Source organism: Numida meleagris, chromosome 2 (assembly GCF_002078875.1).
Source record: "Numida meleagris isolate 19003 breed g44 Domestic line chromosome 2, NumMel1.0, whole genome shotgun sequence".
Taxonomy (NCBI): Eukaryota; Metazoa; Chordata; class Aves; order Galliformes; family Numididae; genus Numida; species Numida meleagris.
In genome coordinates this window covers 73,887,832-74,032,010 of record NC_034410.1, presented here as the reverse complement: position 1 = coordinate 74,032,010, position 144,179 = coordinate 73,887,832, and the positions used below count along the sequence as shown (strand labels likewise).

Below are 144,179 nucleotides of genomic sequence, written 5' to 3'. Positions count from 1 at the left end.
CCTTTTGCCTTCAAGTAGAGTTGCAGGTTTTTGTCTTGACTGAAAAATTTCATTGGAATTCACTCTTGGCCTTACACAGAATAGTTAAAAGCTGAGAATACACTTCTTTCTTCTCCTGTCCAACTTGGTAACCGTTGATTTAGCAGAAGCTGTACCTGGACCCTCCCACTTCAGAGAAAATGAAGAGGGACCTCTGTGTAGGCTACTGCTGGTACACTCTTGCTTCCTACTTGCTGGATGCAATTTGTCATGGGGAAGAGGTGGCAGGGAAATGCACTTGGATCTGTAGCTCCTGCCCTGCAGTGTGCTGCCAGGTGCGGCCACAGGACCTCAGGGGATAAGGTATTTTTTGTCTCTTCAGTCTATGAAAGCACAGAAGGAGTTGGGATCCAAAGCTAGCTGCTAGCAGTTCTATGTTTCCTTAAATGACTGGAGCACTGTGAGGTGCCTTGTTGCAGTAACCTTTCAAAAACAGACCCTGAAGTTATCTGGTTAATAAGGAAGCAGTGCACTTGGCTGAGCACTATCCTGAAAGGTGAAGCTTTGTTGGAAGGAGGTTGATGGCCTACAGAACTACAAGGACAAGCACCTTTTGTTTGCCCCAACTGTGGGGACACAGGCCTCTGAAGTCTGTCTTTGCAGCTGGAAGCAGTGTTAGCTAATAGCACAGGTTCTTGAAGGCAAGATATTTGTATGGTGCACAAGTCTATTTCTATAGAAACATCCACCATGGGTAATAATTGCCATGAATAACTTTTTATCCCATCAGGACGCTCTCAAGAAGGATAAGTATATGGAGGGCTGGATTAGAAAAATTAATGCTTAAGTGGAAAGGCTTTACGTTCTTACCAGGCAGTTCATAAGCTCCCCTCACCCCTTGCAGGCATGGTCTGTCAGTTTTTATGAAGATTAAAAACTTAAGCATTGTTAAATGTGTTTCTTTTCAGTAAGGGCTTCTCATACTTACCATCAAGCGAGTCTCCTAAGTGATGTTCAATGGCAAATGGATCTAGGTGGGAGTAGGATTTCTGGAATTGAGGGCAGAAGTTCTGTATGTGCAGCGTCTTGTTTGTGGAGACAAAGCAAACTTCAGCTGTGGATTTGGATAGGCTGTCATATGTACTGCACTGCATCAGCTGTGAGGTTGATGAATCACAGAATCACAGAATGGCTTGGGTTGGAAAGGACCCAGGGATCATCCAGTTCCAACCCCCCTTCCATAGGCAGGGCCACCAAATCTGGTACTAGACCAGGATGCTCAGGGTCCCATCCAGTCTGGCCTTGAACACCTCCAGGGACGGGGCATCCACAGCCTCTCTGGGCAGCCTGTTCCAGCACCTCACCACTCTCTCTGTAAAGAACTTCCCCCTGACATCCAATCTAAACCTTCCCTCCTTGAGCTTAAAACCATTTCCACTTGTACCCATTGAACTGCCTCCACATAAAGGAGTCTGAATTTATCACATGGTGTAGTATTTCTTAGCTATATTTCAGATGTAGTTCTGATTCCTTCAGAATTTACTTTTGTTTCAGAGAATATGAACATCCAGTACAGAAAAGGAAACAAGACCCAGGTTTAATGGCACTTACCATGCTAATGGGTATTATTGTCCCGGAAGCTACACTCAGAAATTTGAAAACCACTGTTTCTTTGCTTAATTTGAACAGCAGTAAAACAATAATGAGTGGAGCAACGTGCACACTGCAGCATGAGTCATTACGAGTAATTTCTCTGCTAGGACGGCTGTGCAGTTCTACAGCGAATTACACAAGATGTTGTGAAAATCTCCATCCTTGGAGGTTTTCAGGGCTCAGTTGGACGGTTACAGCTGAATGTTGAACTAGATGGACTTCAAGAGGTACCTTGCAAGCAATGTCGCCATGGTTAATTTTTCTTGGAACTGGTTAAGACTCAGCTGGAGAAGCATATTTTATTTGGGGTACTCTGCTTCTAAAAGTAGTAAACAGGCTGCCTCCTCTGCCTTTCAGGTGCTCTGTGGGGCCGGGAGCTGTCGGCTGAGGGCAGCTGGGGCGGGTGAGGCACAGCAGCCAGGGAGCCAATAGAGTGATGCAGACAGGTGAGCAGGGGTGGGCTCACAGGTCCCTGTGGGGCTTGTCCAGCTCAAGGTGCTCTGTGGTTCTTGGTGAGCCAGGCAGGAGAATTAGCCCGGGCACACTAGCATTGGTGATGCTCAGGAGGAGCAAGAGCGACCCAACCTGATTAGGGATGTGATTGTCCCTCTGTACTCCGCACCAGTGAGGCCACGTCTCAAGTGCTGTGTTCAGTTTTGGGCCCCTCTCTACAAGAAAGATATCAAGGTCCTGGAGTGTGTCCAGAGAAGAGCAGTGAAACCGATGAAGGGTCTGGAGCACACATCTTATGGGGAGCAGCTGAGGGAGATGGCAATGTTCAGTCTGGCGAAGAGGAGGCTCAGGAGACCTTACCGCTCCCTATAACTACCTGAAAGGAGGTTGTGGCCAGGTGGGGTTGGCTTCTTCTCCCAGGTAACCAGTAAAGGTAATGCCCTTAAGTTGCACCAGGGGAGGTTGGATATTAGGAAAAATTTCTTCTCTGAAAGAGCAGTAATGCATTGGAGCAGGCTGCCCAGGGAGCTGGTGGAGTCACCATACCTGGTGTTTTTCAAGAATGTTGGAGATGCAGTACTCAGGGACATGGTTTGGTGGGCAACATTGGTGGTATGTGGATAGTTGGACTTGATCTTAGTGATCTTTTCCAACCTTGCCATTTCTGTGATTCTATAACTAAAGAGCATCTAAATGGGAGAGAAGAAAGAAATCTAGTAAAGAGGTCTTGCAAGACAGTGTTGAGTGAATACATGTTCAACCTGAAGAAAATTGGCATCAGAAGGAAGCAAACCTTCCCTCCACTATAGCCCTTTACTTACCTGGAAAGAAATAATCTCTGTATACAGTGGACAGAATGAGAAGAAAGGGCTTTAAATTATAGCAAAATGATCATTTAAATTTATGATAGTGGAGTGTAAGCATAGGCCGCCTGAATGGGCTGTGGAGTCTTTCAATGGGTGCTTAAAAGTCTGTTATCACAGAAGAATCATAGAATCATTTGAGTTGGAAGGGACCTCTAAAGATCATCTGGTCCAACTCCCTTGCAATGAGCAGGGACACCTACAGCTAGATCAGGTTGCTCAGAGCCCCATCCAGCCTGACCTTGAATGTCTCCAGAGATGGGGCATCCACGACCTCTCTGGGCAACATGTTATGCTAAGTGCTTCACTGCACTTAGCATAAAAAACTGTTTTCTTATATCCAGTGTAAATCTCCCCTCTTCTAGTTTGAAACCATTTCCCCTTGTCCTATCACAACAGGCCCTGCAAAGCATCTGTCCCCTTCTTTCTTACACCCCCCTTTTAGATACTGAAAGACCACTCTTAGGTCTCCCTGGAGCCTTCTCTTCTCCAGGCTGAACAGCCCCAGTTTTCTCTGCCTGTCCTTGTATGAACAGGTTTCATAATGTATGGCTGATTTTGTTAGTGCATTTGGACAAAATAATAGCAGTATGAATGTCTATCTTGTTACTAATCAGAATAAATAACAATAATTAGAGACATTTGAATTGTGTAAAACTGCACTACCAGCACCACCCCCGCTTTCAAGCAGCATTTGGCTTCCCAGGTATATTTGAGCTGGGCTTCTCTCATGCAGCTGGTGGAAATGCCATGTGGCTGATGCTGAGACCAGTGCAGATGTTTTGGTCTCTTTCCAGGAGTGAGTGTCTTCTGTGTGGTGGCTTGCGGCGTGGGGATCAGGGCTCCGTGGTCCCTTTTCAGTTCTGTTCTGAAGCTGAACTGTGGTCCATGAGGAGTCACGCTCATGTAATGAGTTTTGTTGTAAAATGGAAAATCAAAGGCGTTGTATTTCTCCAGACACTATGGCTCAGTATAGTCATGGCTTTGTGTTATGAAGTACCAGTTAAAAATAGCACTGATTTAGGTGTTGGGATGCAACCTTCCAGCTGTGTTTTTAACCCTGCTCCTCCAACATGTTGATTGCCATTTTAAGTGAAGTTGAAGGTTAGGTACAATTTGTGCTGTCCCTCAACTGTGAATGGTTGTGTTCTGATGCCCACTGGTGGTTCCACCAATAGTCAGTGAAGATTTCTTGCAGGAAAAGTTGCTAAGGAGATTCCTTGCTCAGCAAGTATGAATTTATGGCTTTTATGTGAAAATACAGGGTGACGCAAACTACTCAAGTGTTCCGCCAAAACATACAGCATCACTGAAGGATTCAGAAACAGTAACACTGTTATTCAAAATCATTTACATTTTTAATGCACAGTTTCTGGGGACAAATCTGCCTTATTGTTTCACACAGACTTGAGTAGGTCTTTTATTTTTAATTGATACTTTTTATAATCTCCATCTCCTTGGGATGCTTCAGAGTCAGTGATCTAACACAGACACATCATAAGATACTGCGGTCTCCCTGTGAGGCTGGCCATCTTTATGGCAATCCTGACAGACTCTCTTAGGGCTTGCACTTCGACACAGAAACTCAAAGCAGCTCTTGGTGTAAATCATTCCTGGAGATGAGTAATCACAGCGTTCATGGTTACATTACAGCAACACGGTCCTGAACTTGTGCCACACTGACTTATTCCAGGGAACAAGCTTCTGTTTGGATAGACACTGGGAGATGTTTTCATAAAGAAGGCTTTTAATGAACTCAATCTTTTTTCTTTTTTTTTTTTAATTGCTTCTGAAATGCATTTTGTAGTATGAAGGAAGTCATTTGTTACAGTGTGAATCAGCTGGTGATCAGTGACACAAAGTTCAGCTGGCAGCTGGTTACCAGTGGTGGCCCCTGTGGGTTGATACTGGGGCCAACACTGTTTAACATCCATGTTAACAACCTGGATCGTGGTATAGTGAGTGTTCTCGGCTAGTCTGTGCATAATACCAAACCTAGGGAAGTGAGTGATATGCTTGAGGGCATGTGAACCTCCACAGCCTGGAAAAACGGCCTGGCCAGATCTTCAGGAAGGTCACCAAAGACAAATGCTGAGTCCTACACCTGAGGTGGAACAACTCCATGCAAAAATGCTAGTGGCCAGCTGACTAGAAAGCAGCTTTGCAGACCATCTTGGGGAACGCGAGGCAGCAGTGTGTCGCTGCGCTTAGGAATCCCAACTGCATCCTGGGCTGCATTAGCAAAAGCATGGCCAGCAAATTCAGCGAAGTTGTTCTTTCTCACTTGGTACTTGTGAAGACACACGTGCTGTACCTGTGTTTGCTTTGAGCTCCCCAATTCAGGAAAGACACTGACCAGATGGAGCTGGTCCAGGAAAGGCTGTCATGGTAGTCCAGGGGCTGGAGTACTACCTGTGAGCAAAGGCTTGCTTAGTTTGAGGAAGAGATGGTCTTGGGGAGTTCTCTGCTGCCTTTGACTACTTAATGGAAGAATATAGATGTGATGTAGACAGAATCTTCTGGCTATGCTTTATGATTAAGGTGGATTAACCTTAGTTGGTGCTGTCGGACTGCTGGTCAGGCGAGCATGCTTGGCTCTGCTGTGTTTCTTCAGCAGCAGAAGTTACACCCTATGGGCCACCTTTCCGAGGAGAGAAAAGAGTTCTGAGTAAAATTAAATCCAAAAACTAGCTCATACTTTCTACAGTTCTGGTTCTTACATTTTCTCGTGAATACACAGCTACTGACTATTTTCCACTTGTTTTGCTTTGTTCTGTAGTTTTGAAAAATTGTTCCTGTTCCTGTCACCCTTTGATTCTGATTCATTACAGTCACCTGGGATTTTTCAAAATTGCTGTAAAAAAAAGAGGGGTGTTTTTTTGTTTGTTTTTGATTTTGAGGGGCTTGAAGTTTTTTGTGTTATTTTCTTTTGTGCTTTTTTTCTTTTTAGGGGGGCTGGAGAGGGGTGTTTTTTTGGTTGGTGTGTTTGGGATTTGGATTTTTTGTGAAGATCTTATTCCAGAAATTTCATGCTACTTCCTGTCCCAACAATGCTGTCTAGTTACACAAGGAGAAAGGAGAATGAAGGGTATTTGGAGGAAGAAACAGTGTCTAAGTAGAAATACTGGAACAGCCTTCAAGTGAGACAGCTTTGCCCAAGCGTTGGTAAAAATGCAAAATTATCAAGAAGAATCTAATGGTAAAGGGGCAGCAGGAGTTTGGCTGGAATCATTATTAATAGCAGACTCATTTTACAGTTCCCAAGAAGGAGAATCTTGCTGTCTAATGCTCTCTGAGCAACATACAACTATTAACTTCTTTTTCAGTCACTCTGATACCGCTCAGTGTTATTAAATCTGCCAAGTAAATTGATTATGCATACTTAAACAGTAACTGCTTTGGAACAACACTCAAAGCACGAAACTTGGAGTCAGGTCTGGATTGCCTCTTTCAGGGCAGGAAGATGAGTGTGAATGTCTGCATGAGAGCAGTTATTTTTAATGCATTGGAAATAGTTTAATTTTAAACTTGTTTACATTTGAACTACTAGGCTAAAGAAATTATTTCTTCATTAGTCTTAAGAAGATGAGCTTCTCTATTTAGAGATTAAATGAACTGGGACAAATGAGACCAAATGGCTTTTCCCAAGTGTTTATGGACTGTAATAGTGCACGTTGTCATTTCAGAGAGTCACCTGCACTTTTTCTTAGAGTTTGCTTTCTCTTAAGAGTTTATTAGAATCTTGAAAGTGATGTTTTTGTTCTTGCTTTGGATCGTTTATGTTAAGAGTCGGGGATCTAAGCAATATTTTTCACTTGCATTCTACTTCTAATGGTCCTAATAAGACACTTTCTATTTTAATCTTTTTTATCCTCACAAGTTTATTCCTATCCATGAAAAGCCATGTGAAAGTTCTGACAATTTTGAACTAATTTATTTGCTTGATTTTTCTGTCTTAACACTCTGCGCCTTTCATGTCTGATGACCATCTACCTTGCAACTTACTGTTGCTTCACAACTGGAAGACCTCTTTTGTTACTGCTCCTTCTAATGTCTTTGGAGTTCCCACTGTGCAAATTGTGAGGAGAAAAAAGGTTGTTTTCTGTTTTAAGTTATGCTTTTAAGATTTTTCTTTTAACTTACAGCTGAAGGAGGGAAGCATCATTCTGAAGCACATGTGTGGTGGAAAGTTCATGGCCATTCTGCCTGTGTAGGGTACTTCTGAGGTTGCTGCTGTTGCTAGCATTAATCAATCAGATGGAAAGTAGTTTCCGTAAGAGTGTTGATGAAACATAGGGCATTTTGTCTTTAAGCTACAGGCTTATGTTCGCTTAGAACTGTAATAAAAGTTGAGATTAATTGTGTCATGTTGTATATCATATCTATACTGACTGATCAATGGTAGAAATATGGCCAGAATATGGTGGAAGACTGACAAATATTTTGATTGCTTGGTAAACTAGCATGAAAAATGTGGGAAACGAGACCTAATATTTGTCGGATGATTCATCAGTGAACTGGTGTCAGAAATACCACTGAGCAACTTCCAGTTAGAAACTGCCGTAAGGTGTCCTCTGATTCCTTGCTAAGTCAGATTACATGAGGTCATGGTTGTTTTATAGGGGCTTCTTGATGGATTTCTTCTTCAAAGCGCCTGAATAAGTGCTAACATACACAGCACAGAAGCTGGCTCAGGAGAGCTCTCCTGTATTTCCACTTCACTAAGACTGAAAATCTTCTTGCTCCATCTGCTAACTGGAAACCTAATTGCCCTGACGTTTACCTTACTCCATAGCTGCTTCTTCTGGATGATGTAAGACAAATGAGTATGCAACTCTGGCAGGTGACAAAGAAGCAAAATGCAGAGTTTTAACACGTGTTTTGTCTAATGAATTATCTGAAATTTATTGTGTTTATTGGCTGCTTTGCATAAAGTTAATTGTCACCAAGGCTGCTTATTTACAGTGCCAAACATCACCCATAAATGACGGGACATCTTGAATTCCCTCTAGGGACTAACATTTGCAAGGTTAATCCCTCTTCCAGTGTGTAATGCTTTCCAGATAACTTCCAAGCCTTCACATCTGTGTTATGCAACACACTAGTTGCATTTTGGCTGAGTGTTGTTTTCATCAGAGATCTACGACTGGTACATTTTGCTGAACTTAAGTTTTCTTTTTCTGACAGTCACTAAGGTTGCATACATCAGTGGTCGGCAGTGGGCCATTAACACAAATTAAGAGGACATGACTCAGCTGCACAAGCAGCCATCAAGGCAGTGCTTTCTTCTGACTAACCTCTACTGACTTAGGGACAATGTAGCTTGCTTCTGGCTGGCTGGCTGGTTTTCAGAGTGTTACAAAAGCCCTACCAATGTTGTTTTGCTTGTTCAGTTCCAGACCAACATTGTGTGACTGGTGTTCTCTTGCCACTGTTATCCAAGTTCAGTTATGATAGAAGAAAATGAGCCATAAAATTGTAAAGCCAATTGCAAACTCCACAACGTTCAGATTTCTTGACTAGGCTGTTGGTACTGGTCTGCTAATTTGTTAAGGTCTATTTTTGTTCTAGAAAAAAGATTCCCGGAACGTACGAAAACATGTTATGCTAGGAAATAATGGCAAGAGTTAGACTTTTCCACTCACAAATGAACATATTGGAGACTCTCATTGTACACATGGGTTTAAATACACAACAGTTTTAAGTTGTACTAATTCCCTGTATATGAAGTATAATGAAACTTAAGTGAAAACAAAACCCTGCTGCTGTTTGTTTTGTTTAGATATTGGCAAAGTTTGAAGCATGCTTTTTCTTCCTCCTTTCATAACTATTTCAATAAAGTGCAGACAAAGTTAACCAGAAATTACTCTCTCCTCATTTGTAAGTGAAAACAGGCATCTCTACTGTCCATTGTTAAGGTAAGCACAGTATTAGTGTATTACAGAGGTTTTTTTTCCTGATACAGAACTCTTTTTTTTTTCAGCCTTCTTGAGAAGTTGAGCATGGAAGAGTGTTTTTGGTATAGGTTTTTTTTTTTTGGAGAAAAGAATTTGTTTTAGAAAGAACAACTAAAGTAAGGGCTAAAAGTCTGTGAAGGTAGCATATGCACATCTGATTTCTTCAAACTTAGGGGAGGTACTCAGCATAATTCATCTATCTCATACTGTGACCTTGCTTGAAATTGCCATTCTGACTGAAGGGCAAAAAGTGGTCTACACTACACATTGACAGAACCTCAGAGCCTATTAATCAAAGAATGAGAAATCTTCAGGGGCTGAAAATCATGTGCTTCGTTGTTTAGCTTGTATCATGGTGTATTCATGATAACTTTTATATTCGTTCATACACCATGTCTAGTTAGTGTGAGCCCTCTGAGCTGGGCCTTTTCTGCTTTAAAGCAGAAAGCATATCACAAATCCGCATTACCCCAGTACCTCAGATAACTTTCTTTCAACTTCTTTCATAGCTGTAGATTGGCAGTCAAGGTATGTCTTTGGTTAAGCTTTATGAAGATGAAACTCTCAGTTAAATCAGAATCCATTTCTCGAACCATATCATGATGGGCTATCTTCATACCTGTCTCAACGTGGAGTGTCTTCTAATGAGATTGAAGACACAATCTTTTTAATTATAGACACTTTTTTCACTGTTACTGATATCCTTTGAATTTCCAACATTATTTTTGTCTGCCTCTATTTCCTCATAGCATTTTGCTTTTTTATTCATCACTGTTATATCTGCCACCTTATACTTTTAAAGTTGCAAGTAACTTTTTCCAATAATTACTTTCATTATTGTAGTGAGTAAGAGGATATAAAAACAAGGTACATTCACTGCAACTACAGGAGCCTAATCTGAAACCAGACGCTGTGCTGGAATAGAGCAGTGGAGAATCAGGCCCGAAGTAATGATTGATTTTAATTTATTGTAAACATGGGATTTTTTTCGAAGCAGCAGTTTTTTTGGATGAAAAGTACCCAGAATGTCTGAATTGACTCTAACATTACAGCCATCCAAAACATTCATAATAAAATCCAAACCAGCTCAAACATACTTGGTTTTTAGTGTTTCATTATAAACCCTTAACTCAGCCAAGGTTAGCAAGCCTCTGAAAATCTGGCCAGAACTGTGAGGGAATCTAAGAATGAGCGAATCTAGGTCATTTTATTCTTTGTGGATGGAAACATGTAAAACTTGACAGTTTTACATGCTTTCAGCTTTTTAGCCAGGCAAAAATTCAAAGTTGAATTAACTTCAAGTGAGCAATATAGCTAAAATGAGCAGCCTGTTTCCTGCATTTGACTTGCGTGGTCCAGCCCCGTGTCTGAGTTGACTTAGGTTTTGGTGTCTCACATTGGATCCACGATGGCAAGAACAGCACTCATCACTAATCGAGGATTTGGCACAAAATAAATCTGTAATTATGGTCTTTATTTGGCCTCTTAGGGTGTTACTTCAGAGCACATAGCAAACAGGGAAGACAACTAAGGGCAAGTTTTCTAGGAGAGGAGGATGAGTTGACTTTCCCATTAACACTGTGGTCTGTTACAGTATGTGTCACAAGGGCCTGGGAGGGGAACACTTAGTGGAGCTATCACTGTGATTGTAAGCAAAATGCACAAGCTAGGCACACAAAGACAAGGATTTTCTGTCTCCAGTACAGTGCTCTTGTTTATCCCCAGCGTTGGCACGTTTCTGATGGGCCTTACCAAGAGAGGAAGAGTGGGCCTGGTATACACACTGTGCTGAGCTGTGATCTAGGGAAGAAGCCTGTTCCTAGCTGACCTAGTGGAACATATAATGTCATTAACCGTGAGATTTGGTAGAATTTCTTGTAGTCTTCATCTCTAAGTATTAGGAATGCATTAATGAGTAGGTAAATAAGTTCTTAGAAAGTTTATACTCTGGTGGTAGAGGGCCCCTTTATTTCTGGTAGCCTGTCGCCAGTTTGAAGCTTATTCGAAGGTAAAACAATCCTGTTTGGAAAATACAGGTGGAAAGCTGCTGCCCACATCTTGCCTCGTACTTCTTTGGTCTTATCCTGCATAACTATGGTGTCATAGGACTTCTAAGTGCAGTGGAGGCACCTACATGAGTACCGAACCCTTCGCTGACACAGTAGACATGTTATGGGTATGTCACAAGTGTCAATGGTTTACGGGCGTTAGGCCCGATTCCGTGACGGAAGGGGATGGGGGACCCACGGGTCCACGTCCCGGGGAAAGGGGAAAGGGGTAAGGAGATGGCCCTGAGAGCAAAGAACAGTGGCAACAATCTGAGGAGAAACAAACTAATTTACTAAATAAAATATCGGAATGCAAAACAACACACTATAATACAATATAATTACAATTTAAGCTGATAAATCCAATACAGAGAGAGAGAATGTCCCAAAATCAAGGTAGGCCTTACTCTACTACCAACGATAAGACGGCTGGAGAGCGAGGTGCTGCCAAGACGAGAGACAGCAGAAAAAGGGGCGAGGTCTCATGATCTGTAAGTTTTTATACTGTGAGCTTTTATCTTTTCCCTCCGGCTGGAAAATGGTAACAGAGGAGCAAAGTGCCGTGGGGAATGTAGTAGTCCTTCTCTTCTGAGAACCAGGTATATTCACTACATGATGTTATGATGTGGAGAACCAATAACCGAAAATCATAAAACCATGACACACAGGGGACTGCACACACAGAAAATTTTTTGTGGCTACTTCATAGTAACAACTGATAAGTCTTTATTTTTTTAATAGTATCTATTATAGCTGTATTGAGTATCTGGGAGAACTTAGGAAGTTTCACAACATCAAAAATCATGGTTGTGAAAGCAGTCTTTTGTTGGGATCTGGACTTAAAACCATCATTTTGTATCATAAATCACCAGACTAGTAGACAATTCAAAGTACCAATTATGTACAAAATCACTTTGGATGCTGTGATATTAGTGCTAAAATTACTCTATTGCCTCAACCAGCAGAAACTCTTAGCAGGTTTTTTTTGTTAGTTGGTTTTCTGTGTATGAGGGCGGTGTTTGGCTTTTTCTGTTTGGTTGATTTTTTTTTGTAAATTCGAAGCAAACTCATCTTCTGTGCTTCTGCCAGTAGGAGTGGTTTGCAGACACTCGTAGGACAAAATGAACATCTGGATAGAACTGCAGAAAGTAAAAATGAAGTGTGACTGCAAGATGTCCTGGGAAGGCAGTTTGTCTTACCGCATGAATATAAATATTCTTCACGATGAGAATGGTGTTTTTACCCTTCTCATAAATATGGGAGATGAGAGACAACAGTATGAGAAAGTAATTGAAACAGTGATTGATATTTCGGTATTTTAGGAGCTTGTGTAGTGGAACAAAAAATCCATTTATTTTAGCAAGTTATAAAGGGAAGAATATTCTACATCAGCTTTGCTTGAATATTAATTAAAGCAGCTGCCTGCAGAATTCAATTCTGATTAGTGAGGACTGAAGTGATTTTAACAAGGCCATTTATATCTAACTGGGATTGAGGCATAAGGCAAAAAATATGAGAAAAAAAGAGATGGTAAAGACGCTAAATAGCCAAGTACTCCTGTCCTGACGTTACTTTCAAAAAAGAGTGGATTTTCCTTCCGACCATTTAATTCATTTATTTAAATTGCTGCTAAGAGGTTGCTGCTTGTAGAGGGTGAGGCCAGATTGGTAGCTTGCAATCAGCTTCCAGGTTGCTCGTTTGTTTTGTTTAAACTCTTGCTGCTCGCTGCCGGCCTTGTGTTGTTGGGGCGGGGGAGGTTGTTGCCAATCAGGTTCCGTTGGCTCCCTCTAGTGGCTGACTGGGAAATAAGTACAGCAGCAGCGGCCTTCGTCGTTTGCTTGCTTTGCAAGCGAGCAGTCCTTTCCCCTGCTCCATCATCTGGTTGTCTCTGCATTTTGTTGTTTTTACATTTTCCGCATGTGTGTGTTTCTGTGTTAGATCAGGATTCTGCTTGCATATCTCACTATGTTTATAGTACATCCCCAAAAGTTTCATTTCCAGAATTACACAGCTGATGAAGCTGCAGTTGCAATGGAATGTACAGCTGCACAGTCAGTGATTAGAAGAACTCCTTCAGATTTTTTCTAATGAAACATACCTTCACCTGTTGTTTAGTGGCCAGTATTTGCTTTCTTCATTTCTTTGCTTGCTTTTTTTTTTTTAACACAATGCAGACATTACCATTTGTATTGTTACAGAATAGAGCCTGCAGATACTTTCACCCTGTATACTAAAAGCCTGCCTTGTCTCTCCCCATTTTTATTCACGTCAGATAATGTTAAACCATAAGGCAAGGTCACTGAGATTTCTGTGCATTAATGATCTCTGTTTGCTTTGTTGGATTTTTTTTTCTCTCTAGCAAGGTTTCACAAAGATTTTTATTGCTAATGTAGATACTGCAATTTAGGATATTCTGCCATCTGATTTCTGTTCTTAAAGACTTTGTTTCTGCAAGTGCCTCTTAATGGCCTGGCATGGGTTTTCTTCTGTTACAGTAGGATGTGAATCTTTGCTTTTGCCAGCACGTGTTCGTCAGGCTGCTCCAAGACACTTTTTCACATGTGACTGAACTAGATCATCAAATATTTAATGAGTAGATTACGCTGTCTTTGTTCTTAAAATGAGGGATTAAAACCACTTTGTTCATCTGGTTTTAGAAACATTTGTCCCTATGACTAGAAGACTTTTATGCTTAAAGGGAGTTAAATGAAAAGTTATTAGTTGCTAGAGGGCTTTGAACTTTTATCTGTATGCCAGTTGTGATGTAGTTGATAAGTATTAAAAGAACAGTTGTTTCAGTAGTTTTATTTTTGTTGGAGTTGTTTTTTTTTTTTTCAGTGTGGTTTTTAGAACTTGTTTAAATTACAAAAGATGTGAAATATTTTGCAGAATATTAACCAGGGCCTTCACAATTAGCATAGGTTAGCTGCAGGCTTGGTCATGAAATTGAGTGGTGTTGAATGGTATTGAATCTAAACCATGGAAATCTTTGTCCTCAGTTGTCTAAGATTCAGTGATCAGTAGATGTGCTGATCTTTCTGATGTCCACCCTTTATTTTAGCTTTAATCTGGAGTCCATCCCTGTGTTTTGTTCTGTCCATGTCCATTCTTGCTGAAGAGTTCCATGTGGGCTGCTGCTAACATTTGGTCCTGTCCATGACTGCTACTCACATGGCCAATTCTGAAACTTGTTTGAAATGCCTTCTGTCCTAAAGCAAAGCACTCCAGAGCTGGTGGGAGCTACAGAGAACAAGAAGGCTTGGGGCAGACATTTGCTCCTCTGACATACTTAGGTTTACTTCTGGTCTGCATCAAATGAACCCTATCATTGGAGGGCTTGGACAGTCCCCAGGACATGTCTATAGGTACCAACATCAAAAGTTTCGTGGCTTAGGCAGCAGGGTGCCCAAATTCAGTAGAAGCTTTTAATCAGGTCGTATTTTGATTATTTTTATCAACTTAGTAGTTGCTCTAAGGAAAGAAAGAAAATCACCCGGGTTTCTTTAATATTTTGGGTTTTGCCTCCTTGTCAGCTGAGTTAGAAAACCAGCTTAAAATCTTCCATCTCACTCCAGCTGGCCAGTCTCTGCTTGGAGCAGAACCACAGGTCCGTCAAATGAGTGATTTCGGAAACTACTGACCCTCTAGGGATATTAGGAGTCCACTGCCTAATGATTTTAAAGGATTTTGAATGTGCATTTGTTTGCAAGAGAACTAGTTGTTTAACCTCTAGAATTAGTGCAGTCAGGCATGCCGTGGAAGTGTGACTAGGCTGCCTGAGACGAGTGGTAGCGCTCCCTGCTGCTTGATGAGCCAAGAAGAAAACCACATTCCTCTCCAGCACTGCTTCTACTGACCAGTCCATTCTCTGTCAAAGGATGGTGCTCCACTGGAAATCAGGATCCAATGGGAGATGCTGGTGCTCTCCCACTTCTCAGTTCAGTTTGGGAAGCAAATGAAAATATACTTCCCACATCACCAGAAAATGCGCTCTAGCTGTATTTACCATCCACAGAAGAGTTTGTTTGGAAATGTCTTCTTGGGTTTTGTTGATCTGTACTCTAATACATCATCAATATCAGAATTATGCATATGAAAAACCTCTTCAGCCACCTTTCCTTTGAGAATATGTTTATGTTTTGTTCAAATATGGAACAAAGCTGAAGATTGAGTTCTTAAAAACTTGTCTTTGTTTTACCACGAATATTTTAGGGACGTGGAGTTTCTACATTTCACAGTTTTTAAAAGTCACTGGAATTAAATAATTGGCACCATTATATCTTCAAAGGATAGGTGCTTATTCTTCAACTTTAAGGAAAATCTAAATACACTTATATGCCAAGTAACTTCTGACTCATCTCCTAGGCTTTTGATAGTGTAACTTGGCTAGGCAGTTAAATGGCTTGTCCTGCATTACAAAGTGGCCATTGTCAGAGCTGGGATTAGGATGAATGTTTCTGGTTTTTGCTCACAGTGATTAATACCATCAAAGTAAATCCTGAAGCCTCTGACCTTTGTTAATAATTTTCATATGTCAGTAAGTACTTAATGTAGCAATCTGTTGGGCAATAGTAGGAAAACATCTATTGTGTGTTTCCTAATTTTGGTTTTCAAGGCACAGAATTTTTTTTCTCACGTGGCTCAACAGTCTCAGATGCTGTTCTCAAACTTTGGTACATACAAGTGCTGTGGTAAAGGAACAGTCTAGGTTTTAACAGCATGTATTTTTTTTCTATATTATGAGCTGCAATGTGTATGTCTTAATCTCACAAATCAGACTGTTGTTTTTTTTCTTTTTCTCACTCATTTCTAAAAGTCTTACATCATTTTGAAAGTGGTCAGTTAAAGAATTGCTCTCCCTTTTGCAGACAGTGTTGTGCTGTACAGCTTTGTTTGATACAGACTGGCTTTTGGAGCTATTACATATAATCAGCAAGGATACATTTCCCCCAGCTCTTTCTTGAGCAGAAAGTTGCCAGATTATTTAATAGCCTGGTTTTTTTAGTTTGTATTCTTCAAACTGTCCATCGGATTCTTAATCGGTGAAGTAATTTCCACATGCAGATGGTTCATGCCTTCATAAACGGGCTTGCTTTTCTTTTCTGGATTCCTAAAGCCAATTAACAAATGAAGCTATAAGCCAGTGACTAGCCAGTAGTGCATGCAGCCTTCCCGCTCTGCTCCATGCTTCTCCCACCTCCCGTACAGACAGGTAGGCCTGTCCACACTGATAAGGGCTGTGAAGGTGTGTGCTTTCCTCAGGTGTCAGGGTGAATCTAGGTAGCAGCTACATCACGGCTGCTTCATCCTCACAGTTCTTGCCCCAGGCAGTAGCTGAGGCCCTGGGAAAAGCCATGGATTTTGAGGCCTATCTGAGCAGCACTGCGTGGCAAGACAGATCGGTCGCTATCTGCTCTCTTTTTCCCCAGGCTCCTGTCTGCTAAAAACAGATTTCAAATGAGTAAATTGGTATTTGGATCAGAGAACACTTTTGGGGCCCGCTACACAGGAGCCGAGGGCCTGGGGCCCTGTCTCTCAGGAGCTCTGGCTGGCTCTTGCCCCTTGGCACTCCCTCCAGCCGCAGCATGGCCTTCTCCTGCCCAAGGCTGCAGCGAGACGGCTCATGTGCCGCACACATGTCGAGCCACGGAGGAGGAGGGCTGGGAGTCTGCACTGGGTCTGCTGCTGGCCTGCGGCTTGGTTGAGGGAAGAGATGAAAGCAGAAGAGCAGATTCCTTTTCTGTGGGTTATTCTCCAGATGGTAATTTTGGATGGCATTGAGTCAGCGCATAGTACATAAGCAGGCAAAGCTCTTCAGATGTTCCAGTGCAGCAGCTTGATGACCACAGCGGGGAAGACAGAGCTGGCAAGAGTAGATGAGAAGATGCACGCTGGCACCTGGGGAGGTTTGGGTTCCGGGAACCAACAGTTCCAGATATTACTGAACTGCAGTACTCCTTATGAGAATTAAATGGTGTTCTTTCCTTTTTTGGGGGAACATTTAGCAAATTAAGTCATTAAATTCTATGAAAGATGCTCTCCTTGTGTGCTAGCTCTTGCATTAGGCAGGTGAATAATAATTTATTGTCTGTTGGGTTGGTTTTTTTTGCCAGTGTTCCTCTTCTATTCTTTGTAGTTATCCAGGGATATTGGTTAAATGATTGCAAAGATGGCGGCAGAATAATTTTTTTAAAGTTGAAATCAAATTTATGCATAACAGTAATTATTTCCAGACCTAGCTGGTGATGAATCCAAAAGAACAATAATCTCTTTAAAAATATTGCAAAATATCTTTTGAGTTTCTTGCAACGGAAAAGACTGTCATAAGTGCATTTTCTCTCCTGCACAGTCGGGAGTCACAGAACTTTTATTACATATATATGTGCAGATCTTTTTTTAGAACTCCACGTATCAGCTGAAAAGAATAATGAAGGGAATCCATCTCAACATTTGACAAGTTTTTTTTGAGCTTCATTGGACTTGGTATTTAAAAAAAAAAAAAAGAAATCAAGCACCCTTATTTCTAATAAGAATGGCTTCTGCAATTTCCAAATCACAGAATCGTGGAATTGCAGGGTTTTGAAGGGACCTCAAGAGATCATCGAGTCCGATCTCCCTGCTAAAGCAGGTACCCTACAACAGGCCACACAGGTAGGTGTCCAGATGGGTCTTTAATGTCTCTGTAGAGGGAGACTTTACAACCTCTCTGGGCAACCTGTTCCAGTGCTCCATTACCCTTACTGTAAAGTTCTGCTGCTTGCTAGTACAGAACTTCCTTTGTTCAAGTTTTTGGCCATTGCTCCTTGTCCAAATGTTACATTTAATTATATGCTTTATATCCAAAGCTGAGTGGGCCTCTATCAAATCTGTCTTCTCCTACTGGCACTTAGAAACAATTACCCTGAACCTTCTCTGTAAGGTAAATAGCTTCAGCTGCTTAAATTTCATAGTTTGATGTGGCTCTTGCTGATCTCTCTTCAGTTCTTCCATACTATTTGTGTTATGGACAGCAGAACAGCGTGATACGCTAGCAGAGGTTGCCTTACTGCCAAATAGAGACAGTATTATCTCTCTGTTTGGCATTTCCTTATCCACATACCAAACCACAATTCCATTGTGGTGACTCATGGAAGAAGGTAATATTGGATTAGGTACTTTTTCTGTGGAATTGAGGGATAAAAATCTAATACCTTTGCAATAACCTTCTGGTTGAACAGAAGAACCCTGAACTGCAGTCTGTAACAGATGCTTTTCTTGTTTGTGTCATGTAAGAGTGATATTTGTAGTGCATCCTTACTGGCTTGTATTCCATGGGAGTTACAAGAAGAATAACAGGATGATATATGAGGCAGCATAGGCAGAACCCTGATGAGGATCACTTGTAACCACTGCCAGCTTGGCTGATCACAGGAACTAGGAACTTCCAGAACTAAAATCACTATGTTTCCTGCACTGAAGAGACAAGCTCCAAGATGAGCTGTGAAGGCTCTCTGCAGGGTTGGGGGGGGATGTAGAGAGTTAAACCAACAAAGAAAACCTGATTCTATCCCATCTTGCCTGTCAGAGAGTATGCTGGTAAGTGTGATGTTTCCATTTCCCATCTGAACTGCTGCAATCAGCACTTCATTTCTGTTTTGCCTTTTAGAAGTGTTGTTGATTTTGATTAACTGAAATAGGCAGCATCTCAGCACATACTTGATTCAGTGCTGCAGGGACTCCAGAATGAAGGCAAACCTAGCAGAGCAGAGGTGCCTGAGTTGGATCAGTGGCAGCACCTTGGCAATATTTTGTTTGGGACCTGTGGCACCTGAGATGTACATTATATTAGCTTTGTCAAGAGGGAACTGACTCTTTTGCTGTTGCACTACAATCTGTCTCTGTAAACCTTGGATGCTATTTCAGTGCATAGGTTTTACATCTAAGAATGTTAACATCAAGGGAATCCAGAACTTAATTGCTAACAAGTGAAACAGATACTTGGAGCACAGTAGAGCAAGGAGGTAGATGGATAGGGGAGAAAGAACTGGAAGAACATCTCTTTCTGTTTTTTCCTCTGAACCACCAAATTGTTTTTTAAGAAGTTAAAGGAAACCAAGCAATCACACACTGCCTGTATATATATATATATGTAAATATATATGTATGTATGTATTTATTGCATATTTGGGATACATTATGTCTCTCTCAGGGAGTTAAAATCTTTCTTACCACAGATTTGACAGTTCTGTCACACTTTGGCCTTGTTCTGATCAGCATGATTGGCCAAGAGCATCACCAGCCTGGAGGACATCACTGATATTTGATGCCTTAATAAACAGTTCAGAGGCTGTGAAAGGAAATATAAACAATAGAGAAGTTTCTAGTGTATATACAAGCACAGAAAATAACCTACATTCCTTAAAGACCTTGTTTAGGGTGATTTATTAGTATTGCTTAAGTAAATCACAGACAGTTGAGGAGGGCTTGCCTGGCAAGTTTAAGTACTTTGATTTGGGAATGGGAAACAATTAAAAATCACTGCTTGCAGATAAAGGGAAGGATGCTGCTGACTTGAAAGGCAGCGCTGAGCTGCATCTTCCTGATGTAACTTTGGCAGGCACCCCACTTTGCAGTGGGTAGTGTGCTTCACTTGTGAAGAGAGGTAATTTATTTTTTGGACCAAATAATACCGTATAATGGCTGGGTGGAAGATAAGCTTTTGGACGTACAGTCCTTCTGTAGATCCAGAATAGCTGCAGCAATCTTCACAGCTCGTTAACAGTTTAACAACTGTTTGGAGAGCAGATGGGCTGCCTTGGTCCAGACACCTGACACAGAAGCGATTGGTGACTTTAAAGCAAGAGGCAAGGTGGACAAGTGCTATGCTGTTTTAGAAGATGTCATGACCTGAAACTTAAGTTGCCTGTGAACTGTAGAGAGGCTACCTGGAAGGAGGGAGGGGACCTGTGAATACCCTAAGACCAATATTCCTACTGAGACCATGGTTTTGTTTATTTTACGTTTTGGAATCCAGTATAACCTGTATGAATTTTGCTTTCTAGATTCTCTTCTGAGGGGATTTTATACTCTTCTTTAAAGGATCCAGACTGAGTCCACGTGTATGTGGGGCTGTAGGGTTTTTTTTTTTTTTTCCTCTCTGGTAATTGGATATTTCTGCCATTTATCAACTATGAATTCATTCAGGCATCTACTGGCTGCTGTTTCTTACCCACAGAGCTTCCCTTAGGGTGTTTCATCCACCAGATGACATATGCTGCTTATTGGGATGCACAAGACTTGGCTTCTGTTGTGTAGCTGATTGGGTTGCGAAGGGGATTTACCACCACAGCTGTGGAGTTGTGTCGGAAAAATGTGTTAGTCCAAGCATAGTTTAGTTCCGCTTGACTCATATAGTTTAAAAGCATCAATAAATTTCTGATATCGTATGAATTTAGCAAGTTGAAGTCTTGTTTAAAAGTGTAATTAGAGACGAGTGAAGGTTTCTAGGGAAAGTTTTCTTTGAGGCCAGTATGGGCTGTGGTTGCCATTCAACCTAGCTGAAGTGATCTGGCTGCACATCACCACTTTGGTGAAGTGTTCATTCTGGTTCTTGTCTGCCATCACTTCCTTTGACTTGTCTAGCAGACCGTGTACGGACCATACCTGTACTTTGGCATGGGTAGATATGAGCAAAATGTTTAAACTCCATCCTCATTCTCTCATGTTATGCTCATGAAAATAAGATCAGAACCTTGTCCCTGTATTGCACTTTTACATAAAAGGAGCTCCAAACTTTTGTCTTGTGAACAAAGTCTTCCAGCGCTCCATGTTTGTTAAGTCTTCATTTTATGAATACCTACACAGAAATTTTGCTAGGAGAATGTATGTAATGTAGCCCTCTTCATAGCATCATGCAAAAAGGTCAATTGATTTATCCTCTAGTAATTCTAGGTGCTCCTTTATTCTGTAGCATCTTTAAGAAAGGCCGGTGAGATACCCCATCAGTCAGTAGCAGGATGAAATGTGCCTTGATTAAGGCCTCCCCCAGAGGGGTAGTTTGATGCATCCAATGCAGTGAGAGGTAGTTTGGTACATCCTGTGCCTTGGGAAAGGTGCTACAAGCCTTAACGTGTAGTTCTCAGGACTCTCTCTCTCTTATTTTCTCATTAGATGGCCAAAGCATTTTGGCAATAGTTGGCCTTGGGATGAGTTGTGTACTGACTATATGCCTGGTTTTAGTTACAGTATTAAATGAATGTGACTGTGTTATCTGCTTATATGTCCAATCCAAAAACTTCATACAATGGACACGTTTGTATGGCAGTAAAGATTACTTGGAAATAACATGGAGCTTCATCCAGCAGTATGGAATATGTGCTTACAAAGTAAGATTGGATTTAAGCGTGTTGTGCTTAGTTTTTCATGGATGTTTTCCCTGTTCTCTTTTAATTACACTGAAACAATTGGGATTTTATATACCATGTTTCAAGAAAGAGAATTTATAAGTATAATTTGAATCAATCTTGTTGTAAACAATGTCATTTTCTTCACAGTCGCATTCACCATGGGAGCATATTTTGTACTAAAGTGAGGAGGATGCATGTGGGGAGAAAAGTTTATAAAGATTGAAAAATAAAGGCAGTAGAAATGATTGCTTCTAACAGTCATTCAAAGTTGCTGAACAGTTGAATTCATCTGTGAGCAGCAAGAATAGTGTCTGGGGAGTTATATGGCAATAGCAGTGAGTACTTAAAACATTTCTCCCCATGGAGATTTTGCAGTGGTTCCATACTGTTCATTTAAAAGTCATTTGTTTGGGAACAGAAGTGTATTATTTCATGTATCTTACAAGTCTGCGGAGGCTGAGAGTGATTCAGAACCTATACCTTCATCTCATTTCCAATGTCTGGATATTCTGTTTTTGAAAGCAAAGGTTAAGCACTGGAAATCCTTTGCCAGACTTCTCTAAGTACCTTCACATTTCAGTTTTGTTGTCCTGAAACTAACTGCCCACGGATCTCTTTATTTGATTTGTGGGTCTAGTCTTGTATTCTCTTTCATTCTTGTTGTATATTTCCCAGTTGCAGCATGTGTCACTGCTATTGAGGGTGTAGTGTTTGTGACGCATTGCTCGAGTTCATGACAGCAGAGTTGTCTGTCAGGTCTTCCTATAGCAAACCTTGGGTTAGCTTATTCTCCTAGCATCCCCAGCACGTGAGGTGGGGAAGCATGACACCTATTGGCACTTCCGGTGGCTGCATTTGGCCTCTAAACACTGTCCTCATTCTGACTGCAGCACAGCACATCCCACCTAAGGTTCATTTAGCCATTCTCACTGGAATGTGAGAGAAGAGACTGTGGTACTGCTTTGCTGAACTGCAAGCTAGAGCCAAACTTCTGAGTGGAGGACTCAACTGTGAGAGTCATGCAGTGCTGTGACACAATAAGAAGCTATTACAGCTGGAGCATTTTGGCAACTTAGTGAGTGATGCGGCTCCACTTGGAGTTGTATAAACCCAGGTGATGGTGTGGAACCTCCTGTGTCTGGCTTGGCATTGAAGAAATTTATCTTGTAACTCTGTTCTCTGGTGTGACAGGTTTGTAGTCTCCAGAAAAGCAGAAGCAAGCTGTTAATCAAGGGCAGCTGCTATTTTGTTGCTTGAACTTAGGAAGTTTTCTGCAAGCAGAAACATGCTGGAACATTTCACCTTATGAAATATCTGTTCCTCAGCATTTGTGTTATGTTCTGCAGAGTTGCGGTCTGTTTTGTTGTGATGTTCCTTAATGCTTCTGACTTTGGAGAGCCTTTCTGTCCACATGTGTGTTCGAGTAGTGCCATTGCACTTCCTACAGCTTGGCATATTTTTTTTCTCAAGTTTGAGTAATTTTAGGAGTATGTGGAAACCTTTAATCTTGTTAAATTATTGGAAAAGGACTAAGCACTGGAGTAAGCACAGTGTACATCTAAGTTGTCCAGCATCTCAGGTAGTGGAGCAGAGGAATTTCTGAAGAACTGGTCATGTTTTTCTTTCCAGAGAACATAGAAGCTTTGGTTTGTGCCCATCCATACAGTACTGCATACCCAAGTTTTGTCTGCTTTAGAACTACAATAGCACTTAAAGGAGAAGGATGCAATTGATTTGCATTTTTTCCACCTTTAGAGGTACAATATTCATTAAAAGTCATTAGAAATCTTTAAATAGCTGCTATAACTGACTGAAATGTGCATAAAATAGTATTTTTATGACATCATCAAAATGTACATACTTTATAGCTGCCATACATTGTTGCATTTCCATAGGATAACTACTGAATTTATGGCAGGTTCTTGGGTGTACATATGCCAAAGTCGGCATACCAGTTTTCCAACGTTATTAGAACTGGTGGTCAGAAAAGAGAGCAGGAGATTCAGTAACAGCAAAGTTACATTTCTAGGATGTTTCTCCTCCTTAGTTATTTCCACAAGGGTGCAAACATTTACCTTGTATAAGACAGCTTTTATTTCCTATCTGGTATTTCTATGTTTTGAGAAAATCTTACGCAAAATCCAAGAATCTATTTTCTAAGCTGTAGATACATTGCTTATGCTCAGAATGGACTCTGCAAGGACAAGGGTATTTTTTGTTTCTACAGCAATACAAGGCAAAGTTGAAATTGCATGAGTGGATCACAGTCTGCTGTTTTTCTTGAGACACTTCAGCTGTGCGAAGTGTCAAGCTGGAAGTCATGCAGATTTATTTCCATGGTGCGGGTGAAATGCTACAATGGTGCAGAAGACTACGTTTGCGTCTTCATTGTCTTTCTTATGCCACATTTCAGAAACTCAAGCAATTGTTTATGGCAAGTCTGGATGTAGTGTCTGGAACAGAGCATTCAGAACTGATGGCTCCCAGAAATCCGAGTGCTTGCATTATGCATGGAAAGCTTGGCTCCATGCAGAATTTCCAAATGGGCAAGAGCTCTTCCATGTGTTTTTCGGAAAGAGATGTAAATAGCATCCCTGAAAAAGTTAATGATGCGCTAACCTAACATATAAAATTTGTGGAGTTGCCTTTAAATATGCTAAAGACATTATGGCTTGAGAAAGAAATTAGTGTCTGGCAAATTATGGGTTTGCATGTAAAGAACAATGGTGTCTTAAACATAAAGTAGACTTATGGGAAAATCCGAGCTGTGTGCATTTCTACACTGCAAATGCTGCGATGAGGGCAGCGTGAAAATACCCTGGAGCATTTCTGGAAACTTCAATTGAAAAGATGAGGAGTAAGCACAGAGGAGGACAGTGTGGGGCAGTCCAGTGTAGAGCATTACTGAGACTTAGAACAAGCAGAGAGAGCTGTAATCAGCTTCTATCACAATTATTTTCTTGCTGTCATGAGACAGAATTTGGGCCATGTTCTCATCTCAGAGCACTGTAGTGTGAATCTGAAATTACAGTTAAGCCAAGGTTGAGAATGGCTTACTGGACAAATTCTAGTCCTTCAGCTCTTATATTAGTATCTCTGTTTCTCAGATACGGAATCTCAGAGTAAGCAGAGAGGAATGCTTTTCTTGGTCAAGGAAAGTTTTCCTGGACAGAGGAGAGTGAAGGCATCAGTCCAGTTTCCATCAGAATTGCCCTTTCATTGGTACTTTTTGTCTTACTTGGGGCATGAAATATTCTAAGAAGCAATTGGACAAGCTGGTTAAAAATTGAAAATGAAACACCTGATTTTGGTGGTAGAATCTGATTAAGAATTATTGGCTTTATAATAAAGTTTACTATTTAAAAGACACTATTAAAGGTGAAATTCAATTTTCTCTGTAAAGTTTATATGATCATGTTTATTAACATTGCTTTCCCTAGGGTCGCTTACGTTTTGTTTAAGTAAAATACATAAAAAGTTAAATACTGGTCTGGCTGGGTTAAGCCGGTTATATGTTAGGGTCCTTTCCTTTCGTCATTACTTTTTTGTGAAGATCAAGAGTTCCTGCATTGGAGTGAATGCCCGTGTTCAAGAAAACTTTCTAGTCACATTGAATCGGAGTGGAAGTGGAATAGTTTTGCCACTCGTTAATACAAGCAGCGCTACAGAACATTATGCAGTATGAATGTAAACTTGAGTAATTTTGGAAGAAGTTGCAAGTAAGCATGTTGAGTTCCAGATGAAATAATGTTTTATGTTGGCATCCAGTAGGTCTCGTTGCAAGTATAAAAATAGCAAATATACTAAGCATTTCTAAGTTACTCCAGCCTACCACGTAAAGATTTTCTGAATTCTTTCAAAACAAATCGAGTAAATGAACACCATGTCTAAATTCTGAACAGTTTATAAGTTCATAAGTTTCTCTTCTTAAGTCCCTGATTTTTCTACTTAAGAAAAAAAGGAAACAAAAATCAGTGTTAAATTGTTCGCTCTCCTCAGGCTTAAGCTCTTGAATCCTTTTCATTTGCACTTTTTAATGTAGACTTGGCTAGTGAAGCATCTATTTTTGTTCAGGATACAGCATGAAATGCACTTTGTTTGACGCTGCATTGAGCTTTTCCTCAATGAGCTAGGTAAAAAGGCTTGCGTGCGATGAGTGTGTGACTTAAGGAGACAAAGTAAACTTTCTGATGGTAAAAGCTAAAATTTGAAGTGTCTCTCTTTAAAGATACTTAAGAAAAACTACTGTCACTGAAACTATTGCACAACACCGTCTCCTCCTCCAAAGAGGCACATAGGAGAGTCAAACTTGATACTGCATGCGGGAGTGCTTTGGTTAGGCACAGCTGTTTAACTTGGAATCCAGTATTTTAGACCACGCACTTTCTGCTTTTGTTTTCCTTTTGTTTCTGACAAGGAAAGGGTTTTCCAGGGGGAAGGGGTGTTAGGTGTGCTAGAGGAGGACATATTTGCACTTCTTTCCCTCCTAATTGGCTCATAATTTGGCTCAATTACAAGCTTTGTAGAACTGTTAACAGCGTTGTACCTCGTGAATTGGACAAGTGCCTGCTTTTTTCTTTAGCAATTTTGTTTCTCCAGTTAGCTTTGTACCATTTCCTTCCTAGCTGTGCAAAGGTGACAGAGGCTGCAAAAAGCCAATTAGAGCATGAAGAGCTGGGAATATAAAACAGCGATACAGGTCTGCTTTTGAGCTTTGCATCTGAGGGGTTTGAAAGTGAGGAGCATCAAGTTTCCTCCCAGCTTGCTGTCTACAGACTGGACCTGGAAGAATGAAATGTGGCTGCTTTATCAGGAGAGAAGAGGGTAGCCAAGAGGAGGGCAACTGCAAAAGGACCAGCGGGCTCTAGGGAGCATGGAGCAATAGGTAACGCACATGTGGCTCTTCATCTTTTGTTCTTTGTGGCTGATGCCTGCTGAAGAAATTAATTCTTTATTCTGTTTTATAACGTCAGAGATTAGGCAGTGCTGTGCTCTGTTGCACAGTCCATTCACAGTGAGAAGTAAAAGCTGTGATGAGCACGTGCTTACCTGTATTCTGAAGCAGGGGCTTTACAGTTGTTAGTACTATGAAAAATAAGGAGTATTGTGAAAAACACTACAGGAGATTAGGGCAATAGGCAACAATTGCTTAAGGTGAGATCTTTCAAAATGTGTACTGCTTACGCCAAGAAGAGAATGGAAATTGAAAGGTAGGGCTGAGCAGTGTGCTCTTGGTAAACAGATGGGTGGAGATGTCTCTTGCATAAACATTTAAGCTGAGCAGTCAGGCAGACATGAAGCAGTATGACAGCAGTCTTTCAGAAAGAAATAACAGGAGAAGTTGCATGAAGCTCAGAAGGTGAAGCTAGTCAAGAGAAGCAGGCTGAGCTAAATGCATTAGTTTCCTAATTTTTCTGCAGAAAAGTCAACAAAAAGTACTGTGATGCTCTATATACTTGCCATGACAGCAGGATAGGACTTATACCAATTTTGTGTATGTGTTGATAATACTGCTGTTGTCTATCTTGGTGATGGTGATTTGCCTCACTGATAATGAACCATACAAACAAATGAAGGAAATAGGTTTTTCTTATGGCAGTGTTCCTCCTTACTACAGGAACCATATTCCTAATGATTCAGACTGAGCATCAAAATATATTTGTAATTTGTTTTCTGATGCTGAGTCCGTGAGTGTCTTGGTTCCCGCAGAGTGCTCTGACTTGTGAGATTGAGATAGCAGCACTCGCTCCCATGGGAGGAGACCCTTATGGGCTCTGCTGCTAAACCTGCCCATGCACCACACACAGGAGGATGTAAACAGGAAGGTTGTCCATGTGGCTGTAAAGGCTCCTGGGCCCTTGAAGTCCAACTCATTAGTGTTTTGTTGCTGCCAGTGTGAAAGCCACCTGTGATTGTTTATGTATCTGTTCCCTACAGTTGTTCAGAATACCTAAGCAAGCAAACAAGCAATGTAATAAAATTGTTAGATGATACCTCTTCCTTTACAAATAGCCTAAGGGGAACTTGGTTCTGACCTCATTTAATTACGGGACTCTTCATCTTTCCTTGCATACAGCAGACTGTTTCAGAAACATTAATGGCATGGAAAAAAGTGTCTTAAAATATGGAGACTGAAGTACTGTGAACTCTGTTTTGTTTTGCAGCTTTTTCACTATGTGGCTCTTCCTACCTTCTTCCTCTTACCAAAGCCTTTGAAAACACCTTGGTGGAGTTTCCTTGTTTTATCAGTCACAGAGCCACCGTGTTCTCAACACTGCATTTGAAATAATGTTTTTGATAGAGTTGCTCATAATTGCAGAAGTGACCTTTCTGCCCTGGTAAAATTGCGGCAGTGCTGAAGGTCAGCGTGAACAATTCACTGAATCAGCTTCACTTAAAACTGACTGCTCCCTTCCTGGGATTAAAGCATTCAATGGGCGTGCGTTCCCTGCACTCTCAGCACACCCTTGGCCTCTTACACTGCTTTAGAAGTCATCCAGCCCCACTTGAGAGCAGTGCTTGCAGCTGTAGGACAGCAAAAGCTGCTTTCTGGGGACGTGGGTGCTGCTTAGGGCCGCTGGGTGTAGCTGCAGGGGACTGAGAGGGCACCACATCGTCACACTTGAGGAAGATGAGTCATGTTTTGGCTTGGCAGTGCTTTATGTTGCAGTGCTGCTAACCACAAGGCTCGTCATTCCCCGGGAGCCCTTCTGGAGTCCTGGGGTGTCTTTGATTTCTGAAGGAACTCAGGCGTGAGCCTGAGCGAAGGAATACCGGAGGGGGGAAATACGTTCTGGGGAGGTGTCACTGTGCACTTACTCTGTGAATTGACTGTACAGAAAGGCACCAGTGTGGCTTAGGCTGCCTGATAGCTGTTTGCAGTCTCGGAGCAGATGCAATAACTAGGGTTCGTGCTTCCTTCCCACACCAGTGCCCTTGTCCTTTCTTCAGGTTACATCAGCAGCTTTTGCTGCTACGTTCTCTGGAAATGAAATGCTTTTTCCATGTCAGGCTTTCCCAGGTTGGGGCTTCTACAGGTGAGCTGCCTGTGTAAGCCTGTCCCTCACTTTCAGTTGCCTCTCATACCCTGAAGAGATGACTCATCTTTCTTGTGCACTGCATTTTTTTCTTTGAAATTATAAGCACAAATGTGCAGATCATATTAGTGTTAAGCATCGTATTTTCTTGCCATATACCTATTACGGTTTTGTGTATTCATCCTGAGATCTGGATAGCTGGGAAAGTACTCTCCTTTCCTCTTTGGCTAGGATTTAATGAAAGCAGTGTCTAACACCAGCCATTCTGTGGATGCTTTTGTCTTGCAGAGCCTTGTGGGGAAATAAAATTTCCCTTGTCTCCACCAGCATTGTGGTATAGCACTGCAGGTGGTCACGAATGGATCACAACTCTCCTGTATGATTTTTACAGATGGCCTTTGGCAGAAATTTAACAACTTTAACCAGAAAGCTTGGTCAGCTTTGAAGAACTTTATATTCATTTGAAGCAATACTAGCTTGACCCATTGGCTGTTACATAGGTAGTGGGAAGATCATTTCCAAGGATTGATCTGAGCATTATTCTTCCATTTCTCACAAGTTCAGGAAGGCCCTAAGTGGTGCTAGCAAGCTGAAGGCTCATCCATGCATGACTTGTCCATAGGTACCATTCTTCTGCGTTAACATCGCTGGCATCTGCGTTACCTAGGTCTGCCTTCCTTTTGTGCTGGTGTCTGAAAATGCTAATCTCCTGCTGTGCTTTTTTTTCTCTCTTTTTTAGACACTTATTTGGAAGCATAATATTTGTCAGCTTAAGCAATTGACTGCACATTATTATTTTTTTTAGTTCTAAATGCCAGATAGTCTGTTTACAACTTAACCTTTCCTTGATCTGGTTCACGGTTTACTTTCTTGACTTATGGCCTTTACTAGTTTTTTGCTACCATTTGGTTCCAGCTGTTCTTACAAAAAGGGACATTTAATTGCACTTTCCAGTCAGCCTTAGGGCTTGGGAGCACTCATGAGTTTTAATCATGCTTGCAATACTCTATAGAAAAGACAGCAACTCTTCACACTTGCAGTAGAATGTGTTTTCAGTCATCTATTTATTGGAAGAGTTTATATGGCATTCTTGCATGATTTAAAAGCCATGTGAGGAGAGGAAGGAGTAAGATGTAAAACAGTAATGGAGCTGAACAAGAACGATAAGCATTATGCATAGGACGGGAGGAGAGGTGATGAGTCTTGTTCTACAAATGTTGCCATCATCCAACTACAGCTTGTGTGAAGTCCCACCTTGCTGCCATCTTATTCTGAGCCTGTCAGTGGCTGGTTTGACTCTTCTGTTCTGTGCTGCAAGAGTATACGCTGTAGTGCTCTTCAGTGCCACTTGTGACTGCACAGAACTTCAGCATATTGTTTTTCAATTATCTCTTTTTCTAACTGAAGAACTTTTAACAATTTTTCATGCATAAGCTGTTCCTTGCCCTTGATTGTCGTCAGTGTCCTTCTCTGCACCATCTCTGCTTATACTGAATTCTTATGAGGAGAAGGCCAGAACTGCACGCAGTACTGAACTGCACTATTGCTCTGTGATGATGATTGATTTTTCTTTTCTTATCCTTATTCCATTCCTAGCCTTTTGCTTTTGCCTTTTTTTTTTTTTTGGTTGATTGAAACTATTTATTTGGAACTACATAATGTAATTAACAGCCCATAGTAATCCCAAGATCTTCCTCCTGAGTAGCAACTGTCAGCTCTGTCACTTGATATGCAAAATTGTATGTTTCCATGTGCATGCCTATAGGTTTGTCTCAAATGAATTTCATTCACATCTTGCCATTGAATTACTTGTCAATGTTATGTCCAATAACAGTGTGATTAAGATTTTTCTGCAGTCCCTCAGGGTAAGTCCTTATCTTTACTTCCTTGAATAGCTTACAATCATATTCCTTATTTTCCCATTAATTGCATTTTCTAGATTACCTTACAGTCTGGGTCCTTCCTTTAATGGCAGCATTAACTCTTACTCTGTAGGGGTTGAGATGCCCTGACCAAAACAGCAGTTTGTACAGCTCAGTAATGGGGCAGTTCTTATTCTTTGTCCACAGCTGGTGGAACTTGTGTAAATTCCCCTCTCAAGCTGGATGGTTTAAAACTTGCAGAAGGAGTTTCTAGTCTCCTGCACATTGCAGTCCAGCAACGTTGTTTAAAGCAGTATCAGTGGGAACAGTTCCAGGTTAATCTCTGCAGCACAAAAGACCTGCTGTGAGCCAGATCTGTGTCCAAGATGTATTCGCATTATTCAAGTATTTCCTGTTCAAGATGACTATTAATCAAACCAGACAACTCTTTTACAGCAAAAGCTTTCTATAAAATTCATGTTTAGGACATGGCGTAAAGTTACTTCATAAAAACAGTTGTTGACTGTTTGAAAAAAGATACGTAAATTGAGGGCTGGGGAGTTAAAAAGACTGCTTCTGGAAAAAAGAATGGCATTTGGTTATTGTATGATCTCATCTTTGTGCTTTTCAGGATTAGTATTTCATTTTTCTACTAAAAATACGACTGCAATCATTTAACCTTGGAAGTAGATTCTAACAGGAGGGGAACTTGTAATTTTATTTCAGAGGTGCCGTGTGTGAGAGTGTGGGTTATCCTGCCTCATGGAAGATAAGCTCGTTCATTATAGTCTGACATGAGTGCCAGAAACTCCCATTACAAGATCTCTGCTAATCATCTTGCATTTGGACATGCAAACCATATTAATGAATGTCACTATCTTCTGGCTTTTAAAGGGCAAAACGCGCTTTCAGCCTGCAAGTGTTTGGTGTTTTTCTCTCTCTGCATTAAAGCATAGAATTTCAGGGAATGAGCGCAGGTGATGCGCAGCTGCTACATGGAGAACAAAACTGCCACTGAACTGTACCTGAAGGCATGAGTTTTCCCTGTCATTTAAGAGTCCTCTAATACAGAAAATATATTTCACTCCCAAAGTGTCTTCTCATCAGGGTTTGTTGATAAGAACAACTGCAGCTTTCCTCTGAGGTCTTTTCCATGCTCATTGCTGTTCTGTGCTGCAGTGGCTGGTGGGTATGCAGGGGCTCCTTCTGCCAACTGGCTTTCCTTGCACCTGCCACCCCTGTGCTCCCTTCTCTCAGCTCAGTTCTACAGTGCTTGTGCTAAAATGACTCTTTTTTTTTTTTCCAAGGTGACAGCTCCGCTCCTGTACATCTGTCCCATCCTCCTCTCCTAGAATGACCTTTGTTGAGCTTCGCACTTTGAAGTGTGATGGAGGGTTTCCACTGCACAGAGCATCTCATATTAAAACACAGTTTTTTATTGGTGCCCATGCAATATGAGACTGAGGAAAGGAGGGGACAAAAGTTTCTGTTACCTTTCCCTGCTGCTGTTTGCCAGGCAACTAAACCTGCAATAAATAGATGGTTTCAAAGGCTCCAATTGTTGCCCTGTGTAGCAGAGGGAGCGTAATACAAGTTCTGGTGAGGACGGAAGAGCAGTGTTCCTTGGGGCTGGCTGCAGGCCACAAGGCTGTTCAGGTCTAAGGCTTGTAGGAGCTATAGGAATGACACAGCTGATATGTAGGATCATTTTTCTGAACCCATTAAAGGAAATCCATCTATGCTAGGTACTTGACAACTCACTGGGAAGCGTAGTCAGTCAGCCAAGTATGCTCACTTGCAGACCTCAAATGTGTTTTATGTTGGCAGTATTAATTCCGAATAGAGAAGTGTTACAAATATATATTCTGTTCTTTTGGAAGTCATACTTTCACGTATCCTCTAGGGATAGCATGCTCTTTTTAATCCACCAGTAGTGAGTTCTTACTTTTCATCTCATCTGCACAGACAGAGAAGGGCCAGGCAAGTGTTCAATCTCCACCCTGCTGTAGTGCACAGTGACAGCGAGGCACTTCTTCATGGATTCGCAGAATGAATTTTTAAGCAAAACCAGCCCGACTTTATAATGAACTTTATAGAGGTATAAAAGCAAGAACGTTATCTGTTCCTCCAAACAGCTCCCTTCCCAGCTTTCATTTGAGCTGGAACAGGGCTTTATCTCTCCCTTCTCCTCCTCCCCCACCCAGCAGTTATGGCAGAGATTTCCCCTCGTTAAGGGAACTTCAGATGGAGCCCACCCTCAAATAAAAATCCAAACATTTTGCTTCCCTTTGGGCAATGGAGGCAGGGAGGCATTTAAAATACAGGAGACAGACAAATAGCCTTTCTAAACAAACAAAGGATAATTGCTCTCATAAATGTGGGTCCTCATAATTTAAGAGCAATAGTTTATATACTTGGTAAGCCTTATAAACAGAAAGGGGAGACAAGGGCCATGGTTGCATTCAATAAAAGCCCAACTCAACAAGGCCCTTGATTGTTAAGTTGTGTATTTTGCGGGCCTCCGCCAAGTTTACTTGCTAGCAGCGCTTTGCTGTGTGTGTTTATAGCAGCAAGCTCAGGGAGATTCTCCTCAGAAAGCCATGGTGATGGGTGGTGCTGTCGGGAGAGGAGTTAGAGGCACAAACAAACCGTCCCGTGGATGGTAAATCTCTCTTATTATGTGCAGCTCGATACTCTGGATTTTGCAGGTGTAAGGCTCATATGCAAAAGTTAAATTTAGTATGTGTTTATACTACAGTATATAAAAAACTGAAATGTGTCATGTTTGGCCAGATGGTAGAAAGCAGTAGTAAAAGCTATAACTTGGCCTTCCTACCACAGACCCCTGACACAAGATAACTCCCTGGTTTAAGAGAGGCTGGTCAATGTGCCTGTCTTGATTTCTCTTTTCTTTTTATTTAAGTGGCATTTACTCTTGCTTGATAAAGTTTTGAAAGACATAATAAGTGAATGTTAACAAAGTCTGCTGAAGACTGTTCATGGTCAGTCTGGTTATGGAGAGGGATTGTCCTGTTCCTCTCTGTGCTGTGAAGCATCACCTCGAGCACTGGGTGCAATTTGGGCACCACAGTAAGAAGAATATAAAACCATTAGCGAGTATCCAAAGGAGAACTATGAAGATGGTGAAGGGTCTGCAGGGGAAGACGTGTGAGGAGCAACTGAGGCCCCTGGGTGTGCTCAGCTCAGAGCAGAGGAGCTGAGGGGAGGCCTCATGGCGGCTGCAGCTCCCCACAGGGAGCGGAGGGGCAGCGCTGAGCTCTGCTCTCTGTGACAGCGACAGGGCCCGAGGGAACGGCATGGAGCTGTGTCAGGGGAGGGGCAGGTGGGGGTTAGGGAAAAGTTCTTCACCAGAGGGCGGTGGGCATGGAACAGGCTGCCCAAGGCAGTGGGCACAGCCCCAAGTGCTGTGGAGCTTTTTGGACAGTGCTCTCAGACGCAGGGTTTGAATTTTGGGTGGTCCTGTGGTGAGCCAAGAGTTTGACTCCATGATATTTGTGAGTCCCTTCCAATTCTGGATATTCCATGATTCCATGATTATGGGATTACTAGCAGAATCCTCATTGCATGTCTGAGCTTGGATATATTCAGCCATACAAATGAACAAAGCTGCAGCTGAAAAACTCCTGTATTTCAAATCATGAAACTTAGGGTTCCCAGGTATTTTAGAGTTGCTTGCAAGATGCTGGTGCTTCCAAGCTGCATAATTTTACTGGCACCAGAGTGTGTCAAGAGGGTTTTAACTCTGCTAGCATTTCTAACTTGAGGGTTTTCAGGAGGTTGTGTTGTGTTATGCATCAGATTTTATCCTAAGCATCTACGATCTGCCTTATTGTTTTTTTTCTTTAAAGCATTTTATATCTGCATATTCAGATTTTGTCTGCCGCAACTACTGCTTCTGATGGTAGGCAAGTTATGTCCAGCTCCAACTGCGTTGGTTTTACAGCTGGTGTTGGGAAAAACTGATTGAATTTAGCAGTAGGATCTGAACACAGAGAAGAGTAGAGGGACCTCAGGATGGAGAAGGATGCATAGCAGGATGAGCACAACTATTAAATGCATTGTTCACTCTGCTTTCTAGAGTATGATATGAGAAAACTTAGTCATGTTGGTGGGACCCACATGGTCATGCCAACCTGTGATACTCCAGTGAGGAAAGAAATCTTATTTCAGCTCTGTGAGCCTCCCTTGCCTTAGCACAGTGGTACCAGAATGCACAACTGCAAAGAAACACCTCTTCTGAGCCCAGGCTGTGCATGCCATCTGAGAGCTCCTTCTCAGGCTGCTAACTGATTATTGGTGACTTACTCAATATGATCAGTAAGCTGCCAAAGCTTGCGTGGGGAATGCTGGTGGCAGTCAGTACTGTGGAGGGCATGCTGATGAAGGATGTAGCTTAGTTGCAGTGGAGCTTCTCTGTTCCTCCCATGTAAGTGCCAGCTGCTGAAGAGGCTATTCAGCCCTGCTGGGTGCTGCACTGGCTGGCTGCTGAAACTGGAGAATGCTGATGTGAGTGTGTTGGTGAGGAGCACGAAGCCAATCTGCTGAGATGTCCTGTTCATCTATCAGAAGAATACAGGCAGTTTATATTCTCGGAGCGTTGAAACTGTCAAATGCAGCAGCATCAAGTCACTTGCTTAAGTTCTCAACCACTCTGTCTCATAAAATTATGCCTGATTGCCAGAGCACGTGCTGGGTAAGTCTTTACAACATATTTGTGGAATGTTGATGCAGTGTTTCTTTTGGATGCAGCCTTTTGAAAGAAGCAGAATATGAATTGACATCAAGGTTGCTGACAAAGCCAGCAGCATCTGAATTCCTTGTAGGTTAGTGTAATAGTTACAACAGCTTATTTTAAGATACACAATTAAGTATAAACTGAATATCCTAATCCATCTTATATCAGTTAAAACATAAGAATAAATGTCTGGCTTCGTCCTCTGGCTCCACTCGTCATTATCTCTATGATGTTTTTGACATCATATTGTGCAGTAGTTATGGATTCGGACAGAGGGATTAGAAAAGGGAAATTAATGAAATGGCAGCCCTTTTACACACTCGTACTGAAGCCAGCTTCTTGAGTGTGTTATCCTCAGAAACCACTATGCTCTCCATAACGTGGGAACGTGTCCCACTTCTGCAGCATGTCTCCCACAACAGTAGCTGAGCTTTCTGCAGCTGCCGCAGCTCTGGATTTCCCATGATGGGAAGTTGTGGTTCTGTGTTAGTGCATCTCCTGCTGGGGCACTGGGGCTCAGGTCAATACCAGCTGCTATGTGAGATCATTCCTAGAGTGTGTTGGTCCTGTGCTTGTACTGCTTGTATTGCTGAAAAGGGAGACGTGTAATATGGGAGAATTCAAATAAAACATAGATAGGAACGTGGAAAAGTTGGTAGTGTGGTCAGTTGCCTGGCTGAGATGGCAAAGATCCACACTGGATACTCCCTAGAAGCTATGTTGTTCATAGCACAAATTTACAGTTACAGTATTTATGTATTTGGAATCTCTTAATGTTTTGCAGCAAGTATCTGTTCTTTGAGCAGCGCTATGGAAAGGTGTATCAGTTATATGCATAGCAGACAAAGCCCTCTTAAATGCCCTTTATTGTAAAAGTCTATCAAAAACTTCTCAGAAAAATGTTCTGTAGCTTATCTAATTAAGTTTTAATTCATTTTAGCATAATAAACTAAATTTAACTCAGCTTAAAAATAGTCTTTCCCAGTGTGCCTCTGGTTAATTTTTTTTATAATTCTGCATAGAGACTAGTCTATTGTAACATACCAATTCTTAAGTGTTTTAAGACAAAAATAAATAAATAAAAGCAAAAAAGATAAAGCTAATAATGCAAAATCCTTCCATTGAAATTGAGAGATTGGGAGGAATATCCTCATAAGGAGATCAACACCCCTCTCTAGCAAAATAATTTAAATAATATATCTAATTGTCTTTAATTTTACATTCTAGTCATCTTAGTTGTATATTGTTTTCTCCTGGTGCACACTTTCATAAATGAAAGGTAAGCTTTTTGTTCATTTATAGCACTTCTGTGGCTTTTGGTTCTTTTCATACTTAGCAAGAAAATTCAGAACCACTGTTTCATTACTGGCCATCTGCAGTTGTAGTAATCTGCCTATAAATACAGCCAAATATAGTTATATATGGAAATAGTATGCATATATATATGGAGAGATAATTGGATTATCTCAAGGTTGAGTTCTCTTGCTGGAGATCCAGACAGTGCAGCAGCTGTGCTTCTCACTAAGGCAGAGCCTTGTTCCTTGATGCAGATGCGCAGAATCTCTCTGTTGCCCCACTGTGTAACACTGCTGGTGCTGCACGAATCTGGGCTGAGAGCTAGGTTGCTAATGGAGTTATCCATACCTTTTCTAAGCTATGGCTTGTTGCAGCTGGTTAAACAGTACTCTTTAATCCTTAGCTTTATTTTTAAATTCACATCAACACCAGCTGTAGGTCAGATTTCTCATCCTTAATAATATATATCCGGAACAAAGAGCAATGAATGATGAATCGCAGCCGTGTGCTGCATGGGAATGCTATTCAGTTAATGTATTTTAAACCAAAGTTAGGATTGAAGCTGTTTATTAAAGGCATGAAACTAATCAGCAGTCAGTGAGCTATATATACATAAGGGTGAGTCATGTCACAGATAAATCACAACACTGAGAACTTAGGAACTGTTAATAACTATAAATAAGCAACTTCAAACAACTAATCCCCTCAAAGTTCTAGTCTCCCACTCCCACAGGTCCACAGCACGCTACACAATAGTTCTGCACGACCCATCTCCACCAGCACGTGTGGGTTGCAAGTGCCCCTGCCCTTTCTGAGGGTGCCAGTTCCCTGCTTGTACACACCTGCAGCAGCTCATGTGCACCCCTAAGCTATGGGCCCCACTTGTAGCAGCCCCCACAGTTGCCCCCAGCCAGAAAGCAGCTGTTTGGTCTGGCTGATGATTTTCTTCAAGCTGACTGGCTGGGTTTCACTTCCTTTTTAACATGATCAGTTACACATGCACGCCATAAATGTGCTCACTTTCCTATCTTATAAGGTGGTGTTAATTAGGCCATTTGCCGAGGCTGGATCACATGGTCATCTCAATGCCAGGTACTCCTAGATCTCATTTTGGTATCAGCAGTAATCTCATGCTTCGTCCATCTACACCTGTGTGTATAGCAAGGCTGCTGGATGCAGTTCAGGTGTGATGAGGTTGCTCTATGGTATTGACATTTGGAGTTTTTTAATAAAAAAAAAAAATCTAGATTCCTGTTGAGGATTAAATAGCCCTTCACAGAAAGGTGGAAACCTTGCTGAAGTGTGCTGCAGGCAGACGAGGCTTCATTACATTACGAGGACATAAGCGATTTGCCAAAGCAGTGGGCTCTGCCAGCTATAGTCTTAGCTAAAATAACTTACTGTGCCTGAATTGTTCCCCAGATACTGCTGCACTTCCATGAAACTCATTATACTCAGTAAAGACGACTCAATCACATCACCAATGAGTGCTGTAGATATAAAGAGTAATGAGGAGAAATGACCGATGGATCAGTGTCTGCTCAGTTCCAAGGCAGGCATCCCACCTTTGTTTCAGATGAAGGGAGAGCTAATGTCTGTGCTTAATATCGGCCCTCTTGGGTGGAGACACTGTGCACCTCTCTGAAGCCTTTTCTCGTTGTGTGGTTTCGGATGACTTCTGGCTATTTTATAACACAGCAGATCATTTGGGAATACAGTCTTCTCTCTTTCCAGCATTTATGAAATAGAGATTTCTGAATCAACATAGGCCATTCATTGTAGAAACTTTGTGAGTCAAATATAGCTTCATTTCAATAAATGTAAAGACTGGTAAGGTGTTTTCCTTAAAAAGGCAGGATGGTAGAGGCAGGATTTTGCTCAGTATGAACCATCTGTCTGCAAGCCTTGCACTCTGCTCATGTAGACCCTGTGGCAGCACCCTTCTGTAAGGCGTGAACTACTTTCTGTTGGGTATTTATGCAGTTAAACCACAATCTGATGCTGTGCTGTGCTGGCAGAATTCACATACTACAAAACCCATGAGTAAAGAAGTTTTCGAACCACTAATAATAGCTTGTCTTCCCTCTCCTGGTTGATGAACAGTCTTCCGTTTCAGCAGGTAGTGAACAAAAGACTCATTTCATGTGGTATGGAGATGCTTCTAAGGAGAACTTAACAGAGCAATATTCAAATGGAAAGATTTCTGTGCTTTATTGCTATAGACCTCTGTGAGATACAAGCTGCATCTACACTCCTGTCACTAAGAACGTCCTGTCATTTAATGCCCTTATCACCTCCATTTCCTTCCATGTCCTATGTCAAAACAGTCCAAACTGAATAAGAGATATGACTTATGATGCAGACACCCGTACCCACAAACTACAGAGTAATGAGGACTTGGCAACAGATTTCACTTTCTTCCAGACTAGGTAAGATTAAATAGTGGCAGCCTCTACATTTTGTAGTTCTAGAATCACCCTCAGGGTTACACAAGTATTTTCCTGATTTATGTGTAATACCAGTATTATTGCTGTCTTGTCTATGGCAGACACTTCTGTAATTGAATTAAAATGAAGGAACAAGATAATATCATTAAACATTTTTAACTGCATTGTAGTGGCTTAGTTGTACCAATGTTAGCAGTCTCATTTCATTTCTTCATTCGGCATTTCTCAACTGACACTTTCACAAGTGACATGTTACTATACATGGTACGCGCTCTAAATAGTCACACATCCAGCATGAGTGAAGTGCAGCTCAGCATAAGGAAATGAGGGAAATACTTTCCAGGCAATTAGTGATGTTAGCAGAAAAAGACTCTTTGCCACAAATAGAACAGAGTGAGTGAGCCGAGACTGCAGTGCTTTAGTTTTAGCGTGAAGCGGGGGAGTTGGGATCCACTGAGTCACTGGCTGCTCTAACCTTCTGGCAGTCGCCAATAGAAAGGGGACTCTGCGCATCTTGGGAAGGACTCAGCACCCAGATACTGCAGTATCAGCCTCTGTGCTTGTAAATCCAGTGAGATGGAAAATGTGAAGTCACTGTGGGTCTCAGAAGCATTTCCTAATACAAACTCTTTTAACCTCCTTGGTAGAAGTTTTAAGTGTGCCTTACTGATCTCTCTTTGTTGGCTGTGCTCCATGTTTCCATATTATACTGAAAAATGCCAGAAATACATTTTTTTTAAGATTTCTTCTTCGTGCAAGTCTTTTGCTTGAAGACTTGTGCAAGTGGGAAGGAGGAGATGAAGTCATTACCATAGTTCATTCACCTGAAACTTCAGTACCTAGTGGAACTGCAGCACAGTATCAAATGCCTTGTCTAGAACCTGAGGCTCATTAAATATAAATGAATTTACATCACATTTCCTGTAAACACAACCCTGTCATCACTTTTGCTAACAGAATATAGTAGTGTTGTGCCAGTAGGACAGTGTTTTGCTCCCTCTGCAGCTTAACCAAGCACAACTTTCAACTGTGCTTCATGTCAATCAGCCTGACTTCTGAAGTCCCTCTGAGAAAGCACTGATTGAACTGAAGTGAGTCTGTCTGAGAATTGTACTGAGGCGTCAGTACAACTTTAGTAGTGCAGGTAGTCCTTGACCACAAGCTTAAAATAATGTATCCAGCCTGGAAATCTTTAGCCTCAGCTCTGCCTTTACCACAAAGGGATGAAGACAAAGAATATACCTTTTCTGTGCTGAGAAGGAAGACTAGCAGTGCTATGTTCTACTGAGAACAGTGATCAGAGAATGCTGCCTTTCATACTAAAGTTGTAAGCTACAAGGATCTTCAGTGTATTCATCATCTTATAGGAAAAAAAGAGACCATCCTGAGGAACTAACCTTATGTTCTTGATATTTTGTGTCAAGCACTGTGGGATTACTATTGGAAGTTTTGAAGTAAACTAGTTTTTCAGTGAATTCTTGCAACAAACAAACAAAAACCATTCTTTCTACAGGTATGAAGAACCAGAACTAAGCTTCAGGGAATTCTCTGGTTTGGCAGCAAATGCTGCAGAGCAAGTATCCTATAGCTGGTTCTCCCCAGTGGCTATGTTACCAGCGGACAGTATGGGCCAGCTTGAGCTGTAACATATGCCAGTGAAAGTGATCATTTTCTCAGTCATGAAAGGTACTTTTGAACAGAAAGATTAAGCATCAGTTAAGTTTGCAGCTTGAGTTAGTGTAATGAAAAACCCAAACTCTGCAAAAGTCCCATGATGGGAAGATCAGTTTTGAAGAAGCCTGGCGCAGTAGTACAAAGCTTCATACAGTGTGTAGTTGAAAGTTAAACTTAATACACTCTTTGTAGGAGATGTATTAGATTTGTTTCACAGAATCCCAGAGTGGCTGAGGTTGGAAGCATCTCTGGGTCCATCTGGCCCAACCCCTGCTCCAGCAGGGACATCCAGAGCAGGTTGCCCAGCACCACGTCAAGATGATTTGTGAAGACCTCCGAGGAGGAAACCCCCTCGCCTCTCCTGTGCCAGTGCTCCGTCCCCCGCACAGCACAGAAGTGCTTTCTGATGTTCAAAGGGAACCTCCTGTGTTCCAGTTTGTGCCTGTTGTCTCTTGTCCTAGCAGTGGGTGCCACTCAAAAGAGCCTGGCTGTGTCTTCTTTACACCCTCTTCTTCAGATAGTTATTGTAAGTTGATGGGATGCCCTGCGTGGATCGTTTTTGGGGGCTTTGTAAAATAAAGTAACTTTCTGCTTTATCCTCATGACAAATATTTCTTGTTTCCTAATGCTTCTGTTGCTGTGTCTTTAAGCTTACTGCCTAAGATTATCTCCATATAATAGTGGTTTTAAATCTGGTGATAAATATGAAACTGCATATAAAGCTGGAAATCGGCAATAATGCTTGATACAATTAGGTTAGGGTAATATTTATTTATTGAGGCTGAAGGATTTAAATGATGCTTTTTTTTTTCCTAGAGTTCTTGCTTTGAATAATAACTCTTTTCATGATTGTATAGGTGTCAACATCACTCTTTTTTTCCCATACTGATTTTGATTTAATGAAGTGAAAAAAAAATTGGTGAACAATTTTGATTGTCTCATTTCAGTAAATTGAAATTGGAGTGAATTGAAAAGGAACTATTACAGTCAGTTAATATTCTATGCAAAGTGAAGCAATTATTTATTATGGCTTCCAGTAGACTGGGAAGTTATTGAAGTTGCCATAAATACGGAGTGCTGAATTATTGGTTTATTTACATGTGTGTACATCTGATACTCCTCAAATGTCAGAGTACCATATGCTATTGCATATAAATAGCAATCTGCAATTTATACATCGCAAGTCACAGACACAGCAAGTGGGAACTCAGACGACAGGGCTGGGTTTTAGAGGATGGCTAATGCACCGCTCTTGCAGTTTTAAGTACCATCTGTTTTGACATAGTCTGGGCCCGTGTTGCGCTGGTGGTCAGGAATCCACGCAACTGAGCGCTGTTGGGCTTGAGCCAGTTTACATTTTCTAGTAGGAGAGAGCAACCAGTGGCCGTGTCTCTTTCCCTGCTTAACTCCCAAATTTCCCATAAACAAAATGTTCATCCCTGTGGTTCTGAATAAGCATTATGTGCTTGCTCAGTGCATCACTGTACTAATATTGCATATGTTTGCAGCAGATGAGGGGACTGCTGACTGCCACTCTAGGACCTGTAGAACGTGAAATGGCTTTTATTTTAAAAAAAATCCTCATTTCATGTGTCTTTCTTAGAGAGCTATTGGATAAGTTAGTGCTGGTGTCCTTAGTTTCTGCTTTGGAGATTATATTTCTTTTCTTTTTTCCCCTCCAGGTCACGCAGGTCCAGAGCTGATTCCTCTGGAAAGTGGCTTTGGTCACTTTTTGCTGAATTTATTCCATTGTCTGTAGGCATAGTGGATTTGTAAGAAACATAAAACTCTGGATTAAGTGGAACTTTCTGCCATTCCCCTGAAAAGCCCTGGAGACCAGCCTTGCTTTCTCAGTTTGGCCACGTGTCAAAAGGGAGAGGAACATGGCCCTGAAAATGAGGTATTTGGTCACAAAATGAGAGAATGCTTGTCAGGATACTAGCAGGTGCTTTTGAAGGAATCTCATTTGTAGGAAAGAAAATAAACTTTGGAACCTAAAGTGTAAACATATCTGAGCTGATCGGGAGCAGGTGTTCCCTGGCAGCCTTCAGTCACGCTCTGTGCAATCTTGCTGATTATCTGCAATCCGTGGCCATCCTGCATAGCCAAGTCAGGCTCTTGGTAGCATCCCTTTGTGTTTGCAAAAGCATTAGGCTAAGAGTAAACATGTCTGCCTGGAAAACTCTCACCACCTCAGTGTAGTTCTACAGGATTCAGAAGATTTTACCTGAAGAACGTCACCCTGAATTGAGCAGTGTCATAATAATAAATCCAGCAGTTTTTACAGAAGAGAGCTGTATTCTCTCTTCCATTGCAGCATTTTTTATCACTCCTTTGCTGATAACCCAGGTGGCAGAGGCACATGTAGGTGGAGGGGAGAAGGGATGCCCCTATCCATGCTCTGTATGGGAGGGTTGCTCCTCCATCTGCCTTGGCATGTGACTCCTCAGCTGGGATACAGGGGGGCACTCTGTAGGCATCCCACAATAAAATCCAGTGGGAACTGTGGTTTGCTTCTTTCCCTTTTGTTATTTTTCCCCTTTAAATCTAGAGAACTTTGATTGTGCTGTGTACAATTCTGTCCCATAACTTGGAGGGTTGTCTCTTCACAGATTTTCAATTTTTAAAGCCTGAATTTATTTTAGGGAGGATGTTTAGACTATTGTAAATTGCACTGATTTAATGAATCTTAACCATCAAAACCTGAATGTTGAGAGGAGCACAAATTTGTGGTTTTAGGTCTCTTGCTACTGTTCCAGCTTATGTTTACCCTATTGTTTATCATTATTTCTCCAGTTTTTGAGGTCAAATCGTAGACCCCCTGTTAATTCTAGTCAATCATTTCTGAGAGTTGTGCCTTTTTAAAACACCAGTATTTGATTAGGAAAAACAATGGCCTGTTCCACAAATAATTAACTTTTGGTAGATGTGCTGGAAATAGTCATTCTTGGGGGAATTATTTGTCTGCTGTAAAATCTGCAACCAACTAGATGCAAGTCATCTTGATTACCCAACACCATGAATGTGTCGTTCTATTGTCAGCTTTCCCCAAGGCAAGCATTCCTCTGGTCTGTATATCATCTTCTGTTCAAAGCAATACACATCTTGCCAAACTAAATGCCAGGATTCTGCAGGTCTGCCATGCTTTGGTCTACATGAAAAAACAGGAGTCTTGAAAACATTTTCCTCTCATTAACTTGCATACAGCAACTTGGCTTGAAGTTGTTTTGTAGTAATGAAAACTGATAAACCCTTTATTCCAGACGCTCCCATTATTGAGAAGTGAAATATTAAATGAGCTACAGCTGATTGCAATGGCTGCTTGGATTTATGTGTTTTCTGTTTGGGAGTCATGAAGCATTTGTTTAAGTTTTCCATCTAAAGTGATTGTAAAGGTCTGTTTGTATCAACAGAACCTTAATGTCAGTATATCATTCGAAGACAAGAGTAGCATCATTTTTCTCTAGCTCAGCATCACTCCAAGCGATTGGTTCTGGCCAGGTATTTCTGGCTAGAGGGCTAGTGTTGGGCAATGTGCGCTCATCTATAGTTATGTAAAGTAGATTTTGAATGAAAGGTTAAGATTAATACATAAAAATGTGAAACACAAAGTGTAAATGTTGCCTGGCTTGGCAGGCAAAAAAATGTTTTATCATACAAAATTTTCACCTTGGGGTAGTTCAGACATCTCAGACTGACTCAAAGGAGAGACAGACAGTAGTTGTAAACCTATTTCACTAAACCAAGGCATTTTCTCAGGGTAAGTTGAGAAGATGTTTTGTATTCGCCAGGATGGAGTTCCTGTGTCAAATAAGACTCTCTAACAACAACTTGTCAGGTGTAGAGGGAGAGGATGGTAGGCTTTTTAGTGCGACTTTGAAGTTGAGCAAACTCAACATCTTTCTGTTGTCTAATTTTATCTTAAACCTTCATATAGAAGCCTGGGACTTTGTAAATGCCTGTTTACTTGTTAACCACAATTGTATTTTGCATATTTCCAAGTAATGCATTGAACAATGAAAAACTGGATTGCTGTAGATGTAGTAATCCTGAAAATGGGGGACAATGAAATGTGATGTGTCCAATCCCTTGATAACCCAGCACTGAGAACCTAGTGGGGAACAGGATGCCTCTCCTTGAAGAGGCATAGGTTGCATTGGGAAGGAGGTACCTCAGGGTTTGGGAAAGGTGGAGGGCGAGTGCTTCTTCACTGGCCAGTGGGTTCATCTGTGTTAGCATTTTGATTGAAGTCGCACACTTGCTTTGGAAACAGTTCTTTTCTTAGTCCTCACTTACCATGCTTTAGTTACCACCACAGGTGTATGAACCTAGTTACTCTCAGATGAAACAAAGGCAAAAAATCCACTCCAGCAGAACACCTAACGTACCAGACGCAACACCTAGTGAGCTTTCAGGCTTGAGGATGAAGTTAGCTGTCCAAACACTAGCACTCAGTTCTCAGGCCTGTGGCTGTTGGGTTCTCAGCAGTAACTGTTCAACTCCATCAATCTCCGCTTCCTGGGCTGCATTCCTCACTCATGTAGACAGAAATTCACTCCGCTGGAGGAGTTCCCTGGCATACAGTAAGGAGTTGGGAAAGTGTCTGTTCTGAAGGAGTTTAAGAAGAGCTTGTACTTCAGCATGTAAGGAATTCATTTTGGGGTTAGATATTTACTGAATATGTTAAAAACGCACCATCCTGTCTATCGCTAGGTAGTTTCCCAGACATGACACACTGACAAACCCTTTTATCAGAACTGATGTACTAAGTATCAGCACTGGTTCCAAAGGCAAAATTAACATGGCTTGACTTCATAAATTAATATGATGAACTAATATGATGAAAATTAATACCATGAATGATTTTTTATTTTTTTTTCCCCTCAATCTTTGTATTTTTAGCTCTGCTCAAGAAGATGTGGATAAAATTGATCCTTGCCAAGTGGCAAGGGACGAAGTCAGTAGGGGGCAAATAAGTTCCAGCTTTTGACAAAAATACTGCAAGGAAGAATTATTTGCCTTAAAATTGTAACAATTATCTCACTTGCGGTGCTGTTTGACTTTAAGCATGTAGTGTGAATATGCCAGGAATGCAAGATAGGTCTCTAAAGGTATTCAGAGGAGTTTATGGACTAAAGAAAACTGGAGCTCAGCATTGTAGGGATGTTACACCAGTGTAATCCGAAGTGTAAAATGTCACACAGAAACAACTGTGAAATGGCTTCACGTTTACTTTAACATATCCCTCTTCCACATGGTCTTGTAACAGTGTCTCTAGTCTTGTTCAAAAGGTACAGTTTCTTATTATGTTTTTAAAAACTATAAAGGGTTATTTTAAGTTCTGTGGAACCATTCCTTCCAGGAGCATGTGGATGTAATTACTTCATGAGCTCCGATGCTGCTCATTTTTACATTGAAATATTGAGCTTTGTCACAAATCTTTTGCTCTCAGAAAGAGAGTTGCGTGACCTACAAGATCTCACAAGATCAGCAAAGCTGAAAATTAATTTCTTAAGTTTCTTTCATCCCTTCATTTTACTTAAATTTCCTAGCTAATTTCTTGTCTTGGTGAGAATAAATGGTTTGGTGAGAGGGAAACAGGAGCTGTAACCTATCTCAGGTTTATTTGGATTTTTGCATGTATGTGTTGGAAATGAGCCAGGAAGCAATGCCGACTAAATGAAATCATTGTAATGTGTCCGCAGAAGGGGGATAGCATATTGCATAGTTATAACTGCATATTTGTCAGCTGTGATGATGTTTCAAAGAGGGCCATACTTTGCAGTTTTCTTTAATAATTTGCTAGTTTTCCATCCCTCTCCAGAAGCTGTCTGTTTGAATTAAATTGACATGCTTAACTACATGTGTACAGAGGAATGGGTTAAAATGTATGACATGTGGTATATTTGGAAAACTGAACACGAGCGCAGTTTTAGAAGGTTGCTCTGTACTCAGAATCCTCTTTAAAAAATTGAAGATTAAGGAGACAGGTGTGGCGAAGATTAGTAAAGTAGGTAGAAATGGATGATGAAAATAAATGGCCAGGCAGCTGTATGACACATGGGAATCAGGACAATAGATTGAATCACATACTGAATGCATCATCCTTCTGAGACTGTTGAAATCTGGAATGCTGACAATGAGTTCTCCATGAAATACAGGAGGGAAGGACTCTGCTGTAGCCACTGCTGGTGATGCCTTGGAGTGCTGTGCTAGTTTTGGAGTACTGTGCTTTGGGAGAAATGCTCACAGGTTGGAGAAAGTCTAAAGGAGATACTAGGAGACGCTGTGAGTATTAGTGATGTGACTGGGAAGAAAGGACTGAAGTTTGAGCAAATAGCTGCCAGAAACCCTTGCAGAAATAATGGAGATCTGTCATTCTTCACAAGCACTAGTAGAGGGCAAGAAACAGCTTCTTACATGAGTTGGGTAATAGGAAAAATTTAGAAACTTGATAAAGTGACAACACTGGAACAGGCGCTTCAATGAGTTGAGTTATAGCTTTCCTTTGAAATAAAGAACAGGGTGGACATGCACATCAGGGATGGTTTAAGTGTACTTGGAGAGAGACCTCAAGGGAGCTAGTCCAGCCCTGTTACTCATTCTGTACATTCTTGATTGCAAAAAGTTGCAAAATCACGTAGGTACCTCTGCTGAGCAACCCTTTCTAGCATGCTTGACTGCTGCAGTTTCGCGTGAGGTTGTGCAGTGGGCTTTGTTCCAGCCAGTCTCTCCTGGTGCTGGGAGAATGTGAGGTCAACAGTGCTGCCTCTAACTTAAAAACACGATGACATTTCAGATGTGGGAGATGCTCTTTTGTAGGTACCTGTTTTTCTGGGACTCCTTCTGTGTCCAGAGCTCTGGAATGACTCCAGTGACCAATGACTCTGTTGTAGCCTGCTGCGTGAGCTACATTTTTTTGTTCTTCGAAAGGCATGCAGTCAGGTTTGACACCAGTCTGTTGTATCCAGGAGTCTTGTGCTGAATCAGCCCATGATGTCCCTGCAGCAGAAGCTTGTCAGGTGCCTGTCCCCAGTTCTGTATTTCCGCTTCTACAGTCATTAAGCTCCTACTTTCCACAGTAAAAGAAGTACTTCTGACATGGGCACAGGTGGTGGTACAGTGGTAAAATGTAAGATTTACACCAACATTGCACTCAGTTCAATAGCTAATATTTATGCAGCACTGTTACTGCTGAGATACTGAGTATATGGTGTTTCCGTACTATGCTTAAATGGTTCTTGTTCGTGTTGTTTGGCATCTAATGTTCTGATAAAAACACCGATTTATTTTTGTTTTCCTCGCCTATACTGACTCTTCAGAACCTAAACATAGTTTTTGTCTAAATTCTTGCTTTAGCGTTGCTAAAAATCTCAGCAGTGACAGCAGATCAACACAAAGCATCCATTTTAGTTGTCGTAGAAGGAACTGAGGTTTTATTAATATTTATTGAAACTTTCATTTTAATTTTACAAGCTTGAGGAGCTCTGCATAGAGATCACTTTAAAACAGGTGCACAGAGAGTTCCGTAACTAAAGGTGCGGTTGAATCCGGTCAGGCTTCCAGCACAGGCAGCGTTTCAATCTCAAGAAGTCCGTGCCAGGATCCAGGCATCAGGTGTCTGGCACTAGTGTCCGCTGTTGGTCTAACAAAAGCATGACACTTTTTTTTTCACTCTGGTTCTGAAATCAGAGATGCTATTGTTGTCAGGGCCAGAACGCACAGAGACTTGATCTTGGTTTGAATCATGTGTGTAGAAGGTTATTTTCCCCCAGATGTATGTGTGCATTGGGAAACAAACCGGGGGGGAAGATAGAACTAAGAAAAGAAAAAAACAGAAACAAAAAACTTTGAAATAAACCAGATTCCTAATGGAATAAAAAAAAACTCCCTCTAGTGCATTTTCTCCCTCTGTGTCAGCTTTTATAGCTCTGTTTCTGGCATGCATCTTTTGAGATTTCTTTAAAGATTGTGAAGAAATTTTGTCTTACATCAACAAACCGTTTTCAGAGCCTGAGCAAAGCTGTAATAAAAAGCATCTTGCAGAAATGCATTGGTGATCAGGGAGAGAGGGGGGTAAACGAGGTTGTAGGGAGGTATACACGGGACTGCTTTGTAATTTTTTTTTACATTTGAAGATCACCAGAATGTAAAGCTGCATTTCAGGCTTGTAAATAGTTGTGGTGTTTTTTTTTTTTCAGGAGAAGATGTGCTTGTATGCGTTTTCTGACTAGACTGATTGTATTGTGAACTGCAGTCGGTTACTTGGTTTGCACTTACAGGATGGCATTTATCGTTGTCATACCGTCAGTAAGCTGCCCTCTCTTGGTCTGGCTCAGGCTGATAGCTGGCACTCAGTAAGTGGTGAAAAACAAAACTGAAGCTGATGCAGTGCTGCAGGAAGTCCCTCCCAGCAATACTAGAAAAGCCTGGAAAACATAAAGCAGGCCAAGTGTTTTGCTGAAGCTCTGAATGCTACCAGAAAGCCTTCCAAGCTTTTACTGGCTAAAATCTCCTGAACTCACCTCCTGTGTTTCCTTTTCCCTTTAAGAGGTGTACTCAGGGGGAGAAGGAGAGGGTATGTTCACATGGACCTGTGTATATCTTTTCAGAAGTCCATATCCTGAAGGTGTGTGGGAGCAAGTTTCACATGGAACGCCCTCAGGATATACAGGGTGCACATCTGGAGATGCTACACTAATAAGAGAATTAGAAGAGCATGAAGCGAGCACGAAGCGTACCCATAAAACAGAAGGACACCACTTTTTTAGCTCCAAGTCTTAAGTTAAAAACCACATTATGGTGATTCATTATGCATCCAGAATGTCTGAGGTATTGACTATGCACAGTTAGCACGGGAACGAGGAAGGAATGCCGCTTCTGGTCCAAAAGGAATGGAGATTAACCGTACTGGCTTGGTGCTTTGATCACAGGAGGGGAGCATCATGGCATATTAGAAGCTGTTTTATAATTAAGTATACGAGTAGTGAAGAATGTAAGCCTGTAGAGATGATTTTTTGGTGTTTTCAACAGTCACAGGCTGAAACTCCATTTTTTCAAATAGTGCTGGGAGACTGTCTTACAGGAGGTAATCACACTGTCACAGTACTAGAAGTCATTCATAACAAAAAATAAAACTTTTTGATTTTTCATCCATCCATTTTGCTGTGTAGAAATGAGTGTTTCATGTATTTTCTTTGTTTTTCCTTTTGAGAGAAAATTACAAAAAAAAACCCAACAACTAACAGTAAATAAACCCCAAAGCAAATGAAAAAGTAAAAGGAAAGGGGAGGAATTCAAGTAGATGTAGTAGTAGGAAGTGCATCCAGCACTTGAAAAAAAATGTGTTCTTTTGTATTATAAAAGCACCTTTGTCTTAAAGTCTCAAGAAAAGAGCATGAAGTAAAGGCTCCAAATCTGCCACATCTTATGCACATGTTTAACTTCAGGCACTGTCATTGGCTTTGGTGGTGATGTGAGGGAGGTCAAACATATGGTAAGGCCTTGCAAGGATTAATCTAGGGGACTGTTGCCTAAGTGGTCCATGGAGCCAGTGCTTGTCTGCAGGAGCTTGGCTGCTGCTGGTGGGATTCTTTCCTCTCCAGCTGTAAATCTCATTTTTAAAATACCAAAGTATACTAGACCCTTTCCAAATAACGTTCCTCCGTGCAATTATTTGCAGTGGCTGCCAGGGGGGTATTAGGGGTCTCAAAGGGGAGCAGAGTGTCTGCAAAACCTACTCTTCATTAAGATATCATTCAAAAATATACAGATCCCTGAGTTAGATTCACACAGCCATAGACCAGACTCAGAAACCTTGAAGAAAATGCTTTTTCTTCCGCTGGCTGAAATTCTGAGTTTCTGTCTAAGTGAAACATGACACGGAAGAGGAAGTGCGAGGGAACTGTGGAATGGGGGTTTTCTCTTCGCGGGGGCAGATGGTGATTTTAGTGTGTCTTCAGCTGAGCTAGGTGGCCTTGGGCAAACTTTTGCACTTTGTGTCTTGGTTTCTCCAACCAAGGAGTTGCGCATCTCTCCGTTAGAGACACACTGAAAATCCAAAGCTTTGTTTGCCACTGCTGTAGTGAAGTGAGACTGAGTCTGTGCTGAACAAAGTAAAAGCTAAATGCTCAAGGGGAAAATCTATGTGTAATACACTGATCAAATTCAACTAAGATGTAGTTAATTTAAAAACTCTGCCTAAATGCAGGTTTGGGTAGGTTTGTTGAATGCATTTCAGGATGCACCCTGCTTAGGCCCTATCAGTGCTGCATAGTTAAAAAGCTCGGGGCCAGTGTTAATCAAGGAGATGGCTTTGCATGCTTCCCTGAAATGTCTGAACACTGAAGTGATAAGGAAAGATGCAGCATGGAGCAAATCTTGATGTTGTGAAACTGCTGTTCTTACTCCATTCTTAATACTTGTTATTCTGCTGGGTGCTGCGTTTTGGTTTCTATATTCATCTGTACAGTGCTTTTCTTCTTAAAGAATGCCTGTTGTGGTCAGTATGGAGAGGTTAGACTTGGAATTTCTGTCGTGATCAGTGTGGACGGGTCAGAGAGGGAATGAGTGGCATTCATCTCTCAGCGTATCATCTATGCCATTCATTTGACTGCTAGAAATATCATCTAGTTGTCTCCATCCGTTACTTTCTGTTGCATTGCATGGCATGAAGAGCTGGGAGCAGGAGTGGGAATGACTTTTATGCAGCAATGCCAGCAGAAGGGCAAAACTGTTGAAATGAACTTTCATCAAAGTCAAGCTTTCTTCTTAGTACATACCCTTTAGTTTTGTGCCTGTGAGAGGGTAAAGAAGTAGTAAATTGTTTTGTGCGGTTTGGGGTTAACTGCTTCTGACCTGACAATAGCACTAGGAAAAAGATGGTGTAAACATTGTACAGTGGTTCTGTAGCAAACCTCCAGGCATGCTGTTTCACTGCCACTTGCTTTTCTTTTCTAAATCTGACCAGAGTTCATGTTCTCCCTTTGGACAGGAGTGCCTTTCTGGAGGCAAGAAGCAGCACAGCCAACACCCTCCAGAGCCAGTTGCTAGATTCTCGGTTGAACGCCCGGTTTATATGAATGAGAAATGAACTTCTTTAATGACACAGTGAAAATACCTGCAGGGGGCTGTGTTTTTCCCATCTGCCCAGGCCTGGGGAATGAAGCAGCATTTGCCTCCTGAACTTCTCTTGGCTTCTCACTGAATGCCTGGAGGAGCAGGGAGGTAAAGCATGGCTGTGTACCTTCCTGAGCAGCCCCCAGCTGCTGCTGAGCTTACTGCAGTTACTCTCTGTCAATTCAAATGTATTTGTTTCCCGTGGTGTTTAGTCAAGAGCGTAACAATGTGAAATCTCTGGACTTCTGTGCCATCTCCTCTTTACCTTAGGGCTCGGGCCCACAGCCTGCCCTCTGTTAGTGCTGTTGGGTGGCCAGCACCAAGGCGAGCAGTGCTTTGAGAACACATCCTGGGTAGATCCGAGAACTTGCGTGTCCTCCCTCTCGCTGGTAGAACGACTGCTCGCTGATATCCTGCCTTTTATCTTCCAGATTCCGACCTGAGCATGCGGACGCTCAGCACGCCCAGCCCAGCACTGATATTCCCACCGACGTCTCCCGGTTTCCAGAATGGTCGAGGCTCCTCTACTTCGTCATCCTCAGTCACTGGGGAAACAGTGGCCATGGTCCACTCTCCCCCTCCCACCCGCCTCACTCACCCCCTCATCCGGCTGGCAGCCAAGCAGCAGAAGGAGCAGGCCCACGTCGACCGGCTGCCCGACCAATCCATGATCCACATCTTCTCCTTCCTGCCCACCAACCAGCTGTGTCGCTGCGCCCGCGTGTGCCGCCGCTGGTACAACCTCGCCTGGGACCCCCGGCTCTGGAGGACTATACGCCTGACCGGCGAGACCATCAATGTGGACAGGGCTCTTAAAGTGCTGACGCGGAGGCTTTGTCAGGATACACCCAACGTATGTCTCATGTTGGAGACGGTAATTGTTAGTGGCTGCAGGCGGCTCACAGACAGAGGACTCTACACCATCGCCCAGTGCTGTCCGGAACTGCGGCGGCTGGAGGTGTCCGGCTGTTACAATATCTCCAACGAGGCAGTCTTTGATGTCGTGTCACTGTGTCCAAACCTGGAACACCTGGATGTGTCAGGTAACAAGAAATATTTAAGGACAGATGCCTGGGATTCTAAAGGCCTCGTGCTAGTCAGACTCCTACTCCCCAAAACTGCATGCTTCCCCTTTCTGCATTACATTTCAAGCTAGGAATACAGATACCCTCCCACTGTTCCGATGTGCTGGGCACCACTGGAATCTCAGTGCCCCAGATGCCAGCAGCAGCTCACGGGCAGACTGGCTCCTCTGATGGAGGCATGCTGACAGAGGTGAGCCATTCAGACAGCCAGGACACTTCGAGATGTTTGCATAAAGCAGCCCGTGCTAGGCTTTTGTCTACGTATGAATATCAAACGTCATTCTTAGTGAAACTTCAAAGTCTTCTAGTTTCCTATTCCTGTTCCTATTCCTATTTTAACCAGATGTAGCTAGCTGAGACTTTCTTTTGTAGTGTATACACTTGCTTATATCCTTTCACCACAGTTGTGATATATCACTGCTGCTGTTTAGATCAGCAGAAATATTTTAGACAGTTTTCCCCAGATGTGTCTGGGGATACAAGTTATTTATTTCTTTTTCCCAAGGTCAGCCACACACAATTTCCTTTATTTGAATATTTTGGTATTTAATTAAAAGGGTGTGCTCAAGGAGATTTCTGAAGTAAATTTGAATTTCAGTATTTATTTTGTGATCTCACTTTGTTATCAGTCTAATGTTTATAGAAATCAGCTAGACCAGATTTCCAGATTTGCCATTGCAGAGCTATTGGTGGCTGTACAACAAGCAGAGCAAAGTAGGAATTGCAAGCAGTGTTGATGAGTCACTTGTACCCAGATCAGCTGATTTTTCAAAAAATTTCCCAGCTGGTGCACACTGGTTTGCTTTCGTTTTTCCTTTTTTTTTCCCCCCACTTTAAACTGATTTTTCCAACTCTTTCACCTACTGTTTCCCAGGATGGCAGAACGTCAAGGATAGCATCAAAACAAATAGTAACAAAACAGAATGATTTACTTTTTTAGTGACCTCTCCCTGCAGTTGACAATTGATTAGGGATCTGTCCCAGAGAGTCTATTCACCGTCAGGTTATATCTGAATCAGTTGTTGTCAGCGCATGCAGACAACAGCTGGGGGTTGCTACCACACATCCAGGTTGAAGCATCTCCAATATCAGGAGTAAATGTGTAAGCCTGTGTGATTAAAACCTGGAGCTACGTATCACTTTGAAGGTTGGCTATATCCCATGCATATTTATGCTTCTCTTATGTACATCCTCTCGTGTGGTATGGAGAGTTGATTAGCCCAAATACTCCGGCTCTGGAGACACAGGAAAAGTGGAATTGCTGAACTGAGGGTGAGATGTGAAGAGGGAAAACAGATTTGAGGTAAAAGAAAGTTTGATTGGTTTAGTGGACAACACCTTAATGACCAGAGCAAGAGAAAGCCATGGATAAGCAAATAGTGATGCTGTTGGGCAGATTCAGACTGTTTCTTAACATGTCACCTTGTCCATCTCTGGGGATTTTTCCTACAAAGTGAATTTGATTGCCCTCGTTCTTCTAGGGCTAGGGGACCAGATTCTCACTAGTCAGCATTGTGGTGTCAAGGCAGTTGCTGAAAGAACTTACCTGCCTTGCTGAGCCCTGCCTCAAGCTATGCCAGGGCTGCTCTCTTTTATTGCCCTTTGGGAAATAAGTGTTAAAAAGAAGGTAGGACAGGGGAGGCCAAAAAGAAGCGGGGAAAAAAAAGACACTCTGCACTTACTTTCATAGCTGAATGTCATATTAAAAGAATTCCAGGAACAAGATTACAAACAGCAATTTTGATTGCTGTACAGACTCTCGCTGGACTTGTCTAAAATGCATTCTAGGGCCTTGGATAAATTTGGGTCTAAAATTAGGAGATCTCATGTGAGAAGTTTGCTTCTGTAATCAATCTGGGGAGTAATTAGGAGGACAAGGCTTGCATCCACATTTAAGCAATTCTCAGCAGTGAAAGAGTTCACTGATCTGGTTTTATAGTGAGCAAGAAAAGTTGGGTACTTTTGCTGGGGGCTAATGCTGTACTTGTAGCCAGTTAGTTAAAACCCAGTTCACATGAATCCCTCTCCTCCTTGGATTGCTATTTGGCAGCAAGAACGTATCAAAATCTTTAATGTCAAAAACAGACGTTCTTATTAACTTCCAGAGTTCTCCACAATGGAAGTTCTGTCACTTTCAGCATCCACTTTGTGGGCAAGTCTGAGATATCTCCAGAAGCTGGTTGAGCTTGACTGCAAATTATTATCTAACGCGCTTGCCAACAATTTTTTAATCTGTTTGGAAGTTATTCCTTCATTTTAAGAATCAGTTTTACTTCCTTTATGGAAAATCCTGCTACAAGAGTTTTGTTTTTGCATTTTTTATTATTTAAGACAGAAAAATTGTTACAGACCAAGAAACCTGTCATCTTGCCTAAAAGTCAGGTAGTTGTATATCAACGTGGACTCTTTTTCAGGGGAACCATTCTGAATACCCTTTCCATGAAATACTTCACGTTGTAGCCAAAGTAATTAGACGAGATGATGCTGAGCTTACCCAGACAGTGATCATGTACTTACACACCCTGACTCCATCCCTGCTGAGATACTTCTGACCTATTCACTGTTTGCTTGCGGTCATTAAAGTACTCCCCAATCTTGGATCCACAGCAGACAAAACATTCTCCTCTACCTCATCAGCCTTTCATTCTCACTTCTCCAAATTAGAAAACTGAATTGTAGTCAGCATATCTAGAAATATCCTGAAATAGCCAGACTGATGCCTTAACCCAGCAGCCTCGTTGTGCAAACACAATAGCAATAGCTACCTCTGGTTCGACAGATTTATGTCTGGGTGCCAGCTTTTTCTCTGAAGACCTGATTGAAGGATGGGGACTCCTCTTGTTCATTTAGTATCAGCTAGTCCAAAGCATGTATTAGGAGTGAAATTTTAAACCAGTCAATACTGAACTGTATTCCTTTCCTTTCAAAAAAAAAATGCTTTGCTTTATGTAACATATATATAGTATTCATTTGAAGGCAAATATATTTCTAAAAATTGCACCATAGTATAGATGGATCTGCAAGGCAGTCTGAAGGGGAAATAGTTTCAAGAAGACTTTGTTCGTTGAAAAAAATGCTTTGCTTCAAGGTCCCAGAGCTACTACATGACCTGTGGACAATTTGCCAGTTTCATTATTTGAGGCCTAAGGTAAACTTAGCATCTGTTCAACTAAATTTGAAGCCTAAATTAAAATTCCAGCTGCAAACTCAAGTGAGGAATGTAGGAATCTTAACTATAGATCGTAAACTGTTTCAAGTCCATATTCCATGCTTCTTAGGACATTCGTGTGAGCCTTCTGGATTATCTGAAGATTTTTTTCTTTTTTTTCTTTTTCTGGAGCGTATTCAATCCTTCTAGTAAACCGCTGAATAAGACCTGTTGTATCAGGTGGTATGGGTTTGGATCATCCAAGTTTTTGAGGTGGTCTCCATACAAAGATTGGTATGCCTTCTTTTTTTTCAGATTACTGGATTTGTGTGGCATTTGTGATCCACGGGACTATAAGGTTGTCATCTTAAATTTTCTGGCTTGCCATGGCTCAGTTCATCGCTTTTGGCTACTGTTTCAGCAATAAAGAAAAGCTCCTTCTATCCTTTCCTGAGGGCGCTTCCTCAGGTATAAGCTGCAGAATTTGAGTAGACATTTATGGCTGAAACTGTTGGGCTTTGATCACTTGCAGGCCAACCCTTCCTTCTTCCTTGCTGCTGTTTCTAGCCATGTGAGTGCAGTGAGCCCAGCTGAACAGGACACAGTTAAGAATTTCCCTTCTGTAGCCTGAGACTGTAAGTTTGCAATGGAGCAGAAACAGCACTTTCCAAAAAAGCTTTTATTCGCCAGCATACAAAAATGGAGAAAGTCTGCGAGCGTGTTTTTCCCTTTAATCTAGCTTTTTCTCTTTCCTTGCAAGGTCTGGTCTTTCTTCTCTAGTCTGGTTATATCCATTTGCAGCCAGACTTTCACACTTCAAATAATCCTTTTCTGTGTCTGTTCATGTCCTCCCATGCCCCTACAAGTCTTAGCTCCTGCTGACTCTCCCCATTCTCCTTAGGTTACTCAAATCTCCACCCTTCTGCAGACCCATGGTCTTGCATCCTTCGTGCATTGTGGGCTTGGGGCTGGATTCGCATCTGTTCCCCAGATGCTTTTTAGATGGTTTGTGGGGTTTGTCTTTTTTTTTTTTCTATCATAGGATTTGATGGTGCAAGAGCCTCTGATGCTGGTTTACAAACTCAACCAGTCAGCAACAAGAGTGCCTCTGATCAAAAAGCTGCATGGTTGTCACGTAATACCGTTTTCTCAAATTGACACTGAGTTTCTATTGTAGTAACAGGCTGTAGAGTGTCCCTAGGTAAACCTAGGGCTATTATTTTATATTTGGGATGTGGGCAAAATTGGCCTGTTGCTTTGCTGGACCTCAAAATCCAAAGAAACCTCACTGACTCACGTGGTCTGTCTTATTTGCTCAGGTACAGGGACACATCGCAGCAAACCCAGACTAGTCAGTCAGGATGGCTGCTCTTGTAGATACCTGCTCTGGAAGATGCCTTCTTCACATCCAGCATGCCATGTCATGCCCACTTTTCTGGTCTTGCTGTCTGAGTTATCCTTACTGCTTGCTTAAATTGACTGTTTTTTCACTTAGGCTGCTCCAAAGTAACATGCATCAGCTTGACTCGCGAAGCCTCCATCAAGCTGTCTCCCTTACATGGCAAACAAATCTCCATCCGCTACTTGGACATGACGGACTGCTTTGTCCTGGAGGACGAAGGACTGCACACTATTGCCGCCCACTGCACTCAGCTGACCCACCTGTACCTGCGCCGCTGCGTCCGCATCACCGACGAGGGTCTCCGCTACCTGATGATTTACTGCACGTCCATTAAGGAACTGAGCGTGAGCGACTGTCGCTTTGTCAGTGACTTCGGCATGCGGGAGATTGCCAAGCTGGAGTCGCGCTTGCGATACCTGAGCATCGCCCACTGCGGTCGGATCACAGACGTGGGCATCCGCTACATAGCCAAATACTGCAGCAAGCTGCGCTACCTCAATGCGCGGGGCTGCGAGGGCATCACGGACCACGGCGTGGAGTACCTCGCCAAAAATTGCACAAAACTCAAATCACTAGATATTGGCAAGTGCCCTCTGGTCTCAGACACCGGCCTGGAGTTTCTAGCCCTCAACTGCTTCAACCTGAAGCGCCTAAGCCTGAAATCGTGCGAGAGCATCACTGGGCAGGGCCTCCAGATTGTAGCTGCCAACTGTTTTGACCTGCAGATGTTGAACGTACAGGACTGCGATGTTTCTGTGGATGCTCTGCGATTTGTTAAACGACACTGCAAGCGCTGTATTATAGAGCACACCAACCCTGCCTTCTTCTGAAAGGATACTCCGCCCCTGTTGTTACAATGCAGTATTAAAAACACTGATGTATAAACACACGCTCCCATATTCAGTAATGCTGTTTTTTTGTAGCTCACGGGAGTCAGCTTTTCTTGTATGTTGTTGGTGAGGGAGTGTTTCTAGAGGACTATTTTGTTTGCTTTTTGTATGATCACTTTTTAAGGTGCGGTGGGTCTCCGTTGAGAGGCTGCCTTAATGCACAACCAGTGAGTGCTCAGCATCCCTAGCGGGGTGCCATTTCAGTAACAGCCATGATCTTGTCCCAGGCTAAAGTAGCTACCTCCAAAGGAAATAGCACATAATCCCTCCTTTGGAAAGGCTATTAAGCTGTGTCAAACACATCTGAATTCCAGCTGTGCTCTTGAAGCTGACTATGCAATATGTGTCTCTGTTCCCCAACTTTTCCAATATGGCTGATAAAGCATCCCTCTGTCTCCAAGTAGTTTTTTCTTGGTAGTCTCTCGTTGCAATCCCTCAGGAAATACTGGGTGATGTTCTTAAATATGCGTCACTGAGGCAGAATAAGACCAGCTGGCCATTGCTAAGCACTCCGCTGCACGAGCCTCGAGGTTGTGCTCAAGCATGGTTTCTCATGGAAAGTTCGCTTCCAGGTCACTTATGTATCATCACTACTTGCCTTCAGTTCTAAATCTACCCTCACGTGCATGTGTAGTAGCAGCTCCTGGATCTGATAAGCAGTGACATTTTCACCTGAGTGAAGAAAAACACATGAGATATTGGTGGCCTGGCAAAGGGAGACGCCAGCAAGTCAGCCCGAGAGGCTATTACAATTCTACAAGCTGAGCTAGCACTGCAGTACACCAGGGACCCTGTGATGCTGAGGAATGGTTGACACAGGGCAGTTCCCACTGCTGCCCTGTACTGCTGTCACCGGGAGGTCTGTCTGCTCCTTCTCGGTGCCTCTTCAGCAGCCGTGGCACCTCTGCAGCTGCCTCTCTCTGAGCAACCCAGGCACGTGCGTTGAGGTGTATTCAGTATGTGCCTTCGTACACATAGAAACCTCACCCTTTTCTGTGGCCTTCCAGTTTAACATGGCTGATCACAGGTCTTCAAAGAGGTTAGTTTTTTTTGTTGGGTGACATCCTGGGAGAGAGGGGGGCTTAGAATGTTATTCACTTCAGAGATTTCATTTTGTGAAACCTTGTCTGTGAGCGTTCCCAAAGGCTGGATAAATAGCTGCTGTTCAGCAAGGAATTACCACGCCAGCATTGCCCTGTGATACTGCAAGCCCGCTGCACTCTCATGGTCGTTTTTGCTCATGCAAGAGCAAGCAGGGCTTGGAGGTTCCCCCTCTGCTGCCTCTTTCCTCAGAGCATACAGTCATTTCATGGTTCCTTTCTTCACCATTTTCTGGCAGCCATTTCTCTGCAATTTCACATTTACTGCTCAGATCTGGAAGCCAGAGATGTGAGGGGTGATGATATTTTCAGGCAGGCCCCCTGTGTGTGACTGACAGGTGAATTCATACAGTCAGCATTGTGAATTCATACATTCATCTTAAATGCTGTAAATGTCTTGGTAGAGAACATAAGAAGGGAAGCACCGTGTCTGGTTTTCATAAGCAGTAGTTCCATCATCTCCAGACAACACTCATAAAATCATTGATATGAAGTGAAAATCCACATGCTCACGAAAAATACATAATTGCTGAGGAAATACTTGCAGCAGAGCTCTCTCAGATTACAAAAAAGCAATGCTTTCAGCACGTCCCTGCGGAGGGAACTTGTCCTACTTGTGCAAAAAGTCCTGTAATGTACGTATGTTCCTCCAGTTTAGAGTTTCCTAACTTACGGTATGTCATCACCTGTGAATTACAAATGTGATTGTACTAAAGCAAGGAGGGCCAAGGAACATGAATTTGTCGTTGCTACTGTTACTGGTCATTGGGTAGCAGAGAGTAATCCCATCCTTTGACCAGTTAACATCACTTTAGTTTTCCTTTTTGTGTTTTTAAAATTAGAGATTCTTTTCCAGCCAGTATTACAGTGTATTTTATCCGAGCCAGCTATACTCTCTGTTTATTCTTTATCTGAAAACGGCCCCAAGAACAGTTAAATGTTAAGCCCATGCCTGAGGATGGTGGGATTTAGAGCCATTTGCACTCATGAAATATAAGGCCTCATTAGTAACATTTAACTGTTTATTAGGAAAAAAAAATCTACTTTTCTGGCTAAGCTAAATTGAGTGAATAGTGCTACATGGTTTCTAAGGTTTCTAATGTTTAAATTGGCCTGTACTGTACAAATCTCACTATAAAGCCTTAATTTGCTACCAAGAAATAAAGCAATATATTGGTAACTGATGAGCGTGCGTGGTCATTTGCACTAATTGATTAGCTTATTGTGAAAATGAAAAGATTAAATACTTGTAAAACTTTGTTTTCTTGAATCCAAGCAGACAAATGAGCAAATCATCGCAATAAGTAGGGGGATGATTATAAAGACAACAAAGGATTTGTATAGGTTATGATTTTGCCTGTCTCTTTAAAATTTTATTTTCCTCATGAGGTTCTTCTTTACTCCAAGATGTAATCACTAACTGGAAGCGTAAGTAAAAGAAAAAACAGCATGTAAAAAGCTCACATGTAAAAGGTCCAGGAGGGCCTCTGCTCTGAACTGAAGACAAGCTAACATACTTGTTGTGAAAAGTAAAACAGCAAAGCACTTATTAGTGCAGTGTTTCTTTTCAACCTTCTAAAAAACCTACTCTGGGGGGCACTTGTGGAAAATGAATAAAGGTAATTACCAAAAAGCCAAACACTTTTTACTATGCTTACACAATCTGATTTGCCACTCTGAAATTGCTACGTATTTCAAGAAAATGTGAATTGAACTTATTGATATAGCTTGCTTGTTTTTTACTTTTAACCTTTTTCCAGTGTCTGTTTGCAAAATGACACAACTGTAGCAATCAGAAAGATCAATGCAATGGAAAAGGCATTACAAAAAGAGGTGGAAGGACCAGCACAATAGAAAGGTGCTACAAAGAAAGGAAAGAAGATCGCTCACCCGTACCAGAAGATTCTGGGTTTGCAGGGAAAAGCTTCCACCAAGGAGGATCTCCAGGAAGAGATCCTTCCTCAGGGCCAGTCAGCCCTTCAATGGGGCCTAAGAGCCTGGCTCCACCCCTCCTGGTCACACAGGTGGATTGCCTTCACCTGTGCTCCCAGGGCTGACTGGGTCTTTCCTCCAGGTGCTCCATCAGTGGTTCAGGCCATGACTCAGCAGTTCCCATACACTCCACCCCTTCACAGTGTGAACCGATGATTGAGTCAGCTGGAGGGTGAGCCTTCCCTGATACAGGGATCTGACACACCACAACACTTGTACAATTGCCCATCGCAATGCAGGTTGACTCAATGTAAGATAACTGATGATCGGTTCGTTGTTGAGGTTCATGTTCTTTCATGGGCCAGTGCTCGATGACATTACTGGAGGCATGCAGTTGTTTGGTGCATGTCCATTTCATGTTCCACCAGTCCCGCATAGGCCATCACCGGGTGTCGTGCTTGATCTCACAGCAACACTGGAACACTTCGATGACATTTTGCTCCTTCCGGTGATCCTAGAGACTCACGGGGAAATAGTACAGATGTTTCAGTTGTACCAAGAGGGGGAGGTCTGCCTTCCACAGCAAGATACAGGCCATATTCCTGTCCTGGGTCAACACTTTGGCTTGCACTGGGGCACGTCCTTGCCATCTGTACCGCACCCTTTGGCCAGATACCTGTGGCTGCATAACTATATCAGGTACCAAAGGGGGGGGTCCTGATCTGCCATAGGGACATGATGAGGGTCCCCTTAGCAATGAAGACCAGAGTGTTGACCACGATGTCAGTAGGCCACATACAGATCACCTGAGGGACTACCGAGCCTCCCACCTCCAATTATCTCTCCCAAGGCGCAAGTAGGCCACATCACCTCGGTCCTACTTGCACCTTCCAAGGCCATTCTATTCTACGGGTACCAGGTTCTAGATTCTCAGGGGCAGGGAGTAGAAGGTTATTTTCATTACCAACTTGGGGGGGGCTTACCTGATTGTCAGTGCTTTATCATTTGGATCCTAAGATGGGAGGACCATGTTGTCCCTAGCATCTTCAGGGCACTGGGTCTGCCATCTCTAGGCCTTTCATTCAGGTCCCACAGGGTTTCATAGAGTCTCTTTGCCCACCCCTGCAGGGACTGAGAGTCTGTCTTCAAAGCAGCCTTCAGGATGCCATTATAACGTTCAGTGAGGCCTGCTCCCATTGGATTAATGGCAGATGAAGTCACCATGCAATGTTGTTCTCTTCTGCCCAGTGCAGTATCATCGCGCCCATGAAGTGTGTACCCTGGTCACTCTTGATGACCTGCAGAGTCCCATATACAGCCATTAACTTGGTTAAAGCCTTGATGGTGTAGACCTGTTTTGCTCTTGGTACTGGATAGGCCTGCATCAGTCCACTTGCTGTGTCGACACAGGTTAACGCATTTCTGGCTCCCCCAGATCATGGGAGGGGGCAATATATATAATCAAATTGCCACCTTTGGAGAGGGTTATGTCCTCTGGCAAGGTGGGCAGTTGTCTCATCCTCAAGCAAGTTTTGCAATTATGACATGCCTGGACAATATCTAACATAGTTATGGGCAGCCCCCATGCCTCTGCAGCTGCCCACATGGTCTTCTGTCCAGCATGTCACAGCTTCTGGTGTAGCCAGTGTGCAATGTTCTCGGAAGGAGAGTTCTCAATCCACCATACTTGAGCCAGCATGTCAGCCTCATTATTTCCTGAGAACTGCAAGGGGTGATGTCCAGAAACACAGTAGACACAGATGGTTCTATGTTTAACCACATTCCATACGTCTAACCACATCTCCTTGCCCCAGATTGGGCGGGTGTGGATGGTCCAGTCTTGGGTGGCCCACTGTGCAATTCAAAGAGTGAGCCCCTGATACACAGCCCAACTATCTGTGCAGATGTTCAGTGCACTGTCACTGGGTTCCTTGGTGATAACCATCCACACGGCTCACAGCTCTGCCCACTGGCTACTTTGACCATCCCCCTCTTCAAACCAGATTGTGTCAGTGGAGGGATGGTATGCCACTGCTCTCCACTTGCTCGGGTTACCTGTGCTGGACCCATCCGTATTTCAGGCGTCTTCAGGAATGGGATATTTCCCTTCCTGAATGGGACTCTTCTCCGGTGGAAAGATTGTTGTTTCTTTCGGTGCATTGCTGTGATACATCACTGGGCCTAAGATCTTTTGAAGTTCTTCTTTCAACGGTGATGAAGACAAACTACTGCTCTGGCTGAGATAGGCAACCCATCGTGCCACTGTCTGTGCTTGGGCCACCTGTCATAGGAAGGTGGGTCAGATCTTTCAACCACCCCTGAATTGACAAGATGGTCTTAACTGTGACCTCAGATGTTTGTGTTATTGGCTGCCTACTCCGCATTACGGGTGGTAGAGCCAATAACTTCTTCAATCATACTGTATCTTTCCTCTGCTCCGTGCCAGACCTGAGACCAGAACCCGATCGGGGTCTGAACAGAACTCTGGCGTTGCCACAGGCCCCAACCAAAGCCATCCTGACTGACATGAATGTCCAATTCAGCTGGGAGGGTGGGATCAAATATACCCAGTGCCTGGGCTTGTTTAACAGTTTCACTTGTTAGAAAGCCTCGTGTTCCATTCTCTTCCAGTCCCATAGTTGCCCCTTTTTAGTGCGTCTCAGCATATAATGGTCTCAGCAGCTGCACTAAATGAGGTATAAAGGAATGCCAGTATCCCAATATACCCAAGAACTCCTGCAGCTGCTTCGGTGTTGTAGGGACTGGGAATTCCTGAACTTTATCTATGACAGCACTGGGTAGTACTTTGGTCTTTCCTGACCAAACTAACCCAAGAATTTCACAGGCAGGCCTCGACCCTACACCTTCTGAGGGTTTATAGCCCATCCTTTTTCCTGCAGATAGGTAGTTAATGAATCTGCTGCCTGTCCTACTGCCTCCAGTGAGTCAGATATCAACATGAGATCATCAATATATTGATTCAGGCTAACATTATTAGGTTTTTCCTAATTTGCCAGGTCACGCACCACTAGGTTATGGCAATATGTTGGCAAATGTATGTACCCCTGTGGCAGGACCTGAAATGTCCACTGCCTGCCTCCCCATGGAAATGCGAATTGGTCTTGTGATTCTTCAGCAATTGGAATACTGAAGAACACATTTGCCAAGTCTAAGACACAATGCTAGGTTTTTATTTCCCTACTCAATGCGTCCATTAGGGAGGCAATATTGGGTATGGCTGCGTGAACAGGCGGCGTGACCTTATTTAATTCCCTATAGTCTACAGTCATTCTCCATGTGCCATCTGACTTTTGCACTGGCCATATGGGGGAATTATGTGCAGGTCTTATGATCCCAGTTTTTTCTAATTCCTGCACAAGTCCTTGATATTTCATCTCCCCCCCCCCCCCCCCCCCCCCCCCGGGGAATCTATACTGCCACATACTAGTAATCCAGCACAGTTCCAGCAGACAAACAGGCTCATGCTTTGCATGGCCTCTCAATATTGCCTGCACCACCCAGATACTAATACACCTTTGCTGGAGTCTGAACTCTCCTACGGTTGTAGGGAGAGCCAGACCCCATTAAGTGTCTATGCCCAAGATGTACTCCGGGACTGAGGCAATAGACACATTATACTCCTAGGGCGGGAGATGCCCAACCCCCAGTTTCAACCACATCTGGGAAACTGGAATGGTCTGTACCCCAAAGCCACTGATCATCACTCTATCCCCATTAAACTTAGTTGAATCTCCATAAATAATTGATGCTTCCACACCTGTATCAACCAATGCCATAACCCTTTGTATGTTCTTTCGGTACCAAAAAACAGTCAGCTCAACATAGGGCCTCTGGTCCCATCTAGGGGACTAATATCCCCTATCACACCATGAATTGAGCAAGTGCCAAGTCTCTTTCCTCAGGTGGCTCAGGCATGGTAGCCCAAGTCACCTTTTTTTTGGGACTATGAAGTCCTCTAGTTTCCAAGTATTTTCTGGTACTCACTCAATTATTTGTACCCCTGCTCTTTCGAGGGTATTTTGAAATTTTTGGTCGTCCCTTAGTTGTTTCCATAATTGAAGCAAAACATGATTAGGTTGGTGATCAATTTTAGCAAAAGCCACCCCAGCCCACATAAGGTCATTAAACATCTGTTTTCAGGGCACCCATATGGGGTGCAATCAGTGTGTCTGTGGGGCAGCTTTTCTAGTTTTAATTACTGGATATACCTCAGCCCCTTCCACTGTCCTAATATTACACCTTGTCCTTAAGCGCTCTGTCTCCCCCAGATCAGCCACCAACTGGGCAGCCTGCTGAATAATGGCCTCCAAGGCCACCAGGGGGTTCAATATAGATACTGAAGTGCCATAATGGGGGGAGGGTGCCTATTATAAAATTAGGTCCCTCATTCTGGCTGAGAATTTTACTAAATCAGGACTTCTGAAGGCTTCCTCATAAATCACCTTTTTCATTCCTCGCTTGCAAATATGTGTTTGGAGGTCCTCCATGGAGGACCATAGTCCCTTGTGCATCGGGATATCAGCCTTATTAGGCCGAGTGATACAGCGTGCTGCCATCAACCAATCCATTAGAGAACAATTTTCCTCATTATGTTGCACAGTGGCATACAGCCTTTGTCTAAGGGCAGGGTGCAAGGTAATGGATGCAAGCTTGGAAACTTCTGGTCCACTGACCACAACACTCTCTGCCCCCATGCCCCATAATCAGAGTAACCAAGCCAGTACACTTTCCCTTGGTTTCTGCTGAAATTGTTGCACCAAATCCATGAATTCAGATGCCATATAGGGGCAAGCTGTTACATGGAGATGGGTTTGGGCAGTGGGCCAGTGATCGGGGGCACCCCTGCTGGTCTATCCTGTATCTTTTTTGTGTCACTACAGGTCAGATCTCGAAGGGATCCACCTCAAGTGGGGCTTCGAGATCCGATCTTGAGATTTTTTCCATTGGATTACCTAGGTCTACTGGTTCAGGGCCCTGAGTATTTTCCAATGCAATATTCCGTATTTGCTTTAAAGGGAAAGTTAAACTTGATTTTTTTCCCTGTCAGCAGGCCAAGCTCTTGCTTGAGTTTCTCAATGCAATCACACAGTAATCAGTTCTCATTTTCTAAAGTACTATGTGAAAGTTCTGCGTGATTCAGAGCCATTAGTAGTGGCCATGCCACAGTGGACACAGCCAGCCGGTGTTCCTTCATAATTAGGATATCTTTATCTAATCCATAGAAATATTTTGCCATGCCAGATGGGGATTGAGAAATATTTCCACTATCCCACAAGGGATCCTATTTTTCAATTATGGCTGCCAATTCATAAAAGGGTGAACCAAGAAATCCTGGTGTAGCGATAAGCAGGACTAACGCAATGGAAACAGCGTTACAAAAGGTGGAAGGAAAATACAGCGCTCACCCGGATCGGAAGATTTGGGGCTCGCAGGAAAAGGCTCCCACCAAGGAAGGATCTCCAGGCAGAGATCCTTCCTCAGGGGCAGTCAGCCCTTAAATGAGGCCTAAGAAGGGTGGAGCCAGGCTCCACCCCTTCTGGTTGCACAGGTGAATTGCCTTCACCTGTGCTCCCAGGGCTGACTGGGTCTTTCCTCCAGGTGCTCAATCAGTGGTTCAGGCCATGACTCAGCAGTTCCCATACACCTGGGATGTGCCCTGGCAGAATTTTATCCAGAGGGACGATGTTCTCCCCCTTGGCCCACTTGAAGAGGTTCAAAAGGAAAGCCATTTTAATATTTTGGTCTGCCTGGCTCACCAAATGTATCAATCAGAAAGATCAACACAATGGAAAAGGCACTACAAAAAGAGGTGGAAGGACCAGCACAATAGAAAGGTGCTACAAAGAAAGGTGCTACAAAGAAAGGAAAGAAGATCGCTCACCCTTACCAGAAGATTCTGGGTTTGCAGGGAAAAGCTTCCACCAAGGAGGGATCTCCAAAAAGAGACCCTTCCTCAGTGGCAGTCAGCCCTTAAATAAGGCCTAAAAGAGGTGGAGCCAGGCTCCACCCTGTCTGGTCACACAGGTGGATTGCCTTCACCTGTGTTCCCAGGGCTGACTGGCTCTTTCCTCCAGGTGCTCCATCAGTGGTTCAGGCCATGACTCAGTAGTTCCCATACAGGCAATCAGAAACGAAAATGTGTATCTGGAGCTGAGTTTGCTGGGAAGGATGCAACTTATGAGTGATGTGTCTTAGCTCCACTTTGAGGTTGGCAAAGACTATCAATTTCCTGAGTGAAAACATTGTTGATTCTTGAACCATAACATTCAGGCTGAGGCACTGAGGCGGCTTCTGCTCTGCCCCAGCATGTAGCGATCTCATCAAGGCAAGCAACCATGGGTCACATCAGTCAGGCTGGCATTTGTTTACGATTTTGCAATAACTGGTGTCACGCAGAAAGAGGTCTCTTTGAAAGGGCGCATCTAAATCACCAAGAACTGTGATTATAGCCAGAGTTCTGTATCAAGATATTTATTTTTCTCCTTCTCTTGGTTTTCATAAAAAAGTGGAACTATATTTTCCTTAGCTTAGCAGTATGCAATTAATGTGAAGTACAACACTTTTGCCTTTTAGAGCAATGCTCTTTTAGCTTCCCACAAAATGTGAAACAGCTTCTGTTGGATGTCTTGAGCCTTCTTCAGAACCTCAGTCTGTAACCTTTCAGTAATGGTTTGACAAAACATCTACCCTTTGAACTGGAAAACTTAAAAAGCTAGTAAAAGGCCTAATTTTAGACAAGGCTTGAAGCAAGTCCAAAGTCTCATTAAAAAGAAATGTAGTGACCATTTGGACTGCAGACTGGCTGCCCCATAGCTGCCAATGTTAGTTACAAGGGGAAAAACTCTGTGAGAGAGCTGGTAGCAAACGTCTCTTCCCTGCCTTCAGTTTTTTACAGTCTTCTCAGTTTAGCTGCTCAGGCTGAAACTTCCCATGCTGGGTTTGAAAATGTTAGTTGAAATGGTTCATCTGGCTCTGTAAATAAAGCTAGAAGGAAATGTCATTTTGCTCACGGTAAACTCTTGGTGACCTTTCCTTTGAAAACGGTCCATTGCTCTCCATCTCTTCCATGGCCTTCGGAGCAAGAGTGTGAGCCTTGCCAGGAGGTCAGCTTGGGGACAAGGATGTGTCTTACTAATCTCCCATTAAAATTCACCCTAGTTTAGCTACAGTACACATCTTCAGACGTCTCTGATTCCACGATCGGGGAGAAGAGGGCCACGCTTGGATATGATGAGGCCCGTAGTCTGGCGAGGCAGAGATTTGGCAAAGCTGAGAGGCATTTATCACTCTGGCAGTGTGAAGGAGGAAACGACCTGAATTATGTGGAAGCTGCCTGGAAAGTTAGGGCAGGGTTGAAAGACAAGATTTGGAGAACTGGGACAATAGAGGAACGAAGGAAATTTCTTGTGCAAGAGGACTGCAACTGAGATGAGACTGAATGATTTTCAATAACAAAATTGGGTTGGGTTAGGAGAGCTGGGTTTGTATGACTTATTGGACAAGGAGCATTGGATCAGGGAGAATGTGAGTCAAGTACTGAAGAATGAAGTTTGAGGCAGGAGCAGAAGCATGAAGAAAATGGCCTGAACATTAAGTAAATACAGTGTACTCCCTCCAGGGAAGGCTCAGAGCAAGGCTGGCAAACTCTTTCTTTCAGTATGTCTCAAATTTGAAACAGTCTTTCAGAAATGAAATCGTAATTTTGGATTTAATGCACCCAATATCTGCCTTTGTAATGTTTTGTGGAGCCAAAAAAGCTTTATAGGCAGACCTTTTGCCTTTGCAAATGTATATTGGGGTCTGCATGTCAATCTCAGTGTCTTGTTCCTGCCTTTACAGCTTTGTGCAAGGTCGTCTACTAAGAAGAAGGTGGCAAGGCAGGTTTTGTAATACCCATGCTTCCAGTTGCAAGGGGTTTCAGCAGCACCAGTTCTTCTGCTTTGCCTAGGTACAGGCATCAGTGGAAAGTCAAATTCCTGTCCTTTTGATGACTGTTAAAGAGAATAATAATAATAGGTTCAAATTACTGCCAGGCAGTAGACATCAGAATTCAAATTTAGCTTAACAAAAACACATTTAACTGAACTGCATTGCTGCATACTATTAAACAGATTAAATCAATTTTCTCCATAAAATTGTTGAGGGATGTTTATTTTCATGCACCCCTGCTGTATAGCCGTATGCTTCAGAGCAGATTTTTCCTCTGTTTTTGTTTTCTGTGAGATCTGGACAGACGAATCAAGTCATTTTTCCCTTGTCCTCTGGATGATCATGGAAGTGCATATTAGATTTACACTTGTTAATGGAAATCTTTTCCAAGTAGGCTCTGCTAATACAAATTTTTAATAAAATATTATGAGTGCAACAATCCAGTTGGCCATAGATATGTCAAATTAAGCCATTATAAATACAAAAGTTACAGAATAGACACCAGAGGGAGAACCAGAGAGACCAGAAAAAGGGACGAGGAAAGGAGAATGAGAGGGAGAAGAAGAGGGAGAAAAAAAACAAGCTTTCCTAAATGGCCCTGATACTTCTAATACAGAAGAGAAACCTTCGCCATTATTTCTACAACTAAAGGCACTGTCTTCTTGGATTTAGAATAGATTACTTTTCCTTTGTTTTTAAAAGAAACACTGCCGTAGCCTCAATCTCACATGAATGGTAAAAATGGAAAAAGCCATCTTTAAAAGACAAGAGAGAAGGCAAAGATGGACTTGTGCCAAAAGGAATGAATATTTTTAACAGTTTCATATTGCACAGTCTGTCTTTGACGGTTCCTAAAATATTTTTTAACAATCAAGTAAATGGCCATTCTTGAGAAGTTTCCATTACTTCTTGAATATACTTCATTCATACAATTGCCTCAGCAGACAGATATCTGAGATTTAAAAAGACTCATTTTCTAGCTGCGATACGCAAGAGATCATTCATGGTTTACAATTTTTTCTTCTTTATTGAATGTTTCCAGGTCTTTATCACTTTTCTTATATCAAGGATATATCCTAAGCAACAGGTAAACTGAGTTTACAACATCCAGTAAAATGTTTCTGTATATTTATTAATCACAATTTGTATCCATTCGATGCCCAGGTTTTGCTCCAGTTTTCTGATCATGATTTGTTTTATGCTTTGAAAATACTTTGAAAAAAGCAGTTTTTGGACTTGAATTACACTGAGGACTGTGCTTGAATAACACCACTGCCAGCGATAAAGTCTTCCTTGCAAACTCCAAATGTCTGTCCTTAAGTGGTCTCCTTTCCTACTACAGGCTGTGTGTTGCTACAGCCAGACACAGAGTTAAGCTGCCTGTTTTGCATCCCTGCTCTCTGCTCCATTCATGGACACATGCGACAGAGTGGAATCCCGGAGGGCTGCACTGCTGAGAGGCGCCAGGGAAATACTAATGCTCACCTTCCTCGTTTGCCAAGACAATAAAAGGATGCCTCATCCTCTGCCTTCTTTGTACTATGGGGATAAAAGAGATGGAGAGCCCAGTCTGCTAGGTAGGAGGAGTTCCTTTTGCTTGTTTTCTACTCATGTTAAAGTTGTAGCCTGATAGCTCTCAATTTCTTTTGAAGTTACACATAGCAAATACATCTATCCACAAAATGCCACCATGCTTCTGCATTAGGTTGAAGAATGAATAATGCCGTTTTAAACTGGATCTTGCGCTAAAGAAGAAAAAGGGCGTGAGCCTTATGAAGGCAAACCTTGAAGGACCATGCTTTATAGTGATCCATTCCTTGACTGAGTGAAGCCTCTTCCGTTTTATTGGTGGTAAACTACAGGAACAAGCTCTAACTTCAACACCAGCTCTGATGAAGAAGCAGAATTGCGACCTTTTCTCCATGATCTTCTTTCCTCTCCTGACCTTGGAGAGAAATCCAAGCTCCTGTGAGAGGCTGAGATATTGTGCCTCTGTAGACATGGGTAATGCAAGTGGTGAGTGGATCAGTGTTCGTAGGATGAGCAAGTCCATTTGCTCGGCAGCAGTCCGGGTGATGGACTGAGGTGATTAACTGCAAGTCAGTGACCACTCAGCGGCCAAATCTTGCTCACATTTCACACTGGAGGGGGAAAGTATGCATCAATGTCAGTAAAGACGGCGCTTGCCAATGCTTGTTCTTATTGTGATATAAAACTATGTGATGAAAGATGAATCAACTGGAAGGGGTGGGGGGAGGGGCAGTGTTGACATATGCAGATAATTAAAATCTGTTGTCAAAGTAGCATAGTAGAAAATCAGGTGCACATCTGTCATGAGCCACAAGAGCTTTCACTGATTCCAGCATAGGATTGGGCTGTTGGTGAGTTTGTATAAAGTTGCTTGGTGATACTGCTGTGGCAGGGCTGGTGTGGCTTCTGCTCTCTCTGCTGTTGTATTCCTGTGCCTGCACAGCACAGCAATGATCCAGACTTTCTCTTACCATCTCTGACCCCAGATGACAAGCAGGTTGTGGTGGTTTAACCCAGTTTCAGTCCTGCTCTTTGCCCTTGGAAGCTGACACAGGGGGGCTGCAGCTTGAGTGGGAAGTGTGTGTGGCGTGGCTGGTGAGGGGTCTGCGGCGTGGGCACTGCCAGCCCTGTTCTAGGGCAAGGAGGGAGAGGGAGGAAAACCTGACAGTCCTCTGAGCTGGGACAAGGTAGAGGCAACCATGTTGTGATAACCTGAGCCTAAGACAACTGGCACTGGAGCTCCCAAAATGGACAGACCATCTCCTTGCTGCAGCTGCAGCAGCCTCAGCTGCTGTGATGGCACCTTGGCATTTCCATATCCCCAGGAGCTGACATAGATCTGCTCAGAGCATGGACTTGTCAAGGTATAGCCACCACCTGGGTGTAACAAGGAGGAGAACAGTGGCTACCTCATAGCTGTGGCAGGAGAGCTGGGCTTAGCAATCCACCAAGGGGCTGTACTGCCTCTCAGGAGAGCCCCGGTGAGGCACTGTCCTGGCTTCATGACTGGCAGCAAGGATACAAAACAGAGAGCTTAGGACGGGGTGTTGAAGATGTGGTAGGGACCTGTGCTAAAAGATTCCGGGCGCTCCAGCCTTGTGTTGCTGTGTATGCGTCGTGCTGCTGCTGATCTCTACATAAGACTGCCAGATCCTCTAGAATTCACTGTCAGCTTGTGTTACATCAGCAAGGCTTTCATCCTCATTGTTTGATTATAAATTAATATGAAATTTGAAAGAATTCTTAGTTACCTCAGTGAAGCCCAGGGTGATCCAGGTGTCAACAAGAGTTAGCAGGCTCTACACTGAAATGAGTATTTACTTTTCTACGTCAACCAGGGCAGCAGCGCTGTTCCTCATATACCTCATACCTCACATGCACATTCATATGTAGGAACAGCCAAGGCTTTCTATGTGGACTGTCTGGAAGTTTTCTGAAAATGAAGCAAATGGGCTATTTGCCTGTTTCATACTGAGTTCTAGCAGCTTCTAACTTCTGGTTGTCAAAAGGTTGCTTCTTTATCAACAGCTCCATGCCCAACCTGCATTCCACCATCTAAGGAGCATGGTGCACAATACAAGCTCAAGGTGCAGTAACCTTCTGTGGCTGAAAGGTTGAAAAGCTCCCACGTGCACACTCGACATCTGCCTAAAGGAGAAACGCATCTTCCACTCTAATACCGGGTCTGATAATTGGTTCTAATGGTTTTAGCTAAGTAATCAGAAATATGAATATTATGCAGCTATAAATTCAAGCAAATCTGATCTGCCCTATTACCAGCCTGACTCCCTTGTATACAAAGCCTCATAGAGTTCCAATTCTCTTATCTTTGTAATGCATGAGATGGTGTGTGTGTTTTTTTCTTAAAGTCTTTTAGAGTTGCTTGGTATTTACAATCTGTAGGGGAAACTCATTCAAAAAGATTATGAGACTTGCTTATCTTCAAATCAGAGTGGTGTCTGATTTCTGAGTATTGGTTTGCTTTTTGTAAGGCAAATTGATGAGGGCACGAGAGGGCTTTGCAGCCTGAGCTTCGGAGTTCATAAACCTCTGGCGGGTTAAATTGGAGAGCAGGATAAAGTGGCCTCACTTCCACTGCCAGAAAAATAAGAAAAAATGGGAAAATTGCATCAAAACTCCCAATAAAGCAAGTAAAGGAATTCAGGACTGAAAGCTGAGCTACCAACAGTAATGTGTAATCCTGCACTTAAAAGGTATTTTCTCCCTTAGGACTCAAATGTGCTCCAGTGCAGTTGGAGGGTAAATCAAAAACTATCATAAAGATTATATATAATAGGCACACGGGTAAATGTGACAGTAGGGAAGAATAAACAGAATTCTTGTGCAAGAAATCCTTGCAGGGAGTCACCAAATAATGGGGTGACCTGTCAGGGCACTGTGAAGGCTGGCGGTTCACCGAGTGGCTGGGCAGGGCCCATCCGACAGCCTACCAGGAACATGGCAGTGGGAGCACAGGGGCAACCCCAGCCCCAGGCACCACACACCCCCCTGGGGACGGGGACAGACTGGTCAGGGGTCACGGCTAAGCAGGGAGGGGCTGTGGGGAGACGCAGCCTGGCCCTGCTGCCGCCTTGCTGGGGTAGGGGCTGACAGCCTAAGGCTGGTGTGAGGGTCTGGGCCTGAGTAGGGACAGGTGTGGTGGTGGTCCCCTTGGGGCCATGACACGAAGCATCGGAATCAGCTTACTTGGATTTTCAAAAAGACTTTTAATGAGGTCTCTCAGTATAGGTTCCTAGGGAGCCTGAGATAAGAGGGAAAATTCTTTCATGGAGAGATGATGAGATGAAAGGTAAAAAAAATCTAGACAGAAGTTAAGCATAAATGATCAGTTCTCACAATGGAAAGAAGTTACCGGCCTTCCAACATACTCATAAATATGCTGAAAAGGGACTGATTAGTGAGGAGTGGCAGGACTTTTTACAATAGTGCTGGTACAGATGAGCAGCAGCAGTGTAAAAATCACAGAAGTGAGTGATAACGTGGCAGGTTAAGCTCAGTGTGAGTGGAAGCTGCCACATGGTGAGTAGAAAACAAGCTCCTGGCTTTTTAAGCGCAGCACTGGACAATTGTGACCCACTCAACAGCAAGGTCTTGAGGTGCTGACAGAAAATATCGACACGATACTCAGCAGTCAAAAAAGCAGGTCTGTATCAGGAGCTGGTCAGAAGGAACCAACATCAAAGCGGGGTATCGCTGTGTCCCTGCACCTGGTTCGGTCTCACCTCAGGTGGGCTGTCTCCCCACCATGAAAGGGATGCAGAGCTAGAAGAGGATAGGGGATGGCTTCTGCATGTGGCATCACAGTGTAGGCTCGGATGCCTCAGTCCAGAGAAGGGATAACTGGGGTGGGGTCTGACGGATACAACAAAGGTCACTGAATCATGGACAGCTTCAGGAACGATGGGGACTGAACATTTACCATTGTACTTAAAAATAAAATCTAGGGGGCATAACATGAAGCTAGCAGGTTGTGGATTCAAAGCAAATTGAAGTAGCTCTATGCCTGCCATGTTTTAAAGCCTTGGACTCTTGCCATAGGATGTTGTGGATGCCAAATGTTCACATCAGTTCAAGGGAAGAATGGTCAAGTTCATGGAGGAGAAGTCTTTGTGCAGCTATTAAATATAACAGACAACCTCTGGCTCAGGAAATGCCTGCGGCACAGAGTGTTGGAGCCTGGCAGACTATTCTGGGAAAATGTGCTTGCTCTATTCTTACACTTCTCTCCAGGCATCTGTTTTTTGGCTACTGTCAGATAGACCGTTCAGCTACACAGACCTTTTGTCAGCGTCTGTTTCCATATTTCGATATTCTCTCAGCCTATCCTTGACAAAGAACACACATTTACTTCTCAGTTGCAGTACTGTAGGAGTTCCTCAAAGTCCTTCAATCTAAATATTTTTGGCACCTTCTTTTCCAAAATGCTTATGCTTCAGAGTGCAAAACCCAGTCTGGTCAGGAGCTAACATTCTCCTCTACTGACTTTCATGGAAGTAGGCGCTGGAAATTTTCCTAGGGGCTGGGTACTCTGCATATTTAGACGCTGTTGCTCCAGGACTGCAACAAAAGTGTCTCTGTATTTGAATCAAAAAGGATACAGGTGCTCTGCTTCAAAAGTCATTGTGTGCCTGGCTTAATGTTGTGTTTCTGTACAGTTTTCCCCAGTGCATGTACAACTAATTTTCTTTCTATCTCTTACCTACTAGTCCCTGAATCAAGAGGAATCTGGGTTGGGCTTCTGGACTGTTGGTAAGGGGCCTCTCAGTACATGAAGATTTGCTTTCTGAATGCCATTTGCAGAAGTTGTGGTGACCTCCAAGGTGTCAGAGGTGGAGCCAGGCACAGGAGGTCAAGCCAAGGGCTGTCTGCAAAGCCAATGGAAATAACACTGTGTAAATATTTGTTGCAGAGATCTTATGTGTCGAATAATAGCTAAAAGAGACAGACTAAGAGCAAGTACAAATGGAATAAGTGATCTGATAAACATGAATGCGAAAGAAATTCTTGTATGTTCTGTCTCAGTCAGCGCTGTAACGATGTCCAGTGGATGATCTATGAGTTCGTTCCTATAGCTTTCAGTGGAGTCTTGAAAACTTTTCAGATACAGAGCTGTGATAATGCAATAAAATACCAGTGATTTATTTTAGTTATTGGTTTCACCACCCCCCATTATCTATGAAGGAACCTAATACAGTGAAAGCATACCTGTTACCAAGCTCGAGACAAAGGTAATGGAGAAATAACTCTTCTTGGTATCTTAAGGGCCCATTTGAACAGGTCAACAAAGCCATTAAAAATAAGAAATAGACTTTGCCTTCCCTTTCTCCCATAAGGGTATCTCTTGTAGCAAATTTGGTGTGAGCTGGCAAATACGTCCCTGTTCACAGCTGCTTGGAAGAGGGACTGGCTGAAGGGGAGTGTTTTATACTCTGTTGGATTCCCACAAGTGGGGAAGTGAGACTGAAATAGCCAGTCACAAAGATACGCTGCTTTTCAGGTCTCTCTCACTCCTGTCATCTAGAGCAAGAAGATGGAACCCCACCAAAAGGCTTGATTCCTTTAAGATGGCTGTGCTGTGTCTTCATGATTGACACTAGAATTTGCCTGCAGCCTCTGCTCAGTCTCTGCTTCCCTTTATTTGTTTTTGAAAGGAGCTATCGGTTGTTCTGATAATTTCAGACGTAAGAGGCCACCTAAGTGCAGCTTACTGATCAGTCAGTTGTTTAGCAATATTTAAACAATTGGCTCTGGGAGCCAGGGCATGACCAGTGAAAAGATTTGGTCCAAATTACAGTCACCAAGCAGCAAGTTCATGTCTGTGTAACTCCCAGCCTTGCCTGAAGGAGGCAGGAATGCTGTTCAAATCAGCGATGCACAGTCGCTCCTCTCTTCTTAAAAGCTTTTGCTTACTACTGGCCCTGGGCCCACACAAATACCCAAACACAGCAAGGAATATAAACTCACAAGGGTCTCAGCTTTCATAATATGACTAAGTTGTTTTGATTTAAGAGTGCTGTTCTTGCCAAGACTGGAAAAAATAAGTCCATTCTCTTCACGGCTGGACGTCAAAGTACACCAAGGTTTTCAGACAAATGCCCTGAATGCTCTCACTTAAAGATTGGACCAAGACTTGAATGCTGGAGAACTTAACTCTTGCTTTGATGCTGTACTTAGGGAAACCTGGAGAAATATGAGAGAGACAAGACCACTATCAATCTAGGTTAAAAATACATCTAAATAGATGGGGAATCATTTCTTTTTTATCATTCTCTTCTGAGGCCAAAATACACGTTCATTTGTTCAGGGTGCTGTTAGGTAGGGCGCAGAGCATTGGCAATGCTTGAAAGCAAAGGAGAAGGATGGACTGTAACACTGCAGTAGGGTCAAGTCCTTGCTTTGTGCATGGCTGAGATCATCCATACATTCTAAAAAGAAAAAAGAGAGAAAGAGAAGTAAAAGTGCATGCAGAATTACTGCGCTGATCTTAGAGTACTAAGACACTATTTGTAATACTCCTGGACTTCTCTTGATGTTCTTTGTGAAAACTGCCTACAGTCCTGCGATTCTTTCATGCAGTTTGTCCCTTACTGCACAGGACACGGATAAAACATAAAAGCAGCCTTGCTGATGCATGAACATATACTGTGTCTTCTGTAGGGTCATCAATAACTACTCTGTGCTAGGTAATCTCAGCCTGTCTTTTTTTTTTTTTTTTTTTTTTCTAATATGGTGTTCTTCCTGTAATGTCCTTACAGCTTAACATAAATATGGGCTCATATTGCAGGAACTCATAGCAGTACAGAGCAGCAGTTTGCACAGAGACCTGTCACTGAGATGGAATCCACACATTTTTGTATTCCTGGCGCATTTTTCAGCTTGTGCTTATTCCCTAATAGTTTCAAGAAAAGCATTAGACCAAGGGCTCAATAGATTTGTCCAAACACAGGTACTCACTGCCAAGAAAGACACGCTGTGCTGTCCCAGCCACCCCAGGGCTGGCAGGGTGAGGCATCCCCCAAGGAAGACTCCTGCCCTTACGGGTCAGGCCAGTGCTCTCAGGCATCTCCAATGGCTTGAGATGTCCTTACCGCGGAAAACATGCTTCCTAAAGTTACAGGGAAGATCTCTGTGGTATCTGTCAGGCTTTTTGCTAGGCCGCAAACACGCACACAAAAACCCACAGATGACTGGCTATGCCAGCAAGTATAGAAACGGCTGTCACATGAGCCTGTGAGCGCTCTGTAATGCTGGCTGCTGCCATTTTTATGCAAATATTTACTCTTAGAGAAAGGACAGTTCAGACTTCCTTTTCAAAACCAAAATGTTTCTGATGTTTAAATTAAAAAAAAAAAAAAAATTCAGACATCCAAGCTGTTGCTGCAGGTCTGGTAGGCCCCTCTCTGGGATGCGAATGAAGGAGTCATCCGAAACCACCGCACTGGCTCTGTCCCCAGCCAAAGGGGAGGGGATGTTGAGTCATAGTCTGGGAATCGCTGAGGATATCCTAACACCTAAAATAGCCGTGAGGACACAGCTCTGCTCTGTTCTATGTCCTGCCATTTAGCTGCTGAAGAAACAGCATCTCGTGTAGAGCCCCAGAGTTACAGGAGGAAACGTGGAGCTGGTTGCACCTTGCAGCAGGGTTCCGGCTCCTCTGCAGCGCTGCCCAGGGGTGGTTTATGTCTCAATGTGCTTCTGGGGGTGCTGTGAGGGACGGGGGCTGTGGAGAAGCAAGGCCTGCTGGGTCTGACGCCCAGAGCCCAGAGCTGCTTTTCTTTTTATTTTTCCCCCCTCAGTTCTTCTCTCCCCCTTCAACAGTGGCTTTCACATTCAACCTTATTTTTTATTTCAAATACGCACACTTTCTTTTCACCAAGCAGACGCTTTAATGGTCTTTCAGAAATCCTTGATGTTTTCTATTTTTTCTCTCAGCAGGCCATACTGGGAAGATTTTACCATAACCCATTAATGGCATGCATAAAAGAGGAGCAAGAGCCTTGCTTTCCATGATTTCAGACTATTAAACGCTGCAAGCTATCTGCCAAATGGTATCGCTTTCTGTAGCTACAACAGTTGATAGATCCTGTGCAAGTAAGGGCTGGTTTGTGTGGAAAAATCTGGTGGCTGGTGACAGCATGAAACTAATTTACTTTTGTTTCGAGCACGAATGCCTTCCTGTAAAGCAGTCATCCCAGTTTGTTACCCAAGGTGAATGATTCATGTGAAAATGATAAATGTTTGTGTTGAATTGTGGCACGTGTGATACTCCCTGAAAGCAGAATCAGTTATAGTTGCTAAGCAACAGCACTTATTAAAAAAAAAAAAAAAGGCAGGGATGCCTTTTGCATTCTCATAACAAGCAGGAAGAGTATCCTGTTTTATTTTGTTACAAGGAGGTGTTAATAGGTTTACTCTGCCGATAAAATTTCCCATCTCTCTTCTTCTAGCCTTCCTAATGAACAAGATTATCAAATTGCTATTTCACTTAAGGAGTAATAATTACCCTAAATGAAGCCACATATTGTCACAACAGTGTTAGATTAAAAGCTGTGGCTCCTATAACAGCCCATTCCCATACTGGGCAGTTTACATCATTAGGAGAAATCATGTCATCCCTTACAAGATACCTTATGTTTAAAATGCTGAATTACACAAGTGCCAGATAGTGCATATAATAAATATAAAAAGCATTTTGTGTGCATGGCTCCTAAGTGTTCGTGACAATTTTGAAAATTAGATTCTGCTGTTTGCATTTTTTCCATCTTGTAAAGCTGCTCTGTGGGCTTCTGCTACCTGCGTCTTGCTGAGAAAGAAACCCCTGATGAGACAGGGGAGACTTCTTCCCGACCTGATGCCTGCAAGCAGTGGTCCTTGGGCTGATCTTTGCAATCTGAACAACCTTTCCTCTGCTGAAGAGGTGTTGGCATTAAGAGAGCTGTTTCAGTTCTTCATATCCTGAAGAAGAGTTCAGGTAACTCAGGATGAGAACATGGTAGGTTCACTTGCAGTCAGTGAAGAGTCTGTGGTTCTGTATCATGAGTAACTGCACCTTTTTGCAGAATTGCATGAAGTTTATATTAATGGGGGCTGTCAATTCATTGCTCACCTGGTGTGAAAGCAGCATACGCAGTACATGTATTTATCTTCATCAAGTATTCAAATAGTGGCATTAGTTAGTGTCACAATTCTTGATTTTGCGAGAGTGCTGTTGTATTTCCTTATAGCCTGAGCAAATTCACAGTACGGAGCACTATCTCATACTGAGACATGTGGTTACTTCTTGGCCTACTATTATTGATAACATCTGTCTCGTTATTGTAATCTAGTTCTCTGCTACACTGGCAGCCAAGAAACGTGGTGCTTCGGGATCAAAACTATTGCTGGTTGTGTTCTTGAAAAAAAAAAAACAGCTTTTTTAGATGAAACTATTTGAATCTCCATGAATTGTGAAATGAGATTAATTGCACTGATGCAGAACCAAAGGATTTTTAAAACAATTTTAAATCATTTTAAATGTTGGGATTTTTTTAATCTTGGGTTGGATACGACCTGTGTTGCATTCCCTTCCCCCTGACCTGCCCAAATTCTCTCCAAAAATGCCTCGGTTTGCTGTTCAAACAAAAACACTTAAAAACAACTCAATGAGATGATAGCAGCTTCCAAATGAAACATTTGGAGTTCATCAGTATGTATCATTTCACTGGTTTTAGTATGATTCATTTGAATGTATAGTTCCACTCTGTGAACACTTTTAAAATTGTTTTCTCATAGTTCAAGATAAAACAAAATTTGAAACCTACAGTGTTTTACAGGAATATGGCATTGGAACATTGGCATTGTCTCTTTCCAGAAGATGCAGCTTTACCACTTACCATTCCTTTTGTATAGACGGCAAGCTGTAACACCTTCATAAACATTTGGCAATATACAAGGGCTGCTCCAAAAGTAATGCCTCCTATTTTATTGTGTTGGCCCACCACTTCAGAGGCCGAAGTTGATGATATGGCAGTAGAGATTGAACCTTCCCACCAATATTCCATTACATTTTGTTGCCATGCAACAGATGGCAGCAGAGGGGCAGTCTGACAAATGACGTCTGACATGGCAGTGCATACGAAGCAAAGGTGTGTCACTGAATTCCTCCATGGGAAAAAAAAAATGGCACTTATTGACATTCATCGATGCTTACTGAACATTTATGGAGACCAAACAGCTGATGAAAGATGGACTTAGTTGGCAACAGTTTCCTAGCAATGATGCTATCACATCAGCTATGAATCACTGGGTCACCTCAGCTGGTGCAGACTGTTACGAGCATGGCACATAGGCTCTTGTTCACCGTTAGCCAAAATGCATAGCTAGTGGTGTTGACTATGCTGGAAAATACTGTTTTGGAGCCAAGAATGCGTTCTGTCAAATAGTGCTATTGTGCTCTTTGTATCTGTTGTAGTTTCCATGGAAATAAATAGGAGGCATTAGTTTTGGAGTGACCTGCATATGAGGGAGCCTTACAGAAAGGTCAGTGGCTAATAGTCCTGGTAGTCTGAAGCAACGATAGGAAACTGGATCAAAACTGCAAGATTTTACAGGTTCCTGTACACTGTAATCCTTTCCTGGCCAAGCCCACGGTTGCTTGACAACTCAGCTCGCACCCTTTTAATATCATTTCAGCTCCCACTGCGATCCTGATCCCCTGTTAGGTCAGCGGCAAGCTGTCGGGCTCCATCTACACTTCCTAACTATCCTGGCTTCTCCTGGAACTTGCTAATAAAACCAGCTCAGTGAATGTAAATCTCCCGGCGTGAGAGCTCTGTCAGATAAGCCGGGCAGAACACCCAGCTGGGGCTGGGCCGCTCAGGCCGCTCTGCCGTCGGAGGGAGGCTGTCACACCGGCTTTGCTGGGCAAGAGCTCCGCCTAAGGGAGCAGGACTGAAGTCTTTCCTGAGGCAACGCAGCGGTGCTGTGCGAAGCGTGGAGAAGCCACCAGGGTTTCTCATTCTCCACACGAGAAAGAAAAGGCCTTTCCGTGCTGTAACAGGTCTGTTTCTGAGTGATACGGTATATTCTTTCCTGTTCTAAGTTTTCTTGAGACTTGTGAGAAATAGGAACTGCTTTGACTGCTGTCCTCTGTGCGGATAACTGCTCGTGCTGTGAAACATCGCCGCCATCACCATCAGCAGCGGTCACTGCCCCAGTTCCCCCACAGCGTTCCTGAGGTAAACATTTCCATAACAGGTACCACAAAAGCTCCCTAGGGAAGAGCAGTACGTATTTTCGCACAGGCAGGTTTCCTTTGCTCGCATTCAGCGCTGCCAGCGTTAGGTCCTTGCAACGGTGCGATTAATTGCCGGCCCTTAGTATGATGAGCGCACCCCCAGCGGGCTGCCAGCTGTCAGGGTCAGCTCACTGCAGCGGAGAAGCGCTGCCCGTCCCTGCGATGGGCAGCTTTCCTCCCCTGCCCCCATCTCACCTCTCTGACCCACCGACCATCCTGGGCAGGTGCAAGGCCCGGATCTCCCTGCCCTGCTTGTGCTGAGAAGGGCCTTCCTGCGCAGCTAATGGCACTGCTTAATTAACATGACTTGAAGAGGGCACTGCGCAACAGCGGAATGAAATGAATGTTCTTTTTCGTGAACAAATTGTAGGCAATTTAGCTAGTGGAATTGCCTACGCACCTGATATTCAATTACATCAGGCTCTAGAGGAGAAAACACTTATCAAGCAAATTGAATATCATTTTGCTGCTCTGGAGCACGCACACGGCTGCTGATGAGCGGTGGGAAGTTGTGGCACAGGGGAAGGATGGGCTGCTGGCTTCTTACAGGCATTCACAACAGCGCCAATCCCCCGTTCCTAAGATTGTTCTCATTGCTCGTAGTGATCTAATCTTCTTTTCAGGCAAAATGGCCAAGGATTGCATAGAATATTGTGCCATATTGAGTTCAGATTTTCTTCAGGTACTGGGGATAAGCAAATATGCGCGAATACACAGGGAGCCCAGTCCAGACCTCACGAGGAGCTCCTTCATCATCAAATAACCTGATGTGCTTGTGGACTGCAAAAACTGAACTTTGACTTAGAGATATTGTCAGTGAAGGGAGCTCCTCTGTGGGAAGTTACCCATTCTCCACTTATCTGTATGTAGTGGGGCCCATATTATCCCTACCTAGTTCTCAAATGCCAGTTTAGAACAGCTGATTTATGGGGGAAAGGGAGGAAGGCTGCAGCACCTTCAGTCCTCTAACACTGTGGCCTCTTGCTGTCCTCTAGTTTCTTTCTTCTGAAGCTCAAGCTGTGTAGGAACAAAGCAGGCTTTTACCACTGTGTCTGATAGAAGAACAGGCTTTCAATGCCAAAGCAGCATTTACAGTTCTAGTATAATCATTTTGGTTTCTAGAGAATTAATGTTAAGTAGGTTGAAATAGCCAAAAAATAGACTCTGTTTGACGTAGCACAAGTATTCACTGTCCCAACGTGGCTGGCATACAGAAGGCCCAAGTTCTACTATTGTTTCTTGGCTGAAGTTGCTGAGACCTGCTGAGCTCATTGCGATGGGGGCAACTGATGCTCTCTCTGACTCTGGGAGATGGCTGACTTGTGTTTTACCAGGTAAGCTAGAGGGAGAGTTATCTGGGTTAAATCAGCTAGAGCTGTGCTCTGCTTGCCACCACCAGAAGTCATTTTCATGCTATCATTACAGTCTTTTAGATTCATGTGTTTTAGCCCTTTAGCTTCCTCCAGACATAACTGTCAGCCATAATGGGTGGCTTTGCAGCGCACACAGAGAAACTCAGAGTACAGTGCTTCTGTCTTCTCATGTTCAGAAGCAGAGTGCCACTCTGCGCTCAGGAATTTCTGAGTCTTCTTTAAATAAGCCTTGCACATAAACATCCTGTGATTTCATAAAGACTCTGCAGAAAAATGTAATCTCTCCTACTTAATATTTCTCTCTTCTACTCTAACTTGTCCTTTAAATAACAGCATGCAGCTCACGGGCATTAATCTGTGGACTTCTGAACTGCGGAAGAGGACAACAGAAATGACTGCTCACAAATAGAGTTATCCCCTCTTCCAGATACCATCAAGGTTTATTTATCTAACTCGCAGATGAGTCCGAGGTTATAGTCTGTATACCCCTGTGGGAAAATTATTGTTGTTTTTGTAGCATATCTTATAACTGATTGCACGTACTGCCCCATAAAGCTGCAAGCACACATAGCAGAAGTGTTTGTATCGAGGCTGTGATTTCTGCTCACTCAAGTGCAGACCTTGTGCGAGTACTCCATCAGCACGTCCCCTTCTCCAGTGTGTCCATGCTCTTCCAGAAGTTTTTGTTTTTAATTTACCTATCAGAAAGTGAAAAGGGGTTCTCTTCTGTGCGACTGGAAGAATATTTGATAGCAGCCCACTTCTGCTCTGAGGGTTAAAATAGTGTTACTGCTGGTTTCTGTGTGCCAAAGCAGCACCGCAGGCTGTAGTTCTGCAGAGGAAGCTTTTGCAAGAGGATGAAAGGTTACAGAGAAGAGCCAAAGTGCTAATGTTTCTATGATTAATAATCACCTACTGCCTGTTCCACATTACCAAATGCTACTGAACATAATGATACCTTCAGCGTAATGAATTTCCCGCAGCTCATCTGAAAATCTCTTTATCTGGATGTGTTGGCTGTCCTCCACTTTGGCTGAGCAGACCTGTTTCGTCACTGGGAAACCACTTGAGAATTCAAGTTGAATGGGACAAAAGGAAAAAACAAAAATCCCAGAGAGCTAATGACAGCTCAGTTTGAAAGAGACTTCATGTATGCAGAGAGGCTCAGGCTGGCGAAAGTGAAAATGCTGCAGCTCTGAAATTTCTGTGTAAAATGCAGATGATTGTTTTTCAGGAAAGGCTTTATAAAAATCCATATTTTACTTTATTTTTACTTTTTTTTACCTTTGAAGCAGGCTTCAAAATCATAATCACTGCCTTCCTATTTCTTTTTAAGATCCTGTATACACCTACAGTTACTATTTATATGGTAGGGAAATAACTTTGTCTTAGTCTGGTTTTAGGTTTGAATATAAGGCCTTAGGATGACCCCCACCCCCCTGTAATGTTCCCCCTGTAAAATGGTTGTGTTTGAATGTGTGCAGCAGAAAAAGGATTTCAACACACCGGTGTGTTTCTGTGAACGTTTTCCTGGAAGCAATGAGCCTGTTTGGCTGAATCTGTGCACATCTCACTACACTCTACCTTTATACTTTTACTTATTGAATTAATTGAATTCAAACAAGCATAAAATATGAGATCCATGTTTAGTAAAAGTGTAATACTATCCTAGCGCTTCAGAGTGCGGATTCTGTTATATTACATTATGTTGCATTCAGGTTGGTTTTAAAAAGCCCTGCTGGAAAGCACACGCCCCTTTTGATATGCTATGCATGTGGAGCAAGAAAGCTGTATTTTAAAATAAACAATAAAAAAACAGCCATAAGAATCTCAAATGTAATCAAAGTACACAAAGGGTGAGGGGGAATTCGGGTAAAGAGAAGCAAAGTGAGTGAAAAGTTATCGGGCAAGCTGGGATGAAGGCCTCCATTCCTGTTTGTCCGTGCCCTTTTCCATCAATACCTTCTTTTTCCTGTACTGCCTTGGCCACTTATCAACTTAATTGAAGAGGTTTGGGGCTATGTCTCTGAGTTCTTCAACTAGATAATGAATCATGCTCTCGGTCTGCTTGTGTGTGTGGTTTGTGTGGGTGGGTTTGGGGGGTTTTTGATTGTTTGTTTTGTAAATATACAGTTGCCAACCTTGCTGGACACTTAAGAATGAAATTATGTGAATATTTACTTTTTTTAAAGAGTTGTCAAGCAACCAGAGCAAGCACCCTTGCATTTTTCCAAGGACAGACTGGCACTGGTAAAAAATGTCCTGCAACCCAATCAACAATTTTCTGCTTTCTTTTGTCTGATTGAGATTTAAAGTGAAGGAAGTTTCTGAATTCAGGTGAGGATAACCAAGACGCTCCTTATTGGCCCCTCTTGCAGTTGACGGAGATTTTTGCCTAGCTGGAAGATGGCATCATGTGCACCACGGGCTTCAGAATTGTCATGTGCTATCTTGCATCATATCCCAAGGGTATCAGATAAGCTGTGTTATGGACCACAATAAATACTGAATATGTGGCACAAAGAACCATTATCTGTTGGATGCAACATTTGAACAGGAGTATGGCCTCTAAAAATGGGCCAGTTCTTTCTAAGTGTTCAAAAAGCTGCTCTGTCATGTAATTAAATATTAATACTTCACCAAAAATACATTTTCTAAAACTGGATGTGCTGATCATCCCAAGTGTATTTTAAATAATCTCTGTCCATGTATTTTTCACTCGAGCTCTACATTTAGAAGTGGTTTCCATCTTGTGGTGTTGACATCTGGGCATTTTTATAACAACTTCTATGAATATAGAATCAATAATGTGGTTCCTCTCGGTAATGTTCTTATCTGGAAAGATATGTAGGAAGCATTATTCACCACGCAGTCAGCACAGGTTCCTCAGTTTCAAACAAACTGTAGGTAAATAGACAATCAGAAGACAAAAATTGAATTACAACTCATCTTGAAGATGAATTGCCCTGCCTTCCAAAGGATTCGTTTTGTCATACATGTAGAGGAAACAGAGAAAATGGGAAAGGGGAGGGATAAGTCAATACGGAAATACAAAATGCAATTACAAAAGGACCGGGAATCTGGAAGCATGCATATGTGGGCTGGCTTATACCCTACTCAAAATAAACGAATGTCCTGTTGATACGGAAAAAACTTTTCTTTTTCAGGCAGCAGTTTAATGCATACTACAGATTGGAGGGCAAGGGCCACACAGCAAATCAGGTTTGTAAGTTCAAAGTTCTCTGAAAACCTCACCTCAAAATGAACTTCCAGTTTGTAAAGGGGTGTGATTTGGTAGCTCGCATTGGTTTTGCGTGGAAATATATTTGATAATGGAATGCCTAGCAAGGCTTCATTTCCTTTCTGATCTACTCAGAAATAGACAAGAAAGTTTTTCACAGTGTTAAGGTAGCAGTGAATGAAGAATCCTTAGAAACAATTCCTTAAATACTTAAATTAGTTTTGCGACAAATAAGTTGTTCAAAAGATTTTTTATGACATATGGCCTTGCAGCCTCCAGAGCAGAAAGGGAAAGCTCAGCAGCATGTTCAATACTTTTCAGTTAAAGAAGGAATTGAATGCTGTCCTCCTGTGGCACAGAGGATGGAGCTAATGAGGGAGCCGCTGAGTGTCTCATCTTTCACAGTGGTCCTTGTCGTGCTCAATCTGACAGAGACTTTGAGAGTATTTATTTCCTGCAGGTGGCTCAACGTGGGAGGGAGAGAGAGGAGTAGCAACCTGCTGTTTGTGGTGGCAATTGGACATAAGCTTTGCTCCTTGTGTTGCTCCTTGTAAGTGATGAGATTTGGGCAACTCTCAGCAAGTTCAACGTCAGTGGGACCTCCATGGCAAAGACCAAGGTGGCTCGTTCCTTGTGCAACAGCTGAACAGAAATGTTTTAGACTTGTATTAAAAAGACAGGAAGGACTTACCTATCCAGTGGGGCAGTATTTTCGGTACCTGAGATAATTAGCAGACTCCCTCAAAGCTCATTATGAGCAAATCAGGTTACCTTCACCACAGATGAGGCTCAAGGTTTAGTGCTAGGTCCAGGGATTTTCCTACAGGCAGACATGAGCCAGGCAGCTCCCTGCCGTGAGGGTGAGGAGAAGTGGAGGGGACAAATGGTTGTGGCAGAGCGCTCAGGAGCTGCAAACTGCCATGCTAAGGTCTGCTGTCTCAGACTGAGCAGAGCCCGTGCGTCAGGAGTGGCAGCCACTGAGTCTGAGGTGAATCTGAGCAATGGAAATTATGTGTAAAATGCAATGTATGCATACAGAAAATCAAAATATGTTCTCAAAATCAAAATTGCAGCCTCTGATCGTAGCCAATGCCCACATGCACAGGGATTGTTAATTACAGCGTGATCAAATAGCCCCTGTTAAAGTGATGGCTGCTATGTATATTGAGGCCAACAAATGGTCAGGAGAAATCTGGTTTGAGCTCAAGTCTCCTGATCATCCTTTTGGTGATAGCACAAACAATCCTGGACATCAGGAGGCTGCGCAGTGGCCACATGCATGGGCCACCCTCAGGAGACCCAGTGCACCCAGCCACTTCTGCTCTCCTGCTCAGGGAAAAGCCAGTTGTACCAGGGGGGTCATGAAGGACGTGTTCCCAGGTCACAGATGGGTGATGAGCAGGACTGTCTAGGTCCTTCAGGGCCCACCCCCTTCAACTCTTTTCCTGATAATCAAGAAGCCTCAAACAATGGAAGAATTCCTGTCCTCCCATGGGTCACTGGCAGAGGCTTGTTCCTGCCTCCTTGCACATTTTTCATTCAATTAAAGAGGAGTGGAAGTTATATGTAGTTTTCCATTTTGGACAGCTGGAGGATGTCTTTCAAAGGAAGCAGTTCCTGAATGCAGGAACGCCATTTGCTCTTGCCAGGTAAAGCTTCCCCTGGACTGGAGTAGGGAAATGGTCAGTGGGTGGTAAAAGACCCTGCATATGTATATTCCAACATTACAGTGAACATATGATTCGTGCTGTGCCCAATGCTGCTATTGCTTTCCCCACCCAGAAATGGTAGAAGGGGCAGGCAGTGTCTGAAACCCACAAATGCTTTGGAGATGCCTGTGATGATTTGCAAACAGATTCAAGGATAATAGCCGATCAATGCTGTTCCGCCACCTGTTTCCTCTTGGAACTAATCCCAGCCTACTGCAGTCTTGTCTCAAGTGGCATCTGCTGGGATTATTTCGTGTGCCCCCACCGTCCCCCACCTCCCTGCCCAGACATGCCCTCTCCCGTTCTGCACAGAGATTTGTTCATCATCCTCATGGACTATTTTTTGAGTTTGCAGAGCAAAAAAAGGACGCTGCACTCCAGCCACCACAGCTGCTCTCCTGCTGCTCTCCTGTGTGCAGGGAAGACCCAGTGGGCAGTGAGCAGCTTTTTTCTACAAAAAAAAATCTTGCTGCTAGTAACTTTTCTTTTTCCTTCTAGTGGGGCCACTGTGTTTTTCTTCCCATGGGGTAAGATGAACAGGTGTACAAATGAAATGGGAAAGGCAGATTGAGACTTGGCAAACAACAGCCCATTCTGCTAAGCTGTGTAATGGATGGCCAAGTTTTGAGTGCAGATAAGAGGACATCTGATGGTTTTTGGAGGTCAGGGTGTGTCTTAGCCCCTGAGGATGCTGTGATGTGAGCAGTGTCTGTGTCATCTGGGGAGAGGAGCAACTGCTGACTGCAGCACGTAGCCCGTTTGGCTGACACCTGGGAGGAGACCACCTGAGCTCTCTCCCTTCCAGTCACAAGGGGAAGGTTCCTGATCTGAATGCTATTTTCACCTACATGGTGAGTTTAAAGCTCTTATCATGCAGAGTATACACCTTTGTGCATGAGGCATGGCATGTCTCAAGCTCTTCTTGAGTGATGGATTAGAAGCTGCCACCAAAAGAACCTTGAGAATTTGGGAAGAAGACAGGAAAACTAATTTATGACTGGAAATAGTTGTTACTTAATATGAGATTGTGTCTGCATTTAAAAAAAAAAGTGTTTTAATTGATAAAAAACATGAAACACGCTTGTCTCCGTTGGAGTAAATGAGTGGTTTATTAAATATGTAAAATCCAAATTAATGCCCTATGAAGGTGATAAACACTTGATGATGTGAAGATAAATATTGAACAGTCTCTTGGAAACTCTTGTTTCATGGATAAATGCCAAATTGTCATTAGTGGCAAACTGGAACGTTGATGAATTACCTTAATGCCTGGGAGAGAGTGATAGCCCAGATGTGTTTGGTTGGAACAAACTCCCTATCCCATGTACCCTGAATGTGAGGCACCAGCTTGAAGTACGCTGCTAGTATTTGCCCGTAGAAAGTGACAAGTTTCCATTTCAAAGCTAAAAGCTTCTATAGATTCTTTTCTGAAGTTCATTAACACAAGCTGAACTTCCATGGGGCAGGGAACAGCAAAGCCTGCCAAGAAACACTATCCAGACAGAGCCAGGCTGTGTCTGGATGACAGATTTCTTTGTCTTATTTGATCAGGGACCTACTGCATGGGTTGGGAAGCTGTATCTGAGTGGACAAAACACCTTTTAAAATTATTTGGGCCTCTTCTGGATTGAATTGCTTTCTTTATAAGAGAGATGAAACAGCTGCATTCAGAGATGCTCCCTGATAGGAGAAATGCAGCAGGCACTGAATTTCTGACCTTACGCAGGGCTCTAGCTATTGCTCATTTTGAAGGATTGCGTTAGGAAAAAAACAGACCATGGCTGAGACCTGCTGCAGGCACACAGGTGAGGACTTATCAGAGCCCTTGCCTGCAGCATTAGAGGCAGCTCCAGAGGCGAGAGAGCCCGCCAGGGTGCCCAAGGACTGAGTCTGCTCCCAGACAGCTGCTGGAAAGTGCTGCACTAGGTAGAATATTCCTGCAGGGGTGTGGGAACGGGGACATCGCTCACATTTCAATTGTCACCTACAGCAGAGTCAGTTCCACCTCCCTTTAAAGACTTGGCTGTCCCAATTCAACATTTTAAACTCCAGCAAAGTCTGCATGAGGAATGCATGGTGGCTTCGATATGCTCGCTTGGAAAGACAAAGTTCCCTGGTTTTGGCTGCATTTTCCATTCCTCTTATTTCAAATCTGGCAAAGTAAATGATGCAAAGATGGGAGGGGAAAGGCAATTCTGGGCATTGGTTGTGGTATTTTTTTGCAAAAAGGTAGCAAGAGCTAGAAAATAGGACCTGTGGACTCATGTTATTCCACATGATCTTTGCTTTTGCAAGTTTGACTGTTTTTCTTCCAGCCTTATGTGTAGGATGAAGTGAGGCTTTGGGCCAGGAAGGGAGTCTGGTCACCAACAAACCACTGTCTGAGCCCCCTCTATTCATCTTAACTGCTCCCCTTGCAGTGACTGTGGTGGCATTTCTGGTGTCTACCGCGGCTGATTCTGTGCTCCGGCACCCAGCTGTTCCCAGCAGGTTGGACCTGACCCAAGACAGCTTGCTTCAACAGGTGTTGAAACAATTCTGTGTCTGGCTCCAGTCAGCTGCTTCATGCTGAAGATGTCACTTTGTGAGGCTCTTACAAGTGTTCAGCCAGCTGATGTGTCTTTTATCATCCACAGGACAGCTTTCACGTCTCAGCTTCTGAACTAAGGGAGCAAATGGAGACGAGGGGTCAGCTTCGGCTAGAGGTGGTCCTGTGGAGACTCCAGGGAAAGGGGCAGTTTCAGTCTGTCAGGAGATGGCTCATTAAGTAGGAGGACCATCATGGGTTTCTACATGCCTGCAGCATGGCTGACCGGCTACAGCAGGAACAGGCTATGCTACAGATTGCTCTTTTTCTCTTACCTGTGGGTGACCTTTGAAAGGTATTTATGCTTTTCAGTGGCCTGTCTCCCAGTGCTTCCTTTTCTTTTCTTTTTTTGCCGTGGGATTGGTATTAATGCATGCATCACCTTTAACTCACAGGGTGATTGTGCTCTGCAGCACATTATAAATCTTCCTTAAATCCAAGAGAAGAGGCAGTATCCAGCTGACGAATTTGCGAATGTGGAAAGATCTGAAACCTAATCTCTGATTTCAAGAAAATGAAATACAAGCATTACCTGTTTTAAAAGATTTCTCTGGTATCCCCTGTAAAGTAGTAATTTGGCCCTAAAGACGGCTTTACTTCTTAGATAACAGCTGAGAAGTAATTCTAAAAAATGGCAGCTCGCTGGGGGTTCTAAAATTTTTACGAGGCTTATGAAAATAAATTGGCTTGTGTAAGGCCAACAAGAAAGATTAAATGGTTTTAAAGGTGTCTTTATTCCTCCCCAGAAAACTTTTTTATAGTTCGTTTATTTCAAGCATTAGAAAGTTTTCATGTTTGTTAAAATGTAATTACTGGAGTCAGGTCTAACAGGTGCTAACTGAATTTTCGAATTTAGTCCTGTAGAAATGTTGTATTATCTTTCAAACATCTGTCAGAGTTTTTGAGGGAGAAGTACAATTCTCCGTACAAGAGTACCAGCTAGTTCCGTCCTGTGCTGCACTAGCTTTATTTGAGGTAGATTTCAATACTGGCAATCATGCCATAGAGATGTCATTTGCAGTTTAGAGCTATGATAAGCTAAGATATTTCGTAGTTAACAACTCACATGAAAAGTTATGACCAAATCACATATACTCTTTCTTCCAAATTGCTGTTGCAGTGCAGTCCAAGCAGCAATGCAATTCTTCAGTAGCTAATGACAGTTTGCTTAGTAATCCTAGTGGGTCCAATGGTACCATATTAAATAAATCAAAACATTCCATGAAATAGCTGTGGCGTGGTCTGGAGTATAACCAGGCTGGCACAGCTCAGTGAGTTTCTGTGCTAGTGGGGTTCCTACGGTGTGATTCATGCACCAGGGGAGGCTAATACTGGTGATACGCAGTTTCAAGAAGGGAATACGTGTAAAGATTCACCTTAAATGTTACATGGCTTAACAGTGAGTTAAATTTTAAAGGGAAGAACTGAGAATTCAGGGAGCTACTCTGTAGTGTTCCCATCAGATTAGCTTTCTGTGGTCAGAAAACTGTTTATGAAGCAACTTTATTTCACGTAATTGTTTTGTTTTGTTTTTAATAAAAATAGGCTTTTAATTGGTTTTCTTGCTGTTATCAAGTGTTCTTTAGCATGTCTAGCCAGGGACTTCTGCTGAATTTGACTCCTTGAAATATATGCCTCTAATAGTAATCTAATTGTTATAAAACCAGCTTTTTTTACTGTAGACTTTTAAAAATCTTATATGTGTAACAGTGACTGGAAATAGCCTTGTCCTTGAGAGCCTTGGAAGGATGCATTTCACCACTCACAGTTTTGGGATAGCCGCCTTTAGTTGAAGCAGTAAACACCACTTTGTTTCAATGAGCCAGATCTGAATGGGGCATTTCAAGCAGAATTCTTGCTGTTGAGTGTCTCAATAGTGAAACTCCCAAGCTGCCCTTTCACTGATGGTAGTCCATTGTTGTGCAGCCAGTGTGTACCTGCAAGGCAAATGGAAAGCTGACTTTCAAGAAGTGGCAGTGCAAAGCCTTCAGTTTGTACCTGCACCTTGATTCTCTTCCATTTGCAGTTTCAGTACTCAGACAGGATGGTGACTGAAATACAAGTTTTACATGAAGACTATTTCCAGTGTTGTTAGTCTGGAGTGTGGTCCTAGGAAGGCCTGCAGCTCCTCACAGGGAGCAGAGGGTCAGTGCTGAGCTCTGCTCTCTGGTGGCAGCAACAGAACCTGAGGGAACGGTATGGGGCTATGACAGGGGAGGGTCTGGCTGGGGGTTGAGGAAAGGTTCTTCACCAGAGGGTGATGGTCATGGAACAGGCTGCCCAGGGCAGTGGGCACGGCCCTAATTGCTGGAGTTCAAGGAGTATTTTGGTCAATGCTTTCAGACATAGTTTGAATTTTGGATGGATCTGTGTGGAGCTGGGAGTTGGACTCAGTGATTCTTATGGGTCCCTTTCAACTCAGGATATTCTAACAGCAACCTGCTGGGACCTGTGAGCAGGTTATTTAGAAGACAAAGCCATCCTTATCACAGTGGGGCTTTGTGGGAGCATGAGGGATAAGAAGTACTATAGGAGTACACTCTGGTTACAGACAATAATTGGAACTGGTTACCCACAGAAGTTGTGTAATTTCCATCTTTTGAAAATTATAAGACTTGACTCTTTAAAGCCCTTAGAAACCTGGGCTGACCCTAGAGCTGACCATGGAGGTTGGGCTAGATGTCCTCCCATGGGCCTTCTAACTTAAATTGTTGTCTGTGCTTCATTCTATGGATATTTCAAAACTATTTGAATTTCCAGATAAATTGATTTGTGGTCTATTTGTGTCCTTGAGTTCTCGTGCCTCTTTGTCTTCATTGCCCAAAATTTTATTTTGCAATGTAATAACTAAGAACAATAACAGTCATTCAACTTTTGTTAAACAGAATAAGCCACACTCTTCTAATTTCCTTGTGTGAAATACAGTCCCTACTCCTTTTTCATTCCCTTCTCTGCAGCTGTTCTGAATTGAATTCATTTATCTTGCACGTAGGCTATTATAGCACTGCAGTAATGCACAAATCCAAATACAAAGTCAGTGAAGAAATATTTGTATCCTGCACTACGTACTTTTGCTACTAAAAACATTCTGCAATACATCTCATCATAGATTTATATTTTTTTTCATAACTGCACTCTGCCTGTACTAATCCTATGACTATTTATTGTTTCCTGATCTCACTTGCTATATATAGAAATACATAGGCGCAGACATATGCAATATCATCGTGCCACAGAAATGAATAACGATGACAAATCCTGCAGTTAAAAAGGCTTTTCTGGTATTTGCCCTACACATTTTCCTCACTCACTGATTTTCATTGCTTTTGGTTGAGCCATTTCTCCCTCAGTAGTTGTTAAGTGTTCTGGACACGTGTCTTTCAAACATTTGTACAGAGATCTTTTCCTCTCTTGAATTGGAACTGTTGATCTTTTCTGGTGAGTCATTCTCATCCAGCACCCTACTTATTTGGATGTGAATGAGTAAGATCTCTTTACAACAAAACATTTTCAGATGCTTCTCATTTTTAATCTTAGGGTAAAAGACTGCTGAAATATTCTTTAAATCCCACAGATCATGGGTGCCTCAAAGGTGTGAGATGGAACCTTTAAAGTACATGGAGCAAGGAATTAATTACTCATCTTGTACTGCTTTGAGATACTAACTCTGATTTCAGCTTGGTAATGTGGAAGTGTGATGCTTCTTGGAAAGAGGGATTTATTTAATCACTAATTAAGAATAATTAATTCCCAGTGATACAGCAGGTTTCCCCAGTCACAATTCCTCTCATCGTCTTTTTCTCTCCTCCTTTGGAAAATTGCTGAAAGCTAATATGGAAAGGAATTCTCATAGTTTCTCAGTGAGATTGGTAGTTGTATGTTGGCAGTTCGTCATGGAGGATATAAATTGGCTTTTGTTGAGATTGCATTTGGCTGATCATGGCTAGTGTGCTTTTCACTTTAACTGCTTAAAGAGAAGTAACTCATCTGTAGATTCAGTAAGTGTAAATTTGAGCTTCTGAGAACTAGTGCAGAATGCTGGTCCCTCTGTAGAGTTCATCAGCAAAATGTTTATGACTATACAAAGAGCTTGAGCTCTTAGCACCGACGTTTATTATTTCTACCTCCCTTTCAAGTGTAGTCATAGAATCCCCCTATGTCTGGTCCAGGTATGCGAGCATCTTAGAAAGGGAATGCAGACATTGACTGCAGAACCATCTCGTTGGTCCCGGAAAGGGAATTTTCCATACGCAATACTCCAGGTACTGCACAAAATATGTCTAAAATCAGCCACATAATTAATGTCAGCCATTAGTTACATTTTGAAACAGAAGAACATTTACATTTGCATGGTGTTTGGGTGCCCACGCGGTGTCCTTGGAGCTGTGGGACTGCTGCATGAGGTGAAGCCGGAGCTGCCCCAGCACCCAGCGGCCCAGCTGCTGCAGGTAGGCACCTGGGGAGGGCCTGGGGAAGGGAGGACAAAACGTGGCCGGCAGCTGCCAACTGGGGGAGAAACAGCCCTGTCTGCACCCGAGGGAGAGGGGGAGGCGGGCAGGAGGGTCTCCAGGCACAGCCAGAGTGCAGATCCCTGGCACCGCTGGGCAGGGCTTTCCCTCAGCCCCTGGGAAGGCCCAGCTGGAGCAGAGCACGGTGTGAGGAGGGGAGGGCGGCACAGAGGGGCTGTCAGGGACTGACCCCATTCCCCAGGCCCCTGTGCTGCTCAGGGGCAGAAGGTGGAGGGATCAGGGATGGAGGGGTGAGGCTGGGCCTGGGAAGAAGGTGCAGGGCGGGGGACACAGCATTTTAATTTTTATCTTTCTTCCATCCAACTCTACTTCAATTGGCAATACATATAATGCCCATTACTTCTTTATGTTAAAGAATATAGTTGGACAATGGCTTATAGTCAGAGTGCTGGTGGAAATTCAGAATCTGCTAAATGTAGCCCCCCTGCTTAGAATGCAGTGTGATTTCTGTGCACAGGCACAGCTCCTGTAGTTTGCAGATCTTGGACAGCTGAGATGAATAACACGCTCTTCCCCGTCTGTGTCTTACTAGTGTCTGACATCAGCATCCCCCTGGGAGAGCCAGAAGATGAGCTGGCATCTTCCCTCTTGGTTTTAAGAACACCTGCTGGACTTGCTGCTTGAAGGCAAGGGACAATACAGCTCTCACTTACTTTCGCAAACCCAAACTGAGCTACAAACAACAAAATGAAGTCATAGAAAAGAAAGAACACTTGACTTGTGTCAACATTTTTTTTTCTTTTTGAAAGAAATCTGTTCAGTTTAATCCTCATGAAAGTGGGAAAAATAATAACAGTGGGTTAAAGCCAGTGTTTAAGAAAATACATTTAAATATATTTTTTTACTTAAAAATGACTTTCTTCAGCATTCAAAGACCTAAGAGTTAAACTATAATTGTATACACCTTATGTAACAAATTGACAAAAAATTTAATAAACCAGACTATATAAAAAGCAAGAGGTTGGGTGTTGGTTTTTTGTTGTGTTTTTTTTTTTTTGTCAGAAAAATGTATTTGTGATTTAGCTGATCGTATAAAAAGCATTTAATTTTTTTAAAAAATGTGTTGTTTTTTTTTTTCAAGTGTTAATGGTTTTACCATTCATTGTAGCTACATTCCAAACCCCTGTAACATCAGGGCATGTTATTCTTATCTGTGTAGCACAGTGAGCTTAATCTTTACACTGAGGTCACCCTCATTACTACTTCCCCAGAGCCATTATCCTCTGATGAATCTTCCTGAGGTCTCATGCGGTTGAACAAATGTAACAATACGTAGCCACACTGAAATCTTGGTGAGGTTAACTGTGTTGGGTGAACTAAATTTCTGTTTCTAAATGCAGTCAGTGGTAACCACAATGTCCTTCCTGCTGAGGATTCTCCTCGATTGCTCTCTTCTATATCTGTAGCTTTATCGTAATTTAACACATCCCAGTGTAGATTCACAGCCCTCCATCTCTTAAATACTCGATAAACAGATGCACCTTCATGTACTATGAGACCTGAAATGAAGAAAAGAAGACATTAATTTGTACAAAATGTCACTGGATATAATCTTAAGAGTAAATAGAGATTTAACTTCATAATGCCAAGTGGTAATGAATCTAACCAATGTAACTGACAATTTGAATAAATGGTTCATATGCAATATAATATAGGCATGTGTTCAAGGCTGGGGAAGGGAGCATGCACATAAATACTGCACTTGTACATTTTTTGCAATCTTTTGCAAACTTTTCCTTCATATACTTAAACAAAATCCAAAGATTACACAAATTTCCCAGTCCTCCTAAGTAGGGAATAAAATTGTTCTGAATGTAAGCTCAACATAATGAATACTGGAATTATCTGAGCATGCCTAACTAAAAAAAGTATTTATGTTTAAGTAAACCAATATCAATCAACCTTGCCAGCAGATTTGTAAATTGATTGCTTATGCTGGTGTTATCCTTGTTCACAGTAAGTCCTGTTTATTGAGAATTGTACCAGTTTAAGTAGATCTTTAAGTAAGCTGGACTTTCTGTAATGGTCTTAAATTTGTTCAGCAGTGTTTTGCAGAATTCAATACAAACAAATGGAACTGTTTTTACATTTTTATTTCAGTGTGGGAACACAGAAAAGTTATGAGAACTTGGAACAGCTGTAAGAATAATGATTTTCTTTTCTTGCTTCAGTCGAGAAAGAAGAAATTACATCTTGTTATTAACTATGATGAGCATGGCAAGGATGATGGCCTTTCTTCTTTCACTCCAAAGTTCAGTGGAAAAAAGCATGACTGTTTTTGTTGAGACCACAGAGATATTTTAGATGGTCCTTTCAAGGAAAACACAGTTTATCTGAAGTCCTGAATAGACTAATCTGTTTCTGACCTTACACGTAGCTCATGCTTTTTGTAACCATGCAAGAAATTTGTTTACTTAGATTAAATTCTTCATTTGTCATAGGCGTCCATATACTTTTATTTATTTATACTTATATGCACATTCTTCATGCATGAATGTTTCAAATATGAATTTACTTGGGGGGCTCATTGAGCTTCAGCCTTACTAGGTTTTTCTTCTGCTCCTGAGCAGGCATGGCAGTTGGTATGGTTCTGAGTAGTGTTGCAATATATTAGCTGTCTGATGTGATTCTCACTTAAAATTTCCCTATGCATTTCAAAATCTATAGTATCCTCTGTTGCATCACAAGCTGCACTTCTTTATCAAAAGAGATCACATATTACCTGTTGCTACACGGCAAAATTGTAATTTAAGCATCGGAGTCTCCTAGGGGGGTTAACTGATACCAGAAAGGAGTCATTCAAAGAGAGATGACACAAGCAGAAAGGGTGATAAAAGAATTTATATGAAGAACAATCTTCAGATTCAAGTGCAGTGATTTTCAGATCACAGTGTGTATTCAAATACATTGTTAAAGATCATTGCTTTGAAAGATGGATAAAAATGAAGTTGCTTCCAGGACACATGACAGCAGGTGTAGCAGCCCTCCAAGTCTCTCAAGTCACCTAGAATTCCCTGAAGTGTCTGATACAGGCTAAATGATCTTTGGTCACATATGAAGTCTACAAACTAAATAAGCCAGGGTTTTATTGCTGTGACAAAAATTCCTTTTTCTTTTTTTCCTGGTGCATTTGCTGTAGAACAAAAAGAGCGTAATTGTAGTTTCCCTCTACCTGTTCCTGGATCACAATACCCTTCAGTCCAAGTTCTCGCAAAATTGTGATGAAGCAAAATTGAGAGAACCTATTTACCCCAGTCTAAAGATTTCTGATGCCTGCCTGCTCTCCACTGGTGCCCAAACAGCATTTTTTAGAATACCGTAGGAAGCAGTTCGGAAGGATCAGTGAAGTATATGAAGTATACTTAAAGAGTCAGAAGCATCCCCCCAAAATTATGACAGAAGAGTCATAGGACTGTTTTATTTTAAGGAGACGTTTTTTCCTGTTTTGGGGCTTTCAGGATTTAGTGAAATTATATTTTCAGATTTTTCTCAACAATAGTAGGGAAGATCAATTTTCTTTGAAATGGAAGCTGTTATTCTCATATGCTCTCAAAATGCTGAGCAACAAAGGACCAAATATTGCAAGGCTTGAAATAGAGTTGACTGATTCGGCAATGCTGAAGGAAAAAAAGAACACTTTCATAACTTTTCAAAATGTTGATTTCCCACCTGATAAAACTGCAAATTCAGAAGGATCTGTATAGAAGAGGCAGAAGAATGCCAGCCTCTGGACAGCCTGTCTCTTTTGAAAGAAACTTTCAGGCAGAAAGAAAAATAAAACACCTCTCTACACCAAAAGTTCTGAGACTATAAACAAAGGGAAATCTGAGTAAGGTTTAAATGCCAGATATGACTTTCCAGTTACAGAGAAGTTCTGATGATCAGAATATAAGTTGTTAGTTAGTCACTAAAATGAAGCTGCATGAAACTGACAAAGAATCTTTTTCCTTATGAGGTCCATGGCAAAGAATGGGGATACAAGAGAAGAAAAAGCAAGGATAAATCTTTGAATTATACTAACTTGTTCCAAAACCCATGGTTTCAATAGCACAGAGAACATATTTGCACAGTCCCAGAGGAAAAAAATTACGGATCAGCAGAATACTTTGTTTGACCTAGGCAATCCCAAGAAGAAGTGTTAGATTTCACTGTTGTTAGCTGTTCCAATATTCTGTCCAAGTAACATCTACAAGGAACAGAGTTTTGGGAATGAGAGACCTGGCAAAATGTGCTAAGGTTCTAAGAAGGCTTTACCTTCAGGATTTATTTCTAAAATTTAGTGACTGCGGCGGGAGCCAGATGATAGGATTATGGGGACATCATTTTTTGTTCGTTCATTGTAAAGTACTGTGAGATTCTTTCATTTGCTCTGTCCAAAGGGTTTCATATCCTGAACCACAGTACACTTGAGCTTTTTCATACTGAATGTCTTTACAAGAAGGACACATCGTTGTTCAGATGTGGCATTAGGCTCCTGTGTTGTCTTATTTATCACATTAATTTCTCTTATAATCATTCAGGAATTTTTACCCCAAAAGCCTAAACATTTTTTACTGGGGAATAAAAGACACTTTTTAAAAACAGCCTTCACCCACTGGACAAAAATGTCACAATCCACAAATACAAAAAAAAAATGCAATAAATTGGCAAAGCATTAAAGTGAAACATTCACTTTAAAAGAGCAATTTAACTCTTTCTCAACTATTTAAATACAAACGTGAAAAAAACTATTTCTGAGTGAAGAAATACTAAGTATAGTTAGATGTGTTCATTATTAAAAAAACCTCAGCTCGAACAGTTTTACAACTAAGGGAATTAGTTACATAAATGTTACTAGGTATTTGCAGTGGTGGGAGACAAAAAAGGCATGAAAGAGATCTTGAAAGAAGACTATTTCATTGAAAGGTCAAGGAAAAACAGTCTGTGAATAAGTGGAGGGTGAAAAAGGAGTGGGAGGTCAAAAAGGAGCAGGAGATCAAAATGGAGAGCATCTGAACAAAAGAAAATAAGACTGAGAAAAAATAAGACTTAAAAAATGACTGTAGGTCAAAAAAGGAGTGGAAAACTGAAAGTCAAGTCAGAGGATAAAAAGGAAGACAAAAAAGAGTAGGAGGCCAAAAAGGAATGGGAAACTGAAGAATTAAATGGTGGCTGAGAAAAAGTTGAGGCTGACAATGGCTGGGTTATCAAATAGGGCTGTGAGGGAAAAAGAAAAGAAAAAAAAAAAAAAGCAAGAACTGCAAATCAGTCAGTGGAGCCCAAAAAGTAGGGGGAGGCCAAGAAATGGGTGGGAGGCTGCGAAAATAGTAGAGGCTGAAAATAAAAAATGTGGAGGCCAAAAAGTGGCTGCAGTCTTAAAAGGGCAGAAGGCCAAAAAGAAGTGCATGAAGGACCAGAAAGAAAAAAAGAGACTAAGAAAAATGTGAGGCCAAAAAAGGGCTTGGAGGCTGAAAAAAAGTAGAGGCTGGTAAAAAAGTAAGGGCCAATAATGGCTGGCAAGTCAGATGAGGTTTTGGAGAACAAACAAACAGAAACTGCAAATAACTAGAGGCTGAACAGGGATGGGGGGCCAAAATGGAGTAGGAAGCTCAAAGAGCAATTTGAGCAAATGCGAAAGGCTGAAGAGGATTGAGAGGCTGAGAAAAAGTAAAGACTTAGAAAAAGTAGAAGTATGAAAAAAGAAAATGAGGCCAAAAATGGCTGAGAGGCTGAATGAAAAGTATAGTCTGAGAACAAGTAGGGGCAGAAAATTATGAGAGGCTGAGAAAAATTAAGAGGTTTGAAAAAGAGTTGGGAGGACAAAAAAGGGTGAGATACCAAAAAAATAGTAGGAGACCAAAAGGGGCGGGGAGGCTGAGAAAAAAAACTTTGGCAGGCATAAGAAAACATAAAGCTGGAGAAAGAGCATATGCTGAAAACAGGTGAGAAACCAAAGGGAGTGAAGAGACTGAAAAGGGATGGGAGACCAAAGAAAAGTAGAGGCTGAAATAAAGTAGAGGCTGAAAAGAGGTGGAAGACTCCAAAAAAAAAAGGTTGAAAAAAAGTAGAGGCAAAAAAAAAAAAAAAACGAATGGGAGGCCAAGAAGTGGTGAGAGGCTGAAAAAAAAAATGGAGGCTGAACAAAAGTGGAGGCCAAAGAAAGGGTGGGATGCAAAAAGAGGTAGGAGACCAAAAGGGGGTCTAAATTTCTTGATGTTGGGAGGTTAAGAAAATACTGTGAGAAAAAGTGGAGACCAAGACAACATGGGAGGATAAGAGAAAAGCGGAGAGCGAAACTGTGTGGAAGGCTGAGAAATAGGTAGATTTTGAGAAGTGGAAGTTGAGAGTGTGTGCGGGCAGTGACAAAGTACGAGTCTGAGAATAAGAGGAAGCTGGAATGGGGTTTGAGGCTGAAAAGGGATGTGAGGCTGAGAAAACCATTAAAGATTAATTAGAAAGTCAAAGCTAAAAAAGGTTGAGAGGAAAAGAAGGAATGGGTAGCAGAGAAAAATGTAAAGGCTGAGAGAAAGGCTGAATGTGAAAAGGGCTGTTGAGGTCAAAAAGAAGGGGGAGGCAGAGAAAAAAAAGTTAAACAGTACAAAAAGTCAGGAAAAAAAATGAGTACAGGCTGAGAAAAATTGGAGGCTGAAGAGGGGTAAGAGGCAAGAATAAAAGCTGAAAGGTAATGAAAGAAAGGTGGAGGCCTAGAATAAAATGAGGCTGAAATATGGAGGCTGAGTACAAAGTATGAGACTGAAAAAAGTACTGACCAAAGACAGGAGGGGAGGTAAAAAAATGGTGTCTAGCTAAAAAGCAGCATCTAAGAAAAAAAGTGAAAGCAGAAGAGGGGTAGAAGGCCAAATAGTGCAAGTATTCAAAAATGTCATGTAAATATGTCATTACTTTGGGGAAAATTGCTTGTAAAATTATAACAACAAAATGCTTTAAAAGTATATCTATTATAAACTTCACAGATGGCCAAAAAATTAGTATTGTTTGTGCAAAGGTGTAGGGAGGCATAACTGAAATGAGTTGGACTAAATCTTGATCGTACCACCAGTAACTCATCCACTTGTCTTGGAATAGGTGCTGCACAGGCAAATTCATATGCATGCACAGTTTTTGAGTGAAATAAACAGAGATTCTATTGGGAGTATAGGTATAATTGCAAGTCCTTTGTAAGACTAAGCTCAAACGGAGAGAATGTCATGGATGACTAAATACAAATGAGTGCAGAGGACAAACTAAATAAGAACTGTGGCTGGCTGTAAGCATTACAAGCTTTATGATATAAGAGATTATATATGATATGCAATGGTAAAAGCAAATGTTAATGTCTTTGGGAAGTCATTAGCATAATCGCCAGTATTGTGTTTTTACGTGATTCATAAATAATAATTGCATTCATCTATTAGAGAACTTTATTCAAAGAATTTAAATTAGAACTATCAATCTAAAATTCCTCATTTTATGATAAAACTGAATGGAATTGAATATATTAATATATATTTTGAAAAGTTACAAGAACTCCTGGTATTACAAGCTTACAGAATGCAGATTACTTGAAATTACATGTAGATTGTGTAGGCTGAATGACAGTATTATCAGAATTTTGCAGTAACCAAACTTCTGATTCTGAATTTCCAGATAAGTCATATCTGCGCTGAATTTAAGCATTATGAAAAAACAGTGTCCAAATATCTTTAATTATGGTCAGTTTCAGTGCAAGCAACATAAAGGTTTTCATATATTTTCTCTGATGGTTCTGTAAAACATACATTTGTGTAATTTAAGGCTTGTCAAGCTTCCAGTGCAGAGGCGGCTGGAGCCCGGCTGACTCGAAGGGCAGCTACCTAACTGCATGTAGCAATCTATTGAAGGCACACCTTAGAATAGTTTATTTCTGTAGATAAATTCACTAATATTTCAGCTCATCCGCAGATATTCTTTGTTGGTTTTTGTTTTTACAATTAAAGAAACTGAACGGAATGAAAATAGTTTGAAGTAACTGGTTATTCCAACTATCCAATGCATATCAAAGTAAATTTTTATAATTGAAATCTGCTCATAAATAAAACAACCATAGAATTCCATATAACTGAAAAGCTTAGAATGCCTGAAGGACCTTTTGTCTAAACCTGGAGTTTTGTTTTGTTTTCTTTTTCTAACAAAAGCAAAAACCTTCAAGTGCTCAGCAGGAACAAGGATGTAGCTGGACATACAGCTGAGCTGCTTTTCTTTCATTACAAGTTGAGTACCTGCCCAGAGTATTAGAAACTTAAGTTGTATTCACTTCTTTGATAAGATTCACAGAAGAAAATCTGTCCAAAAATATTCTAGAGTAGGGCTTCTTGTAAAATTTACAAAACAAGTAGAAATGGTGATCAGCTGAAATAGAAATAAATGCTCTTACAGTAATGAGGTGGTGACAGTAAAAGATGATATGGCTTCATGGTTGGAGCAAAAGCCTTGATATTGGGAATCATTCTGTTTCCTTGCACCTTACTGAGCAGAATTCAGCACTGTCCTTCACAATTATCGTATAAGAGATTGGGATAACACCAACATTTATCACTCAGAATTTCTGAAATTTGCTAGTTGTCTATATTTTCAGGTACTTGAAACTGATCCTATTCTCGTCACTAAGATACTTTGATCAATCTGAGAGTAAAGCCTCTTTGGCTTTTCTCTTTGCAGTATCAGTAACACTGTAAAAAGCAATGTTGGTATCAGCTGAGAATAAATCAGAAAAGGACTGGAATGATCAATTAGAGTGACCAATTAGAAAAAATAGGTAGTCACAGTCTTAAACCACACTCTGTGCTGTTTAAAGTTTTTGAGCTTACCTATGCATACTAGATCCATAAAACCATACATTCCATAGCAGATTTGAAAAAGGATGTCCTTTCTTTGCCATACTGCATAGGGGCTGAAGGCTGACCATAGAAGCCAAGTCACACTTGCTACTAAGAACAGAGATCCTAGGATTACAGCAACCATCTGCACTTTCTCAACCAGTGTTATAGTAATGCTTTGCCACTAAAAGAGAAACAAAGGTGCATAAGATAAAAATGTTATTTTCTATGATTGTACATTCAACTCCACTTTTTTCCTGAAATCAGAAATTATTTTAAAATTTATACATATCTTCATAAAATGTTACTAATATTTTTGACACTGACAACTTATAGAACTTTTTTACCTATTTCACTTTAACTAAAAGTGAAACTAATAGTTGCTTCCCCATCTCCTCCAGCATCACTACCACCATCATCTAGCTGTGAACTTCAGAAGAATTATTAGTTTATTACTATTTTGAATACATAAGCAAGAAAAATTAGTCTTAGGAACTGAAGGGAACAGCCTTTCATATTTGTATGCTAACAAACAGAATATAAACAATGTTGGGAAGACAATCTGTTTTGTGTTAGTGTAACAAGTTGAAAGTGACACCTTTCCTTCCCATCCCACCCACCCCCAAGTCCAAAGCCATTTTCCACTATTCTGCTGCTCATCAAAGAAGCTCCTGGCTGTCTCCAGGCATGCCAAAGGAGATGAGGTTCTCTGCATAAACCAGTGTTAACAGTACAAAGAGATATCCATAGCTTAGTGTGGAGGCAACCTGAAGACTTGGGAAGAGACCCGAACATAGGTAGCATGCACATTTCTTTCCAGTGCACATTAACTATGTCTGCCTTTCTTAGGAAGGCTGTATCCTATGTATGTGAGATGACTCAGATTTGTGATGTGACAAGATTTTAATATAAAGAGTATGCTTACTGAATTTTGCCAAGATATGAATAGAAGTAAAATTTTGTTAAAACAAAGGGTCACAAAAGCAAAACACAGCGTAACAACAACAACAACAACAACAATCATCCCAGATTACCCTTAATGTATATGGTCTTTCATAGCCAATTATTTGTCTGAATTAGTTTGTCTGATTCCCCACTCTAGCAGCACGATCTGCTCCAGAGATAAAAATGCCGAATCTTCTAGGGTTGCAATAAGGACCAGGTGGAGAAAGAACTACTGAACCAACAGCTCTATTACCTCTTCTCCCATCTGGCAATAGTTTTTTTTTCAGTTACTTTATAAAAGCATTCTTTTTTAACAGCAGTTGGGTAGCCAGTATTGTATGACTGTAAGATGCTACAATAATTCAGATTGCAAGGGGCTGTGGGAGGTCTCTAGTTCAACTTTTTGCTTAAAACGGGGTCAGTGATGAGATGAGACTAGATTGCTCAGTGCTTGAAAATCTCCAATTATGGAGACAGCTCAACTGCTCTGAGCGATCTAGTGCACTTCTTTACTGCTCTCAGGTCAAAAAACTTTTTTCTTACATCCAGTCTGACCCACAATTTAAGCTGTCCCATTGAGTCCCACTGCAAAAAGCCTAGATGAGCAATGAGATCCTCTCCTCTTTTCTTCTATTTCAGCTTTTCCCATTAACTTTTTTAACTGGTGCCCAATTTGCACACCTGGTCCTGCTTACCTCCTCTTGTTGCAGCCTTCTGAGTATAACAGTACAGAAAGGTAGCCATACAATTTGTGAATTATGTATCTTGAAATGCTATTCTTTCATAATTAACTTATTAAACTCATACTAATCATTTCATTGAAATTTGGAGGTTGGAATGGAGCTATTCATATTCAATATTTTTTTTTTAATAGTAAAGTATGGATACTCATTTCCTTTGTTAGGAAAGTTTTTTTACAAGGTCGAGGAAGGTCAATTACAACTGATGCATGACAGAATGGTATGAGCTTCTCATGACTCAGACATTGTACACAGGACTTAAATGTCAGGACTGAAATTCATAGAGCTCTCCTTAGACTCGATCGGGATATGTTGAACAAAATTATTTTTCATTTCACAGCTAACACTACACAGTGTGACCTGGCAGAAAGCTGTCAAAAATGCTGTTGGTTATGTATTTCTATCTTCTTTCATTATCAGTGTAAGGCAGACCTGTAATGTATTTGTTCAGAATGCATGAAATCATAGTATGTTTAAATGAAGTAAAATTTAAGTAAAATTTAGTTTTATGCATTAACTGTCATAAAATATTAAACTATCAAATTCATGGAAGAAGCTAGCAATAAACTGAAAAAAAATTCAATCACTGAAATAAACAGCAGGTCTTTCACAGTGCAATTCCCAAAGCTTACTTCAGCTTATTTTGATTTTTGTTTTGGGGGGTTTTTTACTTCAGTTACTCATAATTATTCTTCAAAACTAGCAGTGAGCAGAAGGAAAAGTAGTCCAAACATTCAGGATAAGTAATGTAGTGTGCAGTCTAGATATAAAGCTTACCCCCTATTCTAGCATTGCCAGGCATGCAATTTCTATTCCTGTCATCTCCCATTCCTAACCAGACTCAACCATTTCTACAACTTTTTTTTTTTCATGAAAAGGTCTCACTAGGGCATCTGCTGACTTTCCCCAAATTTCCTTCTAGAAAATCTTGACCTTTAAAAGTCCTAAGAGACATAATCTCAGTCTCTTCCTGGCATCTTCTTAATATTGTGTTCTAGTTATTTTGCTGTTCTCCTGATCAGATGAATGGGCTGTCGAAAATGTAAGCAACAATCTCTCAATCGCCATAAATTTAAGAATTCCAAAAATTCAACATACTACTATGCTACCAGCCAGGAAGGGGAGCCACTTCAATTACTGAGAAAATGCATAAGCCTTTCACAGATCGTGGTCCCTAATTCCTTTGCCTTTAAAAATCAACAATTTGAAAAATGAACAATTAAAACAAAAACAAACAAACAAACAAAAAACAACAACCAAGAATCCCAAAATGGGGTTGGATGTTCTTTACTATTACTCAGATACTTTGTGGTATCTACTGCCTTTTTTCTATACAAAAGAAATTATACTCCTCCACCATCCTCAATATGAAGGTCAGCAGTTTCTAAGCAATTTACATATTTTATCTTCCTATCAATATAGTCTGTAAGTTAAACTAATCAGTAAGATCCCACAGTAGATAGGTGAGGAAGGATGGTATGCGCAACATGGAAGGCGCTCAAGAAGCCCAAACAGTTTTATGCAAAACTGCTATCTTGTCTCCTGGTACAAGGCTGTCTGCTGTATGAATCCAACACCATAACAGTGACAAAGTGGGATAGGTTGTTGTTAAACTCTAACATGGTCAGGTTCAGGACCTTGGTTACTGTTTATGTCCCTCCTTAGTGCAAATGGCAAGAAGACCATGCACGTTCATGATGTCTAAATGACCAGAAATGAAACTTCCTTCTCCCTGGCCCTCTGCCCCCAAACAGTTTTGCTTCAGAAACTTAGTCTGAGATTGCCTCTTGGTTAGTATATGGCTTCATTTTTCCCTTAACTTTTATTGTGTTTGGGTATGAATTATAAAGAGCAAGCAGATTGGACTGAGACAGGCATATTTTTCACATAGAGAAGGTATTCTGTAGTTATTACGCTATTCTTATGTAAATAAGCTCCAAAGATTTAGTTCTTTACTTAGCCATAGATAGTATTAGCCATTAGGCAATGAGAAGGAACTACATGGGACTGTATTGTTTGGTGACACTGCATTTCAGAACAGGATTTATGAAGAGGAACAGCAGTTGTAGTCACAATGCTTTCTACTATCTGAAATCTCATGTGTAGTTAAAAATGTCTGAAATCAAGTGTAGTTAATATGTGTGAGTATACACTCTGATAAATGCTTAGGGATAGAAGAGTTTTTTTCTGTTTAAATACCAAAAACATTTAAGCTTTATTTGATTTCTTACAATCATTCACCTTACTGCATGCCCTGCTACATGTTATACTCACTTCAACTTTTAGTATTAAATTAACTGTTTATGATAAAGGGATCACAAAAGTAATGTAGTTAAAAAATCAGCAATAAAGAAATTGCATTTAGAATTTAACAGTCTGAATTATTTAACATTTCAAACTGAATGATATCATTGTTGGTATGTCACAATTCAAATCCATTATTTCCATAAAATTATTTCACCTTTCCTTCATATAACTTGCCTCGTAACTCTTACTTGCTCAAGATTATAAATTATGACTTCCTAATTTGTCTTTGTCATTTGCTGAGTATACATCCCCATAAACATTAAGTTCTTTTAGCTAAGTTTTAACAACTCAGAAAAGTTCTATACAGCCTTTCTATGTCAGCTTCCATAAAGTACATAACCATAAAAAATAAATATTGTGATACAAACTGGCATTTTGCTTTAAAATCAAAATTAAAATAAAACTTTAAACATTTTGTATCTGACAAAAATAATAATTTTTCATAGACATGCATCAAAAAAAAAATCTTTAAATTTCTGTGAAACAGGATCCCATTTCATATTCTTTCCCATCGTATCTATAATGTTATGAGGTACCATGAGATACCCAGGCTTCTGATTTTAATACAGCATTGCTTTTTCGTCCCTTGAGAATTTCCTACACTTTCACTTCTACTGACATGTCATCATGTTTGGCTTCGGTAATCTTTTATTTACCACTGCTCTTCCTTTCATAAATCATTTGGGAGTCTGGCACATTTAACACACCCTATTGTTCTGTTTCTGACCCCAGAACCATTGTTCCCCTAAGTGCTCTATCAAGGATAAATACTGCATAATTTCAGAGTTTTTGAGGTCAAGACTTCCAAAAGTTGAAAGAAACATACTGCTTTGAAGGACTAATTGCTAAAGAATAAAGTTAATAAAGTAATATGCATGCTGTATACTAACATAAAAATTGATACAATATTCAAAGATTTGTCATCTTTGAGATAAATCAGTACTAAATTAGCTTTTTTAAATTGTGCCTTGTAAAAGCCCATTGATTGTCATAAAACGCATGGCAGAAAAGTGATCTTAAAAGCACTGACTGAGACTGAAATTGAACTCAAAATACCTCATACGAAAAATGTCTGCAGTGAAACTATACGTTTTCTTACGCCCTTAATAAAGAGCATATGAAAATTCCTCATGGCTGCCCAGATTAGATGACACAGATTAATCCCCCTGCATACAGTACTGCCAACTCAGAAAGACTAGCAACAGAAAACTTTCTTGGAGGTGTTCAAGGCCATGTGGGATGGGGCTTTGAGCAACGTGGTCTAGTGGAAGGTATCCTTGCCTCTGACTGGGGGGTTGGAAATAGAGACGATCTTTAACATTCCTTCCAACCCAAACCATTCTATAATTCTGTGAAGACACACATGGACTATTCCATGTTTGCGAAGGGTAACATTATCTTTTGAAAATGTATACCTTTACTATTTATTTAATTTGTGATTCAGTGTTGGGTTTTTCAAGCATATGATCATAAACAATGGGCCCCCTTCACTTTCTTTAAATCTGTGTACTAATCTGGAAATCAATGCAACTAAGATTCTGAGTTATTATAAAAATGTATCTAATTTCAAAATATAGTAAGAAGTAGCATATGTGTACACACTGGTTCCTCCTCCTCATCATCATCAAACTTATCACGTTGGTCAATTAGATATTATATTGAATTATAATATACCAACTAGTCTACTCTGAGACATCTGAAGTCTCTGAAGATGCTCATAATCTCTACTGAATTTTGATGTGGTAGTTTGACATGGCTGCCACCAACTATCTGCTCTGCCACTTAGAGTCAAGTTATTTAGTTGCCATCACAGTAGCAAAGGTAGCTGACTCTTGTTCCCTCTAGTCATTCTGGAAGGGGTATTTAATGTAAAAGTAATTAAAAATACCTGGCAGTGAACCAACCTTATGGTGACCTACTATAACACAGTATGATTAACCTGAAGATGTATTAATTATATGACTTCAAAAAGATTTTTATAGAATCTTCTACTTTCTCTGGCTGCTAGAATCAGATAGCTGTGACAGGAAAAAGTTCTTAAACACAGACATTCATTATGAATAATAGGATTTGCAATCTGTTTATGAATAAAACTTACAGAAGTAAAAAAAACTCAATGATTTAGGTCAATACATCATTTTTGAAATGCCTATTCCTTGTTAGTAGTCTAAATGATCAGATAGTTTTTCTAATGTGTTTTGCAGTATGAACATAACATTATCTGCATGATTTAATATGCAGGTATTTTCAACTTATTGACCTACTTGGATAGAAAATGCATAGGAATGAGTATATGTATGTAAACATTTGAAATGTCCTTTTTAGCAATAGGCTTCTAGTTTTATGAGGGCTGCTCTGAAAGTAATGCCTCCTATTTTATTATATTGGCCCATGATGTCAGAGGCGGATGTTGGTGGTGTAGCAGTAGAGGTGGAACTTTCCCACCAATATTCCACTACATGGTGTTGCCATGTGACAGATGGCAGCAGAGAGACAGTCTGACAAAATGGTGTCTGTCATGGCAGTGTGTATGAAGCAAAGGGAGTCATTGGGTGGTGAGTTTCAGCAGTGGTATCAGCGACTTGAAAGACAAGCCACATTCCAGACAGCCATGCAGATTTTTACAAGCACAGCATGCAAGCTTTTTGTTCATTGCTGGCAAAAAAAAAACATAGCTGATGGTGGTAACTATGATGAAAAATAGCATTTTGTAGCTGAGAATTTGCTCTATCAAATAGCGTTATTGTGCTTTTTGTAATTGTTGTAGTTTCCATGGAAATAAATAGGAGGCGTTACTTTTTGGAGTGAACTGTGTATGTGTTTTTTTAAAGGAATCAATGATACAAAAATTGCAGCTCGCCATTAGTGCTTACCAATTTTGATGAATTATTAAGACAGAGTGCCTGTAGTCATAATGCAGTTTTCTTTTTTGAATCAGATAGGTCAAGAATATAGATAATTGAGCTTACATGTAACATCTCAGTCTGCTTGGAAGGCTATACCTGTACTTTGGACATTCTGAAAGCATAACATTCACTGCGGAAGTATATTCCGTCTGTGCAGCACACATGCAATTTAGTTGATAAATCCTAGAAGTGCTTATTCCATGTACCTGGCAGAACAGAACATCTGCACTTACATTGGATGCATCATGGATTTCTGAGTGCCCTGCAGCCTGGAAATCCTGGAAATGAAATTCTATTTAGACACAAAACAATAGTATTGGAAAAGCTCTGGGGATGCATTTTCTTTCTCTTCAGAGAAAGGAACTAATTGCAAATTTTAGCTAGGACAGGTGAATAGGTTTAAAAGGAAAAAAAACCGACCATGAGGATAAGATCATGCAATTCCCTAAGATATTAGTGCACTCACCAAAGGTGTGTTAAAAATTGTTTCAGCATGGGGGGATACAACGAGCCTCGCCCACAAAATGCCCTGACCACCTGTCACTGCACAAAAGGGTCATCTGTTCTTGACCATTTTTGTTGGTGCCTTCTTGTATATGTTGAAGAGTTCAACTATTAATTCCAGTTCACTTACTGAAACTCATGTTTCATCTGCTAACTGGACTTTTCAAGTGGTAGCTACTAGGCTTAGGGTTAGGGTTAGTCTTTCTGATGCTATGAATAATTAAATATTTTTTACAACTCATACAAGATGGAAGATAAAGGGTTTAACCTAAGAGTAGTCTACACCCTAATGGTTGATGCATTCCTTTTTGAAAGGCTTTCATTCAAATCCATTCTTCACCTGAGCTAAAGCAAGATTTTCAACTTCCACCTTGTAAGATGCTATTTTAATAACTGATACTGACACGTTATTCAGAATATGCAATGACTCTTCAAAGTCATTTACTGGAACACTACCAATTCATATACCAGCCACACAGATGTTTCCTGAACCAAGGAGAAAGCAAATTTAATTGATTCCTGTACTCATATCACCTCTATAAGGTTGAGTAGGGACATGATTTTAATACTGCACAAAGAATCAAGACCTATTTCTGACGCTGGTCTACCTCAGCTGTTATGAATGGTGACAAAGAGGCTATGGTCTTTCCTGAAAAGGAATCATATACTGATGCAAAGGTGGAAGAAATGCTATACAATGGGAATTTTAGAGTTCAGAGTTTTGAGTTTACTGGAAAATGACTGAAAGGAATTTTCTATCTCATTTAAGTACTGTAAGAGTTAAAATGCTAAGTATTAATATATTTTTCCAATCTAGGCCCAACACACAATGATGGTTAGATGACAGAGACAAAAAATGTAGGTGTACAAACAAATCTGATTGGATAAGCATGGTTAAGAACTTGTAAAGTATCATTTTCTTTTGAGTACACAGTGTTTTACTGCTTTCCACCATCTGCTTCTCATCTGTCCAAGTCCATAAGATATCAAGTAGTACATCCTCATCTGTTGTCACTGGATTCCCTTACATCCTACAGAAGCACCATTCACAACTGAGAATCAGGCCCTTCACAATAATTCTAGCACAAACCAACTCTTTAGCATCTGTTAGGTACAGAATCTGAAGGATGGTCACTATCCAGTCTTCTTCCTTTTGCTCTATGGCAATGATGTGTTTCAGTAGAGAAGGGTACCTCACAAGAAAACATCTGAGTACAAGTATTGGCCTCAAGCCATTTGGGCTTTTGGTCATAACCAAAACTAATTCACAGAATTGGATCAAAATTTTCATGTGACCCTAGGAAAATCTCTGAGGGAAGCGTTCAAGTGCTTCTGTGTGAGATATAAAACAGAGGCATTTCAGATTTTGAGGATAAGATGAAAGAAACATACTTAGTTTAGAGTTAAGGTTGTTGCCTCACCTAATGCCTCAAGGAAGATGTGTACATCTTGGGTAAGGGTTAAAAAGTAGGACAATAAAAATGCCAAGGTATTATCAACCAGCATGTAATCACAAAGACGACAATCCTAGGTTCTGGCCTGCACGAAATCTGGCAAAACTTGCTCTAAAATTTAATTAGAGATTAATCTACTAGACTGGCAAATCAATTAGATTGATTGTGTAATCAATTACATTTGCAATACATCTTCACTTGAAGACAATTTAGTCATAATTAGATGATTTCAGACTATGCAAATTAATATAGTAAGTGACATACTACTTGAAAATTTGGCCAAATAAAAAAAATAATTTATTTATTATGATTCCTTCTGTTTTAGATGTTATGTATAGTGTATAATAATTAAAACATGATATAAAAAGATGCACAATGCATCAATTATTATACATATTAATATGATATATGCGTTTTACAATATCAACAGTAATAATTATTGCTATTAATTCTAATTTAATAAGCAACAATATTTTAAAAATCAATTGTATTAGTAAGTTTTTTCAGGTATTACTACATAATCACAGCTACAAGCTGGTAGGTGCTATTTGAATTAGCAGTCAGTTTTTTTCTAATTGTTTGGGCAGGCCACTGAAAATACACAGCTTTCTTACTCATTATGCATCAACATTCATAACACTACAAGCAGCAATGGTTATAATAATAAAAACTGTTATATCCAATTCATACTGTTGTGCTGGGAAGTCCTTAAACTATAAATTGCTCTTGGCCTAACGGTGGTTATATGACTCACACATAACCCATGTACCATCCCTTCCAGTATAAATAAATACAGACATAAAAATACTCTTGTTTTCTCTCAAATCAAGAAGCACCTAAGAGAAAGAAGGGTAAGCACATGCTGTACACAAAGAAAACACTTATATCAAAGAACTACTTGCTGTTTAGTTAGCTAGAAATACTGTAAATTATATTTCAAGTTTATGTATGTCTGTATGTATTTTGGTTGTCTCTCTAGACAGTAGTCCCCTCTTTAAATCATATAATGCATGACAGAGGTGTTGGTCTTCTTTTCACATCAGCTGCTCTGTCTTACAATCAGCAGTATTTCATGAGTCCTTAACAATATTCACAATTGGACTTGATGAAATTCATTTAGGTTGCTGTTTGAGAAATACTCCAGTGATCCTATAGGAAGTCCTGAGACAACTTGTTACTCGCTTCAAAAAATTTTCCACATAGGATGCTCTTGTTCACCTCTCTGGAACTTGCAAGTAGATCTTCAAAACTCCCTTGATATCCAAAGTTTGTAAGCAACTAATCCCTCCAAACATTGATGAAGAAAGAATACCAGATAGAAATCTGGCATTGCCCTGGTCAGGAACTTCAGTTGAGTTTATTTTATGGCATGGGTGACAGCCATGGAAAACCATAAAATCTAAATGAAAAAGGCAGAGACAACTAAACCACAAGTATATCAATAACTATATAGGTCCCTTTCAACTACTGCTTCTTTGATAAGAACAAAACTCACTAGTCTCTCAGAAACATCATGACTGTAAACTGAGAAAGTACAGAGCACCTAAGAGTGATAAGTGAAGACAGACCTAACAGAACACATATCATATGCAGCATACCGTTGTGAAACAGTGTAAGATCTCATGGCTCAAAGAATGGAAGAGATAACTGGCTCAGACATCTAGAAGGGGGAGAAGCTAGTATTTGTCTTCAGGTAGGTTTGTACGGTCATGAAGATCTGGCTGACTGTTAGTACCTTATCTAGCATATGATTCTGAAGTAGAGAATGTTGACTATGGCCTAATGTCCTAAAATCAGGAAAATGGACAGTATTCTGACACTGACACCAGACATCTTTTGCTATGCTGTATTGAAGAGGACCAGTTCTGCCATGCTGGACTTAACACATAAAGATTCTGAGGGAGAAAAGATAATGGGAAAAGGAATTAATCATTGCTCCAGAAGGGGAACTGGGAATGATTAAGCAGCCCTAGCACAGCAAGAGAAAGGTGGTTGTGTTTTTTGTGACTATGAAAACAAGCCTCAGCAAGCTTCTAATGGAGGAATAGATTTAAGAATGCTTACTCATGGCCCACCAAAGTAAAGGAACTCAGCCTCTCAGCCAAGATGCTGAGTCCAGTGGCAGAATTCTCCAGTCAAGCAGCTGCCACTTGGGAACTCATAACATCCCCCAGAGATGCTGAATGCCACAGACAGACCAAGCAGTAGGATTAAGCATAGCACATACACATTTTTTTCAGAAAGTGTTTTGCTTTATTCATGAAAATAAACATGAGAGTTGCAAATTAATCACCCTTTTAGAACAATGCAAATTACCAGATGAATTTGAGTGTGTAACTGAAGTTATTCAGCTTTCTAAAGTCATCTTCCTTTTCACATCATAAATCATATTCTACAATACCCTCCTCCCTGAAAGAAAATGGTACTAGACGTTGATTATCAGAAGGAAAAAAGACAGTTTAACTTCTGCTGAAGGTGATTTCTATCCCAAGAATCTTTCTGACTTCTGTTACAAACCTGGAAAAGTATTAGTCAGCGTAGTTACTGAGGGGAGTAGAGAGTGACAAGTTAAATGTCACAACCAAGGATCACAGCCCTTGGGATTCATATGTCAGTGGCAACCATGGTTCAGTATTTAATCTGGTCAATTCATTAACAAAGTTAGGAAAAGATTAAAAAGTAGGAGGGAGTGACAGTGAGACAAAGACGTGGCATAATATTCAGACTTTAGAGGTGCTAATTCAAGGTCAGAGACCATGGAAATGCTAGATGACTTTTAAGTAAACAGAATTGGTGCCTGTACTTCTGAACCCAAACAAGGAAGAAAGGAACCTTTTCAAGATTATCATGAGGAGCTAACGTGTGAGAGTTCTGCAGTGAAGACAAAGATTCCCTTGTGTTGTGCTGTAAATACCAATACATCTGAAAGTAGCTGCATCTATTCAGAAATAATCTAGGCTAGAAGGCTGAAGTTTTTAGATCTCGTAGGTCATAATTGCCATGATTAGGTTTATGGCATTCATAACAGCGAGATCTACAAAAGTATGAAGGTAATACCCAGTATACAGATGAGTTTTTGAAACCCCCATAGCCATAAACTGTTCCCAGAGAATCCACAAATCTCTGAACACATTCAAGTACCTGGTAACTGTATCAACTCCTATTGATAGAAAAGCTCTGAAGTAGACACATTTGCTAAGAATCATCAGCTATTCTATGCATTTCTATATCTTTTACCCAAAGCTGAAGAAAGAATAGACTTCTGAAATCCATAAGCATTTGATGCTCCCTTATCTTGTAATGAATGAAGATCTTCCCCTTAAGCTTGACAGACATCAGATGACATCAGTAATTAATCAAATTTCTATTTGGTGCAAGCTTTCAGAAAGCAGTGAGATGATATACAATACTCTGTAAGTGATGCTTGAAGAAAAAGAGAACCTTTTTTAAATCCTATGAGGATTTAAAGTCATCACTGTATATTTCAATACAAGCAAAGTGTCCTCTTTGGAAGGTGACATTAAATGACTGGAGCTTCAAGCCTCTTCTTGAGGCCTCTAAAGAATGAGGATATGTGGAGAACAGTGTTGCAATTGCAGGAAAAGACTACATTCGTAGGACTCCTATATTCTATTAATGTTATTCTGACAAGATACAGTGAGCAACTGTGTTATGCTGATTCCTTCAAGCAAAATATGTCAGATTGCTTTCCTCCTATGAAACAGCAGCCTTGAAATTGAGATGCAGGATCTTTTCATCCATAGTGGAACACAATGTGCTGGAAGTAACCACAAGGCATAGTAGACTGTAAATTGCAGACTGCTCAGATAATGGCCATTAGAGATATATAAAATGTCCCATTAAGAAGTAGACTCTCCCTGGCTGTTCTTCCCCAGTGAGCAGAAGAGCTTCCTTAGCATGAAAGAAGAGAAAGCGTATGGAAGTGTACTCTCATTTTCTCAGGATACAGTGTCCTGGATACCAATGTTATGGCATTATCTTTTTCAAGATCTTTGTAGTGCTTGGAGGATTCTTCTTCCAATGTTAGCATAGTTGCTAAATACACATGAAGCTAGCAAGCATTTTATTTTGATGGTGAAGGTCATGACTGTCTGAAACAATTAAGGAATTACTTTGGAATTTTATTTGTTGTTTGGGCATAAAAGACCAGAAAAAATGAGCCTTAGCATATGATATGGCCTTCTTCCAATAGTTTAGTTTGTGTGGGTATCAGTATGGTACATCCCAGTGCTGGGAATATGCTCATAACAGAAATGCCAAAGTTTAATACTGCCCCAGAGGGAACACACTGCCATAAAAATATCTAAAAATATAGAAAGGGAAAAAAAAGACGATTAAGAGGAAAGAAAACTGTGTGGCTAAATCTCAAAGACTCATTCTCTACTGGCTTCTCTGAAATGTAAACAAACGTGACTTGGAGAAGAAATATAAAAAGTAAATAAAAAGGAAAGATGAAATAAATTAAACAACAAAAAGCAAAGAACCCTATGGGAAAAGAGTCATGCAGGAAAAACTCACAATGCAGAGAGAGTGCTCTGATTCAGACAAGTACTTCAGAAGAACTGAGGTCAAATGGTTCTTTCACTGTTGCACTATTGGCATGAAAGGAGACGGGCTGTCTTCTGTACATTCTGCACAAATAACAAGAGTCTCCAGTCCAAATACGAAACACTAGATTTGAATCTACATGTGGGACAAAAAATCATAAAAAATGTGAGTGCAATAAGCTGAAAAGCCATCTCACCAATTGAGTAAGAAAGCAATTAGTGTAACCACTGATTATTTACATAAAGCATTGAAGGCTTCATTGAAAACTGACAAAATTAAAAATCAAGAAGCATTAAAAGGAAGTCTTGAAATGAAGTCAATAAAGCCACTTTCTTTGACAAATTTCTGTTGTGGAAAAAACTACAGTAGCATTTCACAGATGACACAGCATGAATGGTAGAGAAGCAAGGAGGTTTTGACAATGTCTGGTGACCAGGCCACTTACACTGCCAAGTAAGCATGAGGAAAGGGATCATAAACAAGAAGTATAAAAGCAGTACACTATCATTTATTAACCAGTTTACATATTAAGAGTCAGAAGAAGCCTGCTGATAAAAACCAACCTGTAATTGGTTGTAACATTGCTGACGGGAATTAAAGAACTGAATGATCAGGATTTTGGACTTGAGAAAAAGACAGAAATTTGTATGTGGAAAGCTTACATACCTCTCATTGCTAAATAATTTCATCAATGTTAGTCTAGAATACCAAGCTTTTTGGGAAATATCCAATCAGTTTGGCAAATTTTTTTTAAAAAAAGACAAAAAACAGTAACTCAGAGGTTACTGAAAACAAGTCCCACACTGTATCTTAAGCCTTACATGTTTACCTAGATATCCTAAGCATCTAAAATGCCAGTAGCTATGTTTATGCAGCTAACTGGATTCCCATCCATGCTGTCCTTAAAATTTGAAAGTATTTTTCTAAATGAGATATGTAATTTATGCTTATAATTGCAGTAGTGATTTTATTCAAGATTCTTTCATGTATAATGCTAACCATTCTGTCCTGTGAAAATTTTAGTTACAAAAAAATCCGCTATTTTCCCTTAGAGTAGTTAACTCACTATGTAATACACCAAGATAACAACACTCTTTCTAAATATACATATATATATTACCACTAGATCAGAATGACACCAGCAATTAATGCTTTATGTTTTCAAGCACAGTTTGCAGTCTACATAGTGTTAATTGCTGCTTCACACTATGCAAGCATTCAAAGAATAAAACAAGATATCAATTGTTTTTTTTAATGAGCAATGGAAAGTGAAAGAATAACATAGGAAGGGGAACATACACACCTTGAATACTATTCTGTGGTTTTTTTTAAGTGTTCTATTTATTTTGCATAGGTACTTGATTATTTTAATGCACAGTTCAAAATAATGACAGATCTGGCAAGAATGCAAGAGAGCTAGATATGGTAAGTTTAAAATCATTATCTACTTATTAGTGCAAAACTGTTCTCTGTTCTATAATTAAAACTTCTTTGCGTAACCTATTTTTTACTGCAAATCCTCTATCTGAAATAAACAGACATAAGCACCAGAGTGGCTTGTCTATCTCCCTGCATGCCATAGCTGATGCTCCAACAAGAGTGACAGATGTCCTGAGTTCTATCAGTTAAGATGCCAAATTTGACCAAATGTTCCATGTAGGAACACACAGAGAATCAGGAAAGATGATCACAAGAGTTTGCTGGTGGCACTACAACCATTCTAGCAACATCCCAAATATTAACTACACCTTTTGGATCACCACTTCAATCTTCAGCTATTCCAACCATCAAGTAAGCACATTTTTTTCACCATACACCTCTAAAATCCTGTCTAGACTAGGAATATGCAAGTTTCTGAGCTGAATCATGGTTTTCAAACAAGATATCTCATTTTTGGCGATTCGGACCTAAATCTACCCTCTTCTTCATTTTCAGCTCTCTCATAGAACTCTCTAGAACCAAATCAACTTCCTCTCCTTCTACCAACCTTCTATTGTTTGTTCACTTAACAACTTTCAACTTTGGCCTCTCCTTTCATTTTCAGTTTTCCCCTTACAATTTCCCATGTTTCTTCCTGATGGCTTCAGCTCCCATGCTGATTGTCACTCTGACCTCGTAGATGAATATCATCTCTCTTCATTGGGCTTACAAATGTGGCTCGGTGTTCGTAGTTAACAGCCATTCAGTGCTTTGAATAGCTTTTCTCCTAGGTCTATTTCAAGTTTTTGTTATTAATTCTTCTTTATTCTTACCAAATCATTACTGTGATATCACTGTGACAGAATTAGTCCCTTTTGCTTACATATTGTTCTTCGTTATTTTATGGCTTTGAGATCACTGGTACTGATGATCAGCAACTTCCACATGTCAGTGGAACTGCTCAGTGTGTATCAAAAGGTTTACCTACTCTAGTAGCTTCTCCCTAGAGGTGGTTAAAAGTCAATGCTTCGGAAAACAAAGAGCAACTACTTTGTCTAAGCTGAATGACAAATCTTTTGTTTCAGATTGCCCTCCCCTTTCAAAACTTACATATGTGGTATATATGGATCTCAAGATTTTCATGTTCCAGCCTTTCTCCAACCTGTGAATCTGTTCTGTAATGCAGTTAATATCTTTAAATATCTATTTGGATCTTACTGTTCACAATATTTCTAAAACTTGCAGGTGCTTTCTCTGTGTTATATATATAAAACTATCTATATAAAAAATTAATTTCTCATCATCATTTTCATCTTAGGTCTCAATTACTGTAACACAGCTTTTAAGCTCTTGACAAATGTAATTTTCTCAGCAAGTATCAGCCTGTTTTAAATACAATTTTATAAGCCCTCTACTTGGCCGTGTTACTGCCCTTCTATCACCCCCGTACTGGTTCCTCTCTTCTCCATCATACCAAATAAAAAAAGATTTGATTGTTAAAGTCCTTACAGGCTTTTACTGACATATTAATTATCTTCTAATGACTACTCAGACACTGAGTCTCACCTCTGTTCAGTTCATAATACCTATCTCAGACAAGTATGTTTTTTCTAACAGCCCTTCCTTACTGCTTTCACATTCAAAAGATGCCTGCAAAGCCTCATTATTTTCTTTTCAAGGGTCACTTTAGGAGTCATCCCATTTGAGATGCCAAAAACACAAGAATATTTAAAAATGGTCAGTGTGTTAGTCTGCACAGATTTCTCCCTTTTCTCTTATGTAAACTGCTCTGTAAATGGTCCAAGATTGGGACTATCCATTTTCTTCTTTGCATGTTCTGACATAGTAAATAACACCATGTATCCTCCTGGATCTTCATTACAGGCAGTGTAATAGCAGTAATACAAGATTATTGTTAGAAAATGGTATAGTTTAAAAAGCACAACTGGAGATTTGAGCCTTCTCTCTTTCCCATTCTTAGTTATGGCTTACAAAAAACAAATCTTTCATCCAGCTGAGCACAGTCATTAGAGATAACTTTTATTACATATTTACTATATTTACTACACTGGCCTCGAAATTTAAATATCTAAAGAACTTAATAATTTCTGCATTTTTTAATATAAAGCACATGCATGTACCTACATGCATTCTGCTACATAGTCCTTCATCGAATTGATGTCACTGTGATAACCCAGATAAGTGAGGACTATTCACATAAACGAAATTTCAAAAATTCAGCCTATAATTCATTGAAACTGTTGAACATAATTTTTATGCTGAATATCTCAGACATTAATAATCCCAGTGTAAGCCTCTGAGAACCACAGCACTCATGAGTCATATTCCACCTCAAGTGATTACGCACTTGCTTAAATAATACTGACTACCACCCTCATTTTTTTTGGTCTGTATTCAAAAATCAGACCTTATAATTAAGAATTTACTTTTTAAAATAACTGATTGTTTTACTGCTTTCAAAAAAAGGTGATGAAATGCCATGCAATTAGCTTCTAAATTAGCACACCAATTTATTGTACCAGTTTTGGAACAAGTCCAGTTCATCTGAAGTACTAGAACATAATGTGTTAGTGAACACAAATGCAGGGTATATTAAATATCTCACACAGTCGTAACTTTATGGCAGACTACTGTAACAGTCTACAAGAATCCCATTCTCTAAATATATTTATTGCTAACTTTTATAGAGATGATGTTTTTAGCACCAAAGCATATTTTCCCAATCTTTGTGTGACTCTGTTCCACTTTTAAGCATTATTTCTGAACCACACAAGGGAATTAGCATTCTGCAATATACATTCGTATTTAGCTGCAAGACTTGTGAACTAATTTAATAACAGTTTAATAATTATGCAGCTCTAAAAAATAAAGCAATGTTTATATTTCCTTTAGGAAGGAGATCCTTACAAATTATAAGGCCTAACTAACCAGTATCAACAATATTTCTGCTTGTGCTTCTTTTCTGCTTATTAACCTATAATGCAATACTAAATGATTTAATTTTCAAGTCAGACACTTAAAGTTTCTCCTTTCTCTTTGTCTCAAAAAATATCAAAAATTCCCTGCCTAAGCCAGTATTTGTTCCATCTCCTCTCATTATAATTTTGGGTATTTTTTTGCAACTGATTTCTCAACATAACCTTGCCTATTATTGGATCAAATTCCTCTCTGCTGTAAGAGTTAAGTCCAGCAACATGAACATGTGCTTTCATTAAAGGATTAGTCCAAGGTTAAATATGTTTCTTCAATATGATGCTGAGAAGAATGCTGGAAAAAAATGGATTAAATTGCATTTCTCTGTCAAATGTCATATCAGATGTCACCATGTTGTGTACTCATCTTCCACTGTTAGCCCATTGGTTAATCTAATTTTTTTTTTTTATGTTATAAGACCTATTCCTGTATGCAAATTCTGTGTGCTGCCAGCACTGGCTTCTTAAAAGGGAATTAACTAATAATTGCTGAAATGTACAAAGTGATGCTGAAAAAAATCTACGGAAATAGGCAGTTAGCACAGTAAATTTTTTTCATTGAATGTACTGCCTCCAAAGAGGTCCCTTTTAGGATTACCTTCCTGCCACGAAGCAACAGAAAACATGAAAAATGCTAGATTTTAAATGGAATTTTCAAATGTATTCCAATGTTCCGGAAGAAAACATAGAAAATTCTATTTATTAACTTTGTAAGCATTGTGACATTCCATAAATAGCTGAGATAGAAGTAAACCTGGAGACCTGGCATAAATCTGCATAGACAATTTAGCTGAGAAAATGTTACTTTGGTAGATAATATTTTTGTCTCTTTGAAAGATCAGTTTTCACAGATTGAATCCATAAAAGACTGGAAGGGACAATTCTGAGGACATGGACTGCCAGCTGTAGAGATAGTGAATAACTCCTATGCAAATATTGTATCTAATGTAACGCAGGAAGCCTTGCTTGCTTCAGAACTTCTAACTACCTTCAGTATTTCAATGAAGATGTTGTAAACTATTTTTGCACTGAAATGGTCTAACTGTAGCCCTTAGATTTTTATAAAACCTGATCTAAAAGCTACCTTAAAAAGGACTTCAGTGTAGTTAAGCAAATGATAAAGAACCTGTCCAAAAGCTTAAACAAGGGCAGCTATTAAAAATGTCACAGTCAATAGTATGGAAGAGAGGTGAGGGCATATGAAGATTGATTGCCCTTAGCAAAATACACAGTTGTCCCTCTGAAGAGATGTAAAACCTTTTGAGTTTCAGGAATCTGATCCTAGGGATGCAACATGAATTGTGATTTGAGTATCCAGCTCCATTAAATCTTTTTGTATCCTGTCATGTCAAGAATAATAAAAAAATAAGTCATTGCTATAAAAAAGAAAAATACCATCAAGAATTAGTCAGGTATTTTTATAAGCTATTAAAGGAGATACCTGAATTTAGTTCCTTACTTCAAAAAAAGACAGTCTGCCATAACTGATGAAGAGAATGACACTATCTTTTGGCTCTTCATGTTGTTTCTACTTCTCTTGTAGCTTGCCTAAATATTGCTGTCATCCACTAAAACTCTCTGCTTCCATTTTCCACAGGTCCAACAACATTTCATATGTACTTTGGTATCTCACTTGCCCTCAGCCTCTGTTGCAGAGCCTCTTGTAAGTTATATTGTATCTGCAGATATTTTGGCTACCTTTGGGGATCTCAAATTGTACCAGTTGCCAGCTTGCAGGAAATTGTTCCATGCCCTTGCCATTAAAATACTATGTTCAGGGACTACCACTGCAAATAGTTTATAATGATATATCTCTTGACAGGAAAAAGGATACAACTGCTGTGAATATTCAGGAAATAAAGATTTTCAAAAGATTTTAAAAACCCAAAAGGATCAAATAGAATACCATGCTGAGCTGCCAAACTACCAAGTAAAGCCAATGTAGAAGCAGAATCCACCACCTTCAATTTCTGGAGGCTTTTACAAATCTATTACTTTTTTTAGCAGTATAGAGGTTCTATCCAGAAAAGCTTATAAAAAATTCCTTTTGTGGATTCATTAAGGAAAACCCTGAAGTCACAACTGGCTCTGAAAGTATTTGTACCTAGTATGAACAGCTGCAAACAAATTTTCCAGATATCCTACATCCATGAATGCTTATTATTGACACACAACTGCTGTTACCATCCAAGCATGCCTTTTCTATAAAAGTCCTCTCAAACTTGGATGCAGAAAAATGACCCTAGTGCTTTGGCCCTCAGGGACTTCATAATCCCTGAGCTCATAAGATCAAAATAATAATAATAAAAAAGATACAAGTAGCTTACTAAATGTGTTCCTCAGATGTATGAAATTCAATTTCTAGAGTGTAATTTAAAGTCTCTAAAGAATTCTGATATGCAAAGACTTCCCAACAGACCTCCTAAAGCTTTGAGTTTCCCCTCCCCTCTCCCTGAACATGCTACCACTATAATATTCTAACTTCCAGCTGCATGTTGCATTGCTGACAAAAGGGATCTGTGAAAAACATTATTGCACATTTCAGCTTCTGAATCAGCCATTGGTGGACAAATCTTAAAGACCATTCTTCTACTCTGGACTGTGCTAGGACTGAAAAGTCACATCGTTTTACTTTTTTGGACCTCATACTAGAAGAATGAATGAAATCAATCTCTGACTGAGTCTTTACCAAAATATAAAAATATTTTTAAAATTTAGAAAGAGAAGCAGGGAGATGCAAGTTTTTCTGCCATGTCTCAGTATGACTTATCTAATTACAGGATTTAGCAACCTCTCAGGACCTCTCTGGCAAGACAAACTACAACATACCACAATCAAATGACTGCATGTTTTAGTATATAACTGCAATTAAAACCTAACCTCAAGTGGGTGCAGGGGCTAACTGGTGAAACATACAGGCTCTCCCACCAAATTTTTCAAAAATCTAGAAATAAAAGTAAGTACTATTTTGTTTTTCAAAAATTACTGGAAAGGCATATTTTTAAAAACTAACAAAAATTACCTGGCAAGGCTTCTTCATTTTAATTGCTATAACATGGTATCTGTAACAGCATAGTTCACAGGTCCATGACCCTCTTTCACTAATCCACTTTAACAGGCAAAGTTGATGTGTGTATCGTACTGATCCATCACAGCGGCAAGGATTTAACAATTCACCCTGAAAAGGCAACACGAAAGCATGAATTGTACAGAAATATTTTAAGCATATGTACATTCAGTACAAAAGCATTTACAGCTCTGTAATTATGAACTGGCTCCGACTTCAATACATGAAATAATCAGCATGTATTTTTTGCCGTGGTAATCCTCAAAAGCTAACCTGTCTTAAAAAAGATGCAAGTGTAAAAAAAAAGTACAGTGTACAGTAAGAGCCAGGTAAGCCAGTAAAAGTACAGAGCCAGGTAACTATCTACGCACGTATGTGTATCTATGTGAAAAAAAGATCACCGTGCATCAGCCAACAGTAGCATATCTCAAATAAGTACCTCCCAGGGAGGTGGTGGAGTCACCGTCTCTGGAGGTGTTCAAGAAATGTGTAGATGTGGCAATGAGGGTCATGATTTAGTGGGCATGGTTGTGATGTGTTGACGGTTGGACTAGATAATCTTAGTGGTCTTTCCAACCTTAATGATTCTATGAAATGGTACCAAAAGTGGCTTGATGTATTTCTCCAGTCATTGCTAGGAGAGAAACTGATGTCATCACAGAGAGTCGTGTTCCTTTGAGCAGGGTTCTACATTGAACAGCCAGCCAGCTGTCAGACAGGACCAAAAGTAATCTAACTAAACACTTCCCTCATAGTTCATGTATTTCTGCCTTTTATAAATTGGCTATTTGCCTTTCCTTGAAAGGATTCTTTTAGCTAAACTAAAAGACATGATACAAACTGCTAGTTACAGACCCACTGCTGTAATGTAATGACTGAGAAGACACTTGGACGCCTTTTCAACGTTATCTGCAAGCCAATACTCTCATTTTAAAGGACAATAGGAACCAAAGAAATTTGTATGGTTAAAGTCCCCGAGAGGAGAGCCAGCGAACGTGATGGTCAGAGGACAAGCGGCGCATAAGCCAAGCATGGCAAACCTCTGGTTCTCCCCACCGCCCTGCCCCGAGCGCTCGGCACGACAGGCTCAGCAGCCAGGGCGGCGGTTGTTCCGGCCGGGCTCCGGCCGAGCCCAGCGGGCAGCGCTGCCGGCGGGCGGTACCGGGCGGCGGGAGCCAAGCAGGCGGCGCCGGGCGCTGTCCGTGGTGCTGATCGGGGCTCGCGCCGCGGGGTGCCGCCTCACCTGCTCGGGGCCCTGGAAGCAGATCTTGCAGATGGGGCCGGCCCCGCCGGGGTGGCTGCCGCTGCCGCTCTCGCTGCTGCACACCGAGCGGGTCTCGGGCTTGTCGTCGGCCGCCGCCCCCGCCTCGCCGCTGGGGCCGCCGCTCTCCCCCTCTGCCTGGGAGTCCCCGCTCGCCTCCCCCGCGGCGGCCGGCAGCTCCGGCGGGACGTCGGGCTCCCGCTGCGGCTCCCCGGCGTGCGGAACGCCGCTCCCCCCGGCGCCGCTCATGTCCGGGGCAGCGCGCACCCGCGGCGGGGAGAGCAGAGCCCGGCGAGGCCGCCCTGCGGGCTGCGAGCGGCCGGGAAGGTGACCCGGCGCTGCCGCCTCCCTGCTTCCTTCCCTCCCTTCCTCCCTCCCTCCGTTCGCCGCGCCCCGGCGGCCGGGTCCGGAGCCGCCCCGGCGGCGTGAGCGTGTGTGTGCGGTGCGGTGCGCGGGGGCGGTGGGGCGGGGCGGGGCGGGGGGAGGTGCCGAGCGCGAGCGGGGACCGGTACCCGGCGCGAGCCCCGCGGCCGTGGGGCGGGAGCCTGTGAGGGCCGCCAACGCCGCCCCGCCGCCCGGGCTCGGCCCTGAGGGGACCCGGCGCTTTGGGGGGCTTGGGGTGCGTCTGCTGTGAGGCTGAGGGAACGGGCGAACGTTCAACAGGTGTTCCCGGGGGCAGAGCGGCGGCTCGCCGAGTCTCTTGTGGCTGGCTTTTTTTCTTCTTCTGTATTTTTTTTCTTTCAAAAATGCATTACATCACCTCGTTTTCAAAATTAATCTGCTAAAAGCGTCACGGTCGTCTCAAAAAAAGAACAAAACAACACACCACGTTGGCTAGAAGTTCTTCAGACTTTGGCTAGGCAACGTATGTGTGAATTTCAGCATCCAATCTAAAACCAGTGCACATTTCATCTCGTGAAAATGACAGCAACTGCCTGCGTGGGGGAAGGAGAAAACGAAGAAGACAATTGTGAAGCCACATGCTCCTCTACAGACAGATTTAGATTCAAGCGGCAATGAGCTCGCCCATCCTCACAGAATGCACCGGTGGCTCTGCGTTTGCCATTGGGATGAGGACGTGCCGGGGTGAGGAGAGCCACTGCCTTCCCCAGCAGCGCTTTGGTGGCTCTCTTGATGCAGACGTTTTGTCAGGAAACAAAAGAAGTGTGTAGAGACAGAACCCTGCTCAGCCAGCAGCCGTGTGGCTGAACACCCACCAAACACCCCTCCAACCCTTGTTCTGATGGCTCAGCGCTAGCTAGGCCCAATGCTGGCCATTTCACTTGGCATTAGGGAGAGATAGTCTAAGCCTAGGATTTCTTTTGTTCCCAAGGTGGTTGTTAAGTAGGTGAGTGACATGGATTTGTCCTGATTCGGTGATGTAAAAGAAAAATATCGCATCGACGGTGACCTTTTGGTGAACTGTGGAGTTAAGAAATTCTTCTACATTTAATTTAAGGAATTTCTTCTACATTTAATTTTCTCACAGCAAAGTAATACCTGGAGAAGTTGCCAGAGAGACTAAAGGGCGATGGGGACAGACTTAATCAAATAGATTAATTCTAAAGGGAGAAGGGGCGATCACAAACAAAGCCCAAGAAACATCAGAAGAAACAGATGAATCCAAAGTGCTTGGTAAAAGAGAGACAGAACCAGAAGGAAAAGACAGGGAAACTAAGGTAGTGAAATGAGAAATGAATGCTAAAATGTTACTCATCTGCATGAGAGAAAAACAGCATGCCCTTGCTATTTGTTATACGTGGGGTTTTGTACTATTTTTCTTTCTCATCCCTTCGTATGTCATCACAAATTCAATAAATAACACAGCTTTTGAGAAGGATGCAAAGAGAAGATAAAAATGTCAGCAGAGAAATGGAATGGTTCCTTAATATCAGAAGAAGAAAGAAAGATGTGACTATACAGAATAATGCACTGTATTAGGAAGGTTAATCTTTTCTACTTAATCTTGCTCAAAATATGTGCACAAAATGACTCTTAAAGGGAACACATCCAGTCTGAATTGGAAGAACGATTCTTTCTCACATACGTAATTAATTTGGAGAGTTGATGGTGAGTGGGTATTTCATAGACATGAGGTTTTTAATACATCACCTGTTTGCACGTCTATCAGCAGCTAGTGTTATGCCAGCTAAAATAAAAATGCAGAGGCTATTGATCCTCATGTTTCAGAGAGTATTAGTGTTATTTAGCATGCCGGGGTGGGAGGAGATGCCAACAAAAGAGCATAAGGGGTGAAGAACATTGTATAACACATCCTCCAACCAAAGTAACATTCAGCCTTCTGCTGAGTGAGAGATGGGGACAGAAGCCAAAAGCAACGATTGAAACAGAAAGAAGAAAAATTTAAGCAGAAAAGAGTGTTCTGCTTCATAGCAGCAGTAGTGTAGGTGGTTGGGAGAAAGAGAAAGAGAAGCTGAAAACAGGAAGAATGAATATGGGATTAAGACGGCGGACTGCGTCTCATGAGATTTACATGCAAGCACAACTTTGTGACATGCTCCTTGAGCAACCTTGGGCAAGTGACCTGAAGATACTGGCACGCTGTTACATGAGCACGGGCTGATCACTGCTTGGGGCCAGCAGCCTGCAGGAGTATGGGTGTTACATCTGCCACCTCTTCTGAGAACAGCAGGACATCTCAGCTGGCACCAGATCCCCAGGTGTAGGTGTAGCTTCCTTCGTCTCTCCTTATCCTGCTCTCTATGTAAACTTGAAAAAATAATGTTTGCATTCTCTGTTCTCATCCTGCCTCTGCCTTTATTACTGGCAGAATGAGGCCACATTTGTACAGCCTTGATCTTGGCTAAGATATCCACGTATTACAACAACACAAATTATAAGGAACAATGATACAAGTAAAAATAACACCGAGGTAATAAGACCGTGGGACAGTGAAATGAATTGCATTATTAGTGGGCAATGAAAAAAGCAGAAATACAGCTCCCAGGGGAATGAAAGTTGTCTCTCCTTTATCTTGGTTGTGCAGGAATAATAGACAGAGGCAACAGAATACTTGCAGGATATTATAGTGGAAGCACTGTGTCACTGCACATTTAGAAGCCAGCTCCAGCTCTCCTTTTTTCCTCAAAAACTTTCACTAATCCATCACTCTGTACCATAAATACAGTAACAGAACAGTTCAATTACAGGTTTATTCCATTTTGCTCCTTCCTGTATCTCTAAGGAAAACAATATGATATCGTTCTGAAATATTAATAAGGGAGGAAAGAGAGCAATTGCCAGTATGTTAGATACAAAATAAAAGGAAGTGAAATCTACGTAAATAAGAATGCAGAAACATTACTATTCCATTTACTAAATAGTATGTATATGTCTGTTTCAGAATGAAGTTCTCCACAGGTGGTGGACATCACCTGTAAACAAAAATAAGCCATTTTGACTGTAAGCAAACGCTTCAGTTTAATTTGAAATGTGCTTTACATGTTTCGATCAAGATGTAATGTACTTCTGAGTAATATTCCCATCTGTTAAACTTCCACGTTCCACTTTACAGCACAAAAATATCTGTGCAGATGGTTAATAGCAATGCCAGTGACTGTGTTATTTGATTGTTCATGGAATGTGACTGATTTTTATTATGAACACATACTCATTCCACAATTGAAGCTTTTACAGTTATGTCAAGCAATTAAAATCTCATGTACACAGGAACCTATTGTCTCATGAAAATCTTTTTTTTAATATTACTCTTGTTTTTTTTGAAATATGTACCTAGATTACTATCCAACCCTGTGTTGCTGCATACTGATAGAGCACTGAATAACAAAAGCTTCCAAGCAGAGCATCTACTTGCATTTCTTCCTCAGATCTCTGCAGGAATTTCCCTTTGGTGCTGGGATCCTGAGCACATCACTGCTTCAGGATGGTTGGTCCACGGGACTCAGGGGAGCTGTGGGTTGACCCCTTCCTTCCTCCGGTGACTAAGGACAGGACACTTCAGGCTGTGCCATGGGGCAGCCACATCCAGGACCAGCCTCTGGCTGTAGGAGCTGACCCTGGCCGAGCCTCTGCCCTAGGGCCCCTGCCTGCCCTATAGCTCCCAGTCTTCTAAAGGTGTGTATCTGCTGACTATTTCAGTGTGCTTCCAGAGCCTGACACAGATGATGATATAAAAGTTTCAATTTTTTAATACGATTTTTCTTCTTGGCACAGTCTCATACCATACATAATTGCCATGTTTTCTTTATTGCATTCCTGTCTTATTTGCCAGTATGCTGTTTTTCTTCAGAGCCACTAATTTATTTTTAAAACATTTGAAAATATCTATGATTGATTTTTCCCACTATGAAATACAGACCAAATAGCTTCCTGTGAAATGCAGTTTCCCTTTTCATTTTTAACTCCTTGGAAGTTTTGTGTTTTAAATTCTGTTATATCAGGTGCTGAGAGGGGGAAAAAAGGTCTTACATGGGTTCTTGAATGAGTTAATCATTGTTTAGAAATAAATTTAGATCCTTGGTTTATTTTGGAAATAGATCAGCTGTCACGGATTCTAGAGGATGGCACCACTGAGTTCAGTTTATCGAAACAGAAATGACAGAATGTCAATTAGCTTTTCCATTATGTGTCATATGAACAAAAGCAAGGCCAAAGAGAATTTATTTTAGTATCAGCTGTACGGATCGTTTTTATCTGTTTACAGAAAAAAAGAAAAATAATCTCTGTTTGTTGGTAAGCATTTTCCTTGGATTTCTTTGCCTAGAATCATCAGAATGAATGTAATATGTAGTAAAGGCAACCGCAACTCTTGAAAAGCAGTGGTGAAACAATAAAATTAATGCATCAACTCCCCATATCCTTACCCACTGGGTTTTAGTCCGTTTGGTATACCACTGGTGTATGTCTGGCAACTTAAAAAGCTATGGACTGCCCAGCATTTGTGGTAAGGCAGTGAAATTTGGCTTCTACTTCTGAATCTCATTTTGGGGGACGCCACCATGATCTGGGCCCCTGTGAGGCTGGAACTTCAGCACTCACAAGGCAGGAGGCAGAATTTCCCACAGGTAGTTATTAGCAAGAAGGAAACAACAGTGAATTTGTGAGAGAGATGAAGTAGAGCTCATCCCACTTACATCATGGCGTCACACTTGTATCACTGACATCAGATGCTCATTGAAAAAGCGTGGAGGTGACTCTTCACAAAACAAACCACAGAAGGCAACAACTTATTTACTATGCCAAAATGTTTTAGTTACATATGTGGCAGAAAAAAAAGGGCATGCATCCAGGTTTGAGATTTTCATTCCTGGCTGGGGAAGCATTGGTGTGGCTGTTCCATGTACCATAGGTAGTTCTTGATGGTCTCATCTCCGAGGGCTCAGTCTTGTCCTGGAAGTAAAAATGCAAGTCCCTCTAGCTTGGACTAAAGGTATTCGACTTCTGACATAAAGCAGTCGTAAACCTCTCTGTGTGGTTTAAGTCACAGGATGTGTCGTAGCTATGATGAATCAGCATAGCTTTCAGGATTACCCAATCTAGTAAGTGTTTTCTAAAAATCTGCATGGCACAAATGCAGTCAGCCAGTCCTCTGTTACAAATCTGCTGAGAAAGAATTTCCTGTCATCTGCAGATAGGAAACTCTGCCTCCTAAGGGGAGCCAAAACATTAATGTCAGCTGATAGAAGAGCTGGAAATAGAGTTCTTAATTTCAAAGTTTCAATTTGAGTGTGCTTTATTGTGAAATAATCTTTTGTACACTATCTTGCCGCTCACCAGCCCTCTCAAAAATAATTTAAAAAGGCTATTTAACAAAACTGTCTGTGTGTATCAGGAGCCAAAATTCTGCTTCTTGTGATAAATTTGTGAGGAAATACATAGTAGTCACCACAAATCGTGTGGGATTAGATTAGGAAGGTGTTACATCACTGAAGAGAGTCTTTCTAATCCTTACAAAGTCCACTGTATGTGCCAGTTAAATTATCTTATTTCAGAAAGACAGTTACATAAACCAGAAGTTTCATCTTTTGTGCTTCTTAAAGGGGAAGCTGTAAATACCTTGCTCCTGCTGATGCAGATGACTACTGCCTTGTCCAAGTGAGATACTAGGTAAATCTGTTTAATTTTTTTGCCTTTGTTTTTTTCCTCTGAAGGCGCTTGAAGAAATGCGAGGTATTGCAGAGGGCATATCATCCAGTGTGGGAAAAGGAAAGGAAGCTGTTGTTTTTGATGGATGCTGCTGAATGTTTAATCAAGGTCTGAAATCTGTCCTGGGGGTGTGTTGAGCAAGGAGTTATGCAGAGAAGTGAAGGCAAGAAAGGCAGGACAGGGCAAGGACAGAAACGGAAACCACAGAGGCACCTACTGCTGGTGGTAATGCAGAGCTGGAAATTTTACAAACTCAAAAAGAGAATTCCTCTCTAGATACTGTATGTAAGAATGATCCACCTGCTGCAAGGCACTGATGCATCCTCCACTACTGAATTTTCGTGAATGTGGTTGTTCTCAGGACTGGATTAGAGAAGCAGCTGCCCATTGCTCTACCATGTGGATTGTGTGCAGAGGTAATAATTGCTCAGATCCATTTATCTAACTTGCAGGTTCTCATTTTTCAATTTGGAAGTCACTGCCAAGGCTTCAGCCATCCTCCTCTGCTTCCTGCTTCATGAGTACTTATTACAGACTGTTCAGATATGCAGAATTTGGACCTTCGTTACATTCTGTGAAACTCCTGGTAAAGAAGAAATCATTAAGCAAAGGAGATTCGTTTACAGGACTGCTGGGTCCTTTTTACAGAAATAGTACTTGAAGGAATATTTTCACAAAGTGTGCCAGTGGTGGGATGAGAAGACTTAGTCATGATAACATTAGCTTTGCAATGCTTAGGATTTTAAAACTAGTATTAAGAGTACAGTAACACCCAGAGCTGGCTGTGGCAAGATTTGCTGTCTTTCACTGAACTTCTTTCATTCATGAACTTCCAACACGCTGAGCACACAGAGGGTGAAGCGCATATCTGTTCGATATCCACTTCCTTCACCGCACACTTTTCTCTTTCACTGCAGGAAGGCAAAGTAGGGATGAGGGGGATTTGGCTAGGGGATTTGGCTTCACACTCAGCATCTGCAAGGTTACTGCAAAGAGAAATTGGACAAAATATCTTAGAGAGGTGCAGAACTAATGTTTCATTAACCGCCCCTTCCTGATGAGCTGTGCATTGTTCAGTCTGAACCTGAACAGTGAATAGAATACAATCTCAGAGATAAAGGCGTGTGTTAAGCACACATGTGAACCACTGGAGCACAGCTACAAGAAAAGGATAGAGTGCAGGTTAGTCCTGCAACTGGTTTGAAAATTCACTGACTGCTAAAGCTGCAAAATGAAACATGTCTGTGAGGTACTGGACATTGTGGAGACTCTGGGACTGGAATGGCTGCGGATCCAGTGGTACACACTTCAATGAAAACCATAGGTGTGCTCATCGGGAATCTGCACCCTTAGAACACAAGATACCATTGTGTTCCTCTAAGCCATAGCTTGCACATATGCCACAGGACCTACAAGAAACCTGTGCCCTTCTAGGGTAGTATCTGGAGGTCAAGTAGTATACCTAAGGGCATTCAAAATGGCATTAAATACCTGTGTGCTTGCAGCTATTAAACCCAAAGTCAACCAACTCCAGAGAAATAGAAGTGAAGCAATGTCACACTATACTTAAATGCATCTCAAACTATTTTGCTAGACTCCTTGAGAACTGAAGCATTACCACTCCCATTTCATTCTGGCTAAGTTCCTTTTCTCTCTGTCATTTATCGTTCTGGGGTGCTGGTGGTAGAGAGAGAGAGATGTGGGCAATGCTAAACTGGATGAATAGATCCAGGATGAAACTTTGAAATGTGTAAACATTAAGCCTATTGCTAATAATGGATCTACAATTAGTGAACTTGACCCTTGTTCTCCTGGTAACAAAGACTTCTCTCTGAAACAACTGCATGAAACAGTAAGCAATTACGTTCTTCTGTACATTTGATTACTAATTTCTAACCAGAACAACAAAAAACAAGTCACTTCTCTCCCAGTCCTCACATTATAATTTCAGTTCTGCGGCCAAAGCCTGTCTGGCATCTGCTTTGTATATTTGATGTACAGCTGTGGTAGGAAGCCACAAATAGTAGCACAGCATCTTCCAGAGCTGTGCTGCCAAGGGTAAAAGGACCCTGCAGGGCAGCTGTTCCAAGGGAGCCATCCTAGCTCCTTGGAAAACAGCAAATCATATCGCGATGAGAAAGGTACAGAAACAGCCAGAAAACTGTTCTTCTCCCAACTTTTTCCTTTCCAGGAAAGCAAGTGGCTTTTGGCCAACACACACAAAAGGAATCAGTACTCTTTCTTGTTGGTTTTAAAGGCAGCCATAGGCTGCTCTAGCTATGCTATGTATGTATATAGTTATGAGGCAGTATGGAAGTACTGTAGCATGTATTGCTGTTTGTTTTTGTACCTGATGCAAAGCAAGCAATTTGTAGGATGCCTTAGGATTAACTACAAGGTTGTTTTTTTTTCATAATTTACAGTAGGGATGGATGCATGGCATTTGTTTAACTAAAGAATATCGTACACTCAGAGGAACGGAAGTATCCTTGAGCTGCACATGCTTGAAACTAATTACTATTCTTATTGAATTAGAATGCTTAAATATGCGTGGGTGTCTGTATCTGTCTTTAGGTGAAATAGGGCAGCCTTTATAAAGCTTACAGGACCGGCTGTGAGCTTTTCATATTCTCTGTGTTCCAGAGCCTCCAGTCTCCTTTCAGCCAAAATGCACAGCACTGCTTGAAAGATAAGCCTGGATGTTTAATTAAAAACTGAAGAAAGATGTTTGAATACGTAACTTAAACTTCAGCCCTTTGTCTATTTTCTTCTCACAGATGATACCGCTGACAGCACTGACTCTCCTGAAATTGATCTGCCCTTGTTTATTTGTAATAAGCATTCCCATCTCTCTCATGGTAATATTGCAATGAATCTTTCAGAGAGTGGAGTGAGATGGATGGTTTGGTCCAGAGTACATTGTAATATCCAATAATTTTTATTTTTTTTATGTCTGGGTTATGTTCACCTGAATCACAGGGAAAATGAGTTTTTGCATCTTTAATAAATATGTCACTTCAGAATGTATGCCCAATTTGCAATGATTGATAGTTACAACAGCTAATATAGATGTGAGAAGTTACCAGCTAACCTTAATTAGCACATTTAAGTTCCAGATCCTGGAAACTGGGTTCACTAGTATAGCTAACCGATCCTTCTGTCTATATGTGTCTTATCTTCTCATGCCTGCATACATTTAGCAGCAACTTTGACATCAAATAAAAAAATACTGTGCATGCATCCTTATATGACTGCATACTATTATTGAATTCTTAATCAAAATTGATACTAGATTCTGACTAAATATTACAAAAAATTAAGCATAAAAATCTATAAGGAATTCCAGGGCAATATACAAACAGAAGCGTATGGTTTCTTCAAATATGCGTAGGAATGTAGTTTACAACAAGCCAGAAAAGGTCAGAAGTCTAAATGCTGAGATGTTGTCCATTTGGCAGAGGCCTTTAGTTATCTTTCAAGGAAGATATACACAGCGTATTTCCATACTTGGCCAAGCCCTTCTGGGACCAAATATATGCTCAAATGCTAGTCACGTGAGTGACCTATTCATGCCCCGAATCACTAGACTTGCTTTCATTGGTAATTCTGAGTTTGTTCTTTTTGCTTTCTACCACACTCCTTTAATCTCATATTTGGTGTTGAAGAGAAAAGTAAATCCATAAAATGTGATTCCTTTAACTAAGTGTTTTCCCGTGATTTTCATCTACTTAACTAATTAATTGGTTATTTTTTATTAATACACTGACTTTGTGATAGGACATATAACATTCTAGTGACATTGAGTTTAAGTACTGCACTTGCTTCTCAAGAGATCTTCCTTATAAGCTGAATTACTACTATTAATGCCTTAACTAATAGCTAATTGGCGTCCTGTTGCAAATTAACAGCCTGCAGCTGCAGTTTAGGGAAATCTGTAGTACTAAAAACTGGGCAGCTGGAAAGAAAAGTGTTTGAACCAGTGAATTACAGGTGGTCTCAGCCATCTTGACAGTCTTCACTTTGATACTTTAACACTCACTGTCAAAATAGACTTTATGAAGACATTTTCATTTGTCTGCTTGAGGGAAAACAAATCACAAATCCCATTTTGACCTCAATAATACATCCTAATCTTTAACAGGGACATGGACAGTGTTCAAGTGTATGCTGTACTTAGACCTTGTACACTTGTTGTATTAGGCGTATAACGGAGCGTTCGGGCTGTAACGCGGAAGGCCCATCCCCATTTCGCTTGCTATTGGTTGACCTACTTACTTGAACCTGTGATGTAAGAAGGAGAGGCTGTACCTCTTTGTTTTGATAACAAACTACATGACCACCCCGTATATGGGTTTTCAGAAGTGGGTGGAAAGAGCGCGATATTCAATATAATTGGCCAGTAGCCCACGAGAGCTTCTGGAACAGTCTAGTAAAAGATAAGAAATACTATATAGTTCTGTAACTTTTAACAATAAACGCCATTTTGCTGCTCATCATATTGACGTATAAGCGCAGTTACTGGCCAGGACCAGGTTTTGGTTCTCTGCGTGCAAAGGTAATACGAGAGGGGTTGCCGGAGTTCGGTAACAACACTACAGTATATTCTGTCAAATCTAATAGCCAAATACCTGCATATATCTGCTTGGCTACTAGGAGGAGCCTTACAGTAGGAGCTTCATGGAATAAAAGGATTGACCTCCTGTATCTAGCATGTCCTTGTAGCTCAGTTGAAGTGGTTTTCTCATAGTCTCTTGCCTGTGACTTCACAATTCATTATTATACCAACAAATGGGGTCTTTGCTGTATTTACTGTAGAGCATGGCTGCACTAAGGATAGATAAGATTGGTGCAAAATGTCTCTTGCACTTACACTTCATACATCAGCAAGGGATGTAGGAAAATGCTCAAGGAAATGACTGGAAATTTCAAAGTGAAACTTCTATGCCCATGTCAACGGTTTACGGGCGTTAGGCCCGATTCCGTGACAAAGGGGACGGGGGACCCAAGGGCCCACGTCCCGGGAAAAGGGGAAAGGGGAAAAGGGTAGGGAGATGGCCCTGAGAGCAAAGAATGGCGGCAACAATCTGAGGAGAAACAAACTAATTTACTAAATAAAATATCGGAATGCAAAACAACACACTATAATACAATATAATTACAATTTAAGCTGATAAATTCAATACAGAGAGAGAGAATGTCCCAAAATCAAGGTAGGCCTTACTCTACTACCGACGATAAGGCGGCTGGAGAGCGAGGTGCTGCCAAGACGAGAGACGGCGGAAAAAGGGACGAGGTCTCGTGATCTGCAAGTTTTTATACTGCGAGCTTTTATCTTTTCCCTCCGGCTGGAAAATGGTAACAGAGGAGCAAAGTGCCGTGGGGACTGTAGTAGTCCTTCTCTTCTGAGAACCAGGTACATTCACTACATGATGTTATGATGTGGAATACCAATAACCGAAAATCATAAAACCATGACAGCCCATTATAGATACCCTTTAAGGTGTTTTTTGTCTGTTTGTTTTGATGCAGCTAAAAGAGTTACAGGATTTTTGTTTTGCGTATTTGTGTCTTAAGTTGTGTTCTGAGGAAGAACTACTGTGATTTCTTTGTTTTTACAGACATTTTGCACTGTGAAAGTTCAGCTTTCTACCTCGTGATCCATCCAGAAACTACGTTACTGAGATGGAAACAACATTTTTGAAAAGGTGCCTGAAAATGGCACTGAATTAAGAAAGAATGAGATAACAATGCAAAGAATGGGAGCTATGCTGGCCATGAGATGGGCTGGGCTATTCTTCATATTTACTAACAATGGTCCCAAGTGTGTCCTAACACTCCGATGTCCCACAGTTCTGGATGTCAGCTTTGACGACGATGCCCATGCAAGCGTAAGAGCTTTGTTATTACAAGCCTCTCAGCAAGTGCAGAGCTGATTGCAGCAAACCTTGCGCCTCACTGTTTCCTCATATCCCTGCTCAGCTCCACATGTGTAGCATGGTCTCTCTGGAATTACTTCTAGCTCCCCAGGAGGGGCAACTCCACCAGCAGCCAGTGGGCAGACACTGACTTTACATGCTGCAGTTTCCACTCCATGGCAGGAGAAATGGGTATAAAATGAAAGTGAAAATAAGGGCACTGCACTGCTAATTTTGCTTGTCTCCTTGTTGTTTTTTTTTTAAATATATGTTTTACATGTTGCATTTTGTTACTCTGAAAGCACAACTCGTTACTGTTTCCAGCATAATTTGACTGCCTTGTTCGTTTCCTTCCAGAAATTGGAATTCAAAGCACACAAAACTGTACTTGCTTTCAATCTGCAATTATACCAAAGATTCCCCCCCACCAAAAATAAAATAAAATAGAATAAAATCATTAAATTTGCATTGCCATCTTTAGCAAATATTGGGAAAGAGCAAATGCTTTGAGATTCAATTATGCAGCATGTGAGGTAATTGAATAAGCAAGCTAACATAATGTATGAGATTTTATTCAAGTAGATAATAGTATTCTCACTGTCTGAGAGGTTCAAAATGCAGCAGAGAGAATAAGATATGAAAAGTGTCATTTTCCAGGCCAAATCACATACAATTGCATTGGATTATTCATTAATACCATTGTACTTGGCATAGAAATGAACACATATGGACTTGTAAATTTCCCTTGCCCCCAGATCCTAGTCTAATATTACATATGTGGGTACTTTCCACATGTACAGATTAGTCTGTGGACTTACTTTCAGAGCTTTCACCATATGGGAAGAGATACAAATAACTTTACAGATGTTATATAGAGGACAAATGGCTGCACATACAAAAATGATGTTTGCAGCTTTTACATCCCAGGTACTTTGGAAAAAATACCATCTTGCTTCCAGCTTTCAAACTGTGCACTCCGTGGTCACTATGCATTTATTAGAGTACAAATTAAATTTTCTATGTGTGTTACACTGCTACAAAAATTTTTGGAATTGATAGCAGGAGAGAATAGGGAAGCAATACATTTTATTTCACAAAATTGTTGCAATATCTATTTACATTCTTCTGCAACAAGGTCAGAAGGAAAAAGTCACATTTTAACCAAGCAGACACGGGTTCATCTCTTCATGTGCCTCATCTCTTCATCATCTCATTGCCATTCTCTTTGCCAATGAATCTTACATGAGAACTGATGAACTTGCCCCTACAAGGTCTCAAAGAACCCAAAGAACATCAGTCTATTCTCAGTCTCATTCAAGGAGTCAAGAAATGGGCATGAATGTTCTATCGTGTTCCTAGCAGAGTTTGAAAAATGGTGTCTCTCAAAGGCATCTTTTATCACATGTTTGATGTGACCCAGTCTTTGGGTGAATGTACCTTGTAGCTCTGTGGACCTCCACCACCATCAGACAGCGAACTGAATGTCTACTGATAATTAGTTTCGCTAGTTGAGTTGTCAAAGTCCAAAGGAGTATTGCACTTTCGTGGCCTAGGACGCATATAAAATTGGCTGATAAAATTTCAGTGCTGTTAAAAATTACCCTTGAGAAATCACAGAGAATAGGTGGCTTTTCAGGTAATGTGAAGGGTGAGCGTGTTGCTGAGGTTTAAAAAAGAAAGAAGAAAACACATCCTGTCAGCAAAGCTTCTGTTTCTGGAAACAGAAGTACTGGAACAAGTAACTAGACAACCTTCTTGGAGCATAAGAAGGAGAGAGTTAGTTAAAAAACAATGAGACTTCTTTGTCAGAATAGATCTTATTAGAATAATCCACTTTCTTTCTATGATAAGTAACAGATAGATACTGCAGACAAAGGAGAAGCAATTGTGATCATATTCTATTTTCTACTTTAGAAAGGATTTTGATGCCGTGTCTCATGACATTATCCTTAGCCAATTAGAAAATGTGATGTGAGTCTAGAAGAGAGCAGACATAACCTGCATTGGAAAAGGCATTCTCAGAGAGAGAGTGGTTACTAAGGTGCGCAGTCATTACAGAAGTTTGTGTTGAATGGGTTCCACGAGGGTCTTCCATGAGGATCCACTAATATTCAAGTGATATTCTGCAGTGAGATACTGCAGATTCTTTCCTTGAGAAATCTTTTCTAGTGAGGTTAAGGAAAAGGATATGAAGTGCCTCTCAAGGAAGTGGCATTCTCATTAACAGAGCTTTTAAGAAGTAGACTAGGAAAAAAATACTTTGAAAGCAACATCGATAAGAAGCTGAGCACTGCAATATCCCCTAATATCCATTTTAACTGGCTGTATTGATACTCAAGGACTTGGGCAAACATGTCTCAGACCCTCTCAAATATCCGCTGAACTTCATGTTCTGGCTCTAACCAGAACCAGTAGTGATGTCTAAAGACAGCACAGAAGAAACAAGGCAAACATAAGCTCATGCATAGTCTCAATAAATGCCTCTGTTTCAATTAGTATTAGCTATTTAAGGCTTTTTTAAGGGTTTCTTGGGCTGGAGATGACATCTAGAGCTGTTATTTCATAATGCATACATGAATTTTTCCAAGATTTTAAACCTGCTTGGAGTTTTGACCTGACACCATGCTAACTACTGAAATTGACAGTTCAGTACTGTGTGAAAAAGTAGTTTGTTTTATTTTAAACCCTGATACTTTCATTGAAGTAAGTCATTTAAACCCTATCTGACACAGTGAATAATAGAGCAATGACTCAGGCAGAGGTGCTGAAGTTGCTTTTACTTAACACCAAACTGACAAGGAGAGCTGATTCTTTTGTTGTGCTTGTTCAAGAAATGTTACTGTTCACTTCATGGGAAATGTCATTGTATCTGCTAAAATTGTCCTTCAATTTTCAACATTGTTCTTTGCATTTCTTACTCTTCTGTCTCAGACAAAAAAAAGGTTCTTTCTCACTACAACATAAGGAGTTTGGCTATAACCTAGAGCAGCTCACATAATGGGGTCTTGAGTAGCAAGGAGGATCAATTGCTCATTATTTTTCCAAGGTAGGAATTAGGGAATATCACTTGAAAGCAGTGGCTAACAATTTCAGAGGAAGCAAAAGGCAATGGTTCTTTATACCGCATAGTTACACTGGCTGTGGACCTTGCAGATGTTGAAGCTTTTATGTTGCTTTAAGAGAGGATGAGTCTATTTCATGGAAGATAAGTTCTTTGAGGGTAAATAAATACAGAAGAGCTACATTTGATTTTGAGAGCCTCTTATTCATAAACAGTTAGAAGCTGAAAGCAATACAAAAAATTTTATTTAAGCTTTCCTAGTTCTTATAACAGCAACTACATTTGATCAGTAATGGAGAGGCTACTGGGTGAGATAGACCTTTAGTCTGACCACTCAAGGGTTTTGCTGGGAAGCAGTTATAGCGATAGTGCATGTGATTCCTGCCTCCACAACCTCAAACATGACCACTAACAGACACAATAGTGGTTTCTGTGCCCAAAGGGGACACATGGTGGCTCACAATCAGTCTACTGCTTGTTAAGATGGAGATGTTTGCTGGTGCATGCTGCATCTGCCTTCCTGCATGCACTCCTGGGTCTTTGCAAAGGAAATAGATGTGTAAGAGGGGAAAGGTATCAACAGTGGCTCATCCTGTTTAGGAATCAGGCTGCACCTGAGAAATTCACCTGGCACACCTGCCCCACATTTTCAGCAGTGATCTCTGTGATGTCACCACTGCTCACCACATACAACAACATGATCAAGCTGTTTAGAAGCCTGCCTTGAGCTGGGAAACACAGGTTTCGTGCAGTCTGGATATATACAGAATTCTGGCTTGTAGAAAAGCTTGCCACACCTATGAGTGTGTTAGTATTTCTCTTTATTCCATCTTGGTTTTGTGGTACATAAGGATCTAGATTACACATAATTGATGTGTTGCACAATTGCACAAATACTTCTGAAAATACTCTGGAAATACGATGTCTGGTAATGGTAGGCTTGTATAGAAAACAGTGAGTATGCGGCATATTTTCATTTCTTGCAAGAAATTTCAGGAGAATTGTATGATGGGCATTGGGCCATGCCTCAGTCCAGAGGTTTGCTCCTGTACCTAATCTCTGAGGCAGTCATTCATATCAGTAATGCTCTGACAGAGGCTTATATCAATCAGTGTCCCCCATAAGCTTTGAATTATGAGTCTATGTGGCACATGTAGGACCTATGCTATTCATGTTTGCCATGGCTTTTAGTTTAAGTACTAACAAGGCACTATCATTCACTTGCCAGAAATTCATTCCCGCTTGTAAGAACACAACATATAATGAATAATCTTAACAACATTCAATTGAGCACAATTTTTTTTTTTTCTTTTGAGGAGCAAACTTTTGCTGCTATTTTGACAAGCAGCTCCTGTTCTGAGAATGGACCTCTTTGATTTCATTGTAATGTTTTCATTTGAGAATACTGACAGAAAAGAGTCTGACTCAACAGACATAGAGATTTCAGAACCAGAGCTACTATAATGCAGAAAACTAATCATATTAGGAAAAAAAACTGATAAGATTTGGTAACAAGATAAATTTTCTCTAAAGCTGAAAATCTACATGTGGCTGACGTTAAGAAAAATAGCATTTTTTATTGTTCCTGCAGCCTTAGGTGCTGCAGTTCTGCAGAAGGGTCCCTAGTAGGTAGGAGGTGCTTTCCCTGTCTGCATGTACCTACAGCTGCTTGTCATGCTGCAGATCCTGCTTTGTTGGATGGCCACCTAACTCTCAGGCACTACGCCGCTGAGTTTAACACCATGTATTTCAGCCTAGCAGCCTGAAATCATTTAAAAGACATTACATGACTTTAATTGTTTTGGATCAGCTCTCTCTGTTAATCATCATCTGACTAAATCAGGACTACTCATGTAAGAGTTTGCAGAATCTACTTTAGGCAGCTCCTGCGCCACTAACCCTTTGAAGACTGCTGTTGTCAAACGCTATTCCCGGCCAATATGGAACAACTTAGGGAGAAATAATGGATGAATGCCAGCCGACATAAACAGAAAATATCAATGATTTTTTATTCCAATCTTTGAACCATGTGTTAATTACAAAAAGATGTGTAAGATTAGTGAAAATGTGGAAAATGCAGTCTGCTGGGCTATTCTGTAAACTGATAAAATCTGTACAGAATTAAGACATGTGTCTTCATTTAATCTTATAATTGCCAAAGGCAGTTCATTGGCCTTCTTCAATTCCCTTCACTTTTCATCCAAAATTCATGGGCTGAAAAACCTTTACTGGCATGTTTTCTGTTCTGCCAATTAGAGAAAGGCGTGCAGAATCTTGATGTTATGACTAGCAATATTGTCTATTATGCCAGAGGTGCATTTCTGAATACTGGAAGCATGTTGCAATGTCAAATTACATCCTATTTTAAATACAGACCTTGGTGTGTCAGAATTCAAGTATGCACTCTTCCCATTTGACAGATTAATATCCAGAGAATTGGATATAAAAGCTGCTATTCTGACCACACAGTAGGATGACTAAAGTAAGCTTGTTCTGTACTCTGCACTGATAACTCACTGAGGAGGTTCCCTCCAAATTGTAGCAATCAGTGTGGAAACAAAAATCACATGATTTTATCAGACATTTAAGCTTAACCTGAGTAAATACAGTAGAAAGCAGTGAAAGTTTGCAGTGAAATATTTCTGCCTTCATCCATGGGCCCTCAATCAGGGTTCACCTGCTGAAATGAGATGGTAGCCAAGGGGTCATCTTGCCACCCCAAGGTGATTCTGGACTGTGTTCCTGGCAGAATTACAGAATGGCTAAGGTTGAAAGTGA

General features: G+C 41.3%; 2 protein-coding genes across 4 annotated transcripts in view; one reads left to right on the top strand and one right to left on the bottom strand.

Annotated features, from left to right (window-relative positions):
- Positions 1-60,337, top strand: part of FBXL7 (F-box and leucine rich repeat protein 7) — a 171,820-nt gene extending 111,483 nt beyond the window's left edge. For 2 of the 3 annotated variants that reach the window (XM_021387466.1, XM_021387465.1), the window contains 2 exons: positions 51,960-52,571; positions 57,257-60,337. In XM_021387466.1, the coding sequence (XP_021243141.1) occupies positions 51,960-52,571; positions 57,257-57,993 (1,349 nt within the window). In that variant the 3' untranslated portion in view covers positions 57,994-60,337. Of the gene's footprint in view, positions 1-25,968; positions 26,224-51,959; positions 52,572-57,256 lie in introns of those variants that run through there. The other variant, XM_021387467.1, reaches the window with a different exon arrangement.
- MARCH11 (membrane associated ring-CH-type finger 11) lies at positions 96,094-126,646 on the bottom strand. The gene is made up of 4 exons (XM_021387785.1): positions 126,282-126,646; positions 124,994-125,149; positions 104,126-104,318; positions 96,094-96,799 (listed from the first exon to the last, which is right to left on the bottom strand). The coding sequence occupies exons 1-4, from the start codon at positions 126,546-126,548 to the stop codon at positions 96,477-96,479; spliced, it is 939 nt and encodes a 312-aa protein (XP_021243460.1). The 5' UTR covers positions 126,549-126,646; the 3' UTR covers positions 96,094-96,476.

What these genes read in the sequence shown, in the direction of transcription:
- MARCH11 (XM_021387785.1), bottom strand. Translation starts at nt 126,548, where the DNA reads ATGAGCGGCGCCGGGGGGAGCGGCGTTCCGCACGCCGGGGAGCCGCAG. An exon ending in AAATGAAGAAGCCTTGCCAG is followed by an intron (nt 104,319 to 124,993) that starts GTAATTTTTGTT and finishes TTTCTCTTTTAG; the next exon opens with TGGCAAAGCATTACTATAAC. An exon ending in TATGGATCTAGTATGCATAG is followed by an intron (nt 96,800 to 104,125) that starts GTAAGCTCAAAA and finishes TCTTCATTTCAG; the next exon opens with GTCTCATAGTACATGAAGGT.